The 143,361-nt window shown below is 48.1% G+C and overlaps 1 protein-coding gene across 5 annotated transcripts; it reads right to left on the bottom strand.

Moving 5' to 3' along the window:
* Positions 1-4,098: 4,098 nt before the first annotated feature.
* Rasgrf1 (Ras protein specific guanine nucleotide releasing factor 1) lies at positions 4,099-107,601 on the bottom strand. Of its 5 annotated transcripts, none has more exons than XM_026400539.2 (28): positions 107,326-107,601; positions 106,332-106,334; positions 88,633-88,739; positions 81,095-81,242; positions 73,223-73,315; positions 70,415-70,668; positions 56,705-56,784; positions 54,528-54,721; positions 53,906-54,015; positions 50,654-50,772; positions 48,467-48,627; positions 44,807-44,870; positions 43,219-43,355; positions 40,960-41,042; positions 37,150-37,398; positions 35,387-35,757; positions 33,152-33,277; positions 31,423-31,593; positions 30,394-30,500; positions 29,810-29,922; positions 27,704-27,764; positions 25,217-25,320; positions 23,688-23,772; positions 18,986-19,183; positions 14,700-14,779; positions 8,318-8,435; positions 6,890-6,958; positions 4,099-4,191 (listed from the first exon to the last, which is right to left on the bottom strand). In XM_026400539.2, the coding sequence occupies exons 1-28, from the start codon at positions 107,599-107,601 to the stop codon at positions 4,099-4,101; spliced, it is 3,774 nt and encodes a 1,257-aa protein (XP_026256324.1). The 5 variants fall into 5 exon arrangements, with proteins under 5 accessions (XP_026256324.1, XP_026256323.1, XP_026256326.1 ...); XM_026400538.2 differs by having other exon boundaries at positions 81,089-81,242; XM_026400541.2 differs by lacking the exon at positions 106,332-106,334 and having other exon boundaries at positions 43,219-43,349.
* Positions 107,602-143,361: the final 35,760 nt, after the last annotated feature.

Here is a 143,361-nt window from a genome sequence, read left to right on the forward strand (position 1 = left end):
CATTGCTCGAGAAGACTCTGAGCTTGTGGTGGTTTGAAGACTTCATGACTTCAGCACTTTGCAATGTATTTGATAATACAAATGTCCATTGCAATTTAATATTTATATCTGATTTTTGAGGACTCTGCTCTATGTCCATTCTGTTAACTGTATGAGAAAAAATACATATGATAATTTCTGTATGTCAATGATCAAGACTTGAAATGTCTGGAAGAAAATAAAAACAAGATTGCAGATTTGTTCTGTATTGGTGACATTCTAATACTTATATATTTGCAATAAATTTATGGCTTTTTATTTAAAAAAAAGATTGCATTAGGGAGCTGGGGATGTAGCTCAAAGGCAAGGTGTCTGCCTAGTGTACACAGGCCCTGGGTTTAATCCTCAAACCACCTCCCCCTACAATTGCACTAAAATGCTATCTCTATTGCTGAATTTTTTTGTAGACTCTTACATTTAATACTCAAAGTTGGTACTTCTCTTGCCTCACCCTCACCTCAGAGATTGGCCCATGGCCCCTCCTCAGATCAGAGCCCTGACCATCTACAATCAGATGAGTGATGATCTTTAACAATGAGTGTCATGGTTTTGCATCACCGATGTTAGTCAGTTTTCTGTCCTATAATAAATATCTGAGATAATCAACTTATGAAGAGAAAAGATTTATTTTGGCTCACAATTTTGAAGGTTTTATAGTCCATGATTGGTGACCTTGTTGCCTTGGGCCTGTGGGTGAAACAAAACTATTGTGGGAAAAAACAACAACAACAACAACAACAACAAAAACAAAAAACAAAAAACTATTCATTTCATGGCTGGGGAAGTGAAAAAGAGAGGAAGAGGCTGGGGTCCCACTGTCTTCTTCAAAAGTATGCCCCCAATTGCTTAAAGACTCCACACTAGGCCCTCCCCTCTTAAAATTTTTACCACCTCCCAATATCACCAGTTTAGGGAAAAAAGTCTTCAACAGAAGGGCTTTGGAGGACTTTTAAGATCAAACTATAGCAATCCAGTTTCAGGTCACGATGTCCCAGCCTCAGTCAGTTTCTACAAACCCTGCTTGATTGTCATCATGGATATATTTTTTTAAGTTGCTCACCCCAACCACACCAGGATGTAGGTCTTGTGAAGACAGGGAACTTATTTGCTTTGCTCACTACTACGTTGGTGGTGCCTAGAATGGGGCTTGCTACGAAGTAAGTGCTCTAGAAAGATTTTCTGAACAAATAACAGCTAATGGTTATCAAGCAATTGACATAAGCTGATCACCCTGTAGGAGCTCATTTAATTCTTGCAGCATTCTTGCAAAGCAGGTGTTATCCTAGTCCCCATTTTACAGATAGTGAACCTGAGGCACAAAGTGCTTCCATAACTTGTTTGAAGTCATATGGGAAGTTGGGATTTGAACCTGAGCATCTGGCGTTTAGAACAGAGATACTCAGTCTTGGCATGGTTGACATTTTGAACCAAGTCAGTCTCTGTGGTGGAGGGCTGTCTTGTGCATTGTAGGATGCTTAGCAACTTACATGATCTCCCTACTAGGAGTCATAGCATCCTTCTTCCAATTGTAACAACTAAAATTGCCTTCAGATATCATCTGGTGGGCAAAATTCACTTTCTCTTGTAATTACTGCTCTCTGGATTTTAACTGCTACACCACACTGCCTTTCAATAATGGATCGTCAGATCATACTTACAGGAGGCCATTGTTTGATCTAGGTTCCTGTACTAGGCCCCAACAGACTAGACTAAAAATCAAAATGGAGTCACTCATGCTTAAGTACCAAACCCAAACTAAGCTGTTTATCTGACCTTCCAAGAAATGAGGAGAATGAAAGATAACAGCCAAATTTTCTAAACAGGCCAGTTTCAACTGGAATGTTAATGAGGTTTTCTCCAACTTTGTCCTCACATAGAAAGAGGTAACCTGATGTGGCCTGTAATCCCAGCTACTCTTGAGGTTGAGGCAGGAGCATCACAAGTTCAAGGCCAAGCTGGGCAATGTAGTGAAACCCTATTTCAAAATAAAGAATAAAAACAGGCTGGGGATATTGCAAAAAGGATTGAGGTATGGCTCAGTGATAAAGCTCTTGCCTGGCATGTGGGAGACCCCGTGTTCAAACCTTGGCATGGACAAAAAAAAAAAATAAAAAATAAAAGATAACCTGATGTTAACCAACCAGCCATTTTGCTACTGTGCTGTCTCCCTGTCCTCTACCTTACAAGTAAAGAAATTTTGAAAAGACAAATACTTTTGTTCTTTGTTTCTGGTTTTATCAGCCCTTTTCTGTCTATCAAACCAACATCCTCTGCTGATCCCATTGGAACACTCATTCTGTTTTATGGAATGAAGTGTTGTTAGATTCTAGAAAATAAAGTCAATTAAGATCTTTAAACTGGGGCTGGGGTTGTGGCTCAGTGGTAGAGTGTTTGCCTTGCATGCATGAGGCACTGGATTTGATCCTCTGCACCACATAAATAAATAAAGAAAGAAAGAAAGAAAGAAAGATATTGTGTCCATCTACAACTAAAAAAAATACTTAAAAAAAGAAAGATTTAAAAACTAAATTTCTGATTTCATTCTTTGATAAATCAGATGAAGAAACATGCAGTTTCTTCCTGGTGCCTTCATTGCCCCAGGGTCTGTACCCAGCATGGGTAAAGGGCACAGAGATCTCCATCCCAAAAGGTTTTAAGCCATTAAGTTTTGGAGTGGTTGGCTTCTGGTGGAATTGGTAACCAAAACAGTCTTGCTCATCAGACTATTGGTCTCCCCCAAAGCAGGGACAATGTCCTATCACTCTGGATTTCTGGTCCCAGCCCAGGGCAAGGTAAGGAACAAGTGCTCATCAAATATTTCTCGAGTAATTGAATAAAACCCATCAAAACTCATGTTCACCCTGAGATAGAATAGATTTATTAGCAAGAGGTAATCAGGAAACATATATTTTTACAAAAAATGGAAATTTCTTTTTCCAAACAAGCTGTAAGTTGAAATATTTTAGGACTTGAAATAGAATTCTCATACCACTAGGTATTGCTTACAGCAAAAGTTGTCTGTCTGTTGTAGTGGAGCATGCCTGCCACTTCTGAGTGAACCTGTGTTCTCTATACTGTACAATGTAAAAAATACATGGTAATATTCACAGAATAAGCACTACGTTACTATATTCCTGCTAGAAGGCATTTAGACAGGACTACAGTATATGCAATAAAAACACTTGGTTATTGATTTCCTAATTCTACAGTGTGGTACTAATTATCACAAGGTATACAGACTTAGAGCATCTCAAGGTAAGCTTGTAGTGACCGTCAAGGCGGCTCAAAGAGGAAAAGTGACATTTTTGTGTTCCTGACTTCCAGTGAGTGCTGGGCAGCCGTCGGCAAAGGTCGCCGCGACGGGGTGTAGTGACTTCCGTGTTCCTAGGGAAGTTCTAGGGCCTTGTCCACTTTGACTGAGACTGTTTTCATGCTATCTAGTGTGAATCCTAGAGCGAGGAACGGTGTGGTGCCTCACGTGGCAGCGGTGGTGCGAGAGCGCGGTTCTCAGCAGAGAGGACTCCCTTCCAGCCAGGTTACTGGGAGGACTTTTGAGACCTGCAATTTGGGCTGAGAAAGCAGCTTTGGAAATTGGCATCGCCGTCAGCGGGAAGAGTCGTCAATGACTGGACTTGAGGGTATGGCTCCCCCCCTCCTCCCCCCACCCCCCACCCAGTTATAACGACTACATGGAACATGCTGGGAGGTGCTGGGGCGCCAACCCCACCCAGGGGCGCGGGCCGGGAAGGGCGAAGCAGGATCCGAGTGTAAGACTCGTGTTCCCGGGTTCTGTCTCCCCCTGAGAAGAGAAGAGCGAGGGTCTGGGAGGAGGGACAGCTGTTTGGAGGTAACAGGCACTGCAGAGGGGGGTGGGGGGCGGCCGAGTCTTAAACAGTGCAGAAATTCATATTCCGGTTCTACAGGAATCTAAGAACGAGAACGGATTTGTATTCTTGGAGAAGCACATACGGAAGAGGAAAATCCAGAGAAACCAAACGAGTATGTACACTATCATATTGCACGTGTCCAGGGGAGCGGCTAGGTCCGGGGGGGTTGGCTTCAGGTGGGAAGTTTTGGTTCTATTCGGAGAGAAGACTCGTAGAGGCTTTCTTCGTCCATTACAAACGATTGGTCCAGTAAGTATTGGGTTACCTGAGGGCAGAAGAGGGAGGGCAGGATTATAGGCCTCTATGGGAATCTATGGGCCTATGACTGGACACCAGGTGTCTCATGGGGCCCAAAGACTCTTGCAGGGGTTAGGCACATATGAGGCAAGAAATGTGTTTGGTAATGTTTGTCTTACTATCATCTGTCTTAGTCTCATGTTTAACATTGTCCTTCTCTGTGATTGAAGCCCTGGGTGCAAGCACGGTGTTCAATTACCCAGTACTATAAACCAAAAAAACCAACAAGAGCACAAAAAAATCCTTTGGAACATTGTTAGAACTTAAAGAATGCTGGTGAGCTGGGCATGGTAGCCCACTCTGGAGGCAGGAGGATCACAAGTTTGAGGCCGGCCTCAGCAACTAAGAGAGGCTCTAAACAACTCAGTGAGACTCTGACTCAAAATAAAAAAATAAGGGCTGGGGATGTAGCTGAATGGGAAGTGCCTTTGGGTTCAATCCTCAGTACCAAAAAAAAAAAAAAAAAAAAAAAAGTCAGTGAGACTCCTATTCCTCAGGTATCAATCAGGTTGTTAAAAGTCATTGAAAATACATATTAATGTATTAATGCCTTGATTTCCCTTATACATACTATATCCCTTTTGTTGTGGTATGGTATGTATAAGATAAATGCACTATTTAAACCATTATTAAGTGCACAATTCACCGGCACTAAGTGACAACTCTTTAAGTTACATGTATAAATATATGCATATATGTTGTTTTCTCTTATAAGGATAGTATTGAATTATCAGGACACAAGTTTTGAGATGCAATTGTTGATTCTTAGTGCCAGGTGGATGGGCATTCACAGTTTTCTCAGTGTTTCTGTTGAAAAGTATCCTAATAGAATGTTTGGACAGAATGTATGCAAATATTAGGATGATGTAGTATTGTGAGATATTCATCCAAGAGGGGCAAATGGAGACCGAGCTGCCTGAGGAAAGAGCTTCCATTGTTTTGGCCTTAATGTGACTCACTCTGGGGCAAAATGTTGGAGTGTAAAGTCAGGAAGATTCACCCCTGTGAATTAGGTTCTTCTCTTCCCTTCTCCCTCTTCTCTTCCCTTCTCTCTTGTAAAGCAAGAGAGCAGAACTTAAATCTTGTGGGCAGCTCCCAGCTCCAACAAGTGTCTTTCCAAGATTCATTTGTCAGCTGTTTGGAGAAAATGTTTATCCCTCCACCCCTACCCAGAAACTCAGAGCAGAAAGTGGGGGGGAAAAAGTACTTCTTATTACACATTTGAGAATCTTCTGATAGTTGGGAAAGTCGAGCCTTGTGACTTGTCTTGGCTAACTGACTCTGCCACTGTGAGGGTTGAAACCAACCATCTAGGATGCTGATTAATAGTCACAGATGAGATGACTCTTAAGTTTGCTTAGGAGCTTACTCCCACCACCTCTAGGAAGATGACTTAAGATGTCACAGTCTGGTTTAACCCATACCCGTGGATAAAGATATGGTGATTTACCACCATGTGAAAGAGGCTAGTCTTTTAGTCTTAGCTTGTGCTCCGTGGGAACAGTCCTTTCTTTAATATACAATTCTCTATGTTCCCAAACCTTCTGGGGTTGAGCAGACTGATGAGTTAGTTTCTTTCCATAATAAGTGTAGTCAAGATAAATTTCCCTCAGATGTTTTTCTTTAGTGGGACACTGACTGCAGATACCACCGTGGCAAGGCTATTAAAGAAGTCTGAAGAGCCATAATATTTTCTTGCATTGTACAGTAGAGCTTCAGGAAATGCTTAAAGAAGTGTCTGGAGACAGAAGAAAATCCTGAATTTTTTTCTGGGGGGGTTACCGGGGATTGAACTCAGGGGCCCTCAACCACTGAGCCACATCCCCAGCCCTATTTTGTATTTTATTTAGAGATAGGGTCTCACTGAGTTGCTCAGTACCTCACCATTGCTGAGGCTGGCTTTGAACTCTCGATTCTCCTGTCTCAGCCTCCCGAGCCACTGGGATTACAGGTGTGAGCCACCATGCCCAGCCTGAACCCTGAAATTTTGCTGGCAAATTCTGAGACTTTCAGGGTACCATGTGACCACAATGCTTTCTAGAGGGAGCAGCCCCTGTATGGTCTACATGGCAACGCTGGATGAACACAAACATAGTCCCCTAAATGCTGCTGAATCACATGGATAGTTTGTTTTAGTATTATTTTTTATTACAGAAGAAATGATGTGAATGAATATATATATTTGGCCCTGGGGATTGAACCCAGGGGTACTTTACCACCAAGCTACATCCCCAGTCCTTTTTATTTTTATTTTCAAGATAGGGCCTCACTAAGTTGCCCAGGCTGGCCTCAAATTTGTGATCCTGCTGTTTTAGCCTTCTAATTCACTTATCTATAATCTTCCAAGTATAGATGTGCACCATCCTTCCCATTTAGCATTTTTCAAAAAGAGATGTTTATTTCTTGCCCAAGGGAGATCAGACAATCTGTGAACTATCCTTTGGGAAGTTAGATCAGAAAAGAATCATAAGATAAGACGCGTCTGATTTGAACAAGGGGCAGCTCTGACCAGGGGGATAGGGAGCAGGGACACCTTCTTTACAGGGATGGCATTTGAGCTGGGCCCACGAGGATTTAGCAAGGGAAAGCCCGCGCGCGTGCAGGGAAAAGGGCGGAAGGCTGTGCCACTGTGAAGGAGCCGGGAGTCGGTAAAGCTGGCCGCTTACCTTTGCTTGGTGCTCTATTTTGTAGGCAGTTTGTTGAAATTGGCGAATCTCTCGGATGATGTGGGATATCTGTGGGAAGGAAGGAGTTTTAGAAGACAATCTGCTTTCTTAGTTGTCCTTCTCCCCACCCTTTGCAGGACTGAAGAGCATCAGTGCTAAGTCTGAAGTCAGACTCTCTTAACTCCATTCCCGTTAAGAGAGTCTGACTTCAGACTTCAGACTGAGGTACCCTATGGTTTTCCCTCTGTCCCTCCCTCCTTTCCTTCCTTCCCATTTTTCTCTCTTCCTCTCTCCATGTCTCTCTCTCTCTCTCTCTTTGTGGTGCTGTGATGGAACCCAGGGCTTCATACCTGTCAGGCAAGCTCTACCATGGAGCTGCACCTCAGTCCACTTGTAGTTTTCTACTATTTTGGTACCAGGAATTGAACTTAACCACTGAGTCACATCCCCAGCCCTTTTTAAAATATTTTATTTAGAGACAAAGTCTTGCTGAGTTGCTCAGGGCCTCGCTAAGTGGCTGATCTCTAAGTGACTAAGATGGGCTTTGGACTCACGATCCTCCTGTCTTAGCCTTCTGAGCCGCTGGGATTATAGGCATGCGCCACTACAACTGGCTTGTAGTTTTTTTTTTAACCTGTTTGTAAGAGTGACACTTGTTAAGTTTCTATGCACTGATTACGCTAATGATTGAAAGGAGGAAAAATAAAAACCTCCCTCAATCAGTGGCAAAAACTTTCAACATTGCTATACAAAACCTTTCAACAACAGCAAAAGTCAGAGGGATCTAGGTGTCTAACATGTGTAAGACACGATGTGAAAATGCCCCTCACCAGGATAGGGCTTCTAACTTAGTTTTGATAGAGAAACATTTTTGATTAAACTCTGGGTCCTATTTTACAGCAGAGGCCCTCTGTTGAAGTGAGGATGGGAAAAGCCGGAAGTCCCACTCCAGCTAGGAGAAGTTTTCTTGGACCCCCTCCCATGTCCTTTTTTTTTTTTGAGAAAATTTAGGAGGTGCTGCAAAAGTGACTTTACTTTAGCCACATAAAGCAAGTGTTTCTATGAAAAATAATGGATGTGGTGTGAATGAAGGTGCAGGATTTGGAGTCAGACCGACCTGGGCTGCAGACCTGGCTCTGCCCTTGTGATGCAACCTTGAGCTGATCACCTGACCACACCAAGCCTTAGTCTGTATAGTGGAGATAATAAGAGCACCTGCCCCTCAGCTTGTTGCTTAGCACCTACCAAATGCTACCATGCACCAATAACAGTGATGCTTCTTATTGGAGCAGCCCACTCTGGCTTCTGGTGGGGAAGCATGTGGAGCAGGCTGAGCTGGGGGTGGAGCCTGGGTGGCCCCAGGTTGAGTCTGGGTTTTGGTTCCCCTCCCCCAACCATCCTCCCCCACAGCCACACTGGGAAACACACCATTCTCATCTTGGAGAAGTTGACCAGGCCATCCTCCGTGTAGTTGGGCGTTCCCTCCTCGATGAAGGCCAGGTCGGTGAGGTACATCCCCAGATAAGGGACACAGGGTGGGTCACAACTTGGAAGCAAATGACATTAACAAAAGTTTTTCACTTAAAAAAAGAAACTTCTGCTAAGAACAGAACACTCCCTGCCCCCATGCATATTTTGCTTGGCTAGAGGCAAAGAATTTCTCTTTAACAATAATAATAGTACATAATCATACTGTTCAGTGGGCCTGGGGTCCCTCCTCTGGGGAGGGGGTGATGGGGTGCTGCTTGGGCCTCTTGCACAGGCTGGTCTGTCCCAACTGTCTCAATGAGTCAGAAGGCCCCCTCTACCTCTCTGCCCTACGTCCCAGTCAGAGTCCTTGGACTCTGCTGCCCCAGCTCCCTCCTGGTCCACCTTTGCTGTCTTTTCACTACTCTCCATCCAGATCCTACCCCGAGGGCTCTGCTGCCAGCCACCCTGTCCAGCACCCTCTCCCTCTTTGTTCCCTGACATTCATCCTCTGCCTCCACTTGGCTTGGGTTACCATAGCAAGAGACCTTGGCCTTCTGAGTTCACTTTCCTGGAAGTGGCTTCTGGGTAGGGTTTAGGTGATGTTTCCATGACTGGGGACTCTTAGAGATCTGCATTTTCAGGAGATGGGGACTAGGTGTGGTGGGCTGGCCACACTTTGGACTGATGGGGCCTGTGATGGAGTCCAGCAGCCACTATGCTCTGGTAGGACTCCCTTTAGCCCTTCAGGGGACTCCTCACACGGTGCTCTCAGCTCAGCACACAGAGGTTGGTGGAATTGCTGTGAGTGATGCAGGTGACCTTCATTTCCAGCCCAGCTTCCTGGTTTCCTCATGGCCATTTATAATCCTGCCATGCTGGAGGGAATGAGGCAGGTAGGATGGCAGAGCTAGAACAGAAACAGCCCTGTCCCTCACCTGCATGCTGTGTGACCTGGGCTTGGCCTTCTCCTCTCTGGTCCTCAGGTTCCCCATGTACACTGGCACTGATGCCAGCTAAGACAATTTTAGGTGGCCTGGGAGTCGATTATTATTATTTTTGGCACTAGGGATTAAACCCAGGGGTGCTTTACTACTGAATTACATTCCTAGTCTTTTTTTGTAAATTTTAAATTTTGAGCCAGGGTCTTGCTAACTTGCTTAGGGCCTAGCTAAATTGGGGAAGCTGGCCTGGAGCTTGTGATCTTCCTGCCTCAGCCTCCCAGGTTGCCGGCGTGCACTACTGCACTTGGCTCTGGGAGTTGATTTTAAGTGATGCATATATTAAATAACATTGATTCACATGGTAAGAAACTTAAGATTTTCAAATTTTCCTTTGGTGCTCCAAAACAGCCTCATTTGGGTAGCATGTCTTTGACACTTTCAACACTCATCATTCTTCTCTCCCTGCTTTTCCTCCCTTTTAAACAAATAGTAACAAGTATCAGTATCAGAGTATTGGCAAGCATCAAAATCCAGACAGAATTTAAATTTTTTACCTGGTAACTTTGTGTTCACAGTAAATATGCTGATTTTCCTATTGATTGTTACCACATAAAATTATCTTAAGTTTATTTTTGGGAATAAGTGAGTTCAAGGAGATTACTAAGTAAATGCGAGGACAGTTGGCACATGGGCATGGCAAAGCCGTGACAGAGGCAGAAACCTGGTGTAAGAGAGCAGTGGAGAGAGGGCTTTCTGAGTCTTGGTCCTGTCATGGGAGTCAAAATCAACTTAGGAGGGTGTAGACTGGATTGAAAAAACGTGGAACAGATAATACCTGTTGACTGCATGGAATAAAGGTAGATATGTTGTTGAATATTTGTTCTTATATTTGGTACAAATATGCATTTGTACCCAGGATTGTAATTTCAAATTACACACATACACATGCATACACTTTTTTGGGGGTGGGTGGTGCTAGGGCTGGAACACAGGGCCTCATGCTTGCTAGATAAGTGCTTTAACATTGAGCCACATCCCAGCTCATAATACATCTATATCTATATATCTATATCTATACCATTTATTTCTCTATTTTTAACAGTGAGCTATGATAAGATAAATGTAAGGCTCATCCTGGACCTTAGAGGACCTCCCTGGGTTCATCTGGCCTTTCTAGTGGGTGACTGTCAGGTGCTCAGTCCTTATTTTTCTCTATCATGCTCAAGTCTGAGGCTTGGGCTCATGGAGCTGATGGAGAAATAACCCAAAGACCTAGGACATGCCTTGGGGTTGGAAGTCTGGGGCATTCAGCTGTGTGCAGGTTCCACAGGATGCTCTCCCCCTCCACTGGTCACCTCCTCATGGGATGGCAGCCAGGTACCCAGGGGTGCTTGAAGGAAGATGGGAGAAGGGGGCAGCTAGGGGATTGCCAACTGACTGTGAACAATCCAAAGGGTCAGAGGGTTTCAAAAAGCCTTTTAGGTTCTCTGAATACTGAGACCAGAGAAAGAGATCAGGGGTAAATTCCCCTGAGGTGTTTATGGGGGTTCACAATCCAATGGTGAGAAGGAAACTGATTTGCAGTTTAATCATTTGCAAGGGTGCAGGCAGCCCTATCAAACTCTGTCCCTATTTACTGTCTCATAGAGAGGGGCCTTGGGTGAGGGGGCTAGAAAACAATATCTCCCATGCCCGGCCCCACACACTCTCCCAGAGCCCTGTAGGTAAATGTCTGGGGTTGGCAGAGTGAGATAGAAGGCTGGCGGAAGGCTCCAAAGGCACCCTGCCTGGGGACTGAACCACTCTGAGCCTCTGAATGACAAGGGAAGCATTTTGGAGGCTCCATAGTGGAAAGATATCCAAAGACTGGCCTGTTCTAAACCTTCATGGGGGTATCTTGGTTATTTCAGGTGGGATCCAGCCTTGCCCCTGGCCAGGGTTTACCCAGCAAAGCTGACTGTGGGGTGCTTCCTCTGTTGGCAGAGCTCTTGCGTGCCTATAGCAAATGTTTTAGGGGGCAGAGCAGGAAGCACCCCACCCCCATCCTAAGAGCTGTAGCTGGCTTCCTGGGCAGTGCCTTATGGTGGCACCCTAATGCCTAGTGACACCTGCCATCTGAGCCTTGCCTGTGGTCGTTCTGAGTCCCCAGGTTTGATTGATGTTTCTTTCTATCAAGAAGTTCTTGGGCTGGGGATGTGGCTCAAGCGGTAGCGCGCTCGCCTGGCATGCGTGCGGCCCGGGTTCGATCCTCAGCACCACATACCAACAAAGATGTTGTGTCCGCCGAGAACTAAAAAACAAAAAATTCTCTCTCTCTCCTCTCTCACTCTTCTCTTTAAAAATAATAAATAAATAAATAAAAAGGTGTAAGGTCCTTGCTTAGCCTCTGGGTGGTCATAAACTAACAGCCACCATTTAAAAAAAAAAAAAAAAAAAAAAAAAGAAGTTCTTGATGATGTCAGGTGAAATAACATAATAGAGGTCAAGCTGTGCCAGGCACCGAAAGTGAGGTGAGTCTGTCCCGCCTGCTCATTGCCAAGCCTCAGGAAGTAGGCCCATGATATGGCATCCCTGTCCTTCCCTGAGCCCTGCACCTTCTCCCTTCTCTGGGTCAGGTCATCCGTCTCTGCTGGTGTGGTTGGGCACCTCCTTTCCTTCTCCCATCTCAAGGTGTGGTGAGGGGCATTCAGGGAGGGCTTGAGGGGGCACTTGGGGCAGGGCTCTGTGGGCTAAATCCCTAAGGTTCAGGGTCCATAGATCCAGCATAAGCTATAGGGCAATTAGGACCTTGGACTTTGTAAGAAATATTTCAGTGTGGTGGGGTGGAAACCCCATCTTGCTTTTTGCCCCCTAGGTACCAAGATAGAAATAGGTATTTGACTTTGCCGAAGCCTCAAAACTCTGGAGCTCCAGAACATCAGCCTTTGGATTCATGGTATTCACAAAGATAAACAGATTGTTACCCCATTTAAAGAGTGTAGGGGGATGGCCTGATGGTCAGCTGGCTGTCACGTTCCTCCAGAGTAGTTTCCTTTCTTAATTTAGGGGAAGAACGTACAGTAAAAGGCTGTCCTCTGTATTTCTCTAAATCAAGGACTTCCTGTTCTAATTTAAGACAAATGGTACAGATATGCAAATGGAGAAGTCAAAACCAGAAATGACCAAATTTTACTGCTAAAATTTAGTGCACGGAGCTGTTCTGATCACTGAGAAATTGACATGTGGGGACAGTTTTGTGGGCTTTGCAAGGGTGTAGGTTCAAGGAATAAGAAGGGGTGCTAATGTCATTCTTGGGGTGGCTAGGCAGGGAGATGAAGGGGTACCCATGGTGAGGGTTGTAGGTGGACCAGGGGATATTTAGGAACTTGGCTGGGAGGCTGGGGTGCAAGATTTGGGAGTAAAGCCTTGGCTGGTAAAGGCAGTAAGTCCATTCTCCAGCCTGCTGCTGGCACAGGGTGGAGATTTTAATGACAGGACATAGGAATGGGGCTGAGAACCCACCCAGTGAGACCTATCCCAGGGTCTTGTCTGGGTGGGTCACCGACTATGCCTGCAGACTACTAACTTGTTTCTTCTGCCCATTGTCCCCAGCCTGCTGAGACAGGGTTCACCCAATGTTGCTCTACATGAAACCTTAGAGCCTTAGAAGAAAAGGAACAGGGCGGGCTTGGCCCAGGCTCTCTTTGCCTCCTTCCTGTGCACCGCTGGCCCTACAAGGCTAGAACCTGGTTTGCATAAAGGTCTTAGCTCCCAGGATGCCCAAAGGCCACCTCTGCCCTGTGCTATAGCCAAGAGGCCTGGGGGAGGCACTTACACAGGCCCACAGGTAACCTGAAAGAGGGAAGACAGTCAGGATGGGGACTCAGACAGAATGGGGGGCCACGGAGGCAGTGGAGGTGGCGGTGGCTGCGGCAGACGAAGAAGCCATGTGAAGGAGGCGGATGGAGCGGCACCCGGGGGGCAGACGGACAAGTTGCCGAATGCACGGTGGGGCTTTCCCCACAAGCACAGTCCACAGGGGCTCCGAGGAGCCCGGGCGGAGGAGAGACGGCCGGACAGCACAGATGGGTGGAACATCTGTCTGAGGACACAAACAAAGTGGAGATGGTCAAGGCAATGACACAGGAAGCTGGCGAAGGACGAATCGAGTAGGCGGGAAGGAAACAAGAACAGGAGGCAGATGAGGCTGGCAGAGTAGGAGTGGGCAGGCATCAAAGCCACTGTCAAGGGCTGGAGGCTTTGGCTGTCCCAGTCCCAGGTGCCAGGGGTGGGGACCTCCAGTGGGACCTCTATCGGCAAGGGTCATGAGATCCCTCACAGAAGGGAGGAGAGGACTCCTGACTCTATAGGGAACCAGCACTCCAGGTCTCCCAGGGCCTCTCAAAGTTCCAGTGAGTAGCCAGCCAGGCAAGGAGGGAAAAGAACAGTCAACAATGAAAAGAGGGTAGAGCCGTGAGGAAGTCTGAAGGAAGCATCCAGTGGCAGCCGCACATGCAAAGCCCACATCTCATGAGGGCGTGGCCACAGTGCTCAGTGGGCGGAGCCACTGCTTCCCTGGAAGAGGCTGCCCAGACCTCATGGGACACAGTTCAAGGGAAACCTCAGAGCACTGGCCTTGGAGGCCTGCCTGGGCCGAGTCTGGGCTCTAGTGCTATGGCCTCGTGTCCTTGGCATAAGCCACTAGCTCCTCAGCTTTTGTCTGGAAAAACAGGATGGGAGGAGCTGCCTTAGGGTAGTAGTTCTCAGGAGGGGCAATTTCAGCAATGTCTGGAGACATTTCTGGAGGGGGGTCTTAGCATCTCATGGGTAGAAGCCAGGAATGCTGCTAAGGATCCCATAGTGTATAACACAGCCCCTACAACCGAACTATCCTGGTCAGAGTGACAAGAGTGCGGGGTGGAGAAAGCTGCCTCACAGGCAGTGTTGAGGGGTAGAGAAGGCTCTTTGCAAACAGGTGTGATTTTTGGTAAAAATGTATTTCTTTGATTCTGAGACGCCACTGTCTGTAATCTGCACTCTTGTTTTGATGACTCATTTTCAAGAAAAAAGAAAAGACAACCACATTAAACACATTGGTCCGAATTCTTAAAAGAAAAAAAAAAGTGCATTGAGAATCAAGGAATTGAGCACCCCTATTGTCATCAGCACCGCCACCATGCTTCTGGGGATTCCAGTGTCCCTCCTCTGCTTCTCCTAGGAAATGCTACCAAACCCTGGACTTTCTCTGGTAGAGGACAAAGCTGACCCTTCTTTGGGGTCTGGGAATCCTAGGGGTTTTGTGGGAAGACAGAGGGAAAGACAAACAGACCTCCTTCTCTGGCTGGTGTGGCATGTGGATGTCTCTGCAATGCAGTTCTACAACTTTAAACAGAAAAGTGACAAAATGACACATAACTTACTTTTTCAGAGCTTCTCTGAGATTCTTAAATCTGCCCTCTGATGACACAAGCTTTTGGAGCTTATCAATCAAAGCTTTTGTCTAGAAGGAATTAGAAGCATTTACTAACACACAGCACACATCAAGGCCCATGGCTCTGGCCCACACTCCAGCATGCTGTCCTCCAGGGTGCCAGAGCCGTATTTGCTTTGGATTTGAGAACTTTTTGTGTCTGGCAATCTTGCCCCCACCTCCTTAGGAGTCAGGCCTGGGCCCTCACTATGTGTGTTGGTCCTCACACACATTTCTCAGAGTACAGAAGTGGGTGTGGAAGCCTGAATGTGCTTCGGTCTTCAGAAACACTGCTGGATCCTAAACCAGGTAGTGAGAAGGATTTGGTGGGTGACTCCAAAAAGCCTGTGTTCTGAGCAGAAAATGGCTGATTGTCTATTATCATACTTCACATGAACTCTATCCAAAGGATGTGACCATCTTCTCACACCTTCACTCTGATGTGCCAGAAACACTTCCAAATTTAAGACTCAAGACAAAAGATGGCAGATGAATTGATCATCAAAGAAGACAAGGCCTGGATGGAGAAGAAGAAACCCCAGGTTGAAGGGTTGCCACATGACCATCCCAGGCCCAGCCCACCCATCAGCTGGAGCTGAGTTCCAGTGGCTGGAGTTTGCCTGAAGAGACCAGTGTTGTGTTAGGTCTGGCTTGCATTCCTTTTCAGATGTGGTCTGAGGGAAGTCCCTTCACTTCTGGGGTTCTCAGCTCCATCATTTATAAAAGAGTGAGATGATTTGTGACTTCCTTTCTAGCTCTGGTCCTCAAAAATCCAGAATGTGGCTGAGAAACTATGCTGGAGAATGGCCATGGATCACCAGACGCACTCATCAGCCTGGAAGAGGTCACGGCCATAGATGTGCTGGGTCAGATTTAATCTGAGAAATAAGCCCATGAATGACAAACTAAGTATCCATGCTGATGGAAGATGGAATCAATGTACACCCTTTGAGGGAAAAAAGGGGCAGAACACCCCATTTGGTTTAGTGCCTCATCAACAAGGAGAAGAAATATTAGTGCCTGGTGTGCACTGACTCTGATCAAAACACAAATGTATTCTGGATCTGGTGACAGAGACATGCATCAGGATGGCACCACCCATACCAAGTCAGGTGATTATGCATTCCTTGAGAGTCTGCCCAGGGCCTCTGCTTCCTTCCTGCCTTGATCCCTTCCCAGAGCTGCACCTTCCTTCCTCTTCTTGTCCACCCACCTTCAGAGGAATGACTTGAGATGACTTGAGGTCAGATGTGGGAACCGAACATCAGAAGACCTGGGGCCTCCCTGGACTCTGTCACCCACCCTTGACATGCCCATGGGTAAATCACCACTCTACGCATTTTGATGGGCCTCAGTTTCTCACCTAGGAAATGAGAGGGGTGATCCAAGTGTTCCCTAAGAGCAGTGCTAGTTCAGATATTGTAGAGTTTTGGGAGACACAGAGAAGCTAGATCAGAAGGTCCTGGTGGCCACATACTTCTGGGTGAAGTGCCACTGAGCTTTGAGGCCATGAAAAGGTACAGGGGCTGTTCTGAGCTATGGTTTTTCTGAAAACATCTGGGGCCAATGATGTCTCTGAGCTGAGCACATTTTGATCCCTTTCATATACCTGTGAACTCTGTTGTGTCTGCTCCTTTTAAGCTGTCGCCTTCTATCCAGGAAGGAGCCACATGGGCTGGGAGGCCACAGAATTTTCCCAAGTGCTACTCAAAAAGTATGTTTCAGGGCTGGGGTTGTGGCTCAGTAGAGCGCGTGCCTCATATGTGTGAGGCACTGGGTTTGTACCATATATAAATACACGAATAAAATAAAGGTCCATCAACAACAACAACAAAAAAAAGTGTGTTTCACTCTCAAGCAGCTCAAGTATCATCTGGTTGGGCTGAAGGTTGCCATCCTTTGATGTTCCCTGGGGTACCAGGCCCTCAATCCTGGGCATTTCTGCTGGAATATGGGTGCCAGTGGGCTTGACTTATGCCAATGAAACCAGGGATCAAGCAAAGACTCTGCCTTGGAGGCAGTGTCAGGAAGAAAGATGGCTATATGGCCTCCAAATTCCCACCCCTTCCTGTTCAACAAATGGAAGACTCTAGAGGCCAAGAATGTTTCCTCCCAAAGAGGCCAAAATGTGTTGTTAGCCAAAAAGAGGCTTTTGTCCCCATATATACAACCATCCTGGGGCAGCAAACAAAACCATGTCACTCATCAGTGCCATCCTCTCCTGCCATCCTATCACTCATCAGATCCTTTCCTGAAGAAGCATAATTGTTGGCAAAGGGGAGGGGAGAGAGGTTGAAAGAAGAGAGGAGAAATGAAAAGTTCCAAAGTACATTTGCTTGTTTCTTGTCCAGGACTGCACTGGACTTCACAAAATGCTTTTCTGCTTTGGGCCAGCAGATTTAAGAAACTGATAAAAATGAGCTGCTTAGACTGTTTCAGGTCTCTAAGAAATGTGGCCATTTTGGTGGATTACAAGTGTCCCTTGGATATCTGTAGTCATACAATGAATTGCCCCTGGCTGGTGCTGATCAGGCCGTGGCCAGGGACTCCCAGAAGCCCTTGTAGCCAGGCATTGTGCAGATACACAACTACTGTGCACAACTGAGGGCTGGGAGAAGCTGCTGTAGAGGGTGGAGGCCTGGACATACTGCCAGAGGCATCTTTGGTTTTTGGACCAGTTCCTGAATGACATCCTAGACTGCAGGCCACGCTGCATACACTGACCACACTAACTTCCCCTGATTTTCACTCTTGGGAGTGAATGGTAGATTCAGGATGGCCAAGGTGAATCCCTCCCAACTCCTTGAGGAGGGTGATACTGTAGAATGAGAGGCCAAGAGATGTAGAGTATAGGTTCCAGGAAGATCCCCATGGGGTGGGAAAGTGAAGCCTGGTCTGGGGAACCTCTGGAATGATGATGTAATCCTGATAGTACAGGATAGGAAAAGAAAGATATTGATCTGGATGAGACCCCTAGACCCTGCTGCCTGAACCCTGGTAGGCCAAATCAGCCCAGATGACTTGGTGGCTCTGTAGAGCTCAATCCTGACTTCACCAGTTTATGACAGCATGTGCCATGTGTGGCTGGATGTCCCTGTAGCCTGGAGCTCCTGTGTCCCCTGCCTCTGTTCTTTCCTGATGCCACTAACAATGGCATCTTTCATGGTTCTTATCCTGATCTTGGCATCTTTGTGGGCCAAGAAGCAAGCACACCAACCTCCACGGGATGCATGGGCTTGTCCCTGCACACTCTGCAGCCCTGCTGCAATCAGGGCCTACAGTGACTGAAAGGCTGGGTCAGGGCACCAGAGATGTCCCAGGACTTTCCTGATTTGGCAGCTTATCTAAGTAGGAAGGATTTCTGGATCTGCTTCAGGATTGGTAGGTAGGATCATGACCTGCCTTTGGCATGAAGAGGGTAGTGAGGGGCAGGTGATAAAAAGAACAGTGAAGGGGACACAGTATGCAAATTCAGAGTGTGCAGATGAGACAGGCTCCTTGGAGACACTGGATCCTGCATGCCCATCCATTTGAAGGACCATAGACACTGTTGCCAAGGTATCAGTGCCTTTAGAGGCTTCCCCTATCCATAGTGGTTAGGCTGCTTTTCCAGCCTCCTGTGGACACACAGGCTGGGGTTGGGACATCCACCATGTATACCAGGTAAGTGATCCAAGTGTCTCATTATGACCTCCTTTAAGGAAAGCTACCCAGTCATGACCCTTTTATTCCTGAGAAGGAATTCACCTTATAGTTTTTCAGAATCATGTTCTGAATGAACAAAGACCAAACTCATATTAAAGATGATGAATTATCCCATGAGTAACAGGGACCAAGTAATTTTGGTGGCCAGAGGGCTGGTGAAATCAGAGTTTCGACAAGGGATCATTTATCATCTCAGCTGCACTGAAGATCTGGGCTGAGATATCCATGAAGACACCACTTTTGTTCCAATCCAAGAAAAAGAGTGTTGAGGCCAATAATCACTACTTCCCACTTCCCACTTTGGGGTATTAATTACTGACGTGAGAATTACATCTCACAGGTCCCACTCCCACATTTGTGGGCCCCATATCTGGTCCTGGTTGACATAGGGGATGTGACTCTGTTTTGCCTGTGAGTAAAACATCCCAGTCCTTCACCCTTCTCTGGATGCCCAATGGCCAGCCCTCTGGTCTTCCTGCCCCAACCCCAGCCCAGCCCCACGTGGCAACAGTGCCAGCCTCTTGCCTGCACCTGCTTAGAGACTTTGAGCCATGTCTTTTTGAGCCGGAAGATTGCACTCCGGTTCATGGAGGAGGTGATCTCCAGCACAGCGTTGTAGTTGTGTAAGCAGCGACATATGTCAGCCACAGCTACCCACTTCTCGATGGCGCTCACCCTTGCATTGATGTCCTCATTGCGGATGATTTCTGAAGCGATCAAGTTACTGATCTTTAAGCCAATGCAATGAGACAGGAAAAAAATAAGAGGAATAATTATTATAAAGATGACAAAACATCATTATTTGCAGATACGACTGCCTTTTGAAAATGGCAAAAGAATGAATTGGAAACTTCAAGAACAAGAATAGAGTTCATTGGGATGACTGGTTAAGAACTCAATATACAAAAATGAGAAGTTTTCTTTAAGTTGGCAATAACTAATTTGAAAATACTATGAAAACAGATTATCTTCAAAATAACAATGGGGATTTGTAGTTACCTAGGAACTTAAATAATTTAGAATCATGTAAGATTTTACATGGGAGGGAAAAGACACACACCAAAGGGCATAAAAGTCTTGAAAAACGGAGAAAGAGATCACGTTCCCAAATGGGAATGTAAACATACAATTTTTCTCAAAATTAATACATGAGTTTTAATGTAATCAATTAAAACCCAGTGGGAGTTTCCTCTAGAGCTTGACAAAGTTCTAGATTCTAAAGTTTATCTGGAACAATCAATAGTTACAAAAGGCCAAGATCTGAGGGAATCTCCCTCCATATGTCCTGCTTGGTTAGACATATAGTCTGAGGCTTTGCTCACCTCACATACACAGTAGAAGAGACCTCAACCCAGCTAATAATCACATTCCACAAATAATTCAAGTGTGGGTTGTATTTTGAGTAGCTAGGAATGTGGGAAACTGGGGCCAGACAGCAGGGAACTAGAATTGCAAGGAGTTGGTGCGGCATGAAGCACCAACCTCTTTGCAATTTCTTTGCAACTTCCTATGAATATAATTATTTTAAAATAAAAGTAAAAAAGACTAATTTTTAAAAAGGTGATAAAAGAATATTTGCAGGTGAATAATAGTTATGGGGTTTTACTACCAAATCTTATAAAAACCAATTTCTTCCATCTTTTTTTTTTTCTTTTTGACATGCTAGAGATTAAATGCAGGGCTTTGCACATGCTAGGTAAGTTCTCTACTACTGAGCTACATCCACACACCCAAAACAATTTCTAAAGATTTCTAAAAAAGGAGGGCTTGGGATGTGGCTCAAGCAGTAGCGCGCTTGCCTGGCACGTGTGCGGCCCGGGTTCAATTCTCAGCACCACATACAAAGATGTTGTGTCTGCCGAGAACTAAAAAATACATAAATATTAAAATTAAAAAAAAAAAGATTTCTAAAAAAGGTACTGTAGAACTACTTAAGCATGTAAAACTACTCAAGAGAATCAGTAGGGAATGATAACATAAAATAGTGCATGTATTGTATCTCCTAATAAATTGAAGTAGTAGTTAAAATATCTTTCCATCAAGAAAGCACTGAACTTGAAAACAGTTTTACATAAAAGTTATACTAGTTATTTTGTATGTTTTGGTATTGGAGATTGAACACAGGGGTTCTTTACCACTGAGTTTCATCCCCAGAACTTTTTATTTTTTATTTTGAAACAGGGTGTCAGTGGCTGAGTCTGGTCTTGAACTTGAGATCCTCTTGCTCCAGCCTCCTGTTGTTGGGAATTACATGTATGTGCCACTGGGCTCAGCTATACTAATTTTTTTTTAAGAAGAAAGAGAAAGAGAATACCTGCTAATTTATTCTATGATGCCAGCATTACCTTGATACTAATACCAGAGATGGACAACACAAGAAAGGAAATGACATATCGGTTTATACACCACAATCACATTGGGTTTGTCCCTGGAATGCAAAGATCTTTGATTATTAGAAAAAAGAGTGTAACTGTCATTTACCATATCAATAGACTAAAGGAGAAAAACCATATGACCATTTCAATAGCAAGAGGGAAAATACTTGATAAAAGTCAATATCCAGCTAGGCATACTGGTGCATGCCTGCAGTCTCAGCTACTCAGGAGGCTGAGGCAGGAGGATCAAAAGTTCAAAAAGTTCAGCATGGGCAACTTCATGAGACTCTGTCTCAAACTAAATAAAACATAGGGATGTAGCTCAAAGCGTGAGGCCCTGGGTTAAATCGTCAGTAACACACAGTCTCTCTCTCTCTCTCACACACACACACACACACACACACACACACACACACACACACACACATACACACACAGAGTCAATATTCATCATGGGAAAAACCTCTAGCACACAGGAGTAGAAAGGATTTAAAAAAAAAAAACCTTGATTAGAGGAGCAAACACCATCTACATGGGGAAATAGCAGAAGCATTCCCTTTAACACTAAGAACAAGACACGCTGTCACTGTTTTCATTCCACATTGTCCTGGAAAGGGTGGGGACTAGGATGAGGCATCTGAGGTCCCAGTGTGCAACTGCCAGGAGGGTGAATGGCTTCTTACGTTTTGCACCCTGGCCACCTTGCTTGTCTCCCCCAGGTCTAGCCCTCATGCTGGAGATCTTAGCTAGTACCAGTCAGAAGGGCGAAGACATGGAAGGCAGAAGGGCTGGAAAATAGCAAAGAGGACTGTTCCTGGGGGACATTAAGAAAGCCACCGTCATCGAGACACACATTCTGTGTCTCAGGATACAGAATGATTTAAACACAGATGGCCAAGTGCCAAGGAGTGACGAGGCAGCCTCTGGAGGCTGTCCCTGGGTTCAGAGGGGACTTTCCTGCTGTGTAATGTGGGCGATGCAATTTAACTTCCTTGAGTCTCAGTTTCTCCCACTATAAAATGAGAGTAGCGAATTAAGTGAGATGATGTCTATGAAACCCTTATAGCATAGCACCTGCCACACAGTAAAAAGTGAATGATCAGTTTGTGTTCTTGTCTTGTCCTAGACAGTCCTGGGCACACAGTGGGACAGCACAAGGGAGAGGACAGTGTCGGGCTGCCTGGCACTGTGCACGTGTGTGTAAGGCATGGTCAGACCTAGGCCTCTGGCAGCCTGTTTGCTAAAGCTTTGTCTGGTCTCCATTGCTCTCTGTCCTGGGAGACACAGGGGTAGCCATTCTGCTCTCTGTTCAGGACAGAAAACCACCTGGTGCCCAGGACTGGAAGGCTCCAGATGGCTCCTCCCCTCTGCTATAATAGTGGGTCTTTTCTGTTCCTCCTGGCTGCCAAGGACCCGCCCAGGATGGGCTGTGTTTGCCTGGGGGCCCATCCCCTGCTGAGGTTAATTCGTGGGGCCCTGGCAGGTGGTCAGGATAAGTGGAATCATGTGCTCCCACCTCCACCCATCAAAGGCTCTTATGTTGATGATTAAACTCAGAGGAATGAAGATGCTGAGTGCAAATTGCTCTTAGAGCTATCACGAGGTTAGGTGTGGATGGGTCCCAAGGATCCAGGGGGCAGACCTTGAGCAAATATGGAGAAGTTGCTGGGAGAGAGATTTTCTCACATGGGCCATCTTCCACAGTGCAAGCACGGGAGGTATGCACGGCCACACACTCTGCTAGAGCCTCAGCTTCTCAGTATCTCAAATGTGAGAACAGCTCCCATCCCTTAGGCTTGGTGTGAGCTTTAAATGAGATTATTATGCATGTAAAGCGCCGTGCTAGGCACCAGGCAGGAACTCAACCAGGGGCAACTACTACAGGGAACTTTGCCAACATTCCATGCAAAAGAGACTCTTGCCTTAGCAGACTGAGACCTGTTTGGCCTCTGATCTCTGCTGCTCTCATGTTTTTCTGAGATGGACTTCTAGGAGCTGGGTGTATGGGATGCTCCCGTCTGATCTTAGTGTCCTAATCAGAGTTAACCCAGGACCCTTGTGCTATGTACAAGGGGCTGCTTTGCTGTTTTGGTATCTCTACAGTTCATCCCCAAGAAAGCATAGGGGGTGGGAATAGGGGATAAAGTAGGAGACAGAGACTGGCGGAGTCAGATACCAGGCCATCCTGATCTTGCCTAGGGACACTCACAAGCCCTTGGCTTCAACCCAGCCTTGCCCCTTATTGGTTCTGGGTCTCTGGTCTCCTTAATGTGATCCTGTGGGGTCCAGTTACCCGTCATGAAAGTCAAGAGGGTGGTAAGAACATCACTTCGTCACTTCCAGGGTACTTTAAGCTCCTAGTCAACATTTCAGGAAGTTCGGAGGGTGCTGGGTAATATGTGTATGCATTAGAGGGAGGGTGTCTGCCATTCCCCAGGCTGACAGTCCTTGTTTCTGATACCGAGTTGAGGTTAAAAGGTAAGCAGCACAGCAGAAGCACAACCCTTTCCTCCCTTCCTTTCCATCAGGCTCATCACCACATCTGCTCTCAGGTGACTCCTCTCAGTAATCACAGGTTTGAGGGAGGGCTCCCTGGGAACCAAGGCTGAGCTGAGTGTCTTTCTCTGATTGTCCCTGTTAATTGTCATGTGACCTTTCAGTGGTCAGCCCATTTATTAGGTGGAGAAACTGAGACTGAATAAGTCACCAGCCCAAGGTTATATGGCCGGGGGTGGAGACACCAGAGAGGACCCAGGTGGCCTGGCTCCTGCCAGTGTACAGCCTGCCCTCCACTCAACCCTTTGAGGGTCCTGCTGAAGAAACTCTGGGCAGAGAAAGAGGCTGCCGCCCATACGCACATCATTGAAGTGCTTGGTGGTTTTCATGATGTAAGGCGTCCTTTCGTTCTTCTCCAGCTTCATCCAGCCCTGTCCGAAGAACTCCCTGCAGGAAGGAAAGGGAAACCCAGGGCGGTGAGGTGCTGGGGACTGAGTACTAGGCACTCTACCCCTGAGCTCCACCCCCAGCCCTCTTTGTTTTTTGAGGTTGCCATTTATGGGAGATCTACCTTCCTCAGAGCTCTGGAGAGGAAGGAACCCTGGACTGGAGTCTAGCTCTGCCTTGTGTTGGTTGTGTGGCTTCAGGCAAGCCCTTTATGCCTCAGGGTCTCATTCTCCCAACTGTAAAATGGGAATAACCAGGGCAGTTTCCTCACAGGGTCACTGTGAGGCTGAAATAAGACAAGGCTTTGGAGGATCACCCTCAGCTGAGATGGGGGGACATTAGGTCTTGTCAGGAGTCTTGCTCGCTGTAGGGAGAACTCACATTTTACTGACTATGCAGGGATTTGTCTGTGGAATAGGGGCAATTGAGGCCAGCAAAAAGGACCGGATAGAAGGACAAGGTTGCCTTCAAGCCAACCCAGCAGCACAGAGGACCTCAAGGAAAGCCATAGGCTACTCAGGCTCCTGATTTGATGGAATGGTGAGGAGATGCACCTGGCAGAATCTCAAGGGCAGCAGGGCTGGGAGGAGACAGGCTGGGTGTGAAAACACATCCTGTTTCTCCTCCTGGAGGGAGCACATCAGGAATGATGACTATTTCTACATCCGGGGATGTGGCAAGTTTTCAAAATGCCAGTGTCCTCATTTAGGTGAGGCTGCACTCTGGGGGGTGAGGGCTGTGAGGGTGCCAGGCCCCCTTTCTGGAAAGCAGAGACTGAAAGCCCTGCATGACGTGTAGCTTCTGATCTGGAGATTCCAATTTGGGGAAATTATTCTGGAACAACTGTCAGAAGTTCAGAGAAATATTTCGTTACAAGGATGTTTGGTTTTAAATTCAGTTTTAAATATAAAAGTGAAAAGTGAAAACCACCCTGTGACTTTATAATGCAGCTAGGGAATTCTGTACACTTGTTAAAGAAAGAGGGATGCAAAATTACCTAAGCAGTATGATTACAGTGAACACTGCAGGTGATGACTACAGACCAGAGCTGGTAGGCCTTGGGGTTTAGTCAAAGTTTGGAGCTGTCCCCAAAGTCTGTGCCTGGAGCTTGCATGTGAACACCTGTGTGCCCACACACATGCCTGTGTGCATATTTTCTCACATGTCTATGTGCACACACACATACACACATGAACACAGCTTTTTCTAGACCTTTAGAATAGGGGTTCTGAGCGCTGCTTCTGGAAAAGCCTGTGTACGTGTGCACGTGGGCAGCTGATAAGTAGACAAAGAACTTGGGGGAAGGAAGGGAATCCCTGCATCTTTATTATGGGACATGGAGGGTCCGTGCAGCTCTGGGAACCTGCTTCCTGTGTCTCAGGGATGTGCTGAGGAGATGCCTGAGGAGCAAGAGAGGGAGGAACTAATGCCCGTGCCCACTTACTCATAAGGAATCTTCTTGAAGACGAGGTGGTCCAACAGGGTCAGCTGTTCTGCGATCTCCAGGGCCGAGTGATTTTCAAAGGGCTCAGCCTTCACACCTTCTGCCTAAGGGAGCAAGGTCTTGAGTTAGGACCAAGAGGGACACTTCCAGGCTTTCTGGCCACCTCACTGAGGGGCTGTGTTCAGTTCTGGTGGCAGGGGAGGTGGATGGGGTATGACAAGGGGATGATAGGGGAAGGGGAGCAGAGCCCCAGCACTTGATGCACCTTGTGTGTGTGGCCTGTGCTTCAGGATCATTCTGTGCAGTTGTCACTCTGCCAGGGAGCCACCACCATCCCACTGGGACAATGGAAGCTTGCTGAGCTCAAGTCATCTGATTCCAGGATGTGTTGGTGACTCCCTGCAGGTGCTGTCTGGGCTCCAGACCACCCCAATACAATTTCCTTTTGAAAGTCATTAGTCAGTGTGCATTCCCAGGTATGATTATCACCTGGGACAGTGTTCTTATCCTGTGCCCAGGAGACAGCCATCTGGCCTAGGTCTTGGACTACCATGGCCCTGGCACCTGGGACATCACCTTTAAGGGGGCCCACAGTCTGGGCCCATTGACTAGGGCAAGTTCTCAGGGAAACATCAGCCAGGAATAGTGGAGCCCATGGCAGGGATGAGAGAAGGGGGAGACACAGTGGCGGGCAGGGGGCTGCCGACCTCCAGCAAGAATGACTCACAGACAGTCTGCTGGATCTGGAGAGGGCTGGAGGGAGGTGGAGGAGGAGAGGGAAGGGACAATCGCGTTGGTCTTAGGAGCAGCTGGTGTTCACAGAGGGATGAGTGTGGAACAAGGATCCTCTGCATCCCTACACCCTCGGGGCCAAATGGGCCATATAGACATAGAGGGGTAAGTCCATATGGGCATGTGGGCTCACAGGAGGACCTGCCACAAACCACTCATGACTTCTGCTTTCCCTGCCTAGAAGTTCCAGTGGGCTGGGCTGAGCACCCTGGACCATCTGCACTGATTGCAAGGGAAGCGGGGTCCACTCACACCCAGGGAACAAGCCATTCCTCCTGGACTCAGTGTCTTCCTCCCTCCATTACTCCCATTTCTTCTCCAAACACTGAGGTCTGCATCGCCAGGCCGGGGTTAGACAATGGAGATACACAGACCTGAACACACAGACCCTGACTTCAGGTGCAGGGTGCCCACCATGTGGATGGAGCAGGAATGGTGCAGGAAAACAGCCTGTGTGTGCATGTTGGGCAGGGGGTGGGAGTGGGGGGGTGCCATGGATGCTTCCTGCCAGAGTTCCCAGCTGCAGGAACACAGGTGTGGGGAACCCCATGTCTTCGGGGATGAGAGTTCTCAGGGAGGCTGAGGGAACGAAGGCAACAAGGGCTCTGTGTTGCCCTGTTGCAGGGCAAGGACACTGCATGGGGTCTTTCCCCTGTGTGTTCACAGGGAGGGGACCTTCAGTCTCTGAAGCAGGTGAATGCATTAATACAGGCAGAAAGTTCAGCCATATTCACTCCAGAGAGAACAACACTGGTGGCCAGGGGCTGGGCCAAGGATGATTGTATAGTCAAGTCCAAGGGTGAATCCAGGAGGCCCCACTGGGGTGAGTCCAAGAGGTCAGGCTGGGGTATGCCCACGGTACTGAGCAGCACAGAGGCCTGCACCAGGCTTTGAGTCAGGAGAAGGTATACTGGTCAAAAGGGGGCAGGTGGCCTTCTGCTTCCTTCAGGTGTGGCCTAAGAAGAAGGGTGACCCTGGAAGCAGAGGTCAGAGCCAAGGGCCTGGGCCACATTTCATCAGGCTTGTGAGGAACCTCCTGGGGTGAAGCCTCTCTCCTCTCTGGAAGTCTGAATCTGCCCCAGCCAGGTGCTGGGATGTTTGAAGGCTCAGTTCTGAAAGAGCCTTAGGCTATTCACGAAGGAACAAGGGCTCTCGCTCTCTCTCTCTCTCTCTCTCTCTCTCTCTCTCTCTCTCTCTCTCTCTCTCTCTCTCTCTCTCGGCAAATGTTCCAGCCTGCCTCTCAAGGAGCCATTGCGTCTGCTCCATTGGTAGGCACTGGGGAGGGCTGACCCAGCATTCTGACCTCAGAGGGTCAGTGTGGAAGAAGTGGGGTCTGGGGGAACCAACTTCCTTGCCTGAAGGGCACATGTGGATGGGGGTGGGGCACCAGCCCTGCAGTGCTGCCCCAGGACAGAGTATGGGCAGGGTATGGGCAGGGTGCTGCTGCTCCATGGGTGATCCCCATGTGTACCCCAGGTGGGAACAGTCAGTTCTAGGAATCAGGAGGAGGATTGTGAGACAGGAGAGGATCAGAGGTACAGGAACCAGGGTTCTAAGTCACCCAGTTTGTGGCTTGTTGTTACATCAGCCACAGGAAATGGATACATGGGTGGCCATGCCTGGTTGGGTGGTCAGGGGCAGGGAGGACCAAAAGGGGGCTGCCTTGGTGAGTGAGGGGAGGTTGACCCTGCTCACCATCTGTGTGATCTCCTCCAGTGTGATCTGGTTGTCACCTGGGTCCTCCTGGGTCAGAGTCCTGGGGAGGAGAAGGCAGCTGAGCCCCCAGTTCTCCTCCCAGGCAGCCCCACCCCAGCCAGACAGAATGCCCTGCAGCTGCCTCGAGGCTTTCCTCCTGTTCATGCCCTTTTCCAGGAGTCCCTTTCCCTTTTCTTCTTCACTGCCCTCTTCCTGATGGTCCTGACCCTCCTGGCTGGGTGAGGTCTCCTCCTGGGACTCCCTGTGTACTGCTGCATACTGGCCACTGAGAGACCTGGGCAGGGGGCCCTTGAGGTCAGGCTGTGTCTGATTCATTCCTGTGGCTCTGGCCAGTATACAGCAGGTGTTCCTTCATGCACATGGAAGGAGATGAGGCACGAGGGAAAGGAGCTCTAGGCTTGAAGGACCAGAGCAGGCAGGAGGAGTACAGGGGGCCTTCCAGATGGGGTGCCCCTCTAGTCTGGTCTTGACCAGAGAGGGGTGCACAGGATGAGAGGTAGCAGCATGGTGGTCCAGGGGCCAGAGGGGGACTGTACTGGGGGGAAGTGAGGACAGAGGTAGATGACTGAGCTGAGCAGAGTGGGTACCAGGTGGTGGTGGGAAGTGAGGGGGGCCCTCAAAGTCAGGTCAAAGTGCCTTGTGACAGGACTCGGAGCCACATTCTGTGAAAGCAATGGTGGGCCAGAGGGATAGAGGCTGGGGACAGGCTAAGAGCCAGGCCTGGGGTGTATGTGTGTGGGAGCAGCTGGGGGTCTTCAGGGCCAGGCTGGAGGGAGTGGCACTCTGCCTGGGTGTCAGCCCTCACAGCAGGCACCAGCATGTGTGTACCAGAAACAACTGCTCTGAGAACTGTTTCACCTGAGGACCCGTGGTCAGAGCACTGAGGGCTGGCTGTTCACCCAGGGCTGCTCCACCCCAAGCCTGCCACTGCACCCAGAGACGAAAGTGTTCAGAGCCAGGTCTCAGACGGCTTTGGTCAGTGTGATCAGGGCCACAGCATACTTCCTAGGGAGGACTGTGAGGGAGACTTCGAAGGCCTGGAGCTGACTACGTGCAGGTGTGCATGTGTGTGTGCATGGGCATGGGCAGGGAGGTAGGTACTGAAGATGAGGGAAGCCTAAGGACATTCAAGGACTGTGAACCTGCAGGAGTGACTGGCTGGAAGCTGGGGCCTCAGGTTAGGCAAGGGGAAGGTTTGGTAATGTCAGGAGGAGAGGTCTGAGCTGTCACCTGGGCTGGGCTGGGCTTGGCTGGGCTGAGAGAGGACAACAAAGTCAGAGCAGTGAGAGCAGCAGGTGGGGAGGGAGGGGGGCTGTGCCTGACATCCCCTGAGCAACCTTCGGAACTGCACTCCAGCTCCACCCCAGCCCTCCAAGCAGGTATCCTTCACCCACTTAACAGAGGAGAAAAATGAAGTTCAGAGAAGAAACCTGCCCGGTCATTTGCAAGTCACTGGCTCAGCCAGCTCTGATGAGGGGGCTGCCTGGGCCCTGGCTTGCACCAGGGGAGGCTGCCTGGGGAGCAGGAGCAAGCACAGGATTGGGGACAATAATTTAACTGCAGTCAATTCCCTGGGTCTTACCAGCACTGTTCAACGGCACTCTCTACAATGAGGGGCGTGTGCTGTGTCTGCTGGGTCTAGACTGGGGTCACTAGCTGTGTGTGAAGCAATATGACTGTGGAAATGAATTTTAATTTTATTCAACTTTAATTAACTGAGGTTTAAATAGCCACATGTAGCTGGTGTTTACCACACTGGATGGCACAGGCCACACAGGTGTTAGCCATGGACACACTTGGAGAAGTGGGCATGGTTCTTGCCTCAAGGAAATCAAGGTCTGGTGGGGGAAGGGAAAAGGGAGGGATGGACACATGGACCACCCACTCCCAAGTTGGGATGCTGAAGGGAGGCTGCATGGCTCTCAGGTGACCTGGGGCTCATTTCTATCCTGACATACCTTCCTGGGGCCATCCTTTTGCCTGAGAAGGACCCTCCTCACCTCCCTGGCCTCTGGGCAGCCTGTATGAGGGCAGAGGTGAGGGTCCCTGTCCCAGCAGGCGTCCTGAGCTGGTGGCTGTCCTTACCTGATGATGTTGGCTGCAGCCTTCCGCTCCTGAGTCAGGAGCTCTGGGTCATGCATGACCTCCTCCAGGAAGCCAATCACCTTGCATTTGAGCTCGTCGTTGGTCTCAAAGTCCTTCAGGAAGAGGGGACGGGTGGCTTGGCAACAGTTTTCAAGCTGTCCTGCAGTGGGCTGGGCCCAGGCTAGCAGGAGAATCATGGCTTCTGTTCTGCCAGGGGCTGCCTTACATCATTACCTTTCCGTTGACTTGGTGGCAGGGTCAAGTGGGGCTGTGGGATTCTTAGCTATAGGTATAGGGCACTGGGGCAAGGCTACGGACCCCAGGCCAGGGACGCAGAAGCCTACTTGTTCCTCTGGGAGGATGGAAGTGGACAGACAGAGGCTCCTTGTATTCTTGAAAGTCCCTGATTCCCTCCTAGGGGACTGTGTGGGTCCTCTGGTAATATGAGCGTGGCACTTGGGCTTCCTCCCTCCTGCTGCCCTGCTGGCCATCCGCTCATTCAGCCAGCAGTCACCCTGGGAGCAGCTGGCTCCTGGAGCCATCCCTGCAGGTCTCCTGCACCGCCCAGGAGGACTCCCACTCACCTGAGAGTGCTTGGAGACCCAGTGGCGGAGCACATTCAGGACTCGATTGGTGGCTGCTCTGCGGATCACAAACTCCTTGTCCCCGTTCCTCTGGTCAGGGGGAAACCCTGGTAGCATGAGTGGCAGAAAAGAGAGAGGATACAGGAAGATGAGAAACAGCTTGCTCTAGTCTGGATTCAACTCCCAGATCTGGATAATCTGGGCTGCTGCTCATAGCTGCCAGGTGAGAGGGACAGTAGGGACCATCAAATACTCAACAACTAGGTTCTGACCCTTAAGACAGGTGCCAAGAGTTGTTAGTGGACACAGCCTCTGCCAGAACTCTTCGTCTTTCAGGGGCTGCTGGATGTTTCTGGTGGCCTCCCCTAACAGGTCCACTCAGACACCAGGGCTCTCGGGGGTCCCTACTATGGGGCCACTGCTGAGGAAGTGGGTGGTAGGAGGGTGGGGGCAGAGGCTCCTGTGGGCTTTGCCGAGTGGAAATTTGCCAGTTGCAAAGTGGGCTGGGTGGGGAAGAAGGAGCTCCCTGCTCTGGTGGATGCTGCAGGAAGAAAATGGGATGGGTGGCAACAGTCTGCAGTGTGGTAGGGGGTAGTGTCTGGGTGGGTGCTGGGATGCAGGAGATAAGGCCACCCTCCTTGGGGCTTGCCAGGCAGGTGGCTAAGATATTATCCCCTTGGATAGAGGCTGAGAAGGAAGAGTGAAGATCAGGCTGTGCCCTGGGTGTGCAGTGGCCATGGCTCCAGGGGTGGGGTGTGCAGAGGCCCAGCTGGTGTGGGGCAGGGTGGGGGGCATTGCTTCAGCATCCCCATAAGAGGAAGGGGGGCTAAAGTCAAAATCATGATGTGGGAAGTGTGGCATCCAGCCAGTGAGAGCCGTGAGTTGAAGCAGGGTTCTTGGAAGGGGTGCTGTTAGCAGGACTCACGGCGTCCCATGGGAAACACTGACTGTGGCCAACATCTCGGCTTCAGGCCACAGAGGGGCTGACCTGGGGGGGGGGGATGTGTGAGCAGAGACCGCCCCACGTACCTGCGCTGGCTAAGGACATCCTGCGGTACTTCTCCTTGTTTGGGGTGCCCTCGTTGGCTCCTGCGGTTGCTATGGCAAAGGCAGAGGCTGCTGAGAGGGCGCTGCGGTTATTGTCCAGTTCGCGACAGGAGGTCACCACCACTCCGTTGTTGTAGGAAAAGAGCGGGAACTCTGTGGAGAGGAGGGAACCAGTCCTCAGTGTCCCTGGTGGTCAGCCCTTCAGGTGGCACCCTAGGCATCTGAGGCTGGACTAGCACCATGAGCAGGCAGCTCTGTCTTCATGGACCAGGCTTGGTCAGCTAGTGGAGGGCAGTGTGTGTGGGGTCTCTTCTCCAGCTAAAGTCTCTGGGAAGGGTCATGCTTTGATCTCCCCAGGGCTGTGCCAGGGTGGGAAGGCCCTGCCACCCTATTGCTTCCACCCACCTCTTCCATCACTCTGTGGCTCCCAAACCCATTGCTTTTCAGGCCCAGCTGTGCCCAGTCCAGCTTGAGGACAACACCATGAGTTTTCTTGCCCTTTCATTGTCCAGGGAAGTGACACAGTTTGTCCAATGTCTGACATCTAACAGTTCATACTGATGGGCTCATGGGCACAGTGCCATGGGGAGAATATTGCAACTGGAGTCCATCCACCTGGGTTGAAATTGTTCCCAACTATTCACTAGCTGTGTGATCTTGGTTAAGTTACTTAACCTCCCTGAGACTCAGTAATCACCTCTAGGTAATAGGGATAACACCTGTTTCCAAAGTGGATGCTAAGATTAAAGGAGATAACATAGATGAAAGTACTTTGTATAGGTGAAAAGCCATATAAATACCATGGAACATCCTTGATGATGATGATGATAATAATAATAATACTTATTATTATCATTATTCACTTTTATAGTAATTGTAGTAGAAAGTGACTCCAGAAACTTTTAGTTTTATCTTGTAAGTCTATAAAAGTAATCCATACTTGGGACGAAGTAGCAGTTCTTAAGCTGTGGGGAGCAAGTGATTTAAAGATTCAGACTTATTTCTGAGAACTGGCCTTGCATGAGACGTGTCTGTGTATGTGAGAAGCTGCACCCAGCTGCAGTGAGCCCAGGGAGTTTTTGGATAGCCATCGAGTTTGGGATCCCTGCTGCCCCTTGCATGTGGGAGTGGGGGCTTGGAGAGGGCAGTGCCAGGCAAGAGCGGCTGTCCTCTCCCCACCTCTGGTGTCTCAGAGCCCTCTTGGGTGTGGGCAGGTGATTTACGAGAACCAGAGACCAGGAGGGCTCCTCAGTGACCCTTCAAGATTGTGAGTCTGAGATGTCGGGTGAGCAACATCACCACCGTTCAGAGACTTTTTTCCTTATTTGAAAAACAGGAATAACCTGGCCTTTCTACAAGACTGTAGAGAAGAGGAGAGGGCCTGTCACAAGTCCTGATAGCCAGGGCCCTAGGAAGTGCCTCTGATCTCCCCTGAGTGAGCCTGACACGGGGAGCCTTCCTGCCCCTGTGTTGGCTGGTTAAATGCAGTTTCGCCTGAATTAGGGGTGACTTCACTGAGTTGAAGAGCAGGATCTACCCAGCCAATGCTCCACCACCCACAGCCCCCCGGGGGGTTATGAAACATCAGAATAGTCACTGCCCTCAAGAGTTACTCAAAAAACCCAAGGATGACACCCACTTGCTTCAACTTGACCTGCTGCCCTCTCCCCACTTGGGAATCTATTTGTAATTTTGTGCTGGTCAGCTGTACCTGAAGAATTTTTGCTTTTGACTGATTTTGGTGTTGTTGGAGATTTAGTTGGCGATGTCTCAGTATCACCATCATCACTCTGGTTTTGATCAACATCTGACTCTTCTTTCACAGAGACTTCTGAGCCTGGGAGAAAAGAAAGAAATACTCTCTCAGTTATCTATCAATTTGAAAATCCTGTTATCGAAGTAGAGCAGGTGTGGGCCATTCTGGACGAAGAAAGTTTAACAGCTTTATTTGCCAAAGCCTTTGCCAGAACCTTTCATGTGCCAATGGGCACTGTCAATCTCCAGGATGGAGTTTGCTCCGTGGTGCTTCTCACACTTTAATGGATACACCCAGGAATCTTGGTAGAACATTGGCTTCTGATTCAGGTCCCCTGTGAGGCCTGAGAGTCTGTAGTTCTAACAAGCTCCAGGTGATACCCATTTGGCTGGCCCATGGACCACGCTTTGAGTAGCAAGGTTTTTCTCTCTGGTTTAGTATCTTAGGGTGAACATCTGCTCTGATTTGCCCAGGATAGTCCTGTTTTATAGGAACTTGTTGTCCTTCTGGTTTGGGCAATCTTGGGAGATTCACTGTCTATATACTTTGGAAAAGCAGGTGAATTGTATTAAAACTTAATTATGGGGCTGGGGGTGTGGCTCAAGTGGTAGCGCGCTCGCCTGGCATGTGTGAGGCACTAGGTTCGATCCTCAGCACCACATAAAAATAAAATAAAGATATTGTGTCCACCTAAAAAACTAAAAAAAAAAAAAAATTAAAAACAACAACAACAAACAAAACAAAACAAAACGTAACTATGGCATGGTGAGTTCTTGGTCAAAAATTCTTAACTACTCTGGGCCTCAGTGTCCCCTCCTAGAAAGTGAGTGCAGTTACACTTGGACTTTTTGAGAACTCAACAAAACGCACAGTTATTCTCTTTAGAAAAGAATACACACACACACACACACACACACACACACACACACACGTGTCTGGGTGTGCATAGGCACAAAGGCACACAATTAGGTTTGAGAGCCCCTGGATCACTAGCTGAGAAGAAGCCTGGTGGGCTTGCCGAGACAGCATGCATGAGACCCTGGGTTTGATCCCTAACACAGAAAGAGGACAGTGCTCCTGCTGCTGTCCCTCTGAGGATCCTGTATGCTGCACCATGAGATGGCATTTGGGGCTCTGTAGTAGGCTCTTACCTTACTTACCAACTTTCAGCTGTGAGAGTCACTCACATCACCCATTTGTAGTATGTGCCACAAGAAATGTATTACCCCTCACCAGTTTTGCCCTCTGCTGGGGGTAACCTCTGCCTTCCTTCTTCTCAACTAGAAGGAGAGAGATCATCCTTCTCAAAGCCTAGTGCTTCTGGCCAGTCCAGGGTTGGGTGCGCATATGTGTGTGTGTGTGTGTGTGTGTGTGTATGTGTTGCTGGGCGATCACATGTTCATCAAGTCTGTGTTGAATGGTTCCTCAGGATGTGGCCTGATCGTCTGATCTACAACAGAATCAAACCTGATCCTTCTAGAATGGTCAGGAGAAGCTCTAGAATAGGGAGGCACTGGCCTGCCTTCGAATCCTCTCTGGCCACTGCCCCCACATGCAGTGTTCTGGGTGTGCCAGGTGTGCAAGCTTCAAGCTGTTCCCTGAACACACAATGCCTTTCCAAGTGCCTCAGTCTTTCACATTCCATCCTCTTTGTCTAGAAGGTTCTGCCTTCCTCCTGGTGAAGATCTAGATCTAGTAGGTCCTCCATGGAGTCTTCTCTGCTTCCCTGATGCTGTCTCCACTCCGTCCCCAGTGCCCCTGAGCAGCTCTCTAACACAACACATGTCACGCGTGTCCACCTTTCAGTGTCTGGTCTGGTTCTGCAGCCAGACTGTGAATGGCAGTGGGCAGGAGCTAGTTCTGATGACCTTTTCTCTCCTGGGCCCTGAAGGAGGCCTGGGCCCTGAAGGAGGCCTGGCCCGGACGTGTCTACTGCAGACATGGATGAACCTGGGGTGCGGGATGCTGCTGTCAGGCAGGGCGATGGGAGCTGACACCTCAAGTGGGCTGAGGCCCTGTGAACTCTGGCCACTCCCTGGCAGGCTGGGCCCCCACATGTGCTACCTACCTGCACTGCCCACACCCTGCACCACCCACACCCTGCACCACGCCCCAGCTGGATGGGCCCTCCACGCTGCTCCACTCCTGTGTGCCCCAAAGCCAACACTGCTGCACCCACACACCACTCACTCTGCTTGCTGAGAGCTGAGGGGTCTTCAGGCTTCTCAGGGGTTGTATCACCCTCATCTGGAATCTTGTTGGCGAAGCTGCTGGACACATAGAGCTTGTTGGTGTCTAGCGTGGCCTTGCTGAAGGGTGACATGGCCGAGTACATGCTGGTGTAGCCATTGGAGCTGCAGCTGAGTGCAGCCAGGTCCAGGGCCTTGCCGCCCGTGATGATGGGAATGTTCAGGGAGAGCTTCCGCCGGCGGCTGGGTGACGAAGTGCTGATGGTCAGGGGTGGTGGGGAGGAGAACTTGCGGGTGGCACGTGGGGACTTGGGAGGTTCCCCATACAGGAGCTTGTTGTTCTGGCCACTGGCAAACAGGAGCTCCAGGGACCTGCAGGAGGACAGGGAAGGATATGGTAGTCAGTGGTCATTTGACCTGGTCATCGGGCTTGCTCCCCATCTCCAGCAGGGCTCAGGAGGTGGCTGACAACAGGGGCTCTCTTGCTCTCAGGATCTCTGAGACCTGGAGCTGATCCTCTGAGTATGGACTGTGTGATTTAAGGGCTTGTTGCCGAGTGTCTATGGATGTGATGGTTCACATGGTGGATGTGGGGGTTCATGGCCGGGTTGGGTGTACCTGCTGCTTGCTCCTCTGCCTCCCTTGGGTTAGCAGCAGTATCTGACCTGAGATGCTCATGGTTGTTGACCTGCTGGTTTCTGCAAAACTTCCCTCCATCCCACCCAGGGCCTCACCTGCACACTCTGACCATATCCTTACAGTGGCCCTGATGGGTGCTTCATGCATGAGAAAGCTGAGGCTCAGAGACAGAAAATGACTCCCTGAGGCCTCCAACTCTAAACCCAGTGTCCCCACCATGGCAAGTAAGGGGTCTCACATGTGAATCTGGGTTGGGGGATGGGTGGGAAGTTGGGGGGCCACCCAGCAATCCTGAGACCAGAGACCTGGATTCAAGTTCCCACTCAGCTACAGACTTCTAGGGGCCCCAGGGAGTGTCCTGGCCTTTCAGGACCCAGCCAACCCAGGGGAAGAGCTGAGCTACAGTGACATAGATAGGAAAGGTGGCCTCTCAGGATAAGGTCTAAGCAGAGCAGCTGTAACCTGTGTTCCGTTCTTTTCTTCCTTCCTCCTTCCCTCCCTCCCTTTCTTTCTTCTTTTCCTAGAGGGGTGGGGCCCTAGGTTTCCCAGTAGGGGACTGAACTGAGAACAGGGAGGAGAGAACAATGTGTATCCCTCAGACTCCCCCACTCAGGGCAGAGTGGAGGTGTCCTGCATGCCAGCCCTCCCTGGCCTTGGGAGGGGAGGACCCAAAGCTCCCTTGAGAACATATTCTTAACCCTCACAGTGGTTTTGAAATACAAATATGTGCTGGGCACAGTGGCCCACACCTGTACTTCCAGAGACTCGGGAGGCTGAGGCAGGAGTATTGCAAGTTTGAGGTCAGCATCAGCTATTTAGCAAGGCTGTAAGCAACTTAGTGAGACTCTGTCTCAAATAAAATATAAAAAAAAGTGCTGGGGATGTGGGTCAGTGGTAAAGCACCTCTGGGTTCAATCCTCAGCATTAAAAAAAAGAAGAAGAAGAAAAAAAAGGAATACAGATGCATACTGTCCTTGTGGTTCATGAGCTGGGTATGTCCCAGCATCCAGGCTGATGGGATGCCTTCTCCTCCAGGGACCTCCTGGGCACCCCTGGAGCAGAGTTTAGTTTCCCTCCAGGCCTCAGGTTCTGAGGGTCCAGTAGGAGGAGGGAACCTGTGCCCACCTGGCAGGGATGGCACTGATGGGTTTCTTGTAGATGGTGATGAGCTTGTCCAGGACCACGACGGCCGTGGTGAAGACTCGGTAGGAGTGCAGGAAGGTGTTGAGGAAGTCGATGCTCAGGAAGCGCAGGTCCGTCAGGCGCTCCAGCAGCCGCTCCACGCTGGCGTACCGGATCTGCAGCACTTTGCAGGAGTTCATGGTTTTACTGAAGCGAATGTCAACGTCATCGCAATATAAGGAGGCGTCGGATCTGAAGAGGGAGGAAGAGGTGACATGGGTCTGAGGTTGTCTGGGCCCACCAGCTGGCAAGCCCATCTCTGTCCCCATGGTCCCAGCCAGGGATGGTCTTACTAGGAGAGCAAGGGATGCTTTAGAAGCATGGCACTGAAGGAGGGTCCTTTCCCCAGGATCCTAAACACCTTCAGCATAAACCTAGCAGTACTGGAAAAAGATGACAAACACATGGGAAAAAAATGTGCCACCAAATTCTTGAGACACACAGGAAGTCTGTTCACTGAAAAATGTGTGCATGAATATTCATAGCAGCATTGTCTATTATAGCCTGGAGATGGAAATATCCCGAGCAGCCACCAGCTGAGGAGTGGACCAGTGCCCTGTTACATCCACAGGGGTGGGACACTACTCAGCCATAAAAGGGAATGAAGCACTGACACACACGATGAGCCTCAAAAACATCAGGCCAAACCAAAGAAGCCAGACACAAGATCACGTGTCCTACGACTCCCTTTATAGGCGATGTCCAAAATGGGGAAAATCTATAGACACAGAAAGAAGATTGAAAGTTGCCAGGGAACAAGGGAGGGTGGCTTTGGAGGTGATTGCTACTAAGTACAGGATTTTCTATTGGGTTGGTGGAAGTATTCTGTGTTTAGATTGTGGTGATGACTGTAATCCACTAAATTATACACTTTAAAATGGTAAATTTTATGTTATGTGAATTAAATCTCAATTAAAACAATTAGAAGGGAAAAAAGTATAATAAGAGAAATTCCCAGGGACTCAAAACAAGGAGCAATTTGGAAACTAGCTGCCACTTTTGCTGTCTGGAGGGTGTCTGCAGATCTTGGGAACCAGTGTCTTGGGTTTTCACAGGAGCAGGAGACAAGGCCTGGCCTTCGGGAGTGGGAGGGTTGGACGAGACCACCATGTAAAGACGGACCCTTGAAGGGCCGCATCCTCCGAGAAGGGTGGTCTAGGAAAAAACCCACCCACCTGAAAATGGAGATAGCAAGTCTTTTTGATTTGGCTGGGCTCTGGGGAACACAGTGCTCCCTTGAGAATGTAATACTTGCCCTCACAGTTAGTTTGAAATACAAATATGCACTCCTTTTGTGGTCTAGGAGCCTTAAACAAAGGGCATAAACATGGGGTCACAGGAAATAATGCTTTTAGTGCACCTGGTAGAAGCAATCACAAAACTTTGTGAAGGGTACTTCTCAGCTGGGCTGGTCTAGGGAGCCTTCAATATAAAATCAGCCATATCCTTGCTGACACCTGTTGCCTCTTGGTTCCAAAGGGTCAATAAGGTGAAGCTGGCTTTTCAATGGGTGATCATTATGAACTTCCAGCTCCTGTATCAAGGTGGGTGCATGCTCAGCTTTTATGTCTCTTCTACCTACTTAGCCTTTACAGGGGAAGATTATCCTGTCCTTGATCTACCTTGGCTGCCTGTTTATTAGAAGAAATCTTTAGCCAGCAGTGGATCAGCTGGACTTCTGGTCTTTGACCGAAAGTGAAACCTTCCAGGTTGGTCAGACATGCTGGGTTGGATCTATCAAAGTCTTTCATCCTGAGTCAAAATGGGGAAGACAGGAAGAGCAGGAGATGAAGATTACCTCTACATAGGGAAGAGGGGTGGGAGGGAAAGGGAGGGAGAAAGGGAATTGCATGGATGGTGGAAGGAGACCCTCCTTGTTATACGAAATACGTGTATGAAGATGTGAGGAAAAAAAAGAATAGTGTTACCCTAGATTAGACAGAGAGAAGTGATGGGAGGGGAGGGGAGGGGTGGGGGAGATAGGAAGGATAGTAAAATGAAACAGACATTATTATTACTGTGTGTATATATGTGGATGCATGACCAATGTGATTCTGCAACCTGTATACTCAGAAAAATGAGAAATTATATCCCATCTGATTCCAAATGTATGATATGTCAAGGTCATTGTACTGTCATGTGTAACTAATTAAAACAAAACAAAACAAAACAAAACAAAACAAAAAGTCTTTCATCCTGGACAAAGGGATCACTGCTTGAGGTCAGAATCTGACCCAGGCGACACCAATTTGAATCCTTTTCTGGGACTTTGCAATTGGATCTGTTAGCAGCAAATCTCTTTCTTCTCAGGCTGCCAGGACACGGGGACAAGTGTTTAGTGCAGTCAACCATAGCCCTGGGGACTGAGGGTGGAGCAGGTTCTAAACCTCTAAGGTCAGCCACCTCTACTGGGGTGGTGGGAACCAGCAATCCCAAAAGCTGCTGCAACATGCAGCGCCCTCTGGTGGCTGAACCACAGCACACACATTTTAATGGTGGGATCCATCTACTATTCAAGGAATGTTTTGTTGTTTGTTTGTTTGTTTTTGGAACTGGGGATGGAATCCAGGCTGCTCTACCACTGAACCTCATCCTCCCCATTTTGAGACAGAGTCTCCCTAAGTTGCTGAACATGTGATCCTCCTGCTTCAACCTCTGAGTACTGAGTAGCTGTATCTGTAACCATAGGCATATATCATTGTACCCAGCAAACAATGACCCTTTTGAGCAATATATTTTTTTTCATTTTCTGGACATTTCGAATCTTTGTAATCATGTTTACCTTTTTTTTTTTTTTGTACCAGGAATTGAAGCCAGGGGTGCTTACCACTAAGCTATATCCCCAGCCCTTTTAATTTTTTTTAATTTTTAGACAGGTCTCACTAAGTTTCTTAGGGCCTCACTAAGTTTCTGAGGCTGCCCTTCAGTTTGCTTAGGGCCTCTGTTTTTTAACCTGTAAAAGGAAAATAATAAGATCTACCATACAAAATTTCTCAAGAATGTAATAGGTGAACTGACTGAAGGACCTAGAACAGTACCTGGCACACAGGAGGTAACAAGTAGATGTCAGCTCTGAGCTCACTGGCCCTTTAAAGGATATCTCCTACTAGGACATGGTACTGCCTGGGTGGCCGCTGGCTGGCAGTTGGTCAGTCCATCAAGCGCTGGCTTTGTCAGATCTGCCCTTGGGTTGATGGTGGTGTGCATGAAGGAGGTGTGGCATTTTGGACGCTAATACTGTTGTGTACTGTTCCTTGGCACATGCACTTGGAGCAGCACAGAGACTGTGGTTACAGACACAGGTGGGAGCTGGGACCTGATGTGCATGGGCTGAATGAACATCGGCAGGCTGGGGGCTCACAGGTTGGGATGGAGCCAGTGGGCTGCAGGGTGGAAACAGGAAGGAGGGTGGACGTTCAGTGTGCAAATCACTGGAGGAGAATTGTGCCTGGTGCAGGTGAGGGAGGCTGCATATGGAGGGCTCAAGGTCTGGAGAGCTGTGTCCAGCAGAATCCTAGGCCCTTTGTCCTCGAGGTTGCTCAAACAGGGGCAGTGTGTGTGAAATGGTTTTAAAATGTTCCTTGTATTTATTTTGTAATTAGGAGAAGAAAAATAGTTATTTATAAGAGTGTGTAAAATAAACCCAGCATCTTTTGAGCCCCGGGGGCTGGCCCATACCAGGGTCCTGGCTGTCCCCGCATGGTGCACAATCTCTGGGACACAGCCTGGTGAAAACAGGTTAAGGGCACTTACTTGATCATCTGCGGCACAGTGACCTTGGAGTTTTCTTCAAAGGCGTTCATCATGAGTCCATTGCACCGGATGTTATCCACACACTGGAAACAGAGGGGACCCCAGGGTCAGAACCTTAGTCCCTTCCAGGATCTAGGCCCACCGAGGGCTCTGCCCACTGAGGGTTCATACACCCCAGCCTGACATGGGGTCCTCAAGCTTCAAAGTCATTGTCCAGGCAAGGACAGGGTGGTCTTGATGAAAAAAGCCTTCCTTGGATTTAGGTTGGAGGTCAACTCTATCTGAATGACCTTGGGGGATTACCCGACCTTCTTGAGTTTTAGATTCCCTAACTTCAAAATGGGGACAACGACTCCTACCTCACTGGATTGTTTGCAAAATAGAGGCACATGACACTGACAACCCTGTTGCCTACCTCTGAGGTCCAGTGTCAAGGGCAAGATCAGCTCTACCATGATCTGGGCTCTCTCTTCTGGGAGGCCTATGCAGCTTGGCCTTCGCATCCCCTGCAGGAGAGCTCTGTGCTCTGCCCTCTACCTGCCTACCCAGTGCCAGTGCTCTGATGCTGTGGACAGTTTTCCACATCTCACATCCATACATGGGGGGCGCTTGCAGCAGGGGAACCTGTGATTGCATATTTTACGCAGCCTCCAAAAAAATTCAAAATCTAAGTATTGCTTTGAATAAAAACTACTCACACAAACAAAACTAAGAGACACATTTCCTGAATGTTCCCTGCTCCAGGACTTCACATTTCTGCCATGACAGGGTTTCTCCTTGGCTCAGGCTCATCACAGAATCTTCTGGAGTGTATGAGTGGGGGTGGGTGTCAAGGTCACTGGGATGTGGCAGTCAGAGAGGCTGGTAGGATGTCTCCAGATCAGGCTCCCTGGTCAAGGTCAGTTCCCCAAAGGCTGTACCTCACATAGGGAGGTTTCTGACATTTGTGTTTCTAGTCCAACTTCCCCACCTGCCACTGAGACTTTCCTTAGTGCGGCAGACTCAGAGGAGCTGGAGGGCCTAGGGAAATGGCCAATGCTGCTCCCCAGGGGAAAGGGCTAGGGGACCCACAATCATTGGCATCCGTGACATTGCCAGGAGAGCCGAGGACCTGTGAGCATCCTCTGGGAGGGCAGCCTGAGCCTCTGACAGTTCCAGCTCCCTGGAGATGGGAAAGGGCTCAGCTTGGGGTTCCCAGTTTTCTCCAGGGCATGCTGGGACCTTTGAAGACCCACAGGAAAACTAGAAAAAACAGACAGATGCCATGCATTATACCAACGTGCCTTGCTCTTCTGGAACTGAGAGAAGGCAGGCTGGAGTGGGTGGTCAGGGAAGCCTGGAAGTGGGCAGCAAAGAGAAGCTAGAGAGCGAGGGAAGCTCACTTGGTACAGTGAAGACTCTGCCCTTTGAGGGTCCCTAAACCCCTGACCTATAGGAGGTCACACTCCTCTAGGTTTGTCTCCTTATGGAGGAAACACCAGTCTTGCCTCCTATTCTGCTATCAGCTGCTCTCTTAAAATACCCATCCTGCTCTGCAGAGGGGACAGCCACAGGCTCTGTAGAGGGGACAGCCACAGGCAAGTGCACTGGGAGCCGGCTGCAGGGATGGGCTACCCTGGTGTTTTTGGAGGCTGAATCCCAGCACTGCTGACAGTCTCTTTCCATACTCAGAATCCCTGCTCCCTGTACTTTCAATGCCCACAGGCCTGTGGGTCTGCTGATTATACCTGGGGAAGCCTGTGCTTCCTGGTTAATGCTCCAAATAGGGTGAATGACCCTGATACTTGCAGTGGACAAAGGACAAAGCCAAATCTTTCCTTTGCACGGCTGATGCTGGGTTTGATCTCAGGAGGCTGCCTGCAGGGACCCCAGCAAGGCTCTCTCTTCAAAATCTGTTGCATCTAACATCCTTGGCTGGTGGTGCCCAGACTTTTCTTGGGGTGTATAAAGATGTAGATCCCGGGCCATCCACTAGGTCTTGAGAGGGGTGAAGAAGAGCCCAGGATTTGAAGTTTCTAAAATCACCTTGCCAGGTGACTCAGATGCAAGGGGTCCTCAGACTACACATGGCTGGTGGCCCAGAGGACTATGCAAAAGGGTGCACTAGCTGAGCTCAGCCTTGGCTGGGGCTGTGTGGACCTGGCGGACTTGGGTCTTTTCTAGCAGAACAATGTAGCTATCATCCCTCTTTGTCCCAGGTCCCCAACCAGGTTGGTCATTTAGAGATTACTTGCTCTCAGGAATAGGGGACATGCTTACCTGGCTGATGTCACTGGTCCATGCTGCCTTCTCCTGTCTGGATGAGGCCACGAGGATGACCGTGAAGGGCGGGGAATCCTTTGGCTCTACTCCGATCTTAAAATCCAAGTGGTCTACGTCTTGGCCAGATCCTTTGGCTTCCCGTTGCAAAACATGAAATTGGCAGAGTGGGTGTGGGCCCCTTGGGAGTTTTGCTGGTCCCTACCTTACCCATCAGTGGGGGCTCTGGATTAGGGCACCCAGACAATGGCTGCTACTTTTAGATTTTTTGATGACCTGGAGTGCAGAAGTGACTTCCAAGCATTCAGGAATGTTCTGGATTCAGAGCCAGACTTCTGGAGTTTGCCCTTGGCCCTCACTGCACCAACAGGGAGCTGAGATCCTGAGCAAGGGTTTAGCCATGCCTTCAGCAGGGCCAAAACTGGGGCTAAAGATGCTCTCACAGCCGGGGACCTGCTACCCCAAGGCGTTATTTGGGCCAGCAGGGAACTTGGATGTCTTAAATTTTTATGCACTGGGCTGGTTGTTTAGTTCAGTTTAAAGCTCCCCAGTGCAAGAGTAAATCCTAGGTATTTTTATTACTGCTCTTAACCTGAAAATTTCCTTGAACTCTCGAAAGCTGTTTACTGGGAAGACCAAGGCCAGAGTATGGATTTTTTTTTTTCAATGTGGCTACATTAATTGGGTATGTACTGAAGGGGATAGGATGTTGTGGAATGTCTGCTTCAGTCCTGGGCTGTTCTGCTGCGTACTGCCTTGTGACCCTGGAGTGACACCTTCCCCCTCCATCAGAGAGGCGTCAGGAGTCCTCCTGTACAACAGGACTGGGATCCAGGTCTCTGAGGCCCTGTCCCTTCCAGTTCTGACACTCAAGAGTTTTAGGACTTCTTGCTGGGCACAGGGGAGCTTGGGGATCTTGACCTGTGTGGTGACTTGGGGGACCATGCTGGCTTCGCTGAGAGGTGGGGTGTCTGTGTGTGGCAGGTGGGAGATGCTCAGGGCCCTTTCCAAAGCCCAGGGAGGAAAACAGTTTCAGGGCCTCACAGTTCCACTCAAGTCGGGGCTTTCCTGTGCACCAGAGGTGGCTGACATCAGAGAAGCTTGTGCTGGTCAGAGTGCTCCAGGTAAGTCACATACATTTTCCTTGGGGAGCCACTGGGTTTGGCCCTCAGTGGAGTGTGGCATGATGTGTCCTGCATGAGTGCAAGTCAAGGGCACATGGAGCAACCACCAAGTCCAAGCCCAAGCCCATGCTGTGCGAGATTGGGATGCAGACTCAGGCCCTCCCTGAGGAGTCCAGTGTGGGGAAGAGCAAAGATTGCAAGTCCTGCTGGTGTCCTCCCAGGGCAGGGCATCCACTAGTGTCTCTGAGTGTTGGCTGGGGCCAGTAAAGAAGGAAAATGAGGATAAAATTTGGGAGTTGGTTCAGGAAGACCCAGACCCTGGCCCCTCTGCATCCAGGCAAGGGGCTTCCACACTTGAGCATCTGCTCTTCCTCTCAACCAAAGCCAGTGCTGGGCTGTGACCCTCCTGGGTGATGTGTGTGTCTGTGTGAGCATGCATAGGCACAAGCAATTTGCACACTCACCTTCCTCCTCTGTGCTTTCTGGGTCCTCCATTAAGGTGCAGTCGATGAGGGATATGACTCCATTCTGAAAAAAAGCAGCAGTTTCCACTTGGACCAGGGTGGATATGCTAGCTCAAGAGTCCTCCTAGCATGTTAGTGTTGGAAGGGGCTTTACAGAGAGGGTCCAGGGATACACATACACATGGGTATGTATTATATGCCAAGAGGAAATTTTGTTCTGGAAATCAAAGGATTTTGTTTTTGGTTCTAGAGATTGAACCCAGAGGTTGCTTAACCACTGAGCCACATTCCCAGCTTTTTAATTTTTAATTTTTTTTTAGATACAGGGTCTCACTAAGTTGCTGAGGCTGGCTTTGAACTTGAGATCCTCCTGCTTCAGCCTCTGGAGCTGCTGGATTATAGGTGTTCGCCACCATGCCCGGCCTTGGAAGTCAAAGGACTTTATATATAAAGCCTAATAAAGTAGACGACAGGAGATTGACTCAGAGAGGCCTTCTCCAGATGAAGGCTGAGGTCGGGCTGTGGGCAGAGGGGCCAACGTCTGTCCTGCTAGGCCTCCTTTTGCCCCTACAGCATCTCTGAGCATCACCTTAGAGTTCCTATATCTAGAGAAGTTTAAGACCCCCTGTTCGAAGTCAAACCCTCATGTTACCAGACGAGGAAGTGAATTCAGACTGGTCTTGCACAAATCACCTGGTCCATTAGTGATGGGGTCCAGAGAGAGCCTCGGGGAATTGATCCCAACCCAACATCAGTTACTCATTTCTAATTATTAGGAAGACTCCTAAAATGCCTCCCATCTTTGAGTGTGTGAGCACTCCTGGATGTGAGAGCCCTTGATATTGTGGGGAGTGCGACAGAGCCTGTGGTGGTCGCAAGCATGTCCACAGATTGACACTCCTGCCTTCTGAAAGCAAAGGTGGATGGCCTTCCTCCTGCGTGTGGACTGAACTTAGTGATTTGCATCTAATTAAAAAAATAAAGCAGAAGCAATGGTGTGCTACTTGGAGTCTGCAGCCTGCTGCTCGCTGTCTCGCTGTCACCTGTTCCGCAGGCAACTGTCATGTCATGGGGGGAGGTGCACGAGGTCCCTTGAGCCCCAGGGATGCATCATCTCGGAATGATGAGATGGTCTCTGGCCCAGTGAAGCCGTCAGAGCCCTGTGGCCCAGAAGAAGTCTTGTTTGCAAACCCATTAGGGACCCTGAGCCGAGACCACCAGGGTAAGTCACACATGACTTCCTGACTCACAGATTTTCCTGACCTCCAGCTATTCCACTGGGAATAACTTGTTACACAGCAGCAGATAAATAACACAATAACGGACCATAACAGAGAGCTGGCCATGTGGCTAATTGATGTCTCAGATGCTTGTAGGCAGGGAGCCCCCTGGGAGGCAGAGGGGCACTGCAGAGGGGCACTGCAGAGGGTACAGGGGACGTCCAGGCCGTGGGATCTGCTTCTTGTTCAGCTCTTTGGTGGTCTTGGGAGGCTCCCAGACTTGCTGGGCCTTAACCTTGCCAGTGAGGTCATTGAGCTTGGTCATCTTGGAGGCCCCACAAGCTCTAACATTCTCCTACTTGAGGCCCAAACAATTCTTATAGTAGTTTGCAGATTTGTGACCTGCTCCCTTCAGAATGGACTTAAGGTGTCCTGTTTCTACCTGCATGATTTAAAGAGCAGTGATTTCAATTTCAGCTCTTGGCTGTTGGAGGCCATCTGGCATAAGTGACTAAACACAGAATTTGCCGGCAAACTGCTTGGGTTCAAATCCTAGCTCTGCCACAGAGATTCTGTCTACTTCCTTTATCAACAGATTGGGGAAAGTGACAGTGTCTGCTTCAGCATCTCTTCTAGGAGTTAAATACACATAAAGAATCTGGGATAGTACCTGGCCTGCAGTAATCATTATGTAGGGCTTGCTATTATTATCATCATTACAAGTTCATTATTATACAATTAAGAGTGACAATGGTGGATACATATTGAGCACTTATTGTGTACCAGGCATTGGGACTCCCTCAACTTAATCCTCAGGGCATTCCTGGAAAGTAGGTATTTTCATACCCATTATGCAGATATGGAAACTGAGGCTCAGTGAAGTCACCTGATTTCTCTGAGGTCCCACTAGGATAGAGCAATGCTGGGACTGGTCAGTGCTTCAATTTTGTGTTCTTACTAGTATGCTAACTAACTTTCAAAACTACGAACAAACCAAAAGAAAAACCCTCAAATAAAACAAAATTAACCAATGTAAAAACATGTGCTTTCAGACTCTCTGAGCAGGAAGCTGCTTCCAGGTCTCCAGCGTAACCTGCCCGTTCGGACTCTGGCTGCTGGGGAGCAGACCCCTGGCCTGGACAGAGAGCTCTGGATTAGAAGCTCCAGAGCTAATACATAATGAATGCTTTCCTTGGTACACAATTTGGTTGGAACTGGAGTATTCAATATTTGTAAATTAATTTCCCCTTGTGCAGCCAACCAACTAATTTGTTGACATGTTAACAGAAGTAGTGTATTCCCCGAAGCCCAGGCCTGATCTAATAGCTCAACAGGAGGTTACGGGCCAGGCATCCAGGGTCCGGAAGAACGGTTTCCCCAATGCTCTGCCTTAATTAAAGGCACCTTCTGGCCCTTTCCAGGCTTCAGCATGTTCAGATGCAAAATCCAATCTGCTTCCATGAGGATGGACATGGTGTTGGGAGAAAAGGTAGCTTTCTAGAACTTGTGCTTCATAATCAAGAGGGCAAATTTGTGGACACCATTGGCTTACTGCTAAGTCCTCTGCACAATGCCTCTGTGAGGACAGTTGTCCCTGTTTGACAAAGTGCAGACTGGGGCAATGACTTTTTTAGGGTTACACCTGTGACAGAGCTGGGAGCTAGGTCCTGAATTTGCATTTGGAACAATAGGACAAGCAAGATGCCACATTGGGGAGCAGTAGATTCTGCTCAAGCCACAGGCCTTCCAGCAGAGGCGGTATTTGAACAGGCCTTGAGTGACATGAGGAGTTCAGCCAGGGGAGAAAGAAGGCCTTGCAGCTGGGTCAACAGCAGGAACAAAGGCCCTGGGGTCTATGAGGAAGCAGGAGGGGTCTGAGATGCTTCTTTCCCTGCATGTTTAGGGATATATCAGGAAGTTGAGCATGTGCTATGAGGTCCTGTGTGTCCTGAGGGCAGGTCCTGTGGGAGCACAGTCAGCAGCCTCCAAGGGCCACCAGGACAGTGTTCCTGTGATGGAGGTGAGGGTGGCTCAGAAGGGCACTTGAGGGGGTCTGTCCGAGCAACTTTTGGTTAGAGATGAGTGAAAGGCCCTGGGTGCTGCTCTGGCCCTCAGCCAGGGGTGGTCCTCCGCGCACACACACACACACACACACCCCACATATACACACGTGCGCACACACTCACACACACAACTACATACACATACCTGGCTCCTCTGTAGGAGAGTCTTTCATACTCGACTTTCTATTTCCCGCAACTCCTTTGGTGGAAAACCCGCTGTTTATTCATTCCAACCCTCAGTTGAGCCAGGCCCTATGTGCCTGCTCTTGTACTCACAGGTCCCAGACACCATCGGGGTCGGTCCCAACCCTGAGGTCAGGGTGGAGCCTGCGTGACCGGTGGACCTCCAGCCCTGGGGCAGGTGGCATCTCCCTTACCTTGGTCAGGTGCAGTTTCCCTCCGGAGCCTCTGGTGCAGATAATGAGATGCTTGGAGAACAGGAAGCACTGTCGCTCGCCTTCTTTCTTTAGGGACAGAGACCCCAGGCGTCCCCTCGTGATCTTGCCCTTTTCCGACATGGGCACCTGGATGAGGGAACCTGCGGATGGAGGAGAAAACCTGAACCCCCTCCCAGGACGACCGTGAGCCCCCAGCCCTGGTTTGAAGGTTGGGGTGTCAGCAGCAGCAGCAGTGGGACAGGGCCATCCTAGTTCCTGCAGCAAATGCCTGGGGACTCTCCTTCCAGCCCCTCCTCGGTGTGTGGTGGGGTGGGGGAGCCACCAGAGAAACTATGCAGGGTCCCGTGAACTTCCAGTCGGGGGGCCAGGGCCTTGGCAGCAAAGGAACCCTGAAGGGCTCCACCCATGAGGCGAGACTGAGGCTGGACCAGTGGGGAGCTGGCTGCGGCCCCAGGGAAGGGCAGGTTCCATGGCACTGCCGCTCTCCAGCCACCAGACATCACCCGCCAATCACAGCACTTAGCTGCAGAGCCCAGACTGAGCCGAGTCCTCATGAGGTGCACCAGGAAGCCATTACTGGGCAGAGCAGGTGGCTGTGAAGAGACCCATTTGCTGTCCCTCTTCTGGTCCCGCCCTGCCACACATGCTCCACGGGCCTCCTTCCCCACTGGTCTTGGGATTCAGGCACACAAGGCCCCTGGTGGGATCAGACCAGGGCGTGCCTCCCAGTTCCTCTTGTCATTGTCTCCAACCTCTGTGACAAACTTTATTCTAGGTCACATTGCCCTAAATGCTGCCCTGGGCCTGGAAAGCCTTCACTCCCGTGACACCATGACCTCTGTCTTCTCCTTCAAGCTCCACCTGAGCTGTCGCCTGGGGACAGCCCTCGTGGACATGCTTGGCCACACTCAGCCTCCCGCCTCAGTGTGTCCGCCTGGGCTGCTTCCCCGCGTCTGTCTCTTTCTGACTCTACACAGGGGGCTTCTGGAGGCAGGGGCTGGCTTGTTCTCTGAGCAACCCCAGAGCCCCATGGAGGCCTGACCCGGACAGTGTAGGGGTCACTCACTGCTGGCTCCATGACTCACACGTGGGAAAGGGCTGGCTGGACCGCCTGTCCTGTCTGCAGTCCTCCCCACTGTGTGTGGGTGGGGAGCTTTGGCTCGGGTGATGGAGCAAATTCTCAATGTGTGAGGGCACTGCCCACTCCAGGAGGGGCCACATTTTGGGTCACTTCCAAGACAAACCCAGTCTGAGGTTCCTTCAGAGAGGCCTATAGATACCATGTGGGGTGTTTCTTGCATAGAAAGCACCCAGCACAGGACAGGGAGGCCAGGAGACCGGCAAGTTTGACTCTAGGCTCAGCATGTCGCAGAGTGAGCCTGGGGAGGGGCACAGGGGCTACAGTGGGTCCTGGGAGCAAAATTCCAAGGACACCAGATCCATCCCAAGGACAGCAGGGCCAGAAGCAGGTGCATGGGGCCATCGGGAGGCTCTGGTAAGTTTTTCACAGACAGAGTTTCTGGGCTGGGTAGACGGGGCTCTGGAGGCCCATCTGGAGGCAGCAGTCCCCTCTGGGCATGCGAGCTGGAGCTGAGTCTCCCACCGAACATGGAAGTTGAATGAGATGACCTTCAACTGTATTGCAGCTCTGAGGTCCCCAAGCTGGAAGTCAGAACCCTGGGCCAGGGCAAGCTGCACACCTGACCCTGCTGGGGGGTAGGCTGGGGCCACAGGGAGGGAAGCCCTTCTGCCAGGAGACCCACTGTGGACACCGCCTTCCCCAGACGCAGAGGATGGTAAGGAAAGGATGGGGGCCGAGCCAGCACCCACCTCCTCTGGGTCACCGAGAACACTTGTGACTCACGGGATGATCGGTCTCTGTCCTCATCCCCTGTCTCATACTTTATCCCCCCAAAGGACATGTCAGTGTTTACAACAGAAAACCCAAGGCCATCTGGGCAGACTCGTGTTTACCTTGGGAGAGAAGGAAACCGTGAGAACCAACCATACCCACGCCTGTAGGTAGAGATTCCATCATCTGCAATCACCGCGGCAGGTTTGGGCACAAGGCAGCCAAACCAAGTGGCAGTGTCCCCGAGTGTCACCTCCCTCCCACTGTGGGGCCAATTGGGGGTGGTGGGGGAAAAGGGAGTGCATTCACTGCACCTTGTCTCACGAAGGTCTGGCTGGTGTCCAGGAGGATCTCACAGCCTTCGATGATCATGCGCTCGATGGCCAGGTTTTTCCGGATGTTCTCTGTCTCACTCACTTCGTCATGCATTATTCTGTGTCAACAGGGGTGACAGGGTCAGAGGAAGGCCACCCCACCTCCCAGGGAGGACAGAAGGCCGGGTCTATGGCCAGATCTAAGAAGAAGGGCCAGGAGCCGGGACTCTCAGGTGGGCCTCTAGGCATGAGGGGGGAAGCGGTGTGCCTCTGTGAGCACCCACTGTGTGCCAGGCACCTCACAGGTGCCACCTCATCCTTCTGACACCCTGAGGAGCCAGGGGGTTTATTTCAGAAAAAAGGCAATGAAAGCAGTTAGGAAGCAGGCCCAGCCCCAGCCCCAGGAGGGATGTGGGAGTATGGGGGACATCATTTATTCATTACCTTGCCTTCATCCCCTTCTGTTCTTACTCTCCTTCACAGAACAAAGCTCATTCCTACCTCCGGGCCTTTGCATTTATGATTTCCTCCTTCTGAATACTCTCTGCATATCCTTTCTTTCTTTATAATATCCCCCTCCCATTCACTCAGGAGTGCTCTGCCTCTGAGCTACATTCCCAGCCCTTTTTGAAACAGGGTCTTGCTAAGTTGCTGAGGTTGGCCTTGAACTTGGAATCCTTCTGATTCAGCCTTTGGACTTGCTGGGATTATGCACTACCACACCTGGCTCCTGATTTTTATATGGTCTTCTCTTTAATGTTGCTCAGATCCAGGAACGGTTATTTTTCTGTAGTGCCTGGTAACCCAGCTGGCTCAGGGGAAGACGGGTTCCAGCTTGCTTCCCTAGGCTCTGGCCCTTCTGGGAAGGAATGTAAGCCACTTTCATTTGTCCCTGTTCTGATTTCTTGCAATATCCATAATTTCCAGGAGGTGGCACCATTTAACTGCTTTTTAAACAGCATAGGTGGTAAAAGATGGGTATTGGAGGCCAATATTGCCTTGCCTTGTTTCTAGGATTCTTAGGAAAGTAGTGAGTAGTGTGTGTGTGTGTGTGTAGGGGGACTCTGTAAAAGTATCCCACTTACTTACACTAAGAAGAGGACAAAGTCTTTTGAAATCCTACAATTTCAAGACGACCACCCAGGGGCAGGTTGATAAGTGTGGCTTAGAGTTCTCTTGCAGATGCCGTCCAGGTTAGCCCTCACAAGGATGAAAGATGACCGCACTTGAGCGGTCTCTGTGATGCACTGAATCAGCATGACCTTGAGCAAATTACTCAAGCCCTCTGATCCTTACTTAGTGCCCTCATCTGTAGGATGTTGGGATGAAGATGGAAGAGAGACTATTCCAGGGACCAGCCCCAAGCCTGGCACTTGGTGGGGGCTGTAGCCAAGGGCAGTGATCACTGTCTCTGCTGTCACTGGTGGAAAATAAATATCAGTTTTTTCCCCCCCACTGGATGGGGACTAGCATTTCAGGCATGAACTCACTCAACAGTTTATCAGTCTGGGGCATCAAATGGAATCTTTTCTTAGGAGCCTCAGTTCCTTCCTAGAGAGGGACTCCATTTTGAAAGAGCCAGTGGTAATGAGATCTCTTGGGGAGGATGGGGGAGGCTGTACTTGGTAAAACATAAAGGGGAGATTGTAAAATAGCAAAACTCATTTTTCCTGTAGGACATGAACAAACGGTAGCTGGCGAGGATAAGTGCTGCCCCAGGCTGGGGTTTGTGATGGGTCCCTGCGTGAACATAGTTTGAAAACTCTGGGGGGCTCCTGGGGGACCTGGGAGTGAAGCCTTGGGATATTAGTCAGGATATAGGGGTTCAGGATAGAAGGAAAAGTGCAGGCCCAGTCCCTAGAGGGGACCAGTGTTTCTGAGCACAGTTGGGGAGGGGGTTGGCCATCTTGCTGGCTTCCTGCTGGACAAGAGCTTTCCTCAGCTGCCCTGTGGGAGGGGGAGAGGAGAATGAAAGGGCTATGCCATTCCTATATGTCACCAAGGCTGGGTTCTGGTCAGGCATAGATGGAAGAAAGCAAGCAGGCTGCAAACTCAGGATCGGAGGAAAGGGGATCAGGGTCCTAGGCCTTGTGCGCCTGTACCCATTTGCACCAGGGCAGGGCATTCCTCAGCAACGAGAAGCCCCACTCCCTTATGACAGTCCTAAGCCCTCTCCCTTGGACAAGGGTGTGCAGGATTCGGATCCCTGGGCACCGTCCTTTCTTCCTTCCTGCCAATGATTTTGTTCCTCTGCAGGCTCACCCCGATGACATCCTGATCCTGATTCTCCGCCCAGAGTCTGTAACTCAGCTGGGTATTGGAAGGATCCAGGGAAGGCTGTACCCCGGTCCAGCCCGTTCCTTCCTCTGTGCAGCTAGAAGCAGTGGCCTGACTGGCTGTCCCCTGTGGTACTCAGGAAGCTGTCAGGGGACTGAGTGGACCCCACCCTCTGAAGACCTATCTCCTTTGCAGCCTTTGCCAGCCCACTTCTGACCACAAGGCCCATTTTCATGTCTTGCTTTCTTCCACCTCCACACAGTGGAAGTCCTGGGAAGCCCTGGGACCCAGTCTTTTGTTCCTATGTTTTTATCCTTAAACTCATTCCCTTGGCCATCTTACCAGTGCTGTGACTTTAAATCCCATCTCCAAGCTGATGACTGACAATATCTCTTGCCTCTCAACTCCAGACTCCAATGCCCCTCCCCCATGCCCCCTGCACTTGGACATCACATCAGCATCTTCAAGTTCAAAGTGCTCCCCAAGCAATCTCCTGAGCTCCTCCTCCTCCCCCTGTAAGTCTGCCCCTCCCGCAGTTTCCTCCATCTCAATTAACAGCAATTCTACTCCTGGTTGCTCAGCCCAAAGTTCTGGAATCACCTTGACTCCACTAATTTTCTCACCTCCCTCCCCCCATGTAATCCATCAAGGAATCCTTGGTTCCACCTTCAAGCTATGTCCTGAATCTGACTCCTCTCAGCCTCCACGGCCACCACCTGGTGCAGGTTGTCATCATCTGTGCCTGAGGTGTTGCAGAGCCTCCCTTGGGCTGCCTGTTCCTCCCCTTGCAGAGGGAGGTCCCTTTGGGTGACAGTGAGCCAGGTGAGGGACTCTGAATGGAAGACGAGGAGGACCAGGAATTGGACAGCCATGGGCTTATCCATCACTGTCACCACCTGTGGCTGACTGGAGCCTTGGGCACATGAATGCCTGTCACCCAGGACCCACTCTGGGTGCCCGCAGGCAGGGGCTCACCTGGACAGCTCCTCCAGTTTGGATTTGGCGTAATCCAGGCTGTTGCGCTCCACGTGCTCATGGGGCGTGTGGGCCAGGAGCTCATGCAGCGTCAGGATGTACCTGGGGATCTGCAGGCATCAGGGGAGAGGCAGAGAGTTGGGAGGTAGTGGGGAATGGAGCAGAAGAGGGATGGGGCAGGGAGCAAGAGAGAGACAGAACAGGCAGACAGGGATGAAAAGCAAGAGAGGCAAACACAGTGCTCTCAGCACGGGCGCTTCCACCACCTGACCACAGATGCGCTCTGACTCTGAGGAGCCTCTGCAGCCTGTCTGGGCTCTGCTCTGGCAGAAGGCACGACCTGGGTGGTTGGCTTGGGAGCCAGGAGTAAAGGGTCCCCATGGATGTCTCCGAGAGCTGCCCCTCACCTTCCCTCACTGCCCGAGGGGACAGGCCTATCAGTGGTCAGCTTGCTCTCACTGTCAGGGTTGGGGGCTGAGGGCTGACCCTACTCCATCTTCCAGCCAGGGCTGGGGTGTGTGCCAAGGACTGTGTCCTCTCAGCTGCGGCCTTCGAGTGTGGCTCCCAATACCCCCTGCTTCCCCCCAGCGTGCCCCTCTTGCTGGCAGGCCTGGGCAGCCACCTGGAACATGGGGTAGGTGAGGAAGGTCTCCAGGGTCCTCTCCTCGCAGTCCGGCTTGGCCTCGTAGTGCTTCAGCAGCTTGTCGAAGTCACGGTTCTGCTTGCAGTGCGCCAGGATCTGCAGGCTGTACTGGTGGTTGCGCACGAACTCTTGGTAGATGTTGAGCATGGGCAGCAGGATGTCGAACAGGTCGGCTGGAAGGAGGGTGGGTCAGAGGGTGACTGACGGCACCCTGGGAGGACCTATCCTGCAGCCACTCATGTGGCTATAGAAAGATCCCTGCCTTTGGGGGTGACCGATACCTCTGCCCTACTTAGAACCAGAGAGGTGGGCTCAGCCACTGGACCACATTAGAATCACAGATGTTTGGAGACAAGGCTGTCTATGTGACACCTGTGAGAGGGCGGTATAGGGCATGCTGTCAGGTGTGGCCTGTACCTCCTTCAGAACCCAGGTGCTCATTCCCCAGCGGCCAGGAGTGCTGGTGGCTGGGTTCCCCTCTGGGAATTGCTTTCAACTGAAGGAAGCTGCCTTGTTCAGGTCCTACTCCATCCCATATGGTCCACTGCATGGCAGACTGGTTCTTTGCTCCACCTGTCCCATGTCCTCACTCACCCACCACTGTCATTGCTGAGGGTGCTTCCAAGAGCCCCCGTCTGAACCCTGCAGTCTTTGTCAGAGTGAATCATCTGAAGTCACAGGGTCAATCAGAACTGGCCTGGAGCTGGGTCTCCTGACTTCCCCATTCCAAAGCCTTCCCACCCCATCCTCCCTTGGCTCCTCTGTCAGTCCTTGTCCTAGGACCTCCCAGGTTCACCGAGTGGTTCCCTTCTGGCCCATTCTATCTTGGGTATAGACCTTGTCCTCCCCAGACCCCCAAATTCCAACCAGTCTCCTTAAACCTGCCCTCCAACATTTGATAGGATGGGCTGGAGCCCTGTGGAATTTTCCCTTATGAACTGGGTTTCCCGCCGTAGGCTCTATGTAACAGCTCCTAGAGCAGGCGTCCCACTGCCTGGGAAGAGTGTCTGCTGCAATGTGACTGCAGGAGAGGCAGACCCTGTCTTTCTGGAGACACTTCTTATTTGGAACCCAGGGAAAAGCAAGGCTGTTTGCTTTTGAGATACACAAAAAGAGTGCCCGTCCAGAGGCCTTCTAGCTGAGGCTTGGAGAGCGGTATCTGATCCGTGTCAGTGGCCTGCACTCAGATGAACCGTCCCCTCCTGGAACCGGTTTCTTGTCTCCAGAGTGGAGATGCCTCCAACACTCATCTTTACCTACCCAACTGGGAAAATGCCAAAAGAAAAAAAAAAAAAAAGATCATGCCTGGTGGGTCACGGGAGCAGGACTAGGTCCTGCCATCCCTCACTCTGGGTACCCGGGCAGTGCAGTCCTCTTGGACCACACGTAGACAACAGGGTTGAAGCCAGAACCTTTAACATATTTATACCTTTTCATTTCAGTGATTCTACTTTTGGAAACCTATCCCAAGGAAATGGCCTCTAACATGGAGAGAACTTCATAGGCAGAGACAATTATGTCTGAAGATAACAATTTGGAACAACTCTAAAAGCCAACAATGAGAGCCAGTTGCACGGGATAATGGTCACATGCAGGGAACACTGAGAATACTGTCAGTCCTTGTCCAGTGACACTTTCCTGAAGCATTAATATGGTCAATAAAAATCTTTCAGCATGAGAAAGCGCTTCTGTTATAATGTGGAGCAAAAAAAATCAAAACAACTCTGCAAGAATCACACTCTATAATTCAGCATGTTTGCAATTATGTAAACTGGGGGAAAAAAAAAAAACTTAGGATCTATGTACAGAAGAAAAACACCGGAGTGTTTATAGTGGATATCTTTGAGAAGCAGAATTATGGGTGATATTTTTAAGCTTTTTCTACTTTTCTGGGTTTTCAAATGTTCTCAAATGGGCATGTGCACATTCTTTTTAAAAAGGGAAAAGTGGATTAAAAAAAACTAAAAATATATTACTTCCTCTTAGAAATATGACTTGTGACAACTTGTCTGTCTTCTTCCACCACCGTCGAGGGTGTCTGGGTTTGTAGGGTGACACTCTGATGCTCTAGAAGGACAGAGCTGCCCCCATCTCGGGGGGGGGGGTGGCATCAGGAGAGGGATGGGCTGGGGCATCTTCGAGGGCTGGCTACTCACCCAGGACCAGCGTGGGCCAGCTGGAGATGCGGGCCTTCAGGCCCTGGTAGAAGATCTGATGCAGAAACATGATGGTTTCACTGAAAGAGAAAGCACAGCGTGAGCTCTGGCCAGGGACTTCCTGCTGCTCCCAGCCACGCGGCACTCTGCAGCGACACTTTCCTCAGGGGAGACTTTCTGTGAGAATTCCATCAGCTGGATGGACCAGACAGAACATGAGGCCCAGCGCCAAACGAATACTGGGCCCCTTGTGAAAAAAGGACTGAGCACCTCAAGATGGTGACTACAGAGTGTTCAGTCAAGCAGAGGGTCACCTGCCCGTGAAGCGGGTGGAGTTGGGGGCTGTTCTGGCCCATGGCCTCTGAGTCTCCTGGGGTCCCACTTGTGGGGGTGCCCCCTGAGATACATGGAGGGAGCCAGGGCTCTGGAGAGTACAGGGTAGTGGCCCTGACGATGTGAAGATTCAGGGCGTGGGACCCACTCAGGGCTCAGATCTGTCAGCCACATGACCCCAGTGAGGGGCTTCCTGCCTCTGAAGTCCAGTCCTTCTGTGTAAACAGGAGGGTGAAATGAAGAAGCTCCTGCAAACAAGAGGTGACGTGAGTGCCATGGGTATCACAGGTGCCCAGCAAACGCTGCCCCCTTTTTGGACTTTTGTTAAGTCTGAAAAGCCAAATTACCCTGCTTGGGCACTCCACACATGCCCTGGGAATACAGTGTTCTTATTGGCAGCTAAGCCCTGGCAGGGAAGGCCCCTGAGCACTCTGTGGGCATCAAGCTGGCCTTGGCCCCTCCCTGCCTCTTTCTATGCCCACTTCTCCCCAAGAAGCTGGTCCCAGAGAACAGCCTGGGTCCTCTTCTGCCCAGACAAGCTGTGAGCACAGAGAGAGCACCAGAAAGAAGGTACCTTGCAGGCCAGGCCCCCTCCTCCCTTCCCAGTGGCCTTTCTGTCTCACCTCCCTCACTGCTGCCAGCTCCAGCTCCCAACACCTGGCGACCTGGGGGTTCCCCCACGTGTCTGGGAACTTCACAGTGCACCCCATTTATGGATAGAAAAACTGAGGCTCAGAGAGGGAGAAGGAAAGCCCCTGAGAGTCACAGGCAGTCCTGGGCCGGCTGCCTGTCTCCCTACCCAGGAACGTTCTCATCTTTCTCTGCCACATTCTCCACGACTGTGCTCTCTGTTCCCTCCCTCCTCTGTGCTTCCCCAGTGCTGGTGTTTTCCACTTTGGTAGGCAGTCCTTGGATGCTGTCCCCTCTCCCAGCAGTCTGTGCTCTGACAGCCACTGGAATCCCCAGGTCTCCCTGCCTCCGCACAAGAGCTGGCAGGGAGGGGCTGAGAGAGCAGAGAGGCCCTGAGCTGCAGCGGAGGTGGAGGAGGCTGTGCCCAGAGGGGCCCCTAGACGTCAGAGGCTCATGACCCTGGTGGGCTTGCAATGTCCTGTGCATCCCGCTATATAGAGAGACAGGTGGGGAGAGGCAAGAGGGGGGCGGGGAGGCTAGGGATAGAAGGAGCAAGAACACACATTTCCAGGCTGAAGGGCAAAGCTAGGAACTCCCTTGTGTTCCAGAGAATGTACAGAAGGAAAGGAAAACAAAGACTGAAACAAGACCCTTTTTTTTTTTTTTCCCTAAGTAGAGAATACTTTTCAAGTTCTTATTTCCAAGTGTGGATCTTATCATTACTGTGAGTTGTCTGTCTGTCAACTCCCTAAACCTCCAAGTAAAAAAGGTCCCTCCAGGGATAGCAACACTTAGCAAGGCCAGTTTCCCTCTGGGGTGGGCCTCAAACTAGACTATTGAATGAATAAACTTGTACCAATTTTAAGAAAAAATTTTTGACTACCTGTGAAGATCCTTTAAGACCAAGACACTCAGCCAGGGGTTCAGGAGAGTGTAGAGGGGACAGAACCAAGAGCATCTAGGCTGAGTGGGTGGCACGGCAGTCACGCGACTTTCAGGAGTTCATGACGGAGCCATACGTAGGATCTTGACATGTATCTAGATCTTTCTAGATAACCCTGAACACTGCTTCAACAAGACTCAGGGAAGCCACTCCCAGGCAGCTGTGGCAAATAACTGTGGAGGACTCATCAGAGAGGAAATGAACTTTCTTCAATTCCAACCCTGCTCAGGCTTGCACAGAGCAAATCAGGATCATCATGAGCTAGAACCACAAAAATACACAGGCATGCCCTGGAGATATGGCAAGTTGGACTCCAGATGACTATAATAAAGCAAACAGGTCAATAAGGCGAGTCACGTGATCTTCTGCTTTCCCCAGAACAATATTGTTTTGTTGACACTATACTGCCATCTATCAAGGGTGCAACAGTATTGTCTTAAAAGTATACATACTCTAATTAAGTCCTTCATTGCTAACAGACGCTCCTGATGATCTCAGCCTTCAATGAGGGATATTCTCTCTGCTGCTGGAGGGTCTTGCCTGGCTGTGGACAGCTGCTGACCAATTGGGGTGGTGGTTGCTGAAGGCAGGGGTGGCTAAGGCAATTTCTTAAAACCAGACAACGGTGAAGTCTGCAGCATAGATAGACTCTTTTCATGAAAGATTTCTTTGTAGCATGTGATGCATCTGATGGCATTTTACCCAAAGAACTTCTTTGGAGATTAGAGTCCGTCTTCCCAAACCCTGCTGGTTGCTTTATAAATTAACTTTATGTGAAACATTCTAAATCCTTTTTCATCTCAACAATGTCCTCCGCATCTTCTCCAGGAGCAGAGTCTATCTCAAGGAACCACTTTATTTGCTCATCCACAAGCAGTAAACCCCGGTCCTATCACCAGATCACAGCAACCCAGTCCCATTTTCAGGGTCCACCTCCTGGTCCAATGCTCTTGCTATTTCCACCGCATCTGCAGTTTCTTCCTCCACTGAAGTCTTGAACCCCTTGAAATCTTCTGCAGGGGTAGCAGTCAACTTCCTCTGAATTATTAGTGTTGATACTTGGATTTCTTCTCATGAATCATGAGTGTTCCTCCTGGTGTCTAGAATGGTGAATCCTTTCCTGAAGTTTTTCCATTTACTTTGTGTTTCCATCAGTTTTTGTGTCATTGTGATCAAAATTCCTGACAAGAACAACTTACAGGAGGAAGTTTATTTGGAGCTCATGGTTTCAGAGGTCTCAGTCCAGAGATGGCTGACTCCATTGCTCTGGGCTCAAGGTGAAGTAGCACATCATGGGGGAAGGGCCCAGAGAAGGAGCGCTGCTCAGCTCATGGCAGGGTCAGGAAGCAGAGACGGAAAAGGGGCACAGTAAGAATGATCCTTCCAGGGCCCACCCCCAGTGACCCAACTTCTCCGGCCATGCCCCATCTGCCTACTCTACCACCCAGTCCATTCAGACTAGGATGGACTGATTAGGCCTCAGCTTTCACAAGCTAATCATCTCACCTCTGAATATTCTTGCATTAACAGGAGCCTTTAGTGGACACCTCATACCCAAACCATAACACTTTGCCCAGAGGAATCACTACTAATGTCAGTATGCATTTCTTAAATATTTGAAAGTCAAAACAACTCCATGATCCATGGGCTGCAGACTGGATGTAGGGTTTGCAGGCATGAAAACAACATTGGTCACATTGTACATGTCCATCAATGCTCTCAGGTGACGGGGTGCATCGTCAATTGTGTAATATATATATATATATATATATTTTTTTTTTTTTAAATAATTTTATTTATTTTATGTGGTGCTGCAGAATGAACTTTTTTTTTTTCCTTCTGAGCAGTAGGTATCAACAGCAGACTTGAAATACTCTGTAAATCATGTTGTAAGTGGATGGGCTGTCACCCAGACTTCGTGGCTTCATTTACTGACAACAGAGAGAATAGATTTAGTATAATTTCAAAGCATTAAATGAGCATTGGATTCAATTGAAGTCCCCAGGCATTAGCTCCTACCAAGTCAGCCTTGTCCTTTGAAGCTCTGAAGTCAGGCATTGACTTCTCCTCTCTAGCTAAGAAAGTCCTAGATGGCATCTTTTTTTCAGTAGAAAGCTGTTTGCTTTTCAATCTGCATTGAAACCTGTTGTTTTGTGTAGCCACTTTCACAGCTATCTTAAGCCTGCTGGATAACTTGCTGTGGCTCCCACATCAGCACTTAGCTTCACCTTTTTATGGAGAGAGCTTTTTTCCTTAAACCACATGGACCAATCTGTCCCAGCTCCACACATTCCTTCTGCAGCTTCCTCACCTCTACTCATCTTCATAGAATTAATGGCAGTAATTGGGGTCTTGCTCTGGATTAGCTGCTGGCTGGTTTGGTCTTCTATCGAGAATGCTCAAACTCTCTCTGTATCAGCAATAGGGCTGTTTGCCTTCTCATCATTCAGAGTAGCACTTTCAATTTCCTTCAAGAACTCTCCCCTTGCTTTCACAACTTAGCTCACTGCTGGGCGCAAGAGGCTTGGCTTTCAGACTAAGTCAACTTTCAACAGGCCTTCCTCACAGAGCTTAAGCATATCTAGCTTTTGATTGAAAACTGTGACACCTGTGTCTCTTCCTTTTACTTGAACACTAGTGGCCACTGTAGGGTATTGTTGTATCTCAAGGATTAGGGAGGCCTGGGGTGAGGGAGAGGGGCAGGGCAAGAGCCATTGATGGAATAGTCAACACACTCAATGTTTATCAATTAAGTCCACAAACTACCAAAACAGTAATACCCATGATTGCTGATCACAGCTCAACATAATAGACAAAATAATAATAAAGCCTGAAATATTGCAAGAGTTACCAAACATGACACAGAGACACAAAGTGAGCATATGCTGTTGGAACAATGGCTCCCACAGTCTTGCTCAACTCGAGGTTGCTACAAACTTTCCATTTGTGAAAAATGCAACATCTAGAAAGTGCACCAAAGCACAGGGAAATGAGGTGTGCCTGTACAGATGAGGGCTCCATCTTCAAAGTGCAAATATGATCTATCATATTTGATAACAGGAGAGAATGTCACCTGTAATCATTTTTTTAAAAAAAAAATATATTTTTAAGTTGTAGATGGACATAATATCTTTATTTTATTTATTTATTTATTTTTATGTTTTTATTTTTATCTGAGGATCGATCCCAGTGCCTCATGCATGAGGGGCAACTGCTCTACCACTAAGCCACGACCCCAGCCCCCACCTGTAATCTTATTTTCAGAGATTACCATGGTTTTAATCATCTTGACTAGACTTGCTTTTAAATAATCATTGTTAGTGGGTTTCTTGAACATTTTTCTTATGTATTGACAATTTGTATTTCTTCTTTTGGGAATTGCCTGGTTAAACTCATTTCTATTTTCTCTTATTAATTTTAAGTAACTTTCCCTGTTAAGCATCTAGTCAACATACATGTTGGAAACACTTATGCTGGGCCATTTGCCTGCTGGTTTTGTTTGGTGGTGATGTGCCGGGTTTTCAACTTGCTTGTAGAGTGTGCTGTTTTCTTTCTGTCTCTGCCTCAGGCATTGGCACACACATCTATCCCTGTCTTATTTTATTGTTTCTTTTTTTGAATTTTACTTTGTGGTTCTGGGGATTGAGCCCAGGGCCTCATGCATACTAGGCAAGTGCTGTACCACTGAGCCATACCCAGATCTTATCTAAATTTTATTCGTAACTAGCCAACTAGCACTTTGGTGTGTGATGAGAATAAGAGATCTAAGTACAACCTTCTCCTTAGTTTGGTGAGCCAATGGCCCAATTTGAATACATCGCCTTTTTCCTAAATTCTAATCCATTCTGGAATCTGTTTGTACTTTTGTTTTATTTTAATGATCTACCGTCTACTCTGGTATTAGTCTCAGGCTGTTTCCATCACTTTATATTGTAAATCTTAATATCTTTTAATCACAGGTAGGAAACATTATTATTTTCTTGTGTGCATTATCCCTTCGAATTAACTCTGAAACCTGTTGCCAGCATGGGTTTTGATTGGAATATTAAATTTGCAAAAGATTTTGGGGGAAAATGGCATCTTTGGTCATGGACATACTAGGGTGCAGGTACATTTCTCTACTTTCTGATGTCCTGGTTTGTGCCCTCATTGCTCGGGTCCTGGGTTTATTCTTGGATAGTTTCTGTTCTTGTTTCTATTCTGAATGCAATCCTTTTCTCATATTATATTTTCTAAGTATCCCTTGTAGGTGAAGGGAAAATCTAAATCAATCACGTGGAGTGGCCTTTAGTTGGTCTTCAAAGCCCTGCAGGAACCGCCTCAGTCGGTCTATGGGCTGCTCTCTTCCCCCTCCCTCCTACCATTCTGACCTTATTTCTGGTCCTGGAATTTGTCAAGCAATTTTCTGCCTGAGGCTATTATTCCCTTCGCTGGTTTTCCCAGCTCTTTGTTGGCAAAGCTCCTTTATATGGGGCGGGGAGGGGCAGAGCAAAGAGGGTAAGGGGAGAGATTGTGCACATGCAAATACGCTTTTTTTAAAAAAATCAAATTTTGGTAAGAAGGTTTTTTTCATGTTCCATATCAGTTTAAGTAGAAATGATTGATTCTTTTGAAATGCTAAGCAAGTATATTGGGACCCTAAGGGGAACACAGCATGCAGTTTTCCACTTTCCCACATGTATGCAACCCTCCGAAGGTGGAACACCGCCTACATCTTGCAGAACCAGTGTTTCATTCATTCACTTAACACATACTTGTCAAGATCTCCTACTGGCAGACCTTTGGTGGGACACTGGTCTCCCTGCATTTGAACCCCAGTAACTGTCCCCACCAAGGCTGCTGGGTACACATTCTAGAGGCCCTTGTTTGTGTCATGTGGGCCAAATCTGGCACACACCTGTTTTTGTACAACCTGAGAACTTAGAATAATTTTTACATTTTAAATGGTTGAATAAAGTCAAAATAATATTTGGCAATATGTGAAAATGACATGAAATTCACATATTAGTGTGCATAATTTTTTTTGTTTATGCCAGAGCCATTTATTTATGGATTATCTATGACTTCTTAGTTACTCTAGGGGCCCCAGGGCCCCCAAAGTTTACAATGTTTGTCACCTGGCCCTTTGCTGACCCGTGGTATATGCGAATGATACCCCCTGAATTGTGCAGTGTGTAGTGGGTGCAGCTGTATTCTAGGACCCTGTCCCCACCCAGTGAGTTCATTGTCTAGTGGACAATCTAAACACACAAAAAAATCATTATTTAGGTGTGACACAGGCTACAAAAGGGACTGCAGGGGACTCTTGGAAATGTGCAATCAGGGGACCAGTTGATGGCAAGGGGTGTGAGGGGTGGTCAGGGACATGACATCCAAGGAAACAAAGAGATGAGGAGATTGCCCTGGGAAGGACGGTAGGGTGGAAAGAGTATCCTGGTGTGCAGGGGGGTGGTGGCCTGCCTAATGACACACTTGGGACCTTCTCACTTCATTCCTTCCCTGAGGGAATGGAAGGAATCCTGACTACTCAAGGCCAGTCCAAGGTGGGGCAGTGACTGAGCAGGACAGGAGCAGGTCTCTTACCCTGCCCCTCCTCTGCCTGTTGCATTCTTCCATTTACTCATGATGGCTTTAAGTGCCTTCCCCTCTCTACTCCCCAGTCCATGCAGACAGGAGGAATTGACTGGGGCATGGTCTTCCCCGGAGCCTCATCATCTTCCCAATCCAGGGCTCCAGGTAGCCCCTTTCAATCCATCACAGCGGCATCAAGACACAGACCCCATCCCCAGTAACTGGGTGGGTGTCTCTCATTCCAGGGCATCACCTGTGGTTCCCAGCACTGGATACCAGGCCTGGCTTCTATGACAGTGAAATAGCCCACGTCTATAAATAAACTCCTTGTCTTACTATACCAAGCCCACTGCAGGTGTGGCTTGCCAAGGTCTCTCCCTTTTATGAGAAGAACACAATTGACCCCTTCCCCTGTTCTGCCAATCTAGAGAGAGGCCTCTGTCTTCCTCAGGACCACTGTTAATGAGTTCCAATAAATTAAACCACCAAATTATCATCAGGTTTCTAATGTGGCTGTCCATTTCCACCTGGAAGCAAGCCTAGGGAAGAGGTATGTGCAGCAATACTTTCCATTAAGTGGGCTGGTGGCCTGTGCTCCTGGCATGGGGTACCCAGATGCCTGTGCTGTGGCCTGAGGCAGGGAGGCCAGGGTGGTTCCTGCCCTGGATCCTGCCCCCGCAGCATTTACAGTAGGAAGGAATGCTGGGCTCACAGACAGGGAAAGATCTAGAATAGAGAGAATATGCAGAGTCCTGCCCCATGATGATCACACTCCTTAGAAGAATGGAGATCATGGAGAGGATTCTGGCCCATGATTTAACAAGGCATGGGGGGCGGGTTACGGTACTTTATATAAAACAACTCAAGCTTAAAATCTCAGCTTCCCCGTTCCCTGCCTACTGCACTGTGTGCCCTTGAGCACTTCCCTTTACCTCTCTGAGCCCTGGTTCCAGCCTTCTGTGGAGTCTCTGAGGATTGAAGACACACAGGCAGGGTGAATGTGGACAAGGAGCATGGCACAAAGCGGGTCTCACAGAGCACCACTCTAGGGTGGAAAGTACCCCCCCACAACACTCAGGCCTGCACCATGCTGGTGGGGCTGTGCTAAGGGAACGAAGAAAATTCCAGTTGTTCTTTATGCTCATGAGATGCATGGAGGTTAAGACAGGGAGGACTGTGCTGTCCCTGACTGGCCATATACTGAGGGGATCATGTGGCAAGCACCTTCTAGTTCTTTCACCCCATCCCTGGTCCCTAGGGAAGCTAAGTTCTCTGGCTCATTCCTGTTTGAGAATGAGGTGGGGGGCATTTGGAGGGAAGAAGCCACTTGTATCAGACTTGCATGCATTGAGAGGACCATTGACTCTTCCTGCCTAACACATAGTAACCTTCATGTCCCGGAGTTCCACATCTGTAGATTCAACCACATGTGGATTGAAAATACTGGAAAAAAAAAAAAACTGCAGCTATACTGAACCTATAGAGATGTTTTTCTTATCACTATTCCCTAAACAATACAGTATAACAATTATTTATACAGAATTTATGGATATTGGGTATTAGGTATCATGCCATCCGGAGATGCTTTAAAGTATACAGTGGGATGGATGTGTATAGTATTCAAATACTGCGCCTCTTTCTGTAAAGGGATTGAGAATCTTCAGGTTTTCATCTGTGGGGATCCTGGAGCTGTGGTAGATAGAATGGGAACTTTAACAGGTTTAAGAGCTGACAAGCTGTGGTTTTGCACACTAACACACACAGCAGCTCTGCTTACTGACATTTAACCATAGAGACTTGCAGTGGCTAACAGGTACCTCTAACAGATAACCACAGTAGCAGGAGGAGGAAACAAAGCAACAGAGACAGAACAATCCCCCTTTAGGCTTGGTGTGTGAGCTGAGTCCCTAGGTCATTGACAAGCTTGGGCCCATATAAAGAATGTAGAATGCACCCTCCAATAGAATTGTACCAATTCCCATACCTTGATAGATCCCAAACTTGCTTATGTATAAAAGTAAAAGCCCAGCTGAGCTTGGGACTCAGATTTTGGGAATTATCCCTCTGGGTTGTGGCACCATTAATAAAGTGTTGCTTCTAGAACTCAGTGTCCTGACCCTCATTTCCCACTACAGAACCAAGGCCCTGAAAATGGTGAGAGAGGACTATAGAAAGACAATAAATAAATGACCTTGGCTAATTTTCAGTGTTGAACCAGGTTTGCATTCCTGAGATGAATCCACTTGGTCAGGCTTTTATTTCCCTTTTTATACACTGCTGGATTCACGTTGATAAGATTTTGCTTCTACACTCATGAGAGAGATTGGGCTGCAGTTTTCTTTTCTCATCATGCCTTTGTCTGGTTTTCATGTGAGGGTAATGCCGGCTTTATAAAATGAACTGGGAATGCTCTTTCCACATTAGCTTTGAATTTGATTTATTGTAGGTGTGTTATTATGAGCACTTGGGATATGCTGAACTTGATGCTAAATGTTTTACACCAACTTTCTCATTCGTCTTTCTGATACCTGTAAGAGGCAGATAGGGTTCCTGGCCCAGCCATTTCTGATGACCTCTGGGGTCCATATTTTGGAGGTTGTGAGAACTGATCTGACTGCTGCTACTGTGACTGGAGTCAATGAGATGACAAGGTGGACAACAGCAGACCAAGGATGCCTCTCAGAAAAGATTAAAACAGACCTGGCAGAATATCAGCAGAGGAGGGGGTGTTGCCTCTCTGTGCAGAGATTCTCCTCAGAAAAGAACCCTGTTCTTTTTGCCCCTAAAATCCAAGCCAGGCCTGGGGGTGTTGCTGTTAGAGAAGAGCTCAGAATGCTGAGCAGGAGAACAGCACCCCGGGCTAAACAGAGGGGCTCTCTGGGAGATGGAGTTTTGTAAGGAGCTTCTCAGTTGTGGAAGACAAAACTGATCCCTGTTCTAGGTGGCATGGGCACTGCCCCAGAGGCCTTGAGGAGAGTCACATCCATAGTGTCACTGTTTCAGAGCTGGAGATCTTAGAGGGCATAGCATCAAATAACCTCTTTATTGCTTCTGGAGAAGGGCTGCCTTTCTAGATTCTGCCTGTGATGGAGCTCGCCTCTGTCTGGTACTTCTTCCTGTGGTGTTCTGAGCCTTCAGCTACCCAGCACCCCACAAGGCACCAGGGCAGTGCACTCAGTGCCTTTGGCTAGCAGGGCAGGAGGGGGCCTGGGACTCCCTCCATGGCCACTAACCTCCTCATCAGCCTCTCAGCCTCCACTCTTCCCCTATAATTGCCTTCCACAAGGCGGAGAGGCTGAACACCCTGCCACAGACACAGCCATGACATTCTCTGTCTGAAACATCTGATGGCTCCTTCCTGCCTCTGGTCCTTTGAATGTGCTGTTTCTCTCCACTTGTGAAGTTCTTCCCTCTTCCATGTCCTTCACGATCAAGCTCAGACACCATTTTCCTTAGGGAGCCTCCTTTGGGGTTCTTATTCCATTTCATAAAAAAACATCTGCTCAGCTGTCCGTCCCTAATGGTAGGGTCCGTGGGGATCATCTCATCTCCACATCTATGGGCCAGCACACAGCCAGGTGCTGTGGGTCACTTGCCTTGTTTGCTGAAAGGATTGAGTGTCCCCGCCCTTGGTGGGACCACTGGTCATCAGCCCTTTCCTTCCATCCTGAATCACTGTTGGACCTCTATCCTGTGGACCAGTTTATAATGACCACAGGAGAGGGGACAACAGGCCCTGGTAAATCCCACTGCTCTGCTAAAGGATTAGTGAGTTCTATCTAGTTTTGTTTCTTTTTGAGGTCACTGTTGAAAATACCAGCTTCTTAAGAAAGCAAACACCCCCTTTCTCCTCGCATTCATTCTCAAAGGCATCCAAGCAGATCCTTTCAGTTCTTCATGATAAAGATGCAAAATCCTGTTGTGATTTTTTTCAATCAAACAATTTTTGAACAAGTTCTTTGAACTGGCATGAACACTCTTAACCCAAAATTTCAGGTGAAAAGGATTCTATTAAAGATCAAGGTAATGTGATAAAACAATTGTGGAAAGATAAAGAGAAGTAAAAGGATACCCTGAGCTCTTAGTGATGATGATGGTCGACAGTTGTCAAGTTTGCAGACATGGCACAATGTGCCAGAGACGTACAGACTATGTGGAGCTCCACCAGTGCTTCCTGAGGTGTTCTCCACCGCAGGTCCTGGCTGGCCCTTGGACACCTTGTACTTACCTCAAGCCTGGGTTTCAGTGTGGTCTGGGCCCAGCAGCATCAGCTGTACCTGCAGACTTGTTGGTAATGTACTCTCCTGGGCTCCACCCAGATCTAGAGAAGGGCTCACATTTGAGAACCTGGGAACCCAGCGGAGCTGTCCAGGATTTATCAGGAGGGAACACATTCAGCCAAATTCCAGGTCAGAGACTCAATGTCTGGGCACGGTGGCACACACCTATAATCTGGTGGCTCTGAGGCAGGAGGATCATAAGTTTGAGGTCAGCTTTAGCCACATTGTGAGATTCTGTCTCAAGTAAAAAATAAAATAAGGACTGGGGATATAGCTCAGAGATAAAGCACCCCCAGGTCCCATCCCCAGTACCAAAATCAAAACAAAACAAAATAAACAGAAAAAAAAGAGAGAAAAACAAAAACAAAAACACAATGGGATTTTCTTGAGGTAGTATGTTACCTGATTTCAGTACAATATAATATTCATTCTCTTTAGTAAATGCACAAAAGCATTTATTTCATGTTTAAAAACTGTCAACATGTACATTAAAAAGCAACCTCTTGAGGCCCCTCATGACTCAGTTTCTAGAAGGTTTCATGAGGCCAAAAGCTGTTCCCCCTCCTGCCTGTTTCTCTCTCTCTCTTTCTGTACCCTATTCTGATACTACGGCAGTCTGGCTGGGCACGAATAACCGAGCCGCCACAGAGCCTTGTAGGTTCAAACAGCAACTACTTTATTTCAACTCTCACCGGCACTGCACTCCCGCTTTTTTCCGCCAACGCCACCCACGCGACCCTTCCAGAAACTCCCCACACCGGAAATCCCTCCTCCGGCACTTCCCCAACCAATGGGAACTCTCCAGGAATCCCCAGGAGAACTCCAAAGTAGCGGGCGCCGAGGCAGCAAGAACCGTCCCACTGCCCGACAGTAAAGGTCAAATATACAATACAATCAATCCAGTATCACAGCAATTATATATAGCTTAACTCAAATCATCATCTCAATGGTTCGCTGGCACCACCTTTCAAACATTCCCCAGTGGCTCTCAACATGATACCTCATTCATGTCCCTGCTCCACCCCAATGACTGGGTGGTGAAGGGATTAATGCCGGTTTCTTAGAGTGAGGTGGTCTCCCAAAAGTTGATTAGCTACCACCAGAGTGGGTTGTCATAAGAGAGTGAGCCTGGCCTCTCCCTGTCTCTTGCTTCCTGTCACCATGTGACACCACTCTTTTACACATGCACTTTCTAGGTGGGATCATCACCATGAAGTCCTCACCAGAAACCAGTGTTGTTACTGAGCTGTTAGTCTTCCAAAACCATGAGTGAAACCAAACTACTTTTTTTAAAAAAATAAGTATTCTGCCTCAGGTATTTTTTATAGCAACACAAACTGGAGTAAGCCAATAGTTCTTGAACATTGAATCCAAGGCTTCTTAACTATGGCACAATTTTGGGTGGAGTGATTCTTAGCTGTGGGGTCCCATCTTGTGCATTAATAGGATGTTTAGGAGCACTCTTTGGCCATTACTCATTAGATGCCAGTAGAAAACTTCCCCAATTTGTGACAATTAAAAATACTTCTCCTGGGCTGGGGTTGTAGCTTATCGGTAGAGCACTTGCCAAGCACGTGCAAGATGCTGGGTTTGATCCTCAGCACCACATAAAAATAAATAAATAAAATAAAGATATATTTTTAAAACAACTCTTCTGAGTGTCTCCTGGGGAGCAAACTGCCCCAGTTGATAGCCACTAGTTTAGACATATACTATACAAGGCCCTTCTCCATTTGAACTCCTGTCCCAGGCCCCCAAATTCTTGGGGCTATTGTCTTCCAGCCACAAGACTTTGGGCCACTTCCTTCCTCTCTGGGCCTCAGTTTCCTCATCTGCCTTTGGTGGGAACTGGAGGGCTTTTGGTGAGGGCTTGTGTCAAGTTTGGCTTAGCATCTGGGACCAATGCTTGTTAGTCTCCTTTTTCTCTTTTTGGCCCATTGTGGGGGTGCTCACCTGTTCAGGAAGATGCTGCTCACGTCGTCATGGGTGATGGGGGGCTTCTTGGAACTCGCGGCCATGCGCAGAGGACGCAGGAAGTTGTTCACGAGGATGTGCAGCTGCTGCACGTATTCAGCCTCGGCCTCCAGCATGCTGAACACCACCTGGTTCCTCTTGCGCATGCTGTCGGCATGGGGCGACCGGATGTAGTCCTGGATGATCGTCTTCCACTTCCGCCGGCACAGCCAGCCCCGCAGGAAGCTCTGTACCTGGGTGTGGAGACCAGTGGGGAGGGGCTCCTGTTAGACAATCTTGATCATTCTTGTCCTTCCAGGTCCTGAGCACTTCAAGGGCAATGACCAAGGTCATTGTCATCCCCTTTGCTGGAGGTATGGGGACAAGAGCTCAGACATGGGCCAGGCCTGCCTTTGCTTCCTGCATGACGCTGAGCATGGTGAACAGTCCCCAGGAGCCAATTTTCCTATCTGTAAAGTGGAGCTGAAGAGATGATGGCTGGACTAATGTGGACCATAGACTGGGCCAGCATCTCTGGAGATTTGCTCACAAATGCAGATTCTTGGGTCCTGCCTCAGACCTTTGCATTTTAACAAGATTCTTGGGTTGCTTTAGAGAAACCTGATGAAGGAGGAAAAATGTGGCCCGGAGTCTCCATATGGGAGGTGGCTTGAGGACAGAAGGTTGCCAGGCTGTGCCTGGACCTTATCTTGCATAATGACTCACCTGAAAGCCCGGAGGTTTCAATTGGAGCATGTCTGGAGACAAGGTGATTATCAATGGAACACAACATGGCAAATTAGTTACTCTGGTGCTTGGGCCTCAGCAGTGGCTTTTAAGCCCTGGTGCCTGCCTGGAGGTTCTTCTAACTCAGGAGGGAGATGAGCACAGACACTGGACTCAGTGGCTTTGAAGTCAAGCTGTGTGGAGTGGCCTCCTGTTGGCAGGAGCTTAAAAAACTTGACTCATTTACACACACCCACACCCATGAGAACAGTTGTTTAAGGTATACAGGCTTCCAATCCAGGGGGCACCTAGCTCCCTGCCATTTCCGTGGAAATTCATGGGAAGTTCATGATCCACAGAGGGAGGGACACAGGGTAGCTAGAGCAAGGGCACTAGGCATTCTCTTCTGAAAGGACACTGGCCATGAATTACAGGCCAGGTTGTACGGGTGCAGAACTGCCAACTAGGTGGGCTGTGTGCTCTTGAGACCAGCCTGACTCAGCCCAGCAGCTACCTCTGAAGACTGGAAGGACTGAGGGGCAGAGGGAGGGGCTGGTGGCTGGAGGCTCGCAGAGGGTGAACACAGCATGGGGAGGTGGGTCTCAGCTGGTGCCCGATAAGAAAGGCTGCTCAAAGGGAAAGGGTGAGCTGAGACATTCCAGGGGCCACAGCAGAGAAGGCCAGCCAGCTGTCCCTGCCTGGGGTGGGGGGATGTTCCCAGACGTGGACAGCAAGTCCCAGTGCCTTCGTGTCTGGCAGGTCTTGCAGATAGATACATGTGCCAGCTGGGCAGGGATGTGTTGGGGCAGCTCTTCCTGCCTGTCCCCATGTATGAGAGGCAGTCTGGGACTGCTAGACCTCCTGTATTTTCAGGAGGCAGTATATCCTAGTCATGGTGACTGGGGGTGTGGGCTCTGGGGCTGGTGGCCAGGGTTTGAACGTTGTTCTGGAAAGACTTTGCTGTGTCAAGTTGAGCAAGTTACTTTGCTCTCTGTGTCTCAGATGTTCCAAGAATGAAATGGAGATAATAATAAAATCTAGGAGGCTTTTAATGAAGGTCCACTTAATCTGCACCAAGCTCCTAAAATAGTATGTAGCACATAGAAAGTGGCTAATGAACATCGGCTATTTTTCTTTCTTTCTTTTTTTTTTTTGGTACCGGGGATTGAACTTAGAGGCACTCGACCACTGAGCCACATCCCAGTGTATTTTCTTTAGAGACAGGGTCTCACTGAGTTGCTTAGAGCCTTGCTATTGCTGAGGATGGCTTTGAACTCGTGATCCTTCTGCCTCAGCCTCCCAAGCTGCTGGGATTACAGGGGTGTGCCATTGCACCTGGACCGCTATTTTTGAGAAAACAGAAATTCAGATTTTTGTGTGAGGTATTTAGCTTTTAAAGCACTAGCTGAACTTGGCTTGTGGGACGTCTATTGCAATTTCTGGTCTAGGTGGCATTGGGTCCTTTTGCACTCTCAAAAACAGACGTCTCTGGTTTCATTTGTTCTCCTAAGGTGAGTCAGGCTCCCCTATCCTGAGTCTGTAGAGCTCAAACACAAGCCGTGCTCCTTTCCTGTGCCAGTCTGTCACCTCCCTGGCCACTGGTTGATCCTTGGTATCTCCCAATTTGTCTAACCCTGTGAGCACTAATAGGGTCAAAGCAGTGGGGCCCACTGTGGGTCCTATAAAAGTCAGGCTTCCTGTTGAGTCTGTAGAGCAGTTGAGAGAGGTGGTGTGTGGGTGATAGTAGGGAGCATGCAAGAGAATGACTATGGAGAGGTGGCCTGGGGGAATCAGCAAGGCTGCCTTGCAGTTGGAGGAAAGCTCTTAGTTGGGACTCTCAAGGCCTTGGTTCTGGTCCTGGCTCCACCTACTCCTTCCTCTAGTGGAATCTCAGTTTTCTTATCTCTAAAATGGAGCTGAACTACCCTACCTCCCAGGAATAACTGGAGGAAATGGCTTGACAAGCTGTCATTTGTGGGTCAGGAGCTGTTGGTTCTGTCTTTGGAGCTGAGGTGAGAAGGTGTGTGGTGTGCCCTGGGGACATGTAGGACATGGCCAACTCCAGGCTGGCTCTCTACAGACCTTCTTGATTTTCTTGATGTCGCTGTCTTCATCGTTGGGGGTGACAGTCTGGGTGGACTGGATGCGCTCATTGTCCTTGAGCAGGGATGCGATCTGCAACAGAAACACAGGTCAGCTCGTAGCAGAGAGGGGCACTGACAGGTGGGCAGTGGGCACATGGTGGCAATTGAGCACCTGCCTCTTCTTTTCCAAGAGCCAGTGATACAGTGGCTTGGGTCCTCTGCCCTGTGCATCTGGGTCATGGAACCTGACATGTCCTAAGCATCTGGAAGACAGTGAGTGCTGTCCACCATGGTTTGGGGTCATCCGAGTGACCTTGGGCAAGGCCCTTCTGCTCCCAGGGCTGCAGACTTTGGCCTAAATCCGCTGATTCTCCTCCCGACTTCCCAAACCATCAGTTCATTTATTGCTAAATTTTTTATTGTGGCAAAGAACGTGCAACACAAAATTGATCATTTTAATGAAGTGTACAGTTTAGTGGCATTCAGTACGTTCGTGATGTGTGACCATCGCCACCACCCATCTCCACAACTCTTTTGTCTTTCCAGACAGAAATTCTGTACCATTTACAAAGCAGCTCCTTATTCTCCTCTCACCTAGACCCTGGCAACCACCGTCCTCCTTTCTCTGTGTGGATCCTAGCAGGGACCTCATATATCTGGAATCATGTATTATTTGTCATTTTTGTGTGGCATATTTCACTTAGGTTAATGACCTCAAGCTTCATCGGCCTGTAGCCTGTGTGAGAATTTCTTCTTTTTTGAGGTTGAATAATAAATGAATACAGTACAGATGGTACTCGTCTGTCCATGGACATTTGAACAGTCCCTTTATTTTTCCAAGCAAAAACCACACCTGGGTATAAATCAGATCATAGCAGGTGGCTTTGGGGATGGCCTGGCTGGCTCAGCTTTCCCCTCCCTGGGCAGCCCTGAAGCACTTCTCAGAACTAAAGTTCTCTTTGGTGCACAGTCTGTGCTCAGCTGGGCACCATGAGCTGCACTGTGACCAGGGGCTGCTGGGACTACCCCTTAAGATAGCTGTCTGGGTGGGGCTCATTCCAGCCACCTCAGTTCTGCAGGTCCTGTGTCAGGTGCTCCCACAGCACATTGGCCCTTCCTATCAGGATGCTGAAATTGCCTAGGTCCTCTTCCACCTCAGCTGTGAGCTCTGTGGGGAGGGGGCTGGATCTGCTTCATTCATTAATGCACTCTGGGTGCCTAGCATGGGGCCAGGCACTCATCATGTAGTCACCAGCTACATAACAACACGAATTTAGAAAAAAATCTGAGCAACAGCAGCCACCAAACCCCAAACCAAGGGAAAACCCGGCAGGAACTGAGCCCCACGTGTCTAAAGATAGCAGCTGGGGGATTCTACAAACAACCGTCGCCAAGCCGGCAGCGCTGCTCCCTCTTCAGAACACGTGGCTGTGTCCCCTCAAGGCCACTCGCTGAACCACAGAATGAATGGGCTCTCACAATCCAGTGAATGCCACACTTTGAAAGCAAAATGGAACAGTTGCCCGCTCTCCACTCCCTGGTTGCTAAAATTACCCCAGCCCAGGCTTGGAGAGTGGCTGAAAATATCTGACTGAGAAATGTGGAGCGTGGAGGTGGGCTTTCTGTTCTTTCTCTCCTCGCCTGCTCTCCCCCACCTCGCCCTTTTTCTGATCCTTTGAGAACATTTGTACGTTGAAATAAAAACTGATTCTTGAATCTGTCTTCTAAAGGGCTGAGGAACACACACACACACACACACACACACACACGCTCTGGGAGAGCTCAGAGAGGCGGCACACCTGGTCAACACCTTCACCTGGGCCCGAGGTTCTCACCCCCAGGCTGGTCTGCTTTCTTTGCCAGTTTTGGGATTTGCACATAGCACCTGTTTTCTCTTTAGGGCGCCACACACTCTTTAGGTGTGTGTGTGTGTGCGCGCGCGCGCGCGCGCGCGCGCGCGGTGGGGGATGGGCGGGTAGTCTGTATTTAAAACGGATGCTGCTTTTCTTGCAGAGAGACAATTCCTGGGATCTACTCAGTGGGGACCAGGGCAAAAAAATAGATGCAATAAGGTCGAACACTATGTTACCTGCTCCAGTGACACTGGCAGCTTTCGGGTCTTTATTTAAGGATCCGGCTGGAAGGGTGAAGCTCCAGAAGGTGAGAAGCTGGGGGAGCCTGCAAAAGTCTTGGGCTATAACCCACCCCTGCCAGGAGCCGGTATGGGGATGCAGTGGCAGCCGCAGGCCACTCCAGGAGGCAGCCTTTCTCTAACCCTGGGAGGCCCTTCTGGAAATAGATTTGCTCTGGACCCTCCCATGGTTTGTTGGGTTGACCTCCAAGCCCTCGATGATGCTTGTCAGTGATGGTCATGGGGGACTGGACCTTTGGCTCTCTGCCGGTCTCTGGCTGCCTGGCTTCTCACTTAGCTCAGTGCCTGGTGTCTCCACCAGCCCCTTCCCACCCACCAACCGGCCCCTGCAGACTGTCTTTCTTTGCCCATCAGGCAAACCCTGGCTTGTCACCCACCATTAGGCACTGTGCATTGGCCCGTGCCCCACCCTGTCCCCCTCCCTGGAGGTGCATTCTTTAAACCACAATGAGTTCAGTCAGCGTGTACTTGATGGTGGAATGACCAGATTTGTTTCTTTTTGTTAGTGACCCAGGTTTTACTAAAGACTGATGCATTTCCTGCTTTTCAAACAGCTGCCACACAACTCAGCTCTCCCTCCTTCCTTCTTGCTGGTCCCTGGTCCCTTCCAAGCCCAAGAGGATCCCATCTCTACTCTGTGCCAACCTCATCAGCACACCTGATGCTCTCTGTGTTGGGTGCTGTTGCTGCGCCCTGGGGTGACAAGGAGCTGGATGTGGATAAGTCAGATCCCTTCCCTGGAAGTGTTCCCAGCTCTAAGAAGAGGGTCAGACATCCACAGAGGTAAACTTCTTCTCTGTTTCTGGGGAGAACAGGGGATTTAACCCAGTGGTGCTTTGCCATTAAGCTATATCCCCAGTCCTTTTATTTATTTATTTTGAGATAGGGTCTCTCTAAGTTGCTCAGAGCCTTGCTAAGTTGCTCTCTTTGAACCTGAGATCCTCCTGCCTCAGCCTCCTGAGTCACTGGTATTACAGGTGTACAGCACTACACCCAGCCACAGGGGTAATTTATAATCCAACAAGGTAGGGCCAGAACTGCTGTGAGAGGGCCTCACCCTGGAAGTGGCCAGGGCTTTCCAGTGACTTTCCAGAGGAGCTTTTGAAGTACAGTTAATTCCAAAAGGTAGTCTATGGGAGGGAGGGAATTTGGAGAGAGGAAATGCTGTATCCAGGGGCACAGGGTGTGATAGGGGGTCATGTGCCAGGATAGGAGATGTGAATGCAGGGTGGGCTGGACAGGAGATGAGAAGCAGGACCCAAACTCTGGAGGGTTGGCATTGCTGAGGAAGGTGCTGGCTGGGGAGGGGTCATGGCCCCTCTCCCCTATTTCCCCAGAGTGGTTTTCTCCTTCACCTATTATACATATTGATGTTCCATGTTAAATTTTGTTTGATTCCGAGGTTGTTTTTATTTCCAACCTTAAAGATAAGATCTCTGCAGTTCCTTCCAGAATCGACCTTCTAGGAGTCTGAGTACTTATATGACTATAAAATATTATGACTATCTGTAAACTTCTATCCTGTCTTTAGGGCCTGTCTTAGCGCTCCAAATTTACTTCAATCATAAATAGGAGAAAACAGCTATTCAAAACGAAACAGTGCCAAACTGGGCATTCCAGGGGAGGAGGGATTCTCAGAGGTACCTGTCTCCTTTGTTTTAGATGATTTCTTTCTGAGCTTGGTGGAAAAAGTGAAGGTCTACAAGGATTGTTCACATGGAAGAGAAGAGTCTGAGACAAAGCTGGATTATTTTACTTGATCAAGTGACAGGTGTGTGGGCACCATCTCCTGTTACCTACAGAGGGAGTGGCTGGGGAAGGCACCACAGATTGGAGTGGGCATAGACAGGCTGGCTTCATGAATGAGTGACCTGTGCATTTGCCCCATGTCTAGTTTATACTTTTGCTATTATTGTCTTGAGATTCACCAGCGCCTCACATTTTCATTTTGTTCTGGGTCCTGCATTTGTATATCTGATCATGAAAAAAGAGGCAGACAAATGTTTGTCCTTGGATGAAAAACTCTGATGGGCAGCATTTGCCAATTCCCATGGTGAAAACGCTCTTACCTTGCCCACTGCAAGCTATCAAAGCTCAGATAACCAGCTAGCAAAATTCTTGAAGATTTACCAATTGACTCTTGCAAGCTGGTCTGAGCTGGCTGCAGTACATCTCTGGATATAGATGAAGGTCTCAGTAGAGAAAGAGAATATGAACAATGTTGACTAAATGGCATGTTGAATATGGAGACCAAGGTCAGTGGGAAATTGCCTTAGCAGAAAAGACTGGGTGGCATGAGGGCAGGGATGTCTTCCACTCATTCTAAAGTTGCTTTCTGTTTTAGCAGAGGAATGCCATTGTATCTAAAGATTTCACAGTCTGTGCCATACAGCAGCCTGTGTCACAGGGCTGGGGACTGAAGGAGGAGCCACCATTGAGTAGCCACTAGGTCTTTGGTGGATCCTCTAGTTTGCTTCATGCACATGGCAGGATTGTTTCTCTGAGATCTCTTGAAATTGAGTCTAGTCATGTGACTTGCTTTGTCCAGTGAAATGCGAGACTTGTCATGTGTCATTTGCCACGATCTTTCCCCCCATTGAGTGGCCAATGAATTTCTTTCTTGTTTTGCTTATTTTTTTTAAAAGATTGGTGCATTATAATTATACCTCATATTGAAATTTGTTGTTACAAATTTGTACATGCACTGGGGCGGGGGGTACTGGGGATTGAACTCAGGAGCACTCTACCACTGAGCCACATCCTCAGCCTTATTTTGTATTTTATTAGAGGCAGGGTCTCACTGAGTTGCTTAGTGCCTCGCTAAACTTCCTTTAAACTCGTGATCCTCCTGCCTCTGCCTCCTGAGCTGCTGGGATAACAGGCAAGCACCACCACGCCTGGCTTGAACAGTGAATTTCTTGATGACTGAAGCTCCTTTGGTCTGTGTCCTGGTCTCTGAGGGGAGGAAGAAGATAGAGAGGCACAAAAAGAGAGAGGTGGGGGGAGAGGGAGACTACAGTCGGATAGCTTTATCAGTATGGGCTTTCTTTCAAAGCCATCTTTTAAAACCTCTTTTGCCTGGCAGGGTAGTGCAGTGCACTCAGTTGGAAGTATTGCTCCAAATTCCCAGCAAATGGGCCTCTGCTGCCACTTTGAGGCAAGATGCACGCACGCACGCACACACACACACACACACACACACACACACACACACACTCTCCTGATTGTCCTATTTTCTGTTCCCTAGCACCAGATAGGCCCTTTACACCTGTAGCCCTTCTCTGGCCTGTAACCCCCTGAAACCTTTCCAGGATCTGCATGGCATGACCCACACCCTCCCAGGCTCCAAAATGACTCACTTCCTGAGTCCAAACTGACTCCCGTAAGGAATCAGGGAAGGAGTGAGGCCCCAGCACCAATTACTAGCTTTGTGACCGAGGGAGTCCATATCATTTTCATTCCCTCTCTCACTGGAGAGATCACCTACCCAGAACTCTCACCATCTTGCACCATGGCTGTTATGGCACTGGTCACACCCTACCACAACAGACCTGAGAGGCTGAAACTTCCATATCCTTGGTGCCTGCCACAGGGTAGGAACCCACTTACTCATCAAGCCCTTATCTACTATGTGCCAGGCAAAACAGAAGTGTTAAAGGACACTGCCCGGCCCTCAAGGAGTTCCCTCCCAGTGGGTGGAGGGACAGACACACATGGGGCCAGTTCTAGTGCTGTGTGCAGAGTTTGGGAAAGCCCAGGGAGAGACGGCAGAGAGCATGCTCTGGGTCTGGAGTCCCCCAGGAGGAGTGCTTGAACTTAGGATTTCACCAGGTGGGAACTGTGGGGAGGAGAAGGGCATTCCAAACAGAAGCACCGGCATGTGCAAAGGCCAGGAGGCAAGGAGACAGCTGTGGAGTGCTGGCTACTGCCTGAGTGACTATAGAGGAGGGGCTTGGGGAAGAGGGTGAGACTCAGTGAGAGAGGGAACCAAAAATGATACTGGACTCCCTCAGTCACAAAGCTAGTAATTGGGTGCTGGGGCCACACTCCTTCCCTGATCCCTTACGGGAGTCAGTTTGGATTCAGGATCTGTGTGGGGCTAGGATAGATTCCAAAGATTCTCTACAGAGAGGAACTGATTCCAGAATGAACCAGGTGGGTTGAGAGGGGCCGTGCTGAGCTAGGTTCTGAGAGTACGAGGGGTGGGTTGGGTGGTGGTGGTGGCAGTGGGGGGCCAGAGGTTCTAGGTAGAGTGGGGAAACAGGCAGGCAGGAGACCTGGGTCCTGGGTCTGGGTCTGTTGCTTCCTAGCTGAGTGAGACTGGACAGGTGAGTCGTGCTGTCTGAGCCTGGTTCCCCCTGTGAAACGTGGTGACTGACTGGTCCTATAGGAATGGCTGTGGGGACAGATGAAGGAGGTCTGACAGTATCTGCTGCTGGGCTAGAGAAGGTGTGTTGAACCTAAAATTTTTTTTGAACATGAAGTTCCAAGTTGATGTTATTACTAGTTCAGAGCTTTGTTCCTGCGGGGCAAGGAAGAATTGGTGGCTTTAGGTTTTTGAGCATTCAAGAACTGGTTCCACTGGCATGTGATGGGGTCTCATGCACAGAAAGCTCTGTACTTGGTAGGTCTGTTTGGGGCTTCAAGCTCTGCTTTTGACATTTTGGAATTCTTGTTAATTTCCTCTTTGAACTATGTCTTGTAAGAGGAGCCTGTTGGGACTATGACACACCCTGGAGGCTCAGAGCCTCGGCTCAGGTTCCTGCCTCTCACTGCCCTCTTGCCTCCCTGGATGGGTTCTTGGCTGCTAAGCCCCATCCTGGGTTTTAGGATCTCTGCTACTCTCAGACCAGGGAAGCAGATAATGGAGCCAGCAGGGGGAGGCTCGTGTCTCATCTGAGGGGGCCTGGGTATAGGTGAGGGTGGGATCCAGTGGACACCCTGCATTAGGTGGATAACTCAGAGGACCGAGGAGGTGGGTCCTTATGTGATATGTCCAGATGGTTCTAAGCATTCTGGGAAGGTGAGGGGGTAAGAGGGCAATAGATTATTCAGTGATGGGGGGACCATTAGAGAGGTCACTGACCAAGAGCCAGTGTGTCCCCAAAATTAATGTAAAAAGGATCCCCCGGGATGTTGGTTAAATCCAGGAGGCCTGGGGTGGTGAGATTTTGCATTTGCAGCTGGCTCCAGATGAGAGGCAAGCTGCCTCCTTGCTGACCACACAGCCAGTAGCTGGACTCCAGGGGTGCATCTGCCACAGCAGGGCCACTGCTGCCTGGTGAGTCTCATGGCAGGCATGAGAAGGGGCCACCTTGGGGCTGAGCTCCTAGTGCATACTAATGACCTACTAAGGACCCTGTGCTCTCCATAATCCTGGGCTGTTGGTGCAGAATGCTTAGCCACTGTGGTTCCAGCACAGTCTAGGAACTTGCCTATACCTGAGCTCACTCAGTCCTCATCCCCTTGTCAGGTAAATATGAAAGACCTTGTTTTACAGATGAGGAACTAGGAAGTAGGAGGACTTGCTCCAGATGGCACTTGGTAAGTGGCAGGGGTGGAACGTGAACCCAGGCTGACCGCAGGACCTTTCCACTGGGCAGCATGGCCATCTTTCACATTCAGTGGCTGCAGCCAGTCCTGCTCCCATCATTCGCCCCCTTCCTGCAGGAGCCTGGGCCCTGGCCAGCCCCCTCAGATCCCCAAGCCCGCAGTCACCTCTGCTTTCAGCCGCTCTATCTCGATCTCGCCGTCCTCGATCTGCTGGCGAAGCTGCTTGGCCACCGTCTTTTCTGTCTCGACGATCTGCAGCAGGTGCAGGTACTTCTGCATCAGTGCCTCATGCTCGGTGGCCAGAGTCCTGTAGCTGTGGACGGAGGGACACAGAAGGTAAGATGCTGCCTCCCTGTGCCCTGGTGATTGCTCCAGCCCCTTGCAAACCCCAGTCACTCCAGGTGTCTGGAGAAGGAGCACACACACAGCCTCCACTTTGGGAGCTTTGCACTGGGAGGCCTGTCTTAACCTGTCTCTCCCTCCTTCCTCGCTGGGTTAGCTCCATCCTCTTCCATAGGCTGGTTCTGGTCCCAGGTGAAATGCTATCCCCAGGAAGCCTTCCCTGGTGGCCACCAGGCAATGCATGGTGTTTCCTCAGCACCTGGGCTCCTGGCCACATGATGGGTGGCAGGGGCCATATCTGTGTTGCTTGCTCCTATACCCCTGGGGTACAGTGTCTTTTCCTTAAAAGGCTCTCAGTGGAAGAAATGCTTGGGGGATGGATATTAAGCTTTGCAGGAGAGTCAGGCACATACTTTTCACTGTTTGGGGACATCTGAACAACCTACACAGTGCACATGACTGCCAAATTTTGAGTCCCAGGCTGCTAGTGCTGTTGGATCGATGAGGGGGGCAGCAATGAGGACTTGCAATCAGGTAAGTCCTCATTGGAGGAGGAGGTCACCCCAGGGAGGATAAACCCAGGCTTTGACTCCAAGCCCAGTGCACTGGACACACACACTTCAGAGGGCAACTCTGGGTGAAAGACTTGTGTTAGGGGTAACTTGTAACAGGGCTGGGTAGTTAGGTGTTGCCAGATCAGAGGACTCCCCAAAGGATAAGCAGAGGGTGGAAGAAATGTCTCATAATTTGTATAAATAGCAGACTTTAGATGTGTAGAGCATTAGAACAGAGGTGGAGGTGGGGGACTTGGAAGGTCAGAGGTGTCATGGCTTGTGTAAGGTCACCAGGCCCCTAAGGAGAGAGCCTGGTCCACTATGTTCCAGCCTTGGCCCTCTCTCTGATGCCCACAGCATCAGTGGGGCCATTTGAGGGTGTCAGAGCTGGGGAGGACTCTGATTCCAGTAAAGAAGGTGAGAGAAGACTCTGAGAAGGGGACCTCAATATCCTGGGGGAGGTGTCTGTCCACAGGGCCAAAGCCAGGGGCCTTGAAAGGCAAGTGTGTTTTATTTTATTTTATTTTTTTATTTCTTAACATACATCACAATAGAGGAGTGCATTACATTCATATTTTTTTTATATTTCAATTCTTAATATACCTTTATACCACAATTTATCGAATCTCTGTTTGTATATAAGATATGTTGACACCAATTCACGTCTTCATACATGAATTTTGTATAATGATGGCAAGTGTGTTTTCTGATTGGGAAGGAAGGTTTTGAGCTCTTGTGGCCTAACAGGTCTGGGGCTGAGGCTCTCTGTCTTCCTCTTTCTATCCAGGAGGCCTGGAGTCGTGAGATTCTGCATTTGCAGCTCCCCACACTCCTACTCCCTGTGTGCTCCAGCCCACCTCTACCTCAGAGCCACCCCTTCCCACCTTCTCTCCCCTGCCCCAGCACAGCCCCGTATCTCCCTTCTCAATGGTGAGGAGCTCCCCTCTTCCCTGTGCATGCCCGTCAGGGCCCCTCAAGCCCCTGTGTCAGGTCTCTGCCTTCCCATGCTTCCTGCCCCCCTTGTGTTAGCAACCGTCCTGCTCCATGTAACCCTCTCAGCACACAAAAAAGGTTCAGGTAGCTCCCCTCTTAGGGCACCACCAAGCTGTCCTGGGCCTCCCTGACTCCTGCTTTGTTGAAAGAGGGCCTCCGTGTCCCCACTGTCTCTTCCCCTCCCCGTCTGGCATTTCCCCCAGCACTTGCAGGAACTGGGCCCCTCTGTCTCCTATCTGCCAATTGAGGGCACTTTCCCACACTACTGTCCAGCTACCCTGGACACGGCTAGTGAGTGGGGGCCAGGGGAGGGAGGCTGGTCTTTGCTGCACACGGGGAGCCTGTCACATAAGCTCACTAAGCCTCTGTGACTCTTGAGGTAAAACAGGACAATGATAGCTTCCCTACAAACCCCAGGTTTGAGGTGAAGACCTGGAGGGTCTTGGTGGGAAGCAATTTTACAATAAAAGTGCTGCACCAAGGTGGTGACGGGGCCAGGGCAGCTGCAGAGTCCTGTCCCCTGGTGGTGTCAGCAGGTGCTTTCTGTGGGAGAGGGGAGGGGTGGGGGAGAGCTGCAGCTGCACCCCGGAGAGGAGGAAGGCGTGGATCCCCAGGCCAAGGACACCTGGTGCAAAGACCTAGAAGTGGGCCTGGGCAGGAACCTGAGGGAGAAACCTGATCTGAAAGGCAAACCCCTCTTCTTGTCACACCACCCCCTAGAGATAAGTAACAGCTGTGAGAGACAATTCTTGGGATTACAGTACTATCTGGTTAATATGGGGAGTTTTGTGCTCCTCTTAGGAAAATGAAGACCAGCTTTTAAAATTTTTTTCCAGCTGCCCAAGAGACTTAATTGTCTCTACTTGCAAATGAAATTCAGCAGAGAACAAGGAGTCTGTTTCCCTGCTGCCAGCCTCCCTGACCTGAGCATGGAAACCTGCTTCATTAGCCTAGATCCTACTAATGACACCTTGTTGAGCTTCAGTAGGAGAAGCCTCCTCTGCAGCGTGGTCCTCTTGCCCCACCCTGACCTCATCCTTCCCTCCCCCTCTCATCCTCCCTCCCAACATCCATGAGGAGCCACTGGGTGCCTCCTTCTGCAAGCACTGTCCTTACGGACTCACGGACTCTCAGAGCTAGACAGGAACTCAGGGATCATGAAGGGCCGTTGGAATGGCCTCATGTGATAAATGAGGAAACGGAGGCCCAGAGAAGGGAAGCAACTTGCCCCAAACAACAGTGGGTCGGCGTCAAAGCTGGCACTGGCTCTGTGCCCTCCCCTACCAGGTGGCCTGGTTCGGGATCTAGTTCCTTGCTGAAATGCAGACTATGAAACGCATTCCATTTTATAAATCTACACACACACACACACACACACACACACACACACACGTGCGCCACAGAGGCATCCCATAATACTCGAATGATATACATGCAGTGTGAGAGAACATTGTGTCTCTACATAATATTAATACCCTACCGTGCTTATTTTTGTGCATAGAATGTGTCTATTAAGTCTATGTAAATAAAAACTAAATTGGGAGTATGTAAAAATACTGTGGAAGAGAGCCAGTGCCTCCTCTCTCTCTCTCTCTCTCTCTCTCTCACACACACACACACACACACACACAGGATACAGCAGGAAGGCTAATGTTGCCCCAGGTGCTGCCCAAGAGGCCTCAGCCCGGCCAGGTTGGCCGAAAAGTAGTCCAGGGAAGGTGACTCAGTTTCCCTTCTCAGTGACCATCATTATGCCTTCCCCAGTCTCAGTGGGAGATCCTCCTCTGAGGCCAGTGGGCTGGCCCAGGCTCTAGGACTTGGCAAGCAAAGACCAACAATCTGCCCAGCCACTCGCACCTCCCCCTGCAGCTTCCAAAAGATGCAGAGTACAGAGAGGTTTCTGTTCAGAGGTAGGTGTGTCCCTTTGCCCAGCTGCTCCTTTTCGGGGAGGGCAGGCTTCTGGTTTGGGTGGAATCTGCCTTACCTGGGAGTCACAGAGCCCTCAGCTGTGAGTCAGGATCTGTGGCACGGCATCTCCCACTCAGGCAGATCCCCAGGCCCAGGCGACACTGTGTCTCAACTGTCTGTGGACCGATGGACCCTCCCTCTGGGCTGTTGTAAGGAACATATGACACTCTTTGTGTAGCATTTTGTAGATTCTCGAGGACTGTGCTGGGGACACACTGTACAGATGGGCTGCTGGAGGCCCAGACTGGCCTTGCAGGTCAGGTGGTTTGTTATTATTCCATTGGCTGCTTGGAGCCAGTTTTCAATTTAGTGACTTGCTTTAAAAATGACTGTCCTCTATCAGTGGCAGGCAGGATCCTAAGACTTCTGGCCCTGCCCAGTTTACCTGTCCTGCATGAGTGGAGTGGCTTTTACTAGAGCCTACTTTGACATGAGCCTACTGTCACTAGGTCATATTGATATGGCACAGGTGACATAAGATAGGGAGATTATCCAGGTGGCACACCTAATTACACAAGTCCTTGAAAATGAGGAGCTTTGTCTGACTAGGGGGAGAAATCAGGCTGAAGAATCTTTGGCTTGAGGGTGGAGGGGACCATGTGGTGAGGAATGTGGGTGGCCTCTATTTGCTGAGATCCATCTTGGCTTACAGCCAGCAAGGAAACAGGCACTTCAGTCCTACCACCACGAGGGACCAAATCCTGCCAACAACAAGGAGAAGGCTGGGAGTGTATTCTTCTCTGAGCCTCCAAACAGGAGCTCAGCCAGCAACTCCGTGATTTCAGTCTCTCAAGGTCCAAGGCAGAGACTTTGGCCAAGTCCTGACTTCTGATCCAAAGAACTGTGACATAATGAAAGGACATTGTTTGAAGTTGCTAAGCTCGTGGTGACTTGTTATGCAGCAATAGAAAATAGAAATATTCTCTTTCTAAATAAATCATATCGTATCACATATCATTGTTTAAATATTTGTAGTTTAATATGCATGTTGTGAAAAGCATAGTTTTTTTGTTTTGTTTTGTTTTTTTGGTACTGGGGATTGAACCCATGGGTGCTTAACTATTGAGCCACATCCCCACCTCTTTTTTATTTTTTATAAATTTTGAGACGGGGTCTCTCTAGATTGCTTTTCTGAGCTGTTGGGATTACAGGCATGAGCCACAGTGCCAGGTGAAAAGAATAGATCTTAACTACACAATTTGATTAATTTTGATGAATTTATAGACCCTCATCAAGATAACAAAAATTTCCACCACCCCAGAAAGTCCTATTAAATCCCTCCCTAGTGAGTCCCTATCCCTGAAGAAACTACTGTTCTGATTTCCATCATCCATGGATAGTTTTGCCTCATACAGAATTTTATATAACTGGAATCATATTGTACTATTATAGCTTGTACTATTATGCTATACTCATTCAGCATATTGACTTTTAAATTCACCTGTTTCACTGTACTTAACTTTATTTGACTCCTTTTTATTGCTCAGCAATATTCCATTGCATGGATGTACCAATGTTTGCTTGCACATTTGCTTGTTGATAGACACTGTGGCTATTTCTAGTTTTTGGACTACTGTGCATAAAGCTGTTAAGGACATTTGCATATGAGACTTTTTGTGGACATTTTTCATTTCTCTTGGATAAATACCAAGAAGTAGAATTGCTGGGTAATAGTGTAGATGTATGTTTAGCTTTTTAAGTGACTGCTTAACAATGTTCCAAATTGGCTGTGCAGTTTTACACCCTCTTCAGCACTGTGGAGAGTTATCACAGTTCCATCCCCTCTCCAGCAACTGGTATTGCAAGTCTTTATCATTTTAGCCTTTTATCATATGGGTATTGATATTGTCTTTAGAAAATTTTTGCATTAATGGATATTCTTTGTCAATGTAGTCCTGGTTATCAGATTGCACAACAAATTAGAATGCTATAATGCTTCAGTACTTACAAAGTCCCTTGATGTAAATGATCCCATTTGAGTTAAATGAAATGTTTGACCTTCAAAACAACCCTATTATTAGTTCTACATTAATGTTGGGGAGACTGATGTTTAATTGTTCTCCCTGAATCTGGGTTCTTCTTCACTTAGTTCTGTCCTTGACAACACAAGCAATTTCTATTTCAAATCATAGCTTTGGTTACGTTACTCCCCCTGACATAAAACCCTCAGTGGCTCCTATTGTTCACAGAGGAAAGGTCAAACAACTCAGCAAGATATTAGAGATCAATTATGGTCTGATGTCAGCTGATTGTCCAACCTCACCTACTTTCTAACACCTAAACTTTGTTTCTACATTATCCTTGTAGTTATCTTTCCTGTATTACTGCTTTAAGTAAAAGGCATTTTACTTAAAGGTTTAAATGCTTATATTTAAACTCATCAAATCCACTCTCCAGTCTTCCACTCAGGTCAGATTTATTCTATCTGCCTTCCCCAGATTCCTTCATTTCCCTGCAGATGGAGTTCATGTGTCTCTCTTGTAGTGTATTGTACTTGACACAGCCTTGATACCCCAGAGTTATTTGTGCGTAGGACTAATGTCTCCCCGACTAGACTATGGTACCTCAGAGTTGTATCCATCTCTGGTCTACCCAGCACCATGCACAGGGCCTGCCTTTATTGGTTCATGTGTTAGTTTCTGGTCTCCATATCAAAGGACTCTCCTGGAGGACAGAAATAGAGGTGGCCTAATTCCAGGGCTTAGGTCATTGCTATGGTCATAATAAGTGTTTCTGTTGTAATAATTTTTGGTTCCAAGGCTAACTAGTCTGATTCAAGACTCAAAGAGGGGTCCTGGGATCCATCCATCCATCCAACCATCTATCCATCCATCCATCCTTCTGTCCATCAATCCATCACCACATATACTTTCAACACTCCTCCACTGTTCCATCCATCCATCCTCGATTCATGCATCATCATCTTCCACATATAAACTCAACATCTAGCCTTGTATCCACCCTCCATCCATCCATGCATCTTTGGGTTCTTCCAACCCATGTTTGCTGAGTACCATTTCTATGCTTTTATTAGTCCCTGAAAATGTGAAGAATTATACCTGGTCCCTGTCTTCAGGAACTTAGTCTTATAGAAAGGCATCCATCGCTAAACTGAGCTAGAAGCATCTATTGCCTGGAGGGTGAACCTGGGTTCTCCATGCTCAGCTCTGGCAGGGGATTGTTGGTTCCGGGGCCACACCTCCACCCATAAATCCATCAATTCCCTAGGACCCAAAAAGGACTCATCCAGCTTGGAGCCCTCACATTCACTGTAGCAGATACTGTCATTTGCCTGTTCTTCCTCCAACCCCTGGGCCCAGTGAGTCTCCCTCCAGAAAGGGAAAGGATACTGCTGAGAATGCGGGGAGGAGTAGGTCTAGGAACCCTGAATATCAAAGTTCAGAAAGGTGTAGAAAATTTCAGTACCTAGATGAGGAAACCAAGGTCCAGGGGGAAAGTAGGACCAGTCCATGGTCACACAGCAAATTAGTAGCTGAATCTGGGTTAGAACCTCCACACCTGAGACTTTGGTAGCCAGAAAACCCTTCTACCAAACTATACCACACTTGGTATCCCTAACATTTAAATAGGAATTAGTCTGGTGGAGCAGGGTGAGAAGCTGCAGTGCCATTCCTGATGGCCTCTCATTTCCTGGGGTCCAGGGGTTCAGCCCCTAAGGGTGGCCCTTGCCAAGAAATGCCGTCATTCTACCCTTCTCTCCTCCTTTTCCGCAGCCTCTTCTGTCTGGGGCATGGGTTTGCAGAAGAACAGGGTGCTTGATTTGGTCTCTTCTGCCTGGACTGTTGTGTGGGGGGCTTCCTGCCCTGGGAGTGGGGTGAGACATACCTGGCATGAGCGATGGCTGCCACCCACTCGTCGCAATCCTTTGCATCCTCTGTCCTCAGCTCCAAAGCTTTCTGATTCTCATGGGTGAAGTTCACCGTGAAGTAATGCTGTGCCAAGAAAAAGAGAGCCCAGTCACCAGGGTGTCCACGAACCAGCGACTTCTCCTGCTGTCAATCTAGCTGTTTTGCCAAGCGCTCTCTGCGATATCAGCCAGGCATAGATCCATTATTGTGGCTATTGGAATGCTGTTCTATTTAGTGGTTTCATACTCTTGATTAAAAAGCCTTTTGTACAATGTAACAAAACCTATGCTTAGGATGTAACAAGGAAGCAAAACCCACAAAACCCTATTTGCCAACAAATTACAAAAAAAGCCTTTTAAACCATCAGGCATGCTGGAGGGAAGGCAGGGAAAATACCAAGGGAACATCCCCTTTGGGAATTGGGTACCAATTCAATGCAGTTGCATTTAATTCACTCCATGAAACCTGACTAAGCGCTTCTCTGAATCCTGGGGTTAGAGTGGTGAATCAACAGACACAGTCCCTATGAAAATCCACGGAAAGCCACCTCGGTTGGGTGCAGATGACTGACTTAGAGCTGAGTCAAACATGGGGCCTGCCTGCCCACCCCCTAAGGTCGCAGGGAAGTAGAAGAGCCAGACAATAGACATGCATCTGCAATATTGTTATGTGAGTTAAACACCCATAAAGCTCTTTGAACAATGCCTGGCACTTGGTAAGCACTATCTCCATGTTTGCTATAATTAATGCAGTGTGATCACTACTGTACTGGAGGTAAGAAAAAGAGCCATGGGGCGCAGAGAAAGCCACCCACTGATTTAGCCCGGAGAAATCAGAGAGGGCTTCCCAGAGGATGGGACATTGGTCCTAGTTCTATTTCAGTTGGCTGGAGGACTGGGGGTTCCAGTTATAGCCCATGGGATGTTGGGGACTAGGGGAGCAGGAGGGGTACATTATGCATCCAGTACAGATGGCTGAGGGCGGCCCCCAGGTGCCGAGCACTAGAGTGCATGTGGGAAGAGAGAGTAGGGAACACTCCCAAGTCTCTGCTCTGGGCAACTGGAGGGTGGGGTGCCATAAACTGGGGTCCACTAGCAGGATGACAACGGGTTTCAGGGGGCAGGGATGGGGAAGGGGGACAGACATGCAGATTGTGTGGGTCATGCCCTGAGAGGCAGCCTCAGGGTGGAGATGTGACTAGGAGAGGGCTCAGTCAGATAGAGGGCAGATGAGCACCCTGCGGCTGCCTCCTGGGTCCTGCAGGCCGTGGGGACGCTGGGAGGAAAGAGAAGGGGAGGGTGTCAAGAGGGGTCCTTGGCCCTACCATTTGGAGGGTGCACCAAGGGCCAGGCACAGTGTGGCACTGTGCCAGAGATGGTGTCTCTCCCTCAGTGTCCAGGTGGCAGGGAGCAGCAGCTCAAGGGGTGGTGTGCCAACTAATTTTAGCTTCTGCTGACATTCATTGTATTTCTGTTAATTGTCGTCCTAGGTGGCAGCCAGCATGTGAGTGTGTGTGTGAGAGAGTATGTGTGTGGGGGAAGCCGGAGAGGGACTTGTTGCAGAGTCAGTGTCTCTCCTGGTTTCCTAGGAAACAGATAACCGGGGCTATAGAATGAAATGTCAGCTACAGCCTCAAATAACTGAATTTGAAGGCTCTAGTGGGCACCTCACCCCCCGTGAGAAGGAAGCAGGTTAAAAACAGAGCTGCAGGTGGCTTCCCCATCTCTGGAGGGATGACGAACACCCCAACGCTCATCTTTAATGATCTTATTCTTTCCCCCACATCCACTATCTGTCTGAGAGTGATGAATCTGAAACTCAGAGAAGTCGAACTACCTGTTGAAGGCCACACAGCTGGAATGGAACACAAAAGATGACAAGCCTTCCTGGACATTGACTCCTGCCCTGGGCTTGGCTCCAGAATGCACGGATGAAGAAAGCAGGGTCCCTACCTCAGAGGAGCCTGTAGGAGGTGAAGCTCAGGATTCTACCTCAGACCACATGGGTGTGTTCAGGGTGGTGTGGCCTCAGATGGGGTTCTAACTCAGAAACAGGTCTGCTCAGCTCCACACAGGCACAGCAGGGTGGCTAGGCCCCTTTAGAGCCTCCAGGGGACATCCCGGGGCTAGATGGTCCCATTGTGGCTCACAGCAGGAGTGGCTCCTTCCCTGAATTACCCTGGGCGTGGCTGAGGCCCCCACCTCCTAGAAGCTTCTTCCCAACTAGTCCTGCTTCAAGGAGAAGCAAATGGCTCCCCGACACCCTTGAGGAACCCTCCCCCTGAAACATTGACCCTTGGAAATCTAACCATGGAGAACCAAGCCAAGGAGACCTCTAGGCCTGAACCCACCACCAGGGACCTCTGGTTTCTGACGGGGGATGACACTTGCCTCTGGCCCTCACACTAGCACTAGGGCTCCTGGAGGCTGCAGAAGGCTGTTGCAGGACCCCACAGACATCTTCCTCTTTGCCTCCCCAATGTCCCCACAGGTAGTTGCTTGTCCACCCATCTATCTGTCTGACTTCTGTGTGGCCTTGCTCTATCTGGGTAACCACTGCTCTAGGTAGGCCACAGTCTCCTAGCCGGTGTCCTGCAGATGCTGTCCTCCTTGGAGACAGTATCTAGACCCAAAGTGACTGACAGGCTGGAAGTTCTGAGCCCCACTGAACACACAGGCCAGAGATTCAGATATTGGGGGAAGGATTTTTTCTGGACCTGAGGTTTGGCCTGGTTCTGTCTGGTGAGGGCTGTCTGTGGACACCCCCTTTACCTCACTCACAGGACTGACTTCTCCCTGCTGCCTTGGAGCCTCGCTCTTCAACTGAGTATGGACTTCTCAAGGCCAGGACCTGGGTGGGCTTCATCCAGGGTCTCCAGAGCACCACGTTGTGCTTGGTCCCCAGTGAATGCTAAGAAATGGCCGAAGAAAGAGGAAATGAACAGACCCTGAAAACTTCACCCTACTCTAAGGTTCTGACATCTCACTCAGGTGCCCAGGACACTGTGGTCCTTCTGTTGTCACCCTCACTAAGATTAAAAATGATCCCCAAAACAAGCTTCCTGAGCATGGGCCATGTGCCCACCATGCTGCCAGGTGTGGCTGCTTCTCTCAGGGACACAGGGAGGGCAGGACCTTGAATTGATTGCCTTTAATTAGTGGGGATCTGGGGTAATTTTTATTTTATTTTTTTTTTAGTATCAATGTAGAATCACTCCAAGTAACCCAGAGCCTGGGGGGTGGGCACTGTGGGTGACAGAATTTTCTCTGTGACAATCTATTTCCTGTACAGAGTGGAGAGGTTGGGCAAACTTCTCCAGGGGAAGCAAATTCTGTTACAGTGAGAGAAAAGGGACATTTTTGTGATGGTGTGAGAACAGCAAAGGTTATGGATGTCCTGGGGTTTTAAAAGTAAGGGAACGCTAGAATTGGGGGAAAACGGGAAAGAGGAGGGACCTTCTATTGACTCTTATTGGGCCCTCGAGTTCCCTGGTCCTCACTCCCTCCCCTCCTCCTGCCAATATTTATGGTGAAGATCTTGAGCTTCCACCAATGTTACAAGAATTTTTTTTAATATTTATTTTTTAGTTGTAGTTGGACACAATATCTTTATTGTATTTATTTATTTTTATGTGGTGCTGAGGATCGATCCCAGGGCCTCACACATGCTAGGTGAGTGCTCTACCACTGAGCCACAGCCTCAGCCCGTTACAAGAATTTTACAGTAAAACCCACATGTATGACCGCCTAGATTCCTACACTATACTCTGGCACTCTCAGGTAACCTCCACGACATGCTCTTGGAGCACAATCACTCAGGCGGAAGACTCCCCTGCAGGGGTTGGCACAGACACCCTGAAGGCCATGCAAGTCACCTCCCCACAGGAAGCTCTGTATGGTCCCTGGCTGGAGCAATGCCCCAGCCCCCAGCATCTTCTACTTGTGAGCTCACATTTGGCTCTGTTCAACTGTTTCTGACCTTCCATAGGCGTGAGGCTGGGTTGGTGACAGCTTAGGTAGCCTGGGGGACTTGGGAATGGAGAATTCCCAGAAGGCTCAGGGTTGGAACAATCCAGTTTTGTGACCCACTTTGGGCCAAGGATACCATATCCCACCTAGCCTCCACCCTGGGAGCTGCCCTGGCTGCTTTACTTCAGTCTTAATTTCTGCGTGGGGCTGGGAAAAGGGAGGATGTCTCCATTTGGAGGAACTTTATTTCCTATTGAAATAAAGAGGTGGCCTTAATCACTGGGGGAGGGGGGTAGGTTCATCTTTCTGTTTTAGATGACAACAAATGAAAGGCGTTAGGCACAGTGTTATTTGAGAACTGCTATTGTTGGTGCCACTTGCTAGCTGGGTGACGGTGGGCACTTAGCTTGATGGCTTTCAGTTTCTTCATCTAAAATGGGCATTAGAAGGGCTCCTTCCTTTCATGACTGCTGTGAGGCTGACTGAGAGAACACGAGTGCCTAACAGCTAGCAAGCACCCTGCATGTTCACTATAGTCCTATTTTATTAATATCTTTATAATATTCTCCTTGGCAACCTTGGTTGGACAGGAGAGCTGAGCCTAATTCAAAACACAGGTGACTTCTCGATTGGTACATTCTGTCGTGGGCTTAGGGTAACAATACGATGCTCTGCCAGGCTTTAATTCATTCTAGACATTTTTGGCAAAGCTTGGTACAACATCAAAAAACCAGTTGCAAAGTTGTGGAGGGTCTGAAGTGCCCATTTCATGGATGCCTGATGGCTGCCCAGGAGCAGGTGGAGGTCAGGGTGTGCCCTCCCCAGGGGTGTGCAGAACCCTTCTCCTCCTCTGCTGGTACCCACCCCAGGAGGGCAGCTGCACCCTCCAGTGGGGCTTGGATTGGGTCCCGCCCTGGGAGAAAATGGAAGGCAGAGAGATATTGGTGCTTGAGATGGCGTCATTGCCTTCAGTGGTGACTCTGGGGTCCCAGGGAAAGGCTGTCTCCCCTCTAAGGGAGCAAGGATGCCTCGGGCTTGGATGAGCCAACATTCTAGATGGAACCTGCCTCGTGGTTCTTTGAACCTGGAGAGGTATCAGGCCCACCCCCTGATCGTTCCACGGTCCTCTATCTTCTCTCTCTTTTTGTGTCTTGGTTCCTGCCCATTTCCTCTCCACCTGCACCTCAGGTATCTCCCCCATCCCAATGTCAGTCTGGGCTGGGTCTACTTCCCCTCTTGTCTCAAGATAAGCCTGGGTTTCTGCAATCCTTGGTGCCAATATCCAAGAAACTTCCACCTCCCAGAGCTCTGGTTCCTCACTGCCCAATACGCAGGACTGTAACACTTGCCTCGGTCAACTGTACACAAGTGGTGTAAGTAATGAAAAGTAAACTTTTCACACCTTTTACTCTCTGAGTGATTGATCGTTCACTAAGCTGACCAAGATGTATTATTCAGCCTCCTGGAAGAAGCCAGTTCACCTTCTGGCTTGATTGACAACATCTACACCCCAGGGCAAGTGCTGCCAGAGGGCACAGGTGCTCCTCCTAATCAGCTCTTAGCCCACATCCGTCACCATGGCTTAGGCAGGCTTCCGTGGGCTCCGGCAGCCCTGCCCATTCTCACCCAGGCCATATTTGCCTCTGCAGTGGAGAGTCTGCATCGTCCGCTTATCAGTGAACTCAAAGAAATACTGACGCTTGAGCCCCTCCTCAGACCCAGGAAAGCAGAGTGTGGAGGTGGGGCACTGGTGTTAATCACCCACCCCCAACTGGTTCCGTTGTCACCTAATGCCCAAAGCCCCTGAGGGAGGAGCGCTGTTTGGCACCAGATCAGGCACTTCTCCTCCTGCCCCCTCACCTTCTCAGAGACCCAAAGATGGGGATATAGCCACCAGGAGCAGCTGTGGAAACCTGCCTCAGAGTCACCCAGCCGGGGGCTCCTGGATTCTGCAGCAGACAGGGAGAGGTCAGACTGGGCAGCTGTGTGTGCTGAGCTCCAGGTGTGGGGCAGAGACAAGAAGGCAGCAGAGCGTCTCAGAGAAGGAGCAGACAGGAGACAATGTCACTAGAGTGATGGGGACAAGGGCAGGGCAGGGCAGGGCAGGAGGGTTCCTTCTCTGTTTGGGTTCCAGTAATTTCTGCGGTAAGCATTTTGCTTAGGCTGCTTTGAATGGGCTCATGTTCCTCTCAAAGAAATGATTTCTGACTAAGAAATACCTCTGAAGCCTGGCACCAGGCTTTGGCCTGTTTATGAATGGATTACCAAAGGCACGAGCCCAGATTATTAATTAATTAATCAGCTAATTAAGAGCTAATAGCATGACCACAAAGTAGGTGGCATGAATTTGGTCCTCAGGCATGGGCAGTGGAATGAGTTGGAACTGGGTGGTGGTGGTCTTTTCTTCCATTGTTTGTATTTATTTATTTACTTTTTTTTTTTTTTTTTTTTTTTTGCAGTACTGAGGATTGAACCCAGGGGTGCTCTATCACTGAGCTTTCAATTTTTTATTTTGAGACAGGGTCTCACTGAGTTGCTTAGGGCCCCTCTAAGTTGCCGAGGCTGGCTTTGAACTTGTGATCCTCCTGCCTGAGCCTCCTGAGTGGCTGGGATTACAGGTGTGCTTGACCACGCCCAACAGAATGGGCTTTGATTGAGATCTTGATTCTTCAGAGAGAGCTGGAAGGCACTGAGCAGTCCTGCAGTCAAAGACCTTCTTCTGCAATTTATTCCTCCATGGAAACTTTTTGTTTTCAATTTTGGAGAAAATCTGGTTGTCGGTGTGAGGGTGTTAGGAGTTCACTTTGGAGCCCTGGATTGTGGCCTATGCCAGGGTTTGCAGTCATCAGACCTGGGTTCAAATTTATTATTTAGCCTTGGTTTTCAAAACATGTGTTTACTTCCATGACAGTTCCCTTTTATAAAACCTATCTCACAGGATTCTTTAAAATAGATACTGTTGTGAGGCCTGGTTCCATCCAGGATCCCGGTCATGTACTCCAGCTCCCAGGGACAGCCACCTGTCCTCTGGCTCTTGCAGGCTATCCTGGGAGCATCTTCTGGCCACTCTCACAGCTTCTGCAATGCAGTGCAGGCTCATCAGTGCTGGCCTTCCCTGTCTGGCTGCACCCCCCTGCGCTTGGAATCCAGTGGGGATTTCACGGGGGGGAGGCTTTCCTGCAGGGCCTACTTGATGGCAATATCATTCTCCAGGTCGCTGGTGTCCCCACACAATCCAGGAAGGACCCGCCTGCCCTGCCACTCACCTCTGTCTCATCTGATGTGCCCGACATGGGGTCAGGGGCCCTCCTCAGGACCTCCTTCTGCCTAACCTCTGCCCCTAAGTTCTCAAGTCCCAGTCTCCCAGGGCCTTGCTTGCTGCACCAAGACCCCTGCTTTGTTCCAGGACTTTCCAGATCCTGGTCTCTTGTGAGGTCCAAGCCATGAGTCCCTTCAGCCTGCAATCCCGCCCAGGATGAGGCCTGCTGCTAGGGAGCAGCCCCCTGTATGCCATCCTGTGCTCCACGGTGCTCCCTGCCTAGGCCCCCCAGGAGAAGAGAGGGCCTGGGAAATAACTGCAGTGCCAGAGCTTAAAAGCCCTGTGACCGTCTATCCCGCAGAGTCAGCCTCAAAGCAGGTCTGCCCGCCGAATGGTCTGTTTTAATGTGCAGTATATGACTCGGTGCCCTGGGAGCCACGGCCACAGATGAGGCAGGTCCTGGTGACCATCACACTTGGCTGGTCTTGCACAGACATCTTCCAATCTATCATTGTACCCCAGGCAGCCTGCTCTTCACCTCCCTACCCCCCACCTCTCCAGATGTTTGCTAAATGAAGGTCTAAACTCCAGTCTGAACGTGCCCTTCAGCTTCTGCCCAAAACCTGGTTAGAAATGATCTATGCAATGTATGATTACATGACCTGTGTAACATCATGTACGACCAGACAAATGAGAAGTTATACTCCATTTATGTATGCTGGGTCAAAATGCATTCTGTCATGTACAACTAATTAGAAAAATATATAAAAGAAATGACCTATTCAAAGAAGTATTTATTAGTTGCAGCTTTGTTTGCAACAGCAAAAGACCTTAAATATCCAAATATCCTTCAAGAGGAGACTTTCTAAAAACACTATAGTACAGCCACATAATGGAATACCATGTAACTGCAAAAAAGAATGAGGACAATCTCATTATACTCACAGGGAATCATCCCCACTAAACAGTAAGAAAAACAAGGTGTAAAACAGAGTTTATACTATATCACAATTTGTATAACAATTATGTACACGTGCATATATCTGGGCATATATTTGCATACATATGCTCTCTGGGAGATTGCACAGAAACTGGTGATGATGACTGCCTAATGAAGCAGGAGAGGAAAGGGCACTGTCACTGTATACTTTCTTGTATCTGAATACTGAGGCGTGGGAATGTGCTACCAATTCTAAAATTTAAAATAAATGAAGGAACTGCTGTTTGAGTGTGTGATGGATGTGGAGCATCTTCTGACCACTCTCACAGCTTCCATTCGCCAGGCTTCAAGCTGTGCCATGCACTGTCTGGTCACCAGGACCCTCCTTACTCGACCCCATCAGTCTAGCCTCCTGAGTTTTACTAGTCTCCACTGAGTATGCTCAGCAAGCTCTGAGATCCAGCAGGAACAGCTGACAGGGGCAGGCCCCTGCATTTGCAGGGTTCTGCCCTCAAGGTCAGCATCATTTCCCTGTGGATCCTTCTCATCCAAACCCCTAGAACATAAGACTCTTGCTCATTTCACCCATGAGGCAGCGAAAGTCTAACTAGCCTGTTTCCCTGTTTGCCCTGGCCACCAGGAAGCTCTCAGATGTAATAACTCACCTGTCCTCACCTAAAGCCTCACAGTACTTGCTCTCCTCCTGAAACTCTACCCAGCCTCCCTTTGCCAGTTCCTGCTGCCCGCAGCTCTGACCAGAGGTAAAGGGAGCCCAGCTGGCAACTAGTATAACTGAGAGCAGGGAAGGCCCATTGACAAGGGAAAGAGGATGGAAGGGCACTAGTGGGTTCATGATGAGGGGGCCCGGGCAGGCTGAGCAACTGCAGGTGACCAGCTTCTTCCAAACAATGTCACTACCTTAAATCTGCGTAAGAGCCCAGAAGGCATTTAAACAAAGTTGGTGATATTTCACTGTGAAGTCTGACAGAGGAAAAGTCAGGCTAGGCCAGGCCTCTCTCCGCATTTATAGATGGATTTTTGGAATACCAGCTAAGATTGCTAAAAATTCATCCCTTCAGTCTTCTAAAACCAGTTATGAAAGGCTTTGATTTTAAGATCTGAATTGGGTTTTCTAATTTGAAGAAAATCAAAGTTCAACCAGGAGGTATCTTTTGGAAAATAATTATCTCATTTTCCAAAGGAAAGAGATTGCATTAGCCCTGCAGGATTAAAAAAGATCTCATCTTTAAAATAAAAGTTGCTTAATTTAACAATCAGCCTGAAAGTCTACTGACCAATCAACCCAGAGCAGGGAGGTCTGGTTCAAGTTCTGACTCTGACATTTAGCAGCAAGAACCCAAAACAGACCCCCCACAGCTACCTGTGTGGAGAGGGAACTCCACTCATCTGAGTGTCCTCTGCCCAGTGAGGATTGTGTCTTTCTTGAGTGAAACTGCAGTGACTGCAGGGTTACTCTGCTGGCTGACCGGATGGCCAACCAGGTGGACTATGCAGTCTGAAACAGTGCTTTGTCCAAGTGCATGGCTGGCGAGGAAGCTGTGGTGGCAACATCTTCCCACAGGATGAGACCTTGACACTCCCCACCTTTGCCCCAACCCAGGCTGGGGCACAGTTTTAATGCCCCTGGGGTTCTAGATGGTTTTAGTGGCACAGCAATGAGCCAAAGCAGCGGATTCCATGGTGCATTCAAAAGACTCGGGATGAGAGCAAAGGGGGCCCTTTAGTGCTCCCCAAATTCAGGCCCTTGTCACTGCTCGGTTCTGTAGCCTTTGCTTGACTGGCCTCCTGCCTCCCGATGGGTTTCTCTCCCATTCCTTCCCACCCTTCAGGGACCTTCCTAACAGAGATGGGAATAGCCCCCTCCTGCTCAAAGTCCTGGCGACTCCCCACTGTGCCTGGGCAGGGCCCAGGCTCTGCAGCACCACACACAGGCTTTGGGGGTGGTTTTGGCCTCCCTCCTATCTGACATGTCCTGTCTGAGGAGTCCATCCCTTTCTCTGTGGAGCCTTCCTGGTCTCTCCAGCCTGGGGAAGTGCCCTTATTAGATGCACGTAAACTCCCTTGCCCCCACCCCTGCGCTTTCCTTTGCTCCAGCTGCGATGGCACTGCCTGATCCTTATCTGTTTCCCACCTGCCCATCACTGGACGGTGAGCTCCTCCAGGGCAGGTCCTTTGACCCCATCCTCCCAGTGCCAGGCAGCCACAGGCAGGGCACCTAGGAGGTACTGCTCAATCCCTGTTGAGCGAACACTACCAATGGAGCGTTAACAATCTCACAATGACACCTCAGCCTTTAAAACCCCCTTCCTTGTTAATTCTGGTGAGCCCAGTGGCCAAAATGCTTTCGTGGCACTTGGTCAAGGATGACAGAGTCTCTGAGCTTAATGAAAGGAAGGCAGGTCTGGCAACGGTCCTGCCCCTTGAAGCATGAGCAGAGTTAACTCCCCACACCCTCTGCCTCCTCATTAACCATCACGAGTGCTCTTTGCCTTTATCCCTAGCTGCTGTGTGTGTGTGTGTGTGTGTGTGTGTGTGTGTGTGATGATCAGATTTGCGCTTTAGGAAGATTGTTCTGATTGCAGAGAGGACAGTAGGTTGGGAAGACAATGCATAGGGGGAGATGGCTAAATGTGCTCTTGGGAACCCTGGCACTCTGCTCTTCAGGTAAATGGTAAGTCTGCTCTTCCCCTTCTCCTCGGATATAAGCCTGTCCAGTGAACTGTGCTTACAGTAAATCCCTCCTGGTTGAAGCTTAAAAGCTAAAGAGAGATCTGCCACATTCCCTCCCTGTAGCTGAGGTGATCATGAGGGCTGGTATCAGGATGAAGCCTCCATGTGCCTGGGCCCCTGAGCAGTCACCATGAGCATCCTCCTCCTGCCAACCTACATGGGACATAAAACACGAGCAGGAGACATATCTTAGTAGTGTTCATGAGACCTGGGGCTGGTTGTTACTGCAGCATAACTCAGCTTGCCCTGACCAGTACACCACAGAGGAGGCTACTGTGTAAGTGCAGATATGAGGGTGCAGGAAGGGAGGGACAGGAGTGGATGGACCAGAGAGCTATTTTGGAGGTCAAATGGCAGGGTGGTTGATGGTGTGGCTGCAAGGGATAAAGGAGTCCCCTGCAGCAATCTTCTTTCCTGGTTTTAGGGGCATGGCTGACTCTGACTTTTTCAGGAACTCACAGGTTTCTGAGCTAAGATTTGCATCCTCTCTTTATATTCAGGGTCAAGTCTTGGTGTGACTTGCTTCAAACCTGCCAGAGACCTGGGCCACCTGTGCCATTGCCTCTTTGAGGAAAAGCCTTGCTATCATAAAGGCAAAAGCTGAAGCTGTAACTGCGCAGTGTGCTGCTTCTCACATGGAACCCAGTTTAACATAGAGATGGAGAAACTGAGGCTCAGTGAAGACCTTCCTAAGACAGGAGGTGGCAGAGCCAGGATCCACAGCCGGGGCCGGAAACCCACAGCTGGAAATCCCTTATGCTGCTTCATCGTCAGAGGCAGAGGAACTCCTCAGTGAAGGGGCTGGAGTTGGAAATGGAGGCTGCACACTCCTCTCTGAGTTGGGGACTGGGCGTGGGGGTGTCCCAGCCTCCCAGCTGCTCCCTGCACGACAGTCGCCCTCACGGAAGCGCATTTGGGCGTTGGCAGTGTTCTGGTCCCCTGTCAAGTCCACGCGTCACCAGTGCTCCTGCATAAACATCAGGGGGCTGAGTTCTGTTCTTGGCTGCGTGTACGCGGGTACCAGCTCCAGGCTCCCACGGATTCCAGGGAAACCGGACTGTGGGGTGTGGATGGCTGCCTTGGAGTGTTTCCCCTTGATCATGGGATTCAGAGTTGCAAGATTTCCACCCAAGCAGAAACAAAAGCCGCCTTCACAAGTCCTAGGAGTGGCTCTGACATATTTTCACTTGCTGTTAATTCTTTTTTTCTCCATCTATCCTGGCAGAGGATGGGAAGAGCTAGTCCCCTAGCAGTCTTTGTTTTTTTTTTTTTTTTTTTTTTTTTTTTTTTTTTTAGCAGTGCTGGGGATGGCACCCAGGCCCCACACATGCTAGGCAAGAACTCTGCCACTGAGCGACATCCCCAGCCCCCAGCAGTTTTTGCGTTTGAAGAGCACAGGCTCAAGAGTCGGGCTGGATGCCAGCTTCTCCACGTTATTTGCTCTACAACTTTGAACAAATTACCTAACATCGGTGAGCCTCAGTTTTGTCATTTTTGAAAATGGGGCCACAGTGTTAACCTGATAGGGCTGTTGGGATAATTAAGGGAGATACTGTATGTAAATCATGCACTCTGGTGCCTGGCACCTGAGAAAGGCTTAATAAGTTGCATTTATTGTTATTATTCAGCATTTTTGGCCTTGTGTTTGAAGCATCCTACTATAAAATTATACACATTTAAACCTGCATTCATAATACGTCAGAACTGAAGAGCATTTAGTAATAATTCTGATGAAGATATTAATGCTTTTTAAAATCATTAATAACGATGGGTTCTTAAGTGGAAATTTAATTAAAAAACAGTTAAAAATGGGGCTGCTCTGATGGTGTGGGGGTGTGGCCCCCAGGGCTCCTCTGATGGAGGCAGGAAACCCATAGGTGTGTGGGGGGGGGGCTGGACAACCTGTCCACAGCCACGGTGAGGGAGGGAATTTCAAACCCTACTCTTGATGCTGCTTTGGCAAAGCCTCTGTGCTTTCTGTCCTCCCCTGTGAATTGGGAGCCACAGGACCTGCCTGCCAGGGTTGAGACGCTGAAATCGAGTGTGGATGAGCCAAGAAGTTCACCTTCCAACAACAGCCGCTCCTGGAGAGGAAGCAGCAGGGGCTGAGAGCCAAGAATGAAGGCAGACCCCCAGGGACCAGGTGAACCTCTCTGCCCAGCTGGCTCTGCCCTGGGCCAGCCCACGTGTCCCCTGCTGGGCACCTGGCAGCCACGTGGCCTCGTTCCTTGGGCTCTGGGCAGCAGGGCAGCCACCTGCCAAGCCTCTGAACATGCCCTTTCATTTGGTCCATCCCCCTCAACACAAACGCCACTTTCCTCCTGTGGCTTCATTAGCCTCTGTAAACATCCTCGTCACATCTGCCCTCAGGCTTCTCAAAATTGACCTTCTATGATGGGACTCATCATCTACCACTGCCCCAAGCCAGCTCCTCCTCTGACCTTTCCCTCTCTGCTGGCAGTGTGCCTCTGTGGCCTAACACAAAATGTGGACATCAGTGCTCCCGACATCTGCCCTACACCATCCAGTGGGAGCACGGGTCCTGCCAATTCTCCATGTGAGCATCTCTCGATGCAATCTTTATCCTAGACCTCCGTTCCTTCTTCCTTTCAGGGTTTCTACACCTGTCACCTGGACTCAGTTACATTAATCCCTGATGTGCTTCCTGTCCCTGCTGTCTCATGCTCTCCTGATGCACAGTCTAGTTCTAGTGGGGAAATGGCCATTCCCAAATGGCCAGCTGAGAGCATGACATCATCATGGACTGTAATGACATCATCGTCACTGCTGTGAATGAAGACAAGAGGGCTATCTATGAATTCAACGAGGGAAGCTGGGAGCTGTGCTGGTTTCGGTGGGAGGAGAGGAGACCTGCAGAAGAGGCAGGAGGAGAAGGGGCTGTCCATCCAAAGGACATGGGGGCAGAGTGAAGGTCACTCCAGGCAGAGAGAAGAGCTTCTTCCAGAGCTGCTAGGGAGGGTAGGGGAGGCCTCCTTGGGGAGTTGTGGACAGAGGAGAGAGGGGAAGAAGCAGAGGGTGAGTGGGCTGGACTAGAGGGGTCAGCAGGCTGGATCTCAAAGTGTCCTCCAGCTAGTGGCTGGCAGAAGAGAGGAATCTGAATGTACTCACCATAAAGAAATGATGAAAGTTTAAGGTGATGGATATGCTAATTACCCTGAGTTGATCGCCACCCAATGTATATATGAATCAAAACATCACATTGTACCTCACAAATATGTACAAATATTATGTGTCATTATGTGTCAATCAAAAAAATTTTAAAGGATACGATGATAATAATAACAAAAGCACACTCTGGCTGCTTGCTGCCTGGAGCTGAACTGGGCAAGGTGGGATAAGGATGAAGTTCTTCAATGAATGAAGCAGGACAGCAGGTGGCCCTGAACTCCTAACCAAGGAGGGCTGGGACAGTGTCGGGCTCTTTGGGAGGGAGTGTTCCATGCACTTGGAGGTTACTGTGGGGTGAGCCTAGACGGAGAGCATCCCACTCAACCATGGGCACTTGGAGGACGAGGATGAAGTTTTCTTCTCTGTGCCCGGGGGACCAAGCCCAGGACTGGCACAGAGAGCAACACTGTATACTGCACGAATCAATGACTGTGAGAATTTAGCTTAGGCTGATTTCCTGATCTCCACCCCACTGCCACCAAGAAGGAGGTGGGGAGCAGATTTTTACTTGTCCCACTTAAGGCACAACTCCATTTCTGCTGGGGGATGGTGTAGGGAGATGTGTACCCCATACAGTTAATCCTAGACCCCACACCTATGGGGCAGTCTTTCTGGCTTCCTATGGGTACAAGTCCTCTAGTGTGAGCTATTGGCACCACCAGTGTGCCAGTGTCCCCGTCTTCCATGTCTTGAGGGATGCTGCTTTTAGAGCAACTTACTCTCCTGCTTTCGGGTTTGCATGTTGCTGATTGGCACAGGGCTCGAGTGTGCTCCAGCTCTGGGAAGGTCTGCTTTGTGCTGACACCAGCACAACTGCAGAGAGAGAAAGCCAGAAAATGAATCTCTGCCACTGCCGTGCTGGGTAGCCACTGAGGAGACGGTTTCCTCATCTGTAAAATGGGCATAGTCAAACCCTGCAGGCTGTTGTGGATCTGATCCTCCAGGCCAAGAGGACAGTGTCTTAAAATGATGAGGACAGCAAGTATAGGGCTTCATCTCTTCTCCAGGAAAGGGTGGATGGGAAGTACTAAGAGGTCCCCAGTTTCCTGAGCCTCTGATCACATTGGGTTCTAGGCTCTGACTGCTGTGTCTCCTCTATCCCAGGTGAATCAGGAAGAGCCTGACCCCTACATTTTGACCTCCATCTGGGTGGGGAAGTGAGGGGAGTGCTGGGGTTGGTTTGGTGGGGTTTTGCTACAAAGCAATTGGAGCTAGAAACATTATTTCAAGGAGCTTGGAAAAGCAAGTGTGGCATGACTCTACTCTGTAGCAGAGTATGGAACACCAAGGGTCAATCTCTACCAAAAATGAACTCAAACTCTAAATCCATTCCACCTAGGCCTTTGGTTTGTGGGCTGCAGGGCTGCAAAGGAAAGGAGGTCACGACTGAGCAAGCTGGGCCCAGGCCAGGGAGGTGCTTGTAGCTGTCAAGGGATATGGGGAGGGCATGGCTGTGCCAATCTGACTTCATGAGACCCTGAGATCCCAGGAAGACGCAGTCAGACCTAGCTGGGTGCAGCCAGGTGGGACTGCATTAGGTTAGGATGGAGCAGGTACTCAGCTCCTGGGTCCCAAGGCAGCCTGTGTATTCCAGAATTAGAGTATCTTCCTAAGTTGAGGGGCTCACTCTTATCTTCCCCAGGGGCCCAGGGCTTATGACAATCAGCTTTTTAGGCCTAGGTTCCAACACAGGGCCCAGCACCCAGTCAGTCCTCAGGATATGAAATAGAGAATTAATAAAGGATACACCAACAAGTCCTGTTTAATCAACATTTTCTGTGCATCTACTATGTGCTTCATCCCTGACTCTGTCACTGCCATTTGGGGGTTCCCAGCTAAGACTTGGTCTCTCTGTCTCTGAAACTATTCTTGGTCCTTCAAGAAAGGAGCTGTCTGGACTTGCGTAGAAATGATGCCCTACTAAAAGCAGGTCTTCACCAGATACTAGCTAAGTCAGTCCAATTGATGGCTTCTTTGAGGCCTATTAGTCACAGGCACTCCACCAAACCCCAGTGGGTTTTAACTCAAGGATAGGATTCTTGTGAGCTCAAACCTGTCACAGGGTGGCCTGGAGCCACTCACACTGGCTCTGTAGCTTGTGCCATGGGACACCCAAGTCACAGAGAAACATGGAGCTGATGCAGGAGCCATCAATTTCACTCAAAGATTTTTTGGGAAAAGTTGTGAACTTTTGTACACAGGTATGGGCCAAAGGAGCAGGATCTACTTTCCCACATGTATCAAACTTTCTCTAGAGTTAAATGAAACATCATTATAAGCATATGAGATGAAGCATTAGTCTTTAACAAAACTCTGTGCCCCAGCTTGTTGGCACTAGATTATCACCTGCTACTCCCAACCCTACTCTCTTCACTGGTGTTGGGAGGGCTCCTCTAGAGAACCCACCTGAGGCTCTCTGGGGAGATGGCTTTGAACACATGTGCATATCATCGATCTGTTTTGCACTTCAGTCCCTGCATGATCCATTGCTAGCATGATTCAATACCCAAACCAAGAAAGAGTTGGGTGATCTGGAATCAATGTGGTGTCTCATTTTCAGGAATTCTTAGACAGTGGGTGAATTCTAGGTCTGATCCTGCTAAATTTGATCTGTGATGTTGGGTAACTCCCTTCCCTCTTTTTGGTCCTCATTTTCCTAATCTGTAAAATGGGAAGGGTAGGTGGTGCAATCTCTTGAGTTCCTTTCAGCTTTAACATCTAATGACTTCAATAACCCTGCCCGCATGGATATAATTCAGATTGAAGTGAAATTTATTTAGATCCCACTAAAATGTACTGTGAGCATATTTTCATATACATTATTTAATTTAGTATTCTCAAAAACCTCAGAAAGGTCTGTGTTATCTCCACTGTACAGATTACGAAATAGAGAATTTTAGTTTGTTAACTGAAGTCACACAGTCAGGAGGTCATAAAGCTGAGATTCAGTCTCAGGTCAGGCTGTGTTCATGTCCAGGGGCATTCAGAAAAAATACTGTGAGTCCATACAAACTCAGCTACCCTGCCTCTCCCTCCCTGCCAGCCCAGGAGTTCAGCCATGGAGGGAGGCCCTGGTTGGGGCTGGGGCTGTAGGTCACCACCAGTGGGTAGATGCAGGTGTACTTTGGCTGGAGAAGGGCAAGTTATGAAGGGTTGAGAGCCAAGTCTCTGGCCCGGCCTGGGTCTCTTTCCCAGTCGACTCCTTTCTTAGGCTCTGTTTGAAACTGGCTGTTCTTTCCATCTTTGCCATCTGGCTTGACTCCTCAGAGACCCATCCTCAAAAATTCCTGTCCACACTTCCCAGTCCCCAGAAACCATCTGCTAACACCCATGCTCTGAAGGCAAAGAAGGGAGATGTGCCAGAGAAATGGAGCTCAGATCCCTGTCCTGACAATTAAGTGGGAGACTTCAAACAACGCTTCTAATTTCAGCCTGTTCAATTGCCACCAGTCTGCATGCAGCAATGGCTTTTGCGATCAGATTTCTCAAAATCTTGGTGTGGCCTCAACTCCTGCTATGCCACTGCATAAGTGAATCTCTCCCTTTGGACTTCAGTGTCCCCCAATAACTTGCTGGTTGGGCTCCATAGATGTCAGGTCCTTCCCAGTGGTGACATTTTAGGACCCACTATCATTTACTTTATCTTCCCAGAGTCAGGGGGGACCAGACGCATTTGAGAGCACATTAAGCTTAAAGATACCTCTCCCTTGGGGAGTGTTCCTACTAGGCGGCTGCAGGTGCCCCTCCTCCCTCCCTGCCAAAGATGCACCCCCTCCCGGCCCAGACACGGGTAGATCCTGGCCTGGCCCTTTAGCCTTGCAGCTCAGGAAACGGAGCGCAGCGCTATATCCGCGACTGCGGCGGCGGCGCAGGGGGCGGGGGAGGAGAGAAGCGCCCACTTGTCCTGCTGGCTCCGCAGCCCTGGCTCTAGCCCCGGCGCATTAGCGCTGTCTTTGGAACCCCCAGGTTTATCGCTCTGGCCAGGGGCAGGGTGGGAGTCCATAGCCGCTCGATTGCACGAACCTACCCCTGTGGCCCCGCAAACCCCCAACTCAGCGAAGCTAGCGCAGGTTGCTCTTGGCCCTCAGCTGCAGTGAGACAGGGGCCCGTGGCACTTGGATGCCTCTGTCTCGCCATCCCAATGCCCAAGCACAGGGAATTACACCTCCTCAGGTCTAGGGCAGGCAATTTGGTCTATCACGGCTGGGGGATTGGGGGCGGGGGCATCATTTTTTGGCAGAACCTGAATCCAGATTTAATGTTTCAGTCTGTTCCTTCGTACCCCGGTTCCCTCTGCATCTCCAAGTCTCGGTCCCTCTGACCCCGTCTCCCACAGCGCTCATCCGGCGAAGGGCAGCCGCAGCCCTCACCTACTCCCTGCCCGCAGTCCCTGCCCCCTCTGCCCGCCGCAGGGTCAGCCTCTCCTCCCACTGAGACGCCCAGAGCGGCCAGGGTGCGGAAAGTAGAGGGGCCAAAGTTCAATCACAAAGGCTGGTCAAAGACCCTGAACCCAGCGGGCCGCGGTCAGGGGTCTGGTAGGTCAGGACGGCGCGCTCGCCTCACCTGTTTCTCCAGTGACTCCTTGGCGGAGAGCGCCGGCTTGGGGGAGGGCGCGCGGTCGCAGACGCAGCCCTCCAGCAGGTAGAGCCCTGAGGGCCGAGAGCTGGAGTCGCTCTCGAAGTAGAAGAGCAGGTTCTGCAGCAGAGCAAACCACTTGGTTTGCCATTTTGTGTTGTCCGAACTCCGCTTGCTCAGGTAGCCTTTGCGCGTGCCGTCCTTGCGCGCCAGCAGTCCCAGGGACGCGACGTGGCCATCGTTCAGCCGGATCCCCTTCTGCATGGTGCTCGGAGGCCAGCGAGACCCCACGCGCTTACATCTTCTCCGCGCGGCACCCTGCAACCCCCAGTCTGTGCGCGCCGCGCTGCTTCTCTCAGGCGCTCGCTCGTTCCCTCTCGCTCTCCCCTCCCCCCAAATATCTACACTCTGGAATCTAGAGCTGAGCGGAGGCTTCTTCAATCTAGATGTATCATTCCCCGCGTAACCTCTTCGCTTCACAGAGCGCTGAGTTGCGGGAGATGCCGCCCGACCCTCCCCCGGTTCCGGGCAAACTGAGCTACTGGCGATCTGCGCGCTAGTGAGGGGCAGGCGGAGTCATGTGACGCCGATCCCTCGAAGAGCCCGTTTCAGCAGCGCGGACAGGGACACACGCACGCAGCCCCGCCGAGGCGCAGAGCGACGCGCAGGCTGCACCTTGGAGCCTCCTCCCCCTCCACGGACACACACGCGCACACGCACTCATACAAACATTGCCCTCCCTCTCCTGGTTTCCCCTTCTCCCCTTTGGGTGTTAAAAAGAAAATCAGATCAATTTTCGTTTAACCCAGTGGAACCCCGGAGGCTCGCCATCCCGGGAGTTTGCGTCTTTGCGCCTCGCCGCGGCGCACTGTAGACCTAGGGTTAAGTCTCAGCTGTCATTTCGTCCTCCATAGGCTCCCCCCCCCCGCCGCCCCCGGTACTTATTTTTCTAATCCAAGGTGGATGGAGGAAGGTGGTGGCGAAATAGATCTGATAGAACCTTCGGTCCTGGTCTTTGCATAATCAGCGGGGTCACATAAATTTCAGCATCCAGCCCCATTCCGGGAGGCTTCTCCAGCGACCTGAGGACAACACAGGGGGTGAGATGAGGAGGGGGAAGGTGAGCATATATTTTATTTGAGTGTTGCCATAATTACCGGCGCCACCCCCTGCGCCCTGAGATCTGGCTGGCGAGTAGCTGCTGGGAGTTTTCTGCAAATACCCCCCAAAGCCTGAAGGCGGGCTTCAAACGCAGGCGCCGGGGACCATGGGAGCCTTCAAATAGCTGCGCTGGCGCAATGATACCTTAATGATAGATTTTCCGTTCTTATTTTTAGCTCCCATTCGCCTACACAGTTACACGGCATTTATCCGAGAACGTCACAGCGCCCGCATGCTGCACCGGGAGAGCGCGCGGGCTGCCGGGCAAGCGGGGTGCTAGATCAGGGAGCGCGCATCACAGTCTGCCGCAGAGGGCAGCGGCCTCGCTTGGACAGTGGCGCCAGGCCGGGCCAGTTTGCAGTTAGGATGGGCTCCCGCGCAACTCTTGGAAGGAAGGAAGGAAGGGAGGAAGGAAGGGAGGGAGGGCTCCATTTTCCGCACGGAACCCGCGACCGCCTTTCCCATGAGACTGACAGACAGACAGACAGACAGACAGACACACACACACGCACACACACAAACTCACATCTTGCTCTGGAGAGCTAGATAAGGGACTAGTCAATCAGGTAACCCTGGGTAGTTCAAAGAGAGTCCACGGAGATGTTTGGCTGTGAAGGAATGGAGTTGTCCCTGTTCTGGGCACAATGGCCCAGGCCTGTGTTCCTGGGTGATGCTGATTTTTCTTCACAAGTAATGAAAAGAAAGAAGGCAGACGACTAAACCTCTTCAAACAGTTTTAATTTTTCCCAAGAGGGATTCTACACCGTGATCACCTTTACTTCTTCTTCTTTTTTTTTTTTTCCCTTGGTGGAAGCAGAATTTCCAGGATTGAGGGTCTTAATCCAGGCCACTTTCATCTAAACTGTTATTAGAAAGCCTGTTAAAGGCCAAAAAAAAAAAAAAAAAAAAAAAAAAAAAAAAAAAAAAACAAAAACCTTCAGGGAAGGGACACCAATCTAAGTGCTTTAGATGGTCTTTCCCTAATCAGCCCCTTTATTAAGATGGAGAAATTACAACATGGAGGGGTCCAGTTACCTGTTCAGGGCCACTGAGTTAAGAAGCTGCAGAGGTGGGAATTGAACCAGGCTGTTCTATGTAAGGCTGAGTAAGTCACCCATAGGTGGCAGGGAGGTAAGTTTTTATCTTAAGAAGGGGCAGGATAGTCAGGGAAAAGGTCTCCCAGGGAAACCAGATCCAAGATTGGGCCTGCACAGAGGCAGGTGTATTAGACAGACCTACAGTACATGGATCTGAATCTGGACTGCAGGTTCAGGGGTGGGTAATACACTCCCATGAGCAATCTGAATGTGCAGTGAAGTTGGAGAAGCACTGGTGTATGGCAGAACCAGTGATGCCTGGGGATATAAAAATGCAGATTCCCATTCAGTGGATTAGGGGCAGGATCTGAAAATCTGCATTTTTAACAAGCCCACTGGTGATGCAAACCTGCGGGTCTGCAGATCACCCTTGGGAAGATTTCAGGCACTCAGGAGGTGGGAGAGGATGGGATTCACTCACTCATTCATTTATTCATACACATCTTATTTTACTAGTTGGGCCACTGGGTTCATAATGATAAACAAAGCACAGCCAATGCCTTGTGGAACTTAGGTCAGCCCAAGAGTTTTTTCTCTGTCTGGCCATTAGTGTAGCTGAAGGAAAACCACTGTATCTGGGAAAGAGATTCTGATCAGAGGTGTAAATCAGGAGAAGGATGGAGCCCACTTGTACACTTTAGAACTACTTGTAGAGATTTTAAAAATCTCTGTATTCAGGCTCTACCCAGGTTAATGAAACCAGAACGGGGACCTGGCATCCTATTTTTAAAAGCTACCCAAGGGATTCCAACATGCAACCAGTGCTGAGAACCATTAAAGCTTTTGAGCCAAGAAATCCCCCCCCACACACACAGTATCTTCCCTCCCTAACAAGCATTGAGGAGGCTGAAGGACCCACTTTTGCTAGTCTTGGAGTTTTGGGAATTCCTGGTGGGCTAGGCCATGTTGGAAGGCTGAGCTTGGCTCAAAGTCTGTGTGCTAGAGAGAGAAGGGTGTCAGTGGCCCGGCACTTTAATTACTTCAGTCTGGGCTGAGTACATATTGACTTCTCTCCAGTATCCACAAGCGGAAACCCGAGTGTAGCTTGTGGTTGGACTCTCCGCAGTCATTTGCCTCAATTCTACTCAAAGCTCAGGGCCCTTGGAAGGCCCTTATGGGAGCTGGCCAAGAAGATAATGGTTGGCACACAACTGTCATCCCAGGAACTCAGGAGGCTGAGGCAGGGGGATCTTGAGATCAAAGTCAGTCTCAGCAATTTGGAGAGGCCCTAAGTAACTTGGTGAGATCCTGTCTCTAAACATAAAAAGGGCTGGGGATGTGGTTTAGTGGTTAAGTGGCTGGGTTCAATCCCTGGTATTGAGAGAGAGAGAGAGAGAGAGAGAGAGAGAGAAAATGGTTTCCAGACTGGCCGCGCTTGGGCTGGGCAGGGTGCAGTGAGGGGGTAAGCAGGCATACCTTGCCCTAGCTGGCTGAAGTGGGCAGAGCAGAAGTGGGCAGGATATATCTAGCTAAAGCATGCACTGTCCAGAAGACCTGAGACCCACTCTTCCCTTTGGGGAAGGATGGAGAGGATGTTCACAGGAGTAATATAAGTGAATATGGGTTTTACTTTGTTTTGTTTAATCCTTTCAATGAGAGATTTGAACAAGGGTTTATAGCCCCATTTCACAGATGGAAAAGGTGAGACCCACATAGTGGCCAGAGTCTTAGAGAGAGAAACTGAAATGAGAGGAGGGTTCTGATTACTCATCTTGAGCTCATTCTAGAGAAACTGGCTCACTGGTTTTCCATCTTCTGGGCTGAAGTCTCTGCAGATAAAAAAACAAGAAAGAGAATTAAGGAATATTTTGGTGGGTTTGATCTCTGCATTTAGAAATGGCTAGCTAATGACAAGGATGCTTCGTATTCAGAATCTTGCCAAGTCTTCATGGGGGATTTCTATTAGGCTTTGGATTGGAACTCATTAAGCATTTATTAAGATGGGTGTTCTGTGAGTATGTGATGTGTATGGTGTGTGTGTGTGTGTGTGTGTGTGTGTATGTGTGTGTGTGTGTGTGTGTGTGTGTGTACGTGTAACACTTAGAGAAACTTTGCTTTTATTGCAATATATTTCAAAAGAGAAATGTAGTTTCCACATAACTTAAAAAATGAAGTCTTGAGTATATGGAGACAGAAATATTTTTGGAAATGGAAGCCTTGCCCATGGGGGTTTCCTACTCTAACTTTGGGCTCAACTGATCTGCTTTGCTCTGGCATCCAAATGTGAACAGTAGGGGTTTACACCTTCGCTTTCTAGTCAAAGAGAATAGTCATATTATTCCAATTGATTATAAATGTAGATGCAGGTTCTTTGTAAACAATTAAGAGAATGTAGAAAATCCAGAAATAATGGCTCCAATTTCTTTTTGTTTTGTTTTTGCTATGTGATCTATTTAGCTTTTTTCGATGTAAACATATTTACCAAAATGGATTTCTATAATACATGCTATTTTATAATCTCATTCTCTTTGCTTAATAATATGTGAGGATATTTTTTCATATTACTACAATTTAATTAACTGGTTAGTTAATTGATTTTGGGCACTTAAGTTGTTTTCAATTCCTTTTAAAAAAATAATGCTGCAGTTAATATCTTTTATATACATGTCCCCTCAGGCTGAATTTTAGTTTTAGGCAGACAGAACATCTTTGTTTGTATGTGGTGCTGAGGATCGAACCCGGGCCGCACGCATGCCAGGCGAGCGCGCTACAACTTGAGTCACATCCCCAGCCCACTTTTTTTTCTTTTTTCTTTCTTTCTTTCTTTTTTTTTTTTTTTTTAAATAGTTTCACTTTTCCATTCTCCATCTTAAAATTTGTCTAGAATTTATTTTTGAGAAAGAAGTGAGGTTAGAGTCTCACTTTATTATTAATTGTTCTGAAATGACTAGCAAGTTGTCCTAAAGCCACTTGTGTCGGAATAATTCAAACTCTACCACAGATATGAAGTAGCATCTTTATCAGATTCAAACTTTTTGTCTCTGCTTGGGACTACCCTCAGATTCTACTTTTTGTTCCATTGTCCTGTCCATCTGTTCTTATACCAGTAAAATGTGATTTTGTTTCTATGGCTTTATCACGCATTTGAAATCTGCAGATTCAATGGATTGCAGAAATGCCTCCATTTCTTTTATTTTTTTACAGTGTTCCTAAATATACTCATTTCGTCAAGTTCCAAAAAAGTCTCATTGAGATTTTGAGTGAAATTAAATTGAACATATTACTGGAAGAGTTAATACTATTTTGGTAGGGTTAATAATGTTTTGTCTTCTTATTCAAGATAAAAGTTCTCTCTCTTTTTTTTTTTTTTTGTGGTGTTGAGGATTGAACCCAAGAACCCAAGATCTTGTGCACAAGAGGCAAGTACTCGGGCTGGGGATGTGGCTCAAGCGGTAGCGCGCCCGCCTGGCATGCGTGCGGCCCGGGTTCGATCCTCAGGCCCGGGTTAGCTGGATAGTCGATCCTCAGTACCACATACAAACAAAGATGTTGTGTCTGCCGGAAAAAGTAAAAAAAAAAAAAATATTGAAAAGAAAATTTTCTCTCTTAAAAAAAAAAAAAACAGGCAACACTCTACTGATTTAGCTATAACTGCTGCCATTGAGCTATATCCCCAACCCAATTCTTTATCCTTAATCTCTTGGTTATACTTTCTACTTGGTTATACTTTAAATATACATGTCTTGTACATTTCTTATCTATTTTTTTTCTGGTTATTTTATTTAATGATTACTACTAGAAATATGATCTTTTCCCTTATATTTTAAAATCTGGACATTGTTGACTTAAAAGAAAACTACTGCTATTTATATATTTATTTTAAGCTACTATAGTTTTGAATTCTTCTCATTCCTAAAGTTTTAATTCATACAGGTTTGCTAGTTAGACAAACGGAATACATTAATACATTTTCCAATATTTAGGCATTCCTATATTTCTCAAACTCCTCCTAGCCATGGAGGAATTTAAAATTATTATTGAAGGGAGGAAGAGCAGGAGGAAAAGATCAACTTTAAACAGAGACATGAGGTGGGAGGGAAAGGGAGAGAAAAGGGAAATTGCATGGAAATGGAAGGAGACCCTCATTGTTATACAAAATTACATATAAGAGGTTGTGAGGAGGAAGGGAAAAAAAACAAGGGAAAGAATTAAATTACAACAGATGGGGTAGAGAGAGAAGATGGGAGGGGAGGGGAGGGGGGATAGTAGAGGATAGGAAAGGTAGCAGAATACAACAGTTACTAATATGGCATTATGTAAAAATGTGGATGTGTAATCGATGTGATTCTGCAATCTGTATTTGGGGTAAAAAATGGGAGTTCATAACCCACTTGAATCGAATGTATGAAATATGATATGTCAAGAGCTTTGTAATGTTTTGAATAACCAATAAAAAATTATTATTGATTGATTTAGTTTGTGTCTTTTCTAAAGTGAATTTTTCATGTTTCTCAATTTATTACAGACTACCAAATATTCTTTCACAGTTTTTTCAGTTTATCTCTGTTACTTCCCTTATTTATTTATTTTAACTTCCCCTTTTTAAAAGGTACTGATTTTGTATGTCTTATGTGTATCTTAGTTATATTATTGTTACTAAGACTCTCAACTTATCAATTCTAACCTTTCTTTAGAGCAGTAATATACACCTGTATCTTTAGTAAATTTTTTATCTTGCTTTCTTTAGTTTTATTGTGTTGTTTTCCCCAACACAATAAAATGGATGCATAATTAATTTATTTCCATTATTTCTTCTTTAAGTAATGAGAGTCTTTCACACTATGACTTTTAAGTACAGATTTTTTTTTTCTAGCTCCAATAGGATTGCTGTATAAATTTCTGATGATCATTATGGGAAAATGTGTGAAATTACCTTATTTTTAGGTGGGTAATTATCAAAGCTTAATTGAATGCTTCTTGGAGTTCTAAGTAGATCTTTTGCTTGTTTTTCTCATTTCTAGTTACATCTCATCGTGCTCAGAGAATGGGATCTGTATTATTTTCTACATTTTGCAATGTATTGCTGTCTTTGTTGTATTCTATATCTGGTTAATTTTGTGAATGATCCAGGCCCACCTAGAAAGAAGACACCTGCTCTGTTCAAAGAGTATAGAGTTTGACACATCTCAAGTAGCTCAGTTCAATAAATTTTGGTATTCAGGAGCAAATCTCTGATAATGACCTCTGCTCAGGGTAGCTGGCAGCTGTGTGCAGAAGTTGCAGATATTTGGTGTGAGTGCCAGGGCTGGGGGATGCTGATTACTCTTCTAATATAGTCCAGTGTCCTGTGGCTCAGGGACTTGCTCAATTTTGGAGCTCATAGGTAGACCAAGAAGCCAATATAAAGGGCCTCCAAGTAGCAAAAAGGAAATCAGAATGCCCATAGGCTCCCAGGCTCTAATGTCACTAAACTCAACGCCCCCCTCCCGGGGCTCTAGTTCATTACCTGCCATGGTCTGAATGTTTGTTCATTGCAAAATTCACATGGAAATTTAATTGCTTTCAGAACGGTATTAAGAGGTGATGGGTGGTGAGGGCCCTGTCCTCATGAAGGGACTTATGTAGTTATCATGGGTTAGTGGGTTAGTTATCCACTGGTAAAAGGATGAATTGGACACACTCTTTTGCCTGTCTCTTGCATGCTTACTTGTCCTCCTGCCATTATTATGACCAGCATGAAGGCCCCATCCGATGCTGGCCTCATGATGTTGGACTTCCAGTCACCAGAACCATGAGTCAAACAAACTTCTGTTGTTTCTAAATTACCCAGTGTGTGGTATTGTGTCATAGCATCAGAAAGCAGATAAGGACATCCCTACATTGTCACATCTACATTTACAGTCTACAGTCACTCTGGTGAACTTGGTGATTAGGTTTTCTAGACTATCAAGGGTTGGGAACAAAAAATTCACAGATGAGTGAACCAAGCATATGGCTGATGACAAGTGAAGAAAAACAAATGTGCACCCTCCGTGGGCATGGCTGAGAAATGTTGGGCAGCAGTACATCACCAGTGGCAGTGTATGTTGGGCAGCTCCCATTGGCTCCTCCAGGCAGAGGTTCTGCCCTCTGTCCACCCTGAACTGGGCCTGGGAAGATGGTATCAGATCCTTGTCTTAAAAGAATTAAGGGTTTCTGGTTAGGGTTGGTCCAAGAGCAGCATTTTTCCTGGAGGGAGAGAGTGAGGTTGGTGTCATATCCCTCCTTCCAGGACCCCTCTCCCTAGGTGACAGTCACTGCCTTGCTGCTCAATAGCAAGTGGGGGTGGTACATATTCCATGGAAGTGGGCTGGCTCCTGTGTCTTCTCCTCTGCCAGTCCAAAACTCTGTAAATAGTTCCTTTATTATATTCTCCTCCTAAATTACCCAACTTGAGTGTCCCATCTGTTTCCTGTTGAACCCTAACTGATGTAGAGCTGGTAGAAAATTCAGGAATAATTCAGCCCAACTTTTTCATCTTTTGATTTTGAAAATGATACTCAAGGTCGTAGGGAATTCATGGCTGGCTAGGACTAGAATCCAGGATCTTGGGGTCTTAGTCTACCCTTCTTTCTTCTCCAGTATTCTCATTTTGGATCACATTTTGTTACATATAGAGGACTAAGGTTGACTTATAGGATAATATGAGAAAGAAGTCAAAGAGTTACCACCTTGTTCATTGGGATCAGGCCCAGGAAATCTTATCTTTCGTGTCACTTTAGGGGAGTCGGAGGAGGGTAGGCATCATATGCACTCTGCTTCTCTTTTAGTTTCAATATTTTTCACTTTTTTCCTTTTCTGTGGTTTCCACTTTTTGTAATAAAAAGTTTCTATAGGAAGGAAACAAGACAAGGACATGCAAAGACATTTGAGAAATGCTTTCTGCGAAAAACTTCTAGTGTTTAAGAGAGTGGACAGATCTTTCTTTGAGTGTTATCTATCCATAATGGTCCAGTTCTAGAGAGTTCTAAAGTGTCCTAGAGAAGAATTTTTGCTCTTTAACCAGATAACTGGTTCCAGGTCCTGTGTGGATTCTTTTAGGGAGGTTTGTTGCAGAATCCAAAATAAAAGAAACTTCTAGGAAATGGAATTCAGGGAGTTTTAAAAACCCATCTATTATTGTTAGGTTGATTTCAGTATTTTAAGTAAAAAAAGGAAAATCAATTTCTTACTGGAATTGAGTGGCCCAATGTGGACAGTCAACTAATAAATAACTTTTGAGGATGTCCCACCCTTTGACCTTACACTTGACAACTCCTTGAGCACAGGGGAAGGAAGAGAGTCCTTTCCCACAGGCAAGATGCGCAGGAAGCAAGGCCCCAAGTCAGTTCCAGTGTCTCAGCTGGCATAGACTGAACTCTGTAAACAAGTAAACGCCAACTTTTATGACTTAAGTTTGGTGGAAGTTTATTTCTCTTAAGCCCAAAAGAATTGTTTATTAACAGTTCAGGATAATTGGGTGGTGTCTTTCCACACAATGACTCAGGGATCCAGGATTCATCCTGTGATTCTGCTAGTCTCTAAGTTTGCACGTTATACAGGTAGATTCTAATCTTGGCAAAAGAAAAGAGAAAAAGCACACCTTTTTTTTTTTTCCCTCAAATCTCCCATTTCAGAAGTGGTATAGTCCTTTCTGCTCGTATTCCATTGGCGAGAATTGGGCATTTGGTCATTCATAACTATAAGGGACGATGGGAAATATAGACCAGTCAAGTTCCTGGGAAGAAAGAGATAACAAGTTTGAATGAAAACTGAATCTCAGAGAGATGAAAGAAACTGCCAGGCTCAAATCACTTATGTGTGGTAGGGTCGAATTGATTGTGGTTTTCACTATATCACTCTGTTTCTTGAGTACCCTGATAACTGAGAGTTACTCTTAGAATAAAATTTAAACTCACCAGCATGATGCTGAAGGCACATCCCTTTCATACTCTGCACCCTCTGCTATCTTCTTGCTGAGTCCCATGAAATTCCCTGTCTCTCCTGGGCTGTTCATGCCTCTCATGTTTGCACATGCTGTTCCCACTGCCTGCAACACCCTCCTCTCTTTCACAGAGATTTGCTTTATTTCCCTTTGACTCAATTTCCTCACCTGTATAATTACAACCTTTGCATTCTGATAACAAATTCTCATTGTAAGAGCCTACATCTAAGCTGGATGCTCCTCTGCTGCATCAAGTTTTAAAGACAAAAGAGTGGGTTCCTTTCAGTTCTGGAGTTCAGAAACCGTGCTGGGTTCTGCCTTGAGGAGCCAAGGGATCACGAATGGGCCATGTATTAGGTGGGAATCAGCACACTCTGAGTAACAGGAAAAAGTTTAATAAAAGGACTATTTTAAAGGGCGTGTCAGGGCCAAGGAAACCATGAAGGATAATGTAGCACCCTAGGGCTGGCAACAGTGGGAGCTCTCGCCACACAGGCTTGAAAGGGAAGTTACTTATTCCAGTGACAGAGCATGTGGAGAGGGTCATCTGATAGGAGCTTTGACCTTCACTACAAGGACACAAAAATCCCATTGTCCTGAGGGGTGAAAACAGAAGGATTCAATATCCCGAATTCTCCTCTCTGAATCTCCCTCAGGACAAGCCTAATCAGAAGGCTGAGGGTCATAAAGATTCACCTCTTGGGACATGGAGCAGGATGGAGAGTGGATCTGGTGGAATCTGGCATCATTCGTAAGCCAGACCCATAGGTCGCCGAAGGTCCTGCTGGGGGAGAACTCTACGGCACAGGGAGCTCGGGCGGTGAGTGGTTTAGTTTGGGGGTGTGGGGGAGGGCAAATGCACAGTGGAAAGCATTTGGAGGTGCACAGGCTGAAGGCGCCAGGCCTTGGGGGGTAAAGTTGCCAGGCACAGACATTTGATTTGCAGAGGGGATCAAAATGATGATGAGGATTCTGTTCCTTTTGATGCGGCTTTGTGTCTGCTGTCATCGCTTTTTCTGGCCTTGCTCTTGGGTTGATGCGAGGGGCAGGGAGACAGCTGGGGGTCCGCTCTCAATTCCCATCACTGGCACTTTCACCCTCTTTGCAGGTAGGGACAGGAGGGCTCACCTCTCAACTCTTCTGACGGGAACCTCACACCAGGTGAATGCGCTAAGAGGCCAGAATTCTAAGTAGTTGGCAATATCATCCGGAAAAGTAAGGGCCACCCAGAATTCACTCCCTCTTACAGTGAGAATACTCCTGCTTGCTCTGGGGCTCTTCTTTTCAACTTGGCCAAACAGCTCAGACGCAAAGTGACTCCACCCCCAGCTCCAGGCCTGACCAATCAGAGCACTACATCTCCGCTCGCTCCAGTGAGTGGGTTAGAGCTGATCACGTGACCCGAGTGAGGGCAATCAGAATGTCCCAAACTCAATTTTAGGGGCATTCTGAAGCAATCAGGGAGTTTGAGTTCTTTTCTGTTGGCGATGCTGAAACTGTCTGGTGTAAGCCTAGAGATGCTAATAGCCAATCAGCCCAGTGTTGGCAAGACTGAAACCAACTTGAGGAAAGCAGAGACAGTGCATGAAAGGAGAGAGGCTAGGTTTTGATGGTGTGGTTCAACTACCTGTGTCCAACTGTGCCTAAGTTCACTTTTCAATTAAATTAACCAGTAAATTCCCCTTTCTGTCCAAGCCACTTCGAGTTTCTAGTACCTGAAAGAACCCTGGTTACTGCAGCTGGAGGGGAAGTGAACTGAGTGGCTTTGCCTTTTGGGGTTGCTGTGTTTTTGTCAAACCGGGGCTGCCAAGCATCAGTTACAGGCTCCTTTGGAGGTTCCTCTCGCTGCCAACCCCACTTGACAAATAAAGAAAACAATGCTCAGGAAGAGGAAGTGACTCATGGGTGCAGCCACATGTCATTCTGCAGCAGGTCTGGTACAGACATAGCAACTTGAGAGTGTCCAAAGCGTCTATGCCAGGTGCTCATGGCTGCCCAGCTAATTCCGTTCTCCACATCCCCAAAGATGCCTCATCATCTTTGGGGATGGCCCCTGGGGAGGGACTTTCAGAGTCTTACAGTGGGAAGCTTTGTCCTGCCCTTTGGTGACAGATGTGGAAGAGGTATTTGAAGGGCCACAGAGTTTAGGAATCTAAGTGCAGAACTCAGAGTTGGGCCCAAGTCTGAGCTCTGGGTACATCCTTATTTTTTTTCTGGGCCACTGGTTGCCATCTGCTGTCTGCCAGCGAAGGGTGAATGTACCAGGGAACTTTTGTAAGTTGGGAGAGCTGATATTTGCCTGAGCTTCAGAAACTTCTGATCTGTAGAGTTTCTTCATCAGTCACAGGTCTATGTGGCAGATGAGAAGGCTTTTGCTTCAAATCCTTTAAACTTTTTTGAGGTTTCCTGGAAAGAATTCTGGCACATGCCCTCTTAAGAAAAGCTTATCTTTTCTCTTTTAGGGGTCTGAATCTGAGCGTTTCTGGGTGTGGCTAAGGGAAAGGTGGGCAGATGGGAGCCTTGTGTTCCCTCCAGGGATCAACACTTTCCCCCAAGGTTTATCAACTTCTGGAACTCGATTCCTAAATGCCTTGATACATCAGGAATGTGAGGGTCTTCCCACCGTTGTGATCTTTTTTTTTTTTTTTTCAGCTTGGGTCTGCTCTTCCCTCCTCCTTCCACTCACCCCAGGGTCATCTAAGTGGGTGTGAGGACTCTGATGTTTCACAATTGAGCTGTCTAGAATTCTTTATTGGTCATTCTGTCTCAGGTTGCCAAGTGACAATGGCAAATTTACATTCAAATGAGCACAGCAGTCCAACACTCAGGCCATAAGCTTATATATGAAAGCAATGTATTTTCCTATAATTGAGCTTCATTTCTATTTTGAGCCCAACTCTGACAGGAGGCAGTTGGTAAATCCAATTGGTTCAGGTTTTCAATTTATTCAAGGTGTCATTTCCCTTTTCTTTTTTGTTGTGGTGGTAAACTGTAGAAGACCAAGCACCCAAGAGTGAGGGCTTTTACTGTGTAGTCATTGACATTGGCACCTTGAGCCTCTTCTGAGATGTTCTTGGCTTGGTCGGACCTTGATCACCATTGCTTTGCCCCTCTCATCCTTGACTTGGGCTTTGGTCCTGACTTTCTTTCATCTGCTTCAGTACCACATTGGCATAAGGAACTTTCCGCTCCTTTGTCTGCTGTTCCATCCCACTTATTGGGGAATGGAGAATTCCGAAGCTTCCTTAGATCATTGGCTAGACATCCTAAGAAGTCAGCTCCACTCTACTGACCTAGCACCAGACTGGGTGGGTGGACATCTCCTGAGATGTCCATCTTCCTGAGACCCACATATAAAATGAGACCTTGACTTCTTCTGCTATAGGATCCCCTAACAGCTAGGACGTTCCTGCCATTTCCATTTCCATGGGGATAAACTTCTAAGGGACCTACTCTACCTTCTTACTCTTCTGATTGACATCTGACTTTCCCCCATCTTCCAGTGCAGGGATTGTATAATAGGAAAAAGATGCAAAAAATATATAGTGTCTTGGATGATAATGGTGAGAGTACTTGTTCTTACCTTATTTTCAGTCCTAAGGGGGAAAATATTCAGGCTTCACCTTAAAGGATGAAGTTAACTATAGGACTTAAAAATAGATGTTCTTTATCAGCTCAAAGAAGTTCCTCTGAATTCTTAGTTTTCTGAGAGATTTTGTGATGAAATAATAGAATGTTGAATTTTGTCAGATGCTTTTTCGGTATCAATTTATATGAAAAAGTTATTTTTCTTAGCCTGTTAATATGGTGGATTATTAATCTGTTGCATTGTTAGTATGGCTGATTAACATTTAAATATTGAATGGATTTTGCATTATTAGAAGAAACCCATTGGGTCTCAGTGTAAAAAAGTTCTAGTCCTTTTTAATTTATTGCTGAATTTGATTTTTTAATATTTGATTTAGAATTTTTTAGCTTCTATTCATGAATGATATGGTGGTCTGTAGGGTTTTATTTTTGAACTGTTTGTCTGATTTGGCTATCAGGGCAATATTGATCCCATAAAATGAGTTGAAAAAAGTGTTTTTTAAAATCTATTTTCTGAGTGAGATGTGTAAAACTAGTGCTGATTTTTCTTTAAAAAATGCAACCCAGTACTGGAAGTCCTAATAGCTCATGAGGCATGAAAAGGAACTAAATGGCATACAGATCAGAAAGGAAGAATTAAAATGATACTTAATTTTCTGTGGCATGATAGTCTATTGTAGAAAAATCTCAAGGTATCCAGAAATGACAGAAAGCATCCTAAAACTGAGTTCAGCAAGGTTGTAGGACACAAAATCAACACATAAAAACCAATTTTATTTCTACATAATCACAACAAAACCAAAATTAAAAACAATATACCATTTATAAATGCTCAAAAATGAAATTCTTAGGTACAAGTCTAACAAAATATATACAACATTTGTACACCTAAAACTTACAGAAGCTGATGAAAGAAATAAAATATAAAGAAGTGTAGACACAATTGTGTTCATGGGTTGGAAATTTCAACATGGTTAAGATATTAATTCTTCCCAAGTTGATATGCAGTTTTAATGCAATTCATGTCTAATTTCCAGCAATGCTTTTTGTAATGTAGAAGTAATATTTCCAAAATTTACATAGAAAGACAAAGGACTGTATAGCTAAAACAACTTTTAAAAAAGAAAAAAAAGAAGAAGAAAGTGGGAGGAATCAGTCTACCTGATTTTATGACATTATGTACTTGCATGGTATTGACAGAAGAGGGGCTGTTACATAGACCAATGGAACTGGAGATAGATGCAAGAAATTTATCTAAATAACTACAACCCACTAATTTTTGACAAAAGTGCAGAAGCAATTCCATGGAATGGTAGACTTTTCAATAAATGTGCTGGAATAATCAGATATCCATAGGCAAATATGTCAACTTTAATTTAAACCTCACATTGTATGCAAGAATCAACTCACCATGGATCACAGATATAAATGTGACATGTAAACTATAAAGCTTTTAGCAGAAAGTTCTGGGCATGGTGTGCACTTGTAATCTCAGGGACTCAGAAGGCTGAGGTGGAAGAATTGCAGGTTTGATGCCAGCCTGGGCAACTTAGTGAGACCATGCCGGGGTTCAATCCCCAGAACCACTTTAAACACACACACACACACACAGACACTAAAAACAAACAAACAAACAAAAACTTTAAGAAGAAAGCATGGAGATACAATAACAAAAGAATAATGTATTAAGGAAAAAAATCAATAAATCGAACTTAAGATTAAAAATGACCTTGTTAAGAGGATAAAAAGGCAAACTCTAGACGAGGAAAAAAATATTTGCAAACCACGTATTTGACAAAGGAAATCATATCTTCATATCTTACTCAAAATTGAACAGTAAAACAACAAACAATTCAATTAGAAAATGGGCAAAACCCGGGAAGGGACAGTTTACTGAAAGGGCCATGGATGGCAGATATGTTCAGAGCTACTAGCTGTTAGGGAAATGCAAATAAAGACCATGATGACTGTTACTTTACACCTAATAGGAGAGCTTAAAAAAAAAAAAAAGGAGGGCTGGGGTTGTGGCTCAGTGGTAGAGCACTTGCCTAGTACATGTGAGAGCCTGGGTTTGATCCTCAGCACCACATAAAAATAAATAAAATAAAGGTATTGTATTCAACTACAACTAAAAAATAAATATTAAAAAAAAGAAAAAATGACAGTGCTAACGTCTGGCTAGAATATAAAGAAACTGGGGTGGGGGAATAGAAGTTCACTGGATTAGACAAATGGGAATGGGAAAGACAGTAGAATGAACCAGACATAACTCTCTTATGTTCAGATATGAATGCAGGGCCAACGAAACTCCACATCATGTAAAACCACAAGAATGGGGAGCTATATTACATGTATGCATAATATGTCAAAATACATTCTACTGTCATGTATAATTATAAAGAACAATTTTTTTAAAAAAAGGATGTAAAGAAGCTGGATCTCTCATACATGGCTGGTGAGAATGGAAAAGGTTACAACCCCTGTGGGAACCAGAGTTTGTCAGTTTCTTGCAAAACTAAACTGTGCTTACTATGATACCCAGGAATTATACTCCCAAGGGAAATGAAAACTTATGCCCCATAAAAACTTGTACAGAAATAACAATAGCAACTTGATTTCAATTGCCACAAACTGGAAACAACCAGAATGTTCTTCAGTAGGTGAATGGCCAAGCCAACTGTGATACATCCACACCATGGAATGGTGCTTAGCAATAAAAAGGCATCAACTACGGACAAGGGAGAGCTTGAAGAAACTCCCAGGGTGCAATGCTGTGTGAAAACTGCCAGTCTCAAAAGGCCAGGTACTTTATAATTCCATTTATACATCTAGAAATGTCAAAGTAATCCAGAGGAGAACAGATGAATGGTTTAGGAACTGCATGGTAGCAAAAGAGAGAGGCCTTTGTAGTATGGAATAGTTCAGTATCTTCCTGACTCTGGGGATGACATGAGTCTACATGCTTGATAAAACAACATAGAACCAGATGCAGGCTACACCCCTGTCAGTCTCCTATTTTGATAATCGTGCTACAGTTACACAAGATGTAACACTGGGGACAAGCGCGTAAAAGGTATTTGGACCTCTCCATACTCTTTTTGCAACTTCCTGTGCATCCTGTGCATCTATAATTGTTTCAAAATAAAAAAGTTAAAAATATACACGTGTTAGAAAAAAAATCAACTCTGATCTATCATAAATGTTTACTAAGTCTATTGTTTGTGCCTTCAGGGACTTGGTTTTTAACAATTAATTAAGATTTCATTTTATAAATTTAAGTATAACTTTTTATTATCAATAACAAATACAGAGTTGGGTGCCTGTAATCCCAGCGGCTAGGGAGGGCTGAGGCTTGAGGATCACAAGTTCAAAGCCAGCCTCTGAAGGGATTACAGGTGTGTGCCACCTCACCTGGTGCCTGTTGTGCTTTTGTCCTGGAGTTGATGGTGGCCCTGCTTGTCATTTGCCTGATTTTCTCCGTACCCATGGTTACAGATTTTCTTATATGCTCCATCTCCTGATTATTCTCTGTGGCTCTCCAGTATTGGAGCTCCTGTTTTCTGTATCCTGTGTTTTTCTCCTTTTTGTTTTACACTGTGACCTGAGCAAAGGTGTGTGGGAGTTGGAATATTTGAGTCTTTGGAAGTCTGATGGCATCTTTAATCTGAAATACAACCCCCCCATTTAAAAAAAATATTTTATTAGTTTTTGTTGGACCTTTATTTATTTTATGTGGTGCTGAGGATTGAACCCAGTGCCTCACACATGCTAGGCAAGCGCTTTACCACTGAGCCACAACCCCATCCCTCTGCTATACCTCTTGACTAGTAATTTGACCAGGAATAGGCATTTAGGCTGTAGTTGATTTTATCACTAAATTCTGGAGGCTTTGCTGCATTGTTTTCTAGCAACTTGCTGTTGAGTACCCAGAAGTCATTTGGATTTTTCTCCCTCTTTTGCTGGTTATCTGTTTTTGCTCTTTGGAAACTTGTAGGGTCTTTTTATTTATTTTGTGTGTGGCTAATTTAGAATTTCATGGTGATATACAGTACTCAGCCTTGTGAAATAAAAAAATTACTTTTCTTAAAGTTATGTCTTTGCCCTGAGTTCCAAAAGTCTATTTTGTAACACAAAAGCCAAGATCTGGCTCTTCCCCTGTTTTCTGCACACTCATTTCTGGAGTCATTAATGCCATTGACTAGGTGACAGGCTGAGAGACAGAAGTACTCAGGGGAGAAAGAAGGATCTCTGGTCTCAGGATTCCATCTCCCACCACTGTGTTACCAGGAAGAGGCTCTTGAGTGACAGTAGGGGAATGGATCTCGAAGAAAACTAAAATCCCAAGGAACCTGGCTAAGCCCTGGAGGAATGACCAAGCAATCCCGGAGCTGTGTGCTTTCTACCTCAGTGCCTTTGCTGAAGCTGTTCCTTGGTTGGGCTTATATTTGGCTGCCAGCTCTGGTGATCTAAATACATAGGGGAAGAGGGTTATTATTTTTTCATAAAAGAAAGTCTAGAAGTAGGTGGTCCAGGGTGGTTATGGGAGTTCCGAGGGACCCAGCCTCTCTTCACCTTTGTGCTCCAACTTTATTATCATGTTGCGCTCCTCTTCAAGGTCACAAGATAGCCATTAGCACATTCAAGTTCTAGGCAAGAAGAAAAGCAGAAAGAAGAGAAAGAAGCAAAGAGACATTCCCTGCCTGTCTATTTTTTTTTTTTTTAAAGGAGCCTTCCTGGACGTCTATCCAGGAATCCCCGCTTAACTCTATTGGCCGTTAGGAAAGGGGTGCTGGAGCTAATCCCTTAGCTGGAGATACAGCTGTCCAAAGTGGGCTTCCACGGCAGGGGAGGAGCGGAGAATGGATACTATGAGGGACGCTCTGCCTCTGACCATGTCCCTGCCTCTTACACGACCATCTGGTACTGAGCCCTGTTGCTCTCTAGAAGCCCAGGTGAGTGCACCTCCATTTCCCTCGTGACCCAGGCAGAGCCACAGCTGACCCCATGATGCCTCAAGGCCCCACTCTCTGCTTATATTGTTTTCATTTTTTGTCCAAAAAGTCCCTCTCCCTGCCCTGGGTCCTCCAGTTGCCCTTCCTTGACTTCCCCTGCCCTGGCCCAAGTGCCTCCTCTGCCTTCCCTGAGTTCCACAGCACTCTGTGCAGCTGCAGTGGACAGGGGACAGGACAAACAGCTGTCCTATCTGTCCAAGACTGAGGGGCTTAGGGGACACAGACATTCTGTGTTAAACCCAGTCCTGGTTTGCCCAGAAATGAGGGGTTTCCCAGGACACAGGACTTTCAGTTCTAAAACTGGTTGTGTTGATCACCTCTCAGGGGACGGGACACTGAGCATGGCAGACAGAAGACAGACAGGAGGGTGCTGATTCTTGCCCTGAGGGACCACATGGTCTTCTTTTGAGCCTCTCTGACCCTCAGTATCTGGATCTGTGAAATGGGACCATATGAGCTTGGCAGGGTCTCGAGGAGGATGACAAGGGGTGTCCATGAAAGCTTTCTGTAAATGTGATTCTCTACAAATGCATGGCAGTCTTTTCTGCACTAGTATTCCTTCTTTTGGTTTATGCCACAAGCTACTGGAATGCCTGTTTCCTTTTCCCTCCTAGAGAGAGAAACCTAAAGGCAGATGCCGGGGGGTTCTGAAGAACCCAGCCATTTCTTCCTAGCAGGTATGAATCTGCATCCTAACAGTAATGTGCAAGAACCATGCCAGTATTTTATTTTTGTAAATCAAATTGAATCTGGCTGTGAGCTTCCAGTCTCCATGGCTGAGTCACTGCCTGGAGCACCCCCTCCTTAGGGTGAGCATGGGTGGCTTACATAGTCTAGAAACTTCAGCAAAGCCTGTGTTCTTCAATCCCATATGGTCGCTGTTGGAATCTTCTGTTTAATTCCAAATGGTTCACTCCAAGGAAGCCTCGCTCTTCTCTCTCCATGCCAAGCCAGCCTCCGAGATCTTTTGCAACAGCTCGCAGGGCAGGCATTAGAGCTGGGAGTTCAGTCCCCGGCATTGGAGGGCTTCCCTTTCTGAGGTCCTGCGCCTCCTGAGCTGCTGCACGGAGGTGGGTGCCCGTTTCCATGGAGGCGTTTGGGAGCTGACTTGTGCTGGCTTGTGAGGGCCCATCGTGTGCCCCTCTTCTTGCCCAGGGACATACAGTTGGTACTTTGAAACTGGCCATGGTGGAAATACTCACACCACGGAAATCAGTAAACACATAGACGGGGCCCTGCCTCCACCACCCTGAGAACAGGTTATTAAGTTTTGCCAGCCCACGGCCACATCTCCCTGTCTCTGAGAGGTCAGAGTCTCCTAATGGGACGAGCCTCCTCCTGCCCCTGACAGAGCCCCTGCACATCCAAGACCAGGCAGGATGTGTTCATGCCCAGAGCCTTGACTTTAGCAAGTACAAGCCTGTCCTCTCTCCTCTGGGACAGACTTTGGGATGGCGAGTCCTTCTAGTTCTCTTCAGTGGAGAAAGGCACGGTTCTTCTCATTTTGCCTTCCTGCAACTTTCTCTTTCGGATGAGCCTGTGGGGCCTAAGACTGCATGTCCACATTGGTGCCTGCAGCTGGGCACTATGCTCTTACTCAGTAGAGTGAGGGTTGATGGGTGGAGGGACTTGTGGCATTCATGGTGAACTGGGTGGTACTGTCAGCATCTCCCCATTGCATTCCCCTTAGGGGTGCCCCTTTTGGGGGCTACCCCCAAGTCTGGGGCCTTTGGCACCACTGCAGGGCCTCACTGTGATTCTGCCCTGACCTCTTAGCTTCTGTAGCTCTTTATGTAACCAACCCGGTAAATGTTCCGTCAGGGAGGCTGGCTCCAAGGAATTTCTCATTTTCAGATATTTATGCTTTAAACTGAAGACCAAATACTGCTGGTTCTTGTCTCCTGTCTCCTCATGGCATCATTAGTAGTTTTCAGGAGCCGCATTCTGTAAGTGAATCTGCCAGCTTGTCACTGGTGAGTTCTATGTTACCAATGACACTTGAAGAAATGCCCAGAATAACTCCAGCCAGCCAGCAATGCAGAACCAGGGAGACAGAAGCTCAGATGCATGACTACAGAGAGCAGTGGGGAATCTCATCTACAAACCCCCAGTGAGAGCTTGTGTCTTCTTCCAAGGAGAAAAAGATAACCACTGTTGCTTCCCACCCCCTTCCAGCACCCCTGGGAGGAGGATGAGATGCGGGCTAGTGTTCTCATGTTGCAGATGGTCCATTGAGGGCAGGCAAATATGAAAACCTAAAGAAAATGAAAGACTGTGTCTGTGAGAGTTCCTTAAGTGAATATGCACAAGGGAAGAAATCAAACTGCAGGGAGATGCTCATTTGTGCATTTATTCAACAAGTTCCCGTGAGCCCTTATTTGCCAGACTCTTTGCTGGGGAGGGGGACAGATGTCAAGAATAATGACTCAGGAGCCACAAGTCTCCTGGGAGAAGCAGGCCCTTCAGCCCATAATTTCAGTGTTGTACCTGTAAGGCCATCATTTACAGCTGTTCAGGAGCTTTACTGCACACGGGGCTGGAAGGAAGGGCATGCGGGGTCTCAACTCTGTTCTTCGTTCAGCTTCCTGAGTCTTTGCCCTGCTGTGGATCTGGGTGTTCATGAGGAAGAGGCACGTTTTTGTGGTGGGAAAAACCTGTATAGATGATTGGACTGGCCATAGGACCCCAGCCCAACATTTTTATAGCATCGTCTTTTGTAAACCCTTTCAGATACTAATCACAAATAGGTATCCTGATGTCATCAGCAGTCACCCGATGTGGGCTCCAGATCTGGCTCTGTCAGAGGGAACCCGAGCATCTTTCCTTCCCTGGGCTGCAGTCTCTTGGTGTTGTGGGGCGGGCAAGGTGGGTAGAAATGCCCTTTGTGCGTCAACAGCTGAGGTGCCTTTTCTTCTTCAGAGCACTTGAGAGGTGAAGAGTCCTGCTTTACACCTGGGAGCTGGGTATGGGCAGAGAGAAGTCTGGGGTTTTAGTCAGGACAGGCTGGTGGCCGGCGCCCCAAGGTCCAAAGGGTAGAATAGGTCAATTTGGAGACCATTCAGGGTGGGGGGCAATTGAAAGTGTAGAGGAACTGGAAGGCCCAGGGACGGCAATAGGTGTGCAGAGATCAGCACGGGGCCTGGGGGCAGACTCCAGCTTGTGGATTTCAGGTTCTTCAGTATTGATCAGCAGGGCCAAGGTCAGACTGAGACGTGGCCATCAAGCATAGTCATGGGGTAGGACATGTGCTGGGGGACATGGGTTTGTTGAACAACAATAGGTAAAGAGGTTGGGGCCTGTTGTGTCTATGAGGACCCCTGGCTGTTTCTGTGCATGGCTGATTAGAGTCCCCAGGTGGCAACTGCACAGAGAGTCCAAGAATGGCAAAGGGCAAGAACAGGAGGTAGGGATGGCAAGGCCCAGCCGGCTTGGTGCAGTGGGCAGAGCTTGGAGTGAGCAGCAGGACCCCTGAGCTCCATCCTGGCCCCAGTGCTGCTGTGTAGCTGGGTGACTTGGGACAAATGACTAACCCTCTCTAAAGTATCAGTTTTCCCATATCTAAATTGGGCACAAAAGTCTCTGCTTTGCAGAGTGGCAGCAGCATAAAGGTGTTGAATGTGGAGCCCCAGGTTGGGCCCAGTTCTGTGGACTTCCCAGCAGTGGTTTCTAGGACTCTGAGCAAAATAAGCCAGAGCCTAATACTGGCTCGCAGAGGGGATGGCTCTCCGGCATGGTGAAGAGGACGTGCCACCTGTCCCTCGGCTGATTAAAATGCCACCTTCTGCCGCACATCTGGAAGAAGGGACGTGCTTCTAGCCTAGGCATGCCTTCCTTTACTAGAAAGAATTCAAAGTGAGCCCGTCACCAAGTTCCTTTTGTAAAGACAGTGACAAGCCGTATCCAGGGTAGCTGGAGACGGGATTTCTATTTTGGTTGTCGCCAGTGTCAAACAGATACTTGCAACACACTGTCAGATAATTGGACGAAAGGACAGGAGAGCCGAGCCCAGGCAGGAATCTCATACCTTTGTGAGGGGCGCATAAAATAAAACCAAGGCCTAGGAGCCTGTCCGTGGGATAATCGGGTTTATAAGCTCCCGGGATTTCAGGAAGAGAGTGCTGATGATGACAAGAGAGGAACATGTAGCTGTCACAGCCCCGCACACCGCCCTGTGGAACAGGCATCTCTCACTCGATTCCTTAACAGCCCCCAGGGAGGGAGAAGCTGCCCCCATTCCACAGACAGAGAAACCGAGGCTCAGAGAGGCTCAGCAATAAGGCTGGGTGGGGAGGGGAATGAGGGGCAGTGCCAGGACGGGAGCCAGGGACCTGGTCCCGGTGACGCTTCTGCACAGACCCCGTGAGCTCTGGCCTTGCTGAGCATCAGCCGGGGAGCCAAGCTAACCATGCAGCTCGGGGTCCCCTTCCTTCCTTCGCTTCTATTTGATATATTTTCCACTTATTGATTCCATATGGGATGTTAGAGTGAGTGCGAACAGCCTTCCTGCTCCACCCAGAGGGGTCGCAGCTCCTCCTGGAGTTCTCCCCTTCTCCGGGGAGCCTGCGGCACGGGTGGAATCACCAACGTCTTTATTTAGCACTGCCCTCACCAGACTGGAAGCACCCTGAAGACCACTTCCTTCTGATTGACCCCATGGCTTAGAGCAGTGCTGGCCCCCAGTGGGAGGAAGAGTGGAATTTGGCCCAGAGGAGGTGGGCGGGGGCCACTCCTGAAGGAGGGGCTGGTCGGGGTGGAAGAAACGCCCAGATGAGCTTCCACTCTTTGCACATCCTCTCAGCATGGAAAGCCCAGGGCCTGACACAGAAGAGGTGCCAAGAAGAACTGACTGAGTGATTGGGAGTCAAGCAAGTGCTTCCCAGAGCTCTCTGGTCCGGCTCTTTCTATGCAAGGCTGATTGGGGTATTATTGGTTCAATCATTCAGGGGTTGAGGGTAAGAGTGCAGGAAAGCTACAGGGCCCCCACGCCATTTACAAGTGTTTCACTGTCCTAGGAGAGCCCAGGGCTCTGACCCTGTGACAATGAGATCCCAGGGACCAAGGATTGGACCCTGGCTTAGATAGATGTGAATGATGACTGGGTGTCTAACCTCACCTTCTAGGGATCTGGGCAGATTGAAACTCTTCTATTTCAAACCTGGATTGGTCCAGCCATTGAGCCATGTATGACTTGGTTGAACCTGCAGTAGGGTATTGGGTGAAGAGATTGACAGCAGACTTCTTGTACACATCTTATGGAGGCAGGCTGCCTTAAGGTATAGGGGAAGCAGACTGTACCAACAGTGAGAATATTATGAAATAGGTAGCCTTACAGCAAAGGGCATGCTTTACCCTATTCCTTGCCTGCCACAGGATCTTTGCACAAGGCCACTGCTATCCCCACCCCTGGCCTTCTTGCCCCTCCTGTTCATGACTAGCTCCTCCTTATCCTGTGGACCTAAGCCTGTTGTCTGTTTCTTAGAGGGGCCTTCTCTGGCCACTCTATTATTAACAGATCTCCCTGACTCTCTTTCTCAGTCCCTTGCTTGTGGCTTTCAATACACTTATTAGAAGTTGTTTTATTGTTTGAGTGTTTGCTTATATTTTCAAATTTTTACTCTACAATGTAGTATCGTAAGCTCCATGAAGATTGATTATCCCTGTCTTGTCACCATCAGCAGACAAAACAATCGGTAGGATGTTTGATTGAATGAAGAATTGTGCAATGGATCAAGACTCACTTTGAACTTGGGCTGCCTGGAAGTTCACTATGGAACTTGGAAGGCAGCTTTAATAACTGTCCTTAAGTTGGGTGTTTCGTGTGCTGACTTTATCTGACTTCATCTTTCTCAGTGGGTCCTTTTTTTTTTTTTTTTTTTTGTATTGGCCCATGTCACCGGTACTTACAATTTATGGTAAGAATCACACTTTCCCTGTGACTTAACACAAATATGATCACAGTGCAGGCTGGACACATTATCTTTGCGTACTTTGCAGGAGACAAGGTATACAAGTGCAACGTTTTCTCTGCCTCAGGACCGTGCCTTTGTCAAGAACTCTTTGGTTTGGCCCTGGTTCCCCTAGCCTGGACTTGCTGGGTGAGTACTGTGATAGGTGAGCATTCTGTAACAAGTGGACAGGGGCTATGGCTAGCCTGCTTGGGACTTTTGTGTGAATTAGAAAAAGAGGCCCTATGAATAGATGTAGCACTGTGCAAAGGGAAAAAGATTTGGCCAAAGGAGAGTCGAAAGAATTTCAGTCTACTCTTTCCCTCTTGGCAGGAGGGCTCTTTTTTTTTCTTTTTTTAAAAAGAGAGAGTGAGAGAGAATTTTAATATTTATTTTTTAGTTTTCTTTGTTGGTATGTGGTGCTGAGGATCGAACCTGGGTCGCACGCATGCCAGGCAGGCGTGCTACCGCTTGAGCCACATCCCCAGCCCCGGCAGTGGGGCTTTGTGCAGTAAATAACCTGAAACACTGTACTTGTTGGTCCTGCATGGAAAGGTCTCTAAGACCGAACCCTCCTACTTTCTTGGAGATTGGATTCCTCTCAGGGCCTGGCTACCAGGAGTTCATCATTGCTTTCCTCAACCATGTCAGAGTCTGCCCAACTCTTTGAAAATCCTGGCTGGGAAGAAATGAGGTATTTGGTGGGGAGAACAACATTTATCAGACATCTAGTGTGCACCAGTCATTAGGACAAATGTCGGGCCTATAATTGTATCACCTGGTCCTTTTTGGTCCAGGCTGGGTCCTATGGCAGAGGGGAGGATACTGAGTTACAGCAGATCATGACCCCACTTCATGGGGTGTGGGTGAGGAGGAGCAGCGACCTCCTCAGGTTGTGCAAGAGCAGAGCATCCTCAGGAGAGCCAGGACTCAGAAGTTTGGGCTTCAAGGGCACTGATGGCTGCAAGGCTGGGGAGGGAGCCACAGAGGGTGAATGGGGAGGTGGTGGCTGGGAGGCCAGAGCTAGCAGACAGGCTGCCCACCGGGATGGCCCACTAGAGCCTGGCCACAGGCTCTGCTTCTCTGTAGCTTGGTGACTTAGCAGACGGGGCTGGACTGGAAGGGCGGGTGTGGCTGAGGTCTGGTGTGTGGGAGGGAGGCTGCAAGGGTGCGGGAGACTGCACAGCCTGTTTCAAACACTCAGCCCACACGCTGCCACTCACCCTCATACACACACAGCCTTGCCATTTACAACGTACTCCTCAGATGGTACAGCGCAGCTCTGCACCTGAGCAGCAGAGGAAAGCCCCTGCTCTTATTCCGAGAAATACGGGGAGTTGTCTGTAGCTCACTGCCCTCTTGACATCTCAACCTGGAGCTCTCTGATGGCCAGGGTGGCTGGGACAGCCAGGGACCCACCAACGGGGACTCTCTCTCTCTTTGTACATGGTCTCTCCAGCAGGGGGCAGGCTTCTGACATGGTGCTCTGCTTCCAAGAGGGGAAGCTCTGAGCTTCTTCATGTCCAGGCTCAGAAATTCTAGAGTGGTACTTATATTCTGCAGGTCAGTGCCAGACGTCTGGCTAGGAAGTCCAAGGCCAGTCAGGATGAAGGAGAGGGGAATAGACTCCCTCACTTGAAGAGAGAGTGACACATACACATAGGGTTGGGCAGCGTGTGAGTGACCGACCCCCTCTGGAAACGCAAGCTCCGCAGAGTTGGTGAGCTGCAGAGCTGGGGATCAAAGCCATGCCTGTCCAATGCCAAGTTCAGCCCCTACATTCCCGATCAGATTACGGACTTTCAAAGCTGGGACACACACTTGAGATGATGGGTGGCCCAAACCCTTCCATATTTTACTCTGGTTCTGCACTGAAGCAGGCGTGAGGCCCAGTTTGAGTAAAAGTGGCTTGCTTGGGAGGTGATCCCTGGAAGCAGCAATAGGGGAGTGAGGTATGAAGGGAAGGGATGCAAAAAGAAAGGTGATGAGCAGGCCACACGGTGGGTAGTAGAAACTCTGTCTTGCTGGCACAATGGTGTGGACATGCCTGCGGGTCTAGGAGGCTTGGTGTACATCCCCCACTTCTGACTCTGGGCCATCCCAGACTCCTGGAACTCCTGCCAGAGCCAACGTCCCTGTTCAGACTTGCCTAGGACACCTTCACTCACTGGCTCCCAGGGCTGGAGTCTTCCTACTGCCATGGTTCTGGGCTGGAAAGGTTCTCCTGCTTACCATGAAATGGCTAGCCTAGTTAGGCTCCTCAGCAGTGTTCAGCCTCTCCCAGAGCAAATGTTCTTTCTGCTTGCTTCCTTGGGCCCTCCTTCTCCCAACCCTGCAGTATTTCTGGCTGTAAAAGCTGTAATTAACTGTGGTAGAAAGTTCCTCTGGTGTCGCCAGAGGACCGGGTATCCTGGTTTTCACCCTCTGGTGTAGCCTCCTCCCACTCTGAATAGAGCTTGGCCATGGGAATTGTTTTAGTCCCAGGGACAGGAACCTGCAGGATCCAGGCAGAGGCTTGAGCAGTGCTCACACCCGGGGCCTTTTCCTCTTGCATTCCAGCTGTCATGTTTCAAGGAAGCCCAGGCTATCCAGCTAAAGGGGGAGACCATGTGAGGAAACTGTGTGTGTGGGGAGGCTGCATGGAGAGCACTGATCATCAGCCTCATGGATGAATGAAGACTTCTTTGGCCCAGTCCTCAGCTGGGGTGCAGTGGAGGGATACTAGTGAACAGAAGAACCGCCCAGCTGGGCCCCACCTTCATTCCCCACCCTCAGAATCTCCAGCAAACCAAAAGGTTCTTATTTAAGCCACTAAGTTTTATAGCTCTAGATACCTGAAATGGCACGCACGTGCCACAAGCATCTTGCTGCTACTGTCCTCTAAGTTTGCTGACACCACCCCTCTTTTGAATGGAGGAGTGCTTACTCAGAATGTCCATCAGCCTGTGTGAGGAAGCGAGGAGTGGGGTGAGGAGTCTGCTTCTCTGGTACTGGATGGGGGTGGTCGAGAGGTATACACCCTTTTGGAAGGTCATCTCACTGTTGGAAGGCCCACAGGTTGGTGGTGCTGCCTAGCACAGCTGCTACCAAGGCCTCTGAGCCTCATGGAGGAATGTGGAGAGCTTCTTGCTGTGGAACTTCTGATTTCTCACTTGAAAGCAAGAATGGATGCTCAACTCTGTAACCCAGGAAGGCCACCAGGAGCCCTGAGTAATAATAGATTCCCTCCTCCAACTCTCTGAGCTGAAGAAGACCTGCCCTGTCAGGGGACTCAGCTGGACTCAGAAGCTGCCAACGATCTTGTCGAAGATCAGCTCAGAAAGACCCGGATGCAGCTGAAATCCAGCGTCACATAACAACAGAAGCAGAGAATGATATTAGAAACTAATCGTCCTACAGGATTTCTCAGTGAGCTTCATTGCTCCCTGTGCAAAAATCATTACCAAATGAAAATGTCATGTCTGAGAGACAGGTTTGCATCCAGTGGTGCAGGCATGCCCAAACTACAGAGAACAAGAATTTAATTCCCATTAAAATAAGCAAAGTCACTAATTGAAATTTCTCCCCATTCAAATGAAGATCACCAAGTAAATTCCCCCAAGCTGGTGAACGTATACCCAGTTCAGATTTTATTAATAAAACCTAATTTGTTTTCCCAATTTTATGGATTAAATTCCCCAGTTATGTTATTTATTGCCACCACCTTTTCTCCTTGAATCACAAAATAAATGTCAATTTCAAAAGTTAGATGGTGAATATTCATCTCTCTCCCTAGAATATTGTGGGTGGCAGGCTTTCTTCCTGATTTAGAAGGGGAAAGAAATTACAATTTAAATACGAAGTACACATAACAGAGAAAGAAATTGAAAAAGTATTTTAAAACAGTCTTATAAAATTTCCTTTTCAATCCCCACACTCTCTTCTCTTTACTCTCTCCCACCCCCCAGGAGACCATTCCAATATAGCTAATGTGTATTGTTTTGTTTGTATGTCTTCTAGCGAGTGTGCCTGATGTTCTTTGGGGTACGTGATTTGAATTGTCATTATCAGCATCCTGTTGAAGCCCATTGTTTCTTACCTTTCTTTCCTTGGCAGGGTGTTTCTGAGATCTCTCTACGTTGCCAAATGAACACGTAGACTCTTGGTCTAACTACTGCATAGCATCGATTCTTCAGGGACAACAGATGGCCTCTGACCCTGGCTATATCAAACAACTCTGCACTGGACCAGCTGCTCCTGTTCCCTTCCAGACCCAGTAAAACAAAGCTCCATGTGTTTTATTCACAGATCAAGTGCATGTTCACATGCCTTTGTGGGGTGGAAAAAAATTGGGAATGCAAACCGATTTATGAAACTGAATTTAGATTTCTTATATTTTCTCATTTTCACAAGGAAAATGTCCAAAATGTTCAAACTGTTAATTTTGTGACTTTGAAAATACAGAGAATCATTTTAGAAACAGGTTGCTGTTTAATTAATCATACTCTGTGAGGGGGGAAAAATATGCTAAAAAAAATCAACTCTGTTGAACTCATTCAAAACAAACACATACAGTGAAATTTCCCAAGGTTTGTACACTTTCAACATTGAACAGACCATCCAGACAGAAGATTAATAAAGAGACGGTGGACTAGAATGACACTTGAAATGGACCTAACAGCTATTTATAGATCATTCTATCCAACAGCAACAGACCACACATCCATCTCAAGTGCACACAGAACACCATCCTGGCCACAAAATGAGTTTTAACAAATTTAAGAAGATTAAAAATTATATCGAGCATCCTTTCTGACCACATGGCATGAAAGTAGAAATTGGCAACAGGAGGAATCTTGGGAAAGATAACAAATATGTGGAAGTTAAACAGCATGCTCCTGAAAAACTGAGGGGTCAAAGGAGAGACAGAAAGTGAAATTAAAAAATATTTTGAGACAGACAAAAATGGAAATTAAAAACAAAACAAAACCTTAGGGGCTGCAGTGAAAACAGTCCTGACAAGGAAGTTAGAGCAATAAACAACTCCATCGAAAAAGAAGAAAGCTCTCAAACACACACACACACACACACACACACACACACACATACACACACCTCCAGGAACTAGGAAAAGAACAAAATAAGCTCAAACTCAGCAGAAGGAAGGAAGCCACAGAATCAAGCAGAAATAAACAAAATAGAGACTAGAAAGACAATAGAAAAGATCAACAAAACTAAAGATGACTTTTTTGAAAGGTAAACAGAATAGCTTGAGGAGAGAAAGACTCAAACAAACTCAGAAAGAGCAGACATTACAACTGATACCATAGAGATACAAATGGCCATGAGACTACTATCAATACACGCAGATTGGATAGTCTAGAAGAGATAGATGAATTCCTAGAAGCACGTGACCTACCAATACTGAGGAGAAATAGAAAATCTGAACAAACCAATAACAGGCAAGGAGGTTGAATCTGTAATAAAAAGTCTTCCAACAAAAACAAAGCTCAGGATCTGATGGCTTCATTGCTGATTTGTATCAAACATTTAAAGAACTAGCAGTGATCCCTCTCAAACTCTTTCAAGAACCATACACCCCCCAAAACAAACAAACAAACAAAAGGAGCCAGGCTCAGTGGCATTCACCTGTAATCCCAGAGGCTTGGGAGGCTGAGTCAGGAGGATTGAGAGTTTAAAGCCAGTCTCAGTAAAAGTGAGGTGCTTAGCAACTCAGTGAGACCCTGTCTCTAAATAAAATACAAAATAGGGCTGGGGATGTGTTGAGTGCCCCTGAGTTCAATGCCTGGTACCAACCCCCTACCCCCAAACACCCACCCACCCACCCAACCAATCAAACAACAAAGGAGGAGGAGGGCATCCTTCCAAACTCATTTTTTGAGGCCAGCATTACCTTAACATCAAAGCCAGACAAGGTTTACCACCAGAAGAGAAAACTATCGTCCAATATTGCTGGTGAGCATAGATGCAAACATCCACATCAAAACTCTAGCAAACCAAATTTGACAGCATTTTAAAAATATCTTTTATCATGATCAAATGAGATTTATCCCAGGGATACGAGGATATACATAAATTTATCACTGTCATACACCATGTCAACAAAATGAAGGATAAAATTATTTGGTCATCTCAATAGATTAAAAAAAGAGCTTTGGCGAAATTCAATATCTGTTCACAAACTCTGAACAAGATAGATAGAGAAGGCTACAAAGGGCAAATTCTAATTCACATCATATTAAGATGGACCTCGACAAGGACGCCCACTCTCACAACTTCTGTCAACATGGTACTAGAAGTCCTAGCCAGATCAATTAGGGAAGAAAAAGGAAATAAAAGCTATCCTTATTGGAAAGGAAGAGGACCATTGTCTCTCTTTGCTGATGACCTGATTTTACACATAGAAAACTTTAAACAGACTCCACCCAAAAATGTTAGAATAAATAGATAAGCTCAGTAAAACTGCAGGTTACAAAACCACCACCACCACCACCACCACCAACAACAACAACAACAAAACAGTAGCATTTTTAAACATAAACAATGAACTATTTGAAAAAGAAATTGAGGAAACCAATCCCATTTATAGTATCATCCAATAGAATACTGAGGAGTAAATTTAATGACAGGTGAAAGACCTGTACCCTGAAATCTATAAAATACTGATGAAAGACATTGAAGAAGATGGGAAAAATGCGAAGACGACCAGTATTCATGGATTAGAAGAATTAATGTTGTTGATGTTATCCACACAATCAAAAGCCATCTACTGTGTCCATGAATTTCCTTTCAAAATTCCAAAGTCTTTTTTTCATAGAAATAGGAAAACCATAAAAAATGTCACCAGGAACCAGCAAAGGCCCTGAATAGTCAAAGCAATTCTGAGCAAAAAGAACACACTGGAGGCATCTCACTTCCAGCAAAGGAAATGACAGAGTGAGAGGACAGTCTACAGACTGGGAGAAAGTAATAAGGGGCAAGTATTCAAAATATCTAAGGAACCGAAACAACTCAATAGTAACAAAACTAATAGCTGAAGTAAAAAATGAGCAGAAGATCTGAATTTCTCAGAGAGAAGATATACGAATGACGAGCAGGTATATGAAAATGTATTCAACATCTCCAATCATCAGGGAAGGCAAGTTAAAACCGGAATGAGATAATGTGTCCCACCAGTTAGAACAGCCATTACCAAAAAGACAGATGGTACCAAGTGTTGTCAAGGATGTCGAGAAAGAAGAACCTTTGCATAATGTTGGTGGGAAAGTAAATTAGAATAGCCCTTTTATAAACTAGTATGGGTTTTCCTAAAAAAAATTAAAATAAAATAAAGACAGAATTACCATGGGATCCAGCCATCCTACTTCTGTGGCTTCTCTAAAGGAATTGAAGTTAGCATGTTGAAGAGAGATATCTGCACTTTTGTGTTCCTCTCAGCATTATCCACAATAGTCAAGAAAAGGAATTAACTCAGGCATCCAACAGTGGATGAAGAAATTGTGGTGTATATACACCATGGAGGATTACACCGTCTTGTGAGAGGGAAATTCGTGACAACATGGGTGAAACTGGAGGACTTTATACTAAGTGACATAAGCCAGGCACAGAAAGACAAATATTGTATGGTCTTGCTTACATATGGAATCTAAAAATGTTGATCTCATGGAAAGAGAAAGCAGAAAGTTCCAGAAACTGTGGGGGAGGAGGGATGGGAAAAGGAGGGTTAGTGATCAAAAGGTTCAAAATTTCAGTTAGACTAGAGGAATCAGTTCAAGGAAACTTATTCCTCCACAGTGAGCAATATAAAACCAATTTTTTTTTTTTATATTGAGGACTTTTCATGTTCCCAGCTCTATTCTTGTGTCAAGGAAACAATTAGCAATTTTAGGAAAAATTAGCAATTTCAAAATTGCTAAAAGAATGTATTTTTTAACATCTTCACCACAAAAAATGATAAGTTGTGAGGTGATGGATATGTTCATTGAGTTGTTGGATCTTTCTATAGTATATTGATAAAAACATTATATGGTATTCCACAAACATACAAAATTACTGTTAATTTAAAATAAATGAATGTAGGGGCTGGGGTTGTGGCTCAGTGGTAGAGCACTTTCCCAGCATATGTGAAGCACTGGGTTCAATTCTCAGCACCACATATAAATAAACAAAATAAAGTCCATTGACAACTAAAAAAAAATTAAAAAAATAAATGAATGTAAAAATCAGACTTTTCTGTATCCATAAACCCATTATAAAATAACTTAGAGGTAAAATAGAACTGGGGAAAATTTTGTAGCATAGATGTCAAGTTATTAATATCACTAGTGTATTATGACTTGTCACAGATGGATAAGATGAAGGGGAGGTTGCTCATGAGAGCTAGGTAAGGCTCCATTGCTGCCAGCTACTCAATGCAAGTCAGCCATGCAGACCCCTTGCTCTTCTAAAGGGACAGCAGATTTTTTTTTTTTTTTTTCCAGATATCTAACTACTCTGGATAAGGGTTTTGCTTTCTCTAGTTTTGGCATCTCTGCCAATACTCCCATCTGTGGACACACAGAACTGGCATGGTGTTCTGAATAACACGGCCACAGCAGGAAGGACCTATTTTATGGAAAACAGAGGCTAACAATGGCGCACCACAGTGGGTTTCATTGATCTTCCCATATCCCTCGTCTGCTGGAAGGAGCCAGCCTAATACAGAGGTGACAGGACCTGCTGAAGGCTTGGCTGAAGTGCCTGAGCTGGAACAATACTCTGCAGGGTTGGGGTGCTGAGCTCCAGACAGCAACACGCCTACTGCACTGATGAGTGACAAGTGTCACCAGTAGCGAAGCAGAGGAAAGGGGAGATGGATTTGGTCCCTCTCTGTGATATATTTGTGGCTCTCTGTGATATACTTAAGAAAGCGGTGCTTCAGGGGCTGGGGATGTGGCTCAAGCAGTAGCGCACTCGCCTGGTATGCCTGCGGCCGGGGTTCTATCCTCAGCACCACGTACAAACAAAGATGTTGCACCACATACCAACAAAGATGTTGTGTCCGCTGAGAACTAAAAAATAAATATTAAAAATTCTCTCTCTTTAAAAAAAAGAAAGAAAGCTGTGCTTCCTTGTCATAGATAGATTCTTTTGAATCAGGGGGTTCCATTTCCCAAGAGAGGAAGGCTTTGATCAGGGGATGCAGAAAGAGTTCCTTTGAACTTGAAGTTATATGTGCCTGCTCACTTTGGCTCCTCATGCCCATCTGTGGTCCAGAAGGCAAAGAAAGTCATTATCCTGGTGTCTTAGAGTGCATTCTTAGGTCTTGGAACCAAGATTGGAGTGCAAGTGGCTTATTTGGAAGATGATTCCAGAAAATCCACAAAGGACAATAGGAGACGCTGAAGAAGGAGACCAACACAGGGTATTAATGAGCATGTTGCTGCTGTGGGAAACTGGTGCGCACTCTTGCTGGGGACCTCTGGAGGGCTTGTGAACCTACCAGGAAGGGCAGGAAAGTTGGGGTATTTTTATAAGAACTTTGGCTGTTCCCAGGGGCTTCAACTCCGTGGTAGCCTGTCCTGCCCTAAGTGGGAGCTGTGTGTGTCTCAAGGTCTGGGGGGAGCCCCGGCAGGGGGCAGCAGCCGCCCCAGGAGGAGATGCCAAATGTGAACCACAGCGAGGGTTTCCACCATTGGGCTGGGCTCTGCCTTTGAGTTTGGTCTTCAGAACAGCTGCTCACCAATTCAAACGATGATGCAACAATTTTTTTATATTGAGGACTTTTCATGTTCCCGGCACTATTCTTGTGTCAAGGAAACAAACATCCTAGTTAGGTCCTGGTGAAGACCTCACTTGTGCCATCAGTGTTCTGTGTTTGTGTCTCTCTGGATAACCTGAATCTAGATTCTCTGATGACTCCTACTCTCCCATTCCCTCCTCGGAGAAATCGATTTCTCCTGATTTTCCCCTGAGATGAACACTGCCTCATCTTCAGACTTGGAAACTGAGACCCTGGATGCTGGTGTTGACTCTGCCACCAATTCCATCACCTCAGACACGAGGTGGCTTCCATGATCCATCTGTACCACGGATACCATTCGAGATGTTGGAGGGATTAGAGGTGATGAGTGTAAAATCACTTGGTTTTTGTGCGGCACAATGACCGCTCAGGTTCTCTGCTCACTCCCAGCCGTATCCCAGGAAGAGCCTGAGGGCTTTCATTTTTCCAATTTCTGACTCTCGGCTACTCAGTCCTCACATTGGGTCTGTGTCCCAATTTTGCACCCTGATTTCCACACAGTGTGCTCAGCCTGTTCCTGCCTGTAAATGTGGTGCAAAACCCCAAAACCCCACACAGAGAACATGGCTTCCTGCCCCCTGCAGCAGCTCCAGTCAATTCATCACCAAGTAGATTAGAATAACACTAACTTTTGCTGCCATGGCAACTGCTGTTGGTTGTGCAATTGCTGACTTTTGAAGCTACTTAAAAATGTGCAAATCATTTTGCATAAAGTGGCTTTACATGGTAAAGCGGACTTCCATTTACCCTCAAGATTTGACCTCTAGAAAATTTACCGTCCCCCTCCCCCTCCACTCCCCCCCCCCCCGCTTTAGAAACATTTTATGATTTATTTTTTTTTAAGGCACCATTTAAAAATAAAGTTTTGCCCACAACTTCCTTTTGCCTGTGGAAGAGCAAATATAAATTAAAAATAAGGGTTAATTCTCCCTAATGAAAAGAACAGGCTCCCTTTTCTTAGATCATTTACTTTAGAAAACATGTAACTTTAGGTTCTTTCCTGTCTCTTTGAAATGTATGTAAGTCTTTAAAGAAAAGAAAAAGAAAAGAAAATAGCCTCTTGTCAGCTTTGTTACCCAAGGACCCAGGAGGGTCTTTCTTAAGGACCTGAGAACCATCATTTTAGAATGTAAGCATTGAAGAAGATGGCGGCCCTGTCTCCCAGTTTCCATGGAGTTAGGAGCCTCCAGAATAAATAGCAAAGCTATTTTGTCATAAAGACATGAAAAGTTGATTTTCCCTTTGGATAGAGTCATTAGCTAAAGCAGGTGATCACTCCAACTATCAGGTGAATTCAAGATGACCTCTTCCTTGGGGACTTTTTATTTATTTTTATTTTTGTGCCCTGTATTTTTATTATTATTTATTTATTTATTTTTGGTACCCGTGAGGCACTTAACCACTGGGCCACATTCCCAGCCCTTTTTATTTATTTATTTATTTATTTATTTTTGAGACTGGCTCTTGCTAAGTTGCTTAGGGTCCCACGAAGTTGCTGAGGCTGATTTTGAACTTGCCATCTTCCTACCTCAGCCTC

This window comes from Urocitellus parryii, chromosome 6, assembly GCF_045843805.1.
Source record: "Urocitellus parryii isolate mUroPar1 chromosome 6, mUroPar1.hap1, whole genome shotgun sequence".
In the NCBI taxonomy this organism is placed as follows: Eukaryota; Metazoa; Chordata; class Mammalia; order Rodentia; family Sciuridae; genus Urocitellus; species Urocitellus parryii.

Bases quoted from the DNA above. Each gene is read 5' to 3' on its own strand.
- Rasgrf1 (XM_026400537.2), bottom strand. From the start codon at position 107,601: ATGCAGAAGGGGATCCGGCTGAACGATGGCCACGTCGCGTCCCTGGGA. The intron at 41,043-43,218 runs GTAAGCATGTCC...CTCTGTTTCCAG, and splicing joins GGACCAGTGACATCAGCCAG to TGTGTGGATAACATCCGGTG. The intron at 25,321-27,703 runs GTGAGCAGGGTC...TTGCTCCCTTAG, and splicing joins TGGAGGAGATCACACAGATG to GCAGAAGGTGTGAAGGCTGA.